We start from the raw sequence: 121896 nt of genomic DNA, 5'->3' as shown, positions 1-121896 counted from the left end.
ATGTAACGGAACATGCATTGTTGCTGTTTGTACCCATTGAGAAAGAAATCCTATGTTATGCCGGCCATATTTTATTCTGTAAGTTCCAGATGAACAAGACTTGGAGGTGGATTGGTTTAAAGTTGCCATGATAGACATTTAAAATGTTAAGTCGACTAGCGGGACATTTAGTTGTGTGCCGAGATTAAAGACAAGCCCCTTTAGCTTAAAAATCACTGGGGAGAATCAAGACAGACCTGACTGATACAAAAGAGACACAATATTAGTTAAACAAGAGACAGATATCAAGTGTTCTACACAACAACAAATGAGGAATAGGAGCAGCAGCAGACTGTCAGTTACTCAATCAGATCAATAAGACCAATAAGAGATCCGGGTGGTTCTGGTTAGAGATCAGGGCCATGTTCATTAGGAACAAAAAGGAAGAAAAAAAAAAAACGGAAAAGGGAGGGACTACCTAGATTTGTCCAATCAGAAACGATCCTTTTAGTTTTCCATTGTAAAATATATTTGTCTTTTTTTTTTTGCGCCGCATGCCCTAATGAACACGACCCATGATCGACACAGTATACAATATGTGGTCAAACTGGGATTCATGCCCATCCACCTGTTTTTTTTTAAATATTTTTTATTTAACCTTTATTTAACTAGGCAAGTCAGTTAAGAACATATTTTAATTTACAATGCCGGCCTACCCCGGCCAAGCCCTAACCCGGACGACGCTGGGCCAATTGTGCGCCGCCCTATGGGACTCCCAATCGCGGCCGGTTGTGACACAGCCTGGAATCGAACCAGGTCTGTAGTGACGCCTCTAGCACTGAGATGCAGTGCCGTAGACCGCTGCGCCACTCGGGAGCCTAAAATGGCATCGGTTAGGGAACTTGAATATCCCAACAAAGCAGAGTAGAAGGCACACTTTAATGGAAAAATAAGAACAAACCCATTAAACCTCATAGTATCTTAGCAATAATGAAGATTCATTTAACATCAAAAACTGAAAGAACAATGATGCACCATCATGAACTCACTGTGCTTTTCAGAAGAGGCAAAGAAACCGTGTCCACTACAACTCGTGGGTCAAAAATGAGCCCATGCTTACGCTCACCCAATTCACACAGCATCAGAGAATCTTCCGTCATTCACAGTGTTTTGTCAATTTGGGTTGAACCAGGTCGCTAACGGTCAGAGCATCTGCAACAAAAAAAACCCCAGTTATTCATATTTGTGTACATATTTTTTTCAATACGCCCGATTATGAATTATGATGCAAATAAAGTTACATTTTTAAAGTCAATAGCAAGCAATAGTATGCATCCTCCTTACTCTATGTAGACTACTCGCTGGCTCTCTTGCGAGACTGGTCACCTCTGCAAAACAAAAAGAAAGCTTAATCAAAAACCAGGGCTGTGTTCATTTGGGACACAACAGAAGAAAATGGTCCGAAATGGGGATGCACCATCTGAACTTGTCTAATAAGAAACGCTCATTTTTGTTTTCCGGTGCAAAACGTTTTCCTAATGAACACAACCCTGGTGGGAGGTCCTTTGTTTTTCGCTAAACTCTGACTTATAACACTCACCTGGGAAAACCATTCAGAGATAGCTCCATTTGTAGTTTCTGGTCACGAGCAGCATAGTCAGACAGCTGGGATTCCACTGTTGGCGGGTTGATTTGAGGAATGAATCCAGAGAAGAGAGCTGGGGCTAAATGTGCCCAATCTGAAACAGGTAGCCAATAGTCATTGTGGGAGACCCACAAATAATGCTCAAATGCATATTTCTACAATCGTGCTTGACAGGTACAGTAGTTAAACATCATTTTACAAGTGGATGAAACTATTTCGTTGGCAGCATGTGCTGTAGCATTTGAAAAAGACAGAAAGCGCTCACCGGGCCAAAGCGTATACAGGCCTTTGACCACACTAGCCATTGTTGAAGGTCTGACTTGAAAAGGCATGGAATGGGCTTCGAGGAGAAGAGCTAAAGGAAAAACAGAGAAAGAAAGAAAAGATCATTAACAACAACGCAATTTTAAAAAGATGAGTCGTACGCTAAATAGTTTTGGGTTTGGATTGCAAGGCGTGGTGTCAGTTCACCAGTCCACTGTACTCACGTATTAACGTGTTAACATGTTTTTCTGCAACATGATCGGTGAAAAGCTTCATGAGATCTTCTCGCAGGTCTCGGTTTAGCTTCGTTTCAATGTAGAACTTATTCTTAGAAATCAAGAAGAAAAACATGCTTGTATGAAAGGAGTATATGATTACGGTCTGTTCTGATCCTGAGTAGGATTCATCTGTATCCAGGAAACTGGCCCAAAGAGATCTAATGTAAGGCATATTCCAAAGATGAGCAGCTTATACGGATACATACCATGTAGATGAATACGGGAACAATGCATTGAAGCGCATCTGTGTACCGAGTCAGAGCAATGTTGAAATTCTCAATAAAATTCCCTGGTGGGCTAATCTGATAACAAGTGGAAAAAATATCAGTGTTAATTTACTTATCAGGTTATTACGCACTTTTATGGCGTGAAACAGGAGATACTATCTGTACAAAAAACATTTTTGTTTTGTTTTCCATCGCAAACCTTTTTGGTACAGTATGGTACATAGAACCCAGGTTCTATGTTTTCACTTACTTGAAGATCAGAAGAGACTTGTCGAAGATGGGTAGTAATCTTCAGCATCAAGTCTTTGTACAGTAGCTCAGAGTGCTGTTGACAAACACACTTGTACACACAACTGAAATAGGGAAAGAAAAATAACTATTAAAAAAAACAGACCAATTGCAACGTCTCCCCTCTAAGGTCTCAAACATGAGTACGGCAGTTCCTTGTGTTCATTTCTTTCAAAGCTACATAAGAAATCAACACAGTCACACTGTTTGAGTCTCACCTGTAGATCTGCTCGTATGAAATGGAGATGTGGTCCATGGGGTTTTGTATTAGCAGGTGGTCAATGGCTTTCTCCAGGTTCGGCCAGTATGTGGTTCTATAGTCCTCTTCGGTCATTGCATTCATTACTGAACCACACAATGATAAAGAGGAGGTTATTTTTCACAACAACTTGAGCCGTTAAAAATATATATCTTGATGATTATGGGGGTCAATTACTTTATATGTCAAGCCATGGAAATGTTAGAAGCATGAGTTTGCCGTTCGCGAAGAGAATAAATATGTTTATTCTATCAAGACACGAGAAGCGCGCATGACAAGGACAGCTAGAGCGCACCTGATTGGTAGGGCTAAGCATTAATAGTAATTGAAAATGGTGAAAACCATCACTACATTCCCATAAAAAAATGGTTAATATAGCTGTAACACTATAATGTGATCCATTTAAGTCTGATTAATATTGTAAGGCCAAATATTGTAGTTGCGCAACATTGCGATGTTGACGAATGGTTCATTTTCATATACTGTATTTTGAATCTATAGCATTGATTATTCAAATTGACACGAACATGAAATTATGGCGGATAGTACATTTGTTGAAAGTAACAAGCATTACAAACCAGAAACATGGAGATAAGACAGATATTGTGCAGTTCTTGCCAGATGTTACTTCCGTCCCAAGTCTGTTACTCCCACCGAGCAGGCAAGTACAAGAGTAACATTGCAGTAGTTCTGTTCAGTCTATTTCATTTCAACTCCTTTACCCTAGAAATGTAATTACATTTGCTAATGGTGGAGGACATACATTGCATTCGGAAAGTATTCAGACCCCTTGACTTTTTCCACAATTTGTTACGTTACAGCCCTATTTAAAACTGATTTGTTTTTTTAATTCTCTCAATCTATACCCAATACCTCACAATGACAAAGCAAAAACAGGCTTTTAGAATAGTTTGCAAATGTAAAAAAATAATAATAAAATATCACAATTACATACAGTATTAGTCAAAAGTTTGGACACACCTACTCGTTCAAGGCTTTTTCTTTATATAGACATCAAAACTATGAAATAACACATATGGAATCACATAGTAACCAAAAAGTGTTTTATATTTTATATTTGAGATTCTTCAAAGTAGCCACCCTTTGCCTTGATGTCAGCTTTGCACACTCTTGGCATTCTCTCAACCAGCTTCACCTGGAATGCTTAACCAACAGTCTTGAAGGAGTTCCCATATATGCTGAGCACTTGCTGGTTGCTTTTCCTTCACTCCGCGGTCCAACTCATGCAAAACCATCTCAATTGAGTTGAGGTCGGGTGATTGTGGAGACCAGGTCATTTGATGCAGCACTCCATCACTCTCCTTCAAGGGTCAAATAGCCCTTACACAGCCTGGTGGTGTGTTTTGGGTTATTGTCTTGTTGAAAATCAAATGACAGTCCCACTAAGCAGAAACCAGATGGGATGGCTTATCGCTGCAGAATGCTGTAATAGTCATGCTGGTTAAGTGTGCCTTGAATTCTAAATAAATCACTGACAGTGTCACCAGCAAAGCAACCCGACACAATCACACCACCTCCTCGCTTCACGGTGGGAACCACACATGCGGAGATCATCTGTTCGCCCACTGTACTCTGCGTCTAACAAAGACACGGCAGTTGGAACCAATTGACAGATTTCCACCGGTCTAAGGTCCATTGCCCGTGTTTCTTGGCCCAAGCAAGTTTCTTCTTCTTATTGGTGTCCTTCAGTAGTGGTTTCTTAACGGTAATTTGACCATGAAAGCCTGATTCACGCAGTCTCCTCTGAACAGTTGATGTTGAAATGTGTTTGAGCTGTTCTTGTCATAATATGGACTTGGTCTTTAACCAAATAGGGCTATCTTCTGTAAACCACCCCTACCTTGTCACAACACAACTGATTGGCTCAAACGCATTAAGAAGGAAAGAAATTCCACAAATTAACTTTTAAAAAGGCACAGCTGTGAATTGAAATGCATTCCAGGTGACTACCTCATGAAGCTGGTTGAGAGAATGCCAAGAGTGTGCAAAGCTGTCATTAAGGGAAAGGGTGTCTACTTTGAATAAACTATATTTTAATTTATTTAATACTTTGGTTACTACAGACATGAAGCTTGGCATTCAGGCCAAAGAGTTCAATCTTGGTTTCAACAGACCAGATAATCTTGTTTGTCATGGTCAGAGTCCTTTAGGTGGCTTTTGGCAAACTCCAATAGGCTGTCGTGTGCCTTTTCTTGAAGAGTGGCTTCTGTCTGGCCACTCTACCATAAAGGCCTGATTGGTGGAGTGCTGCAGAGATGGTTGTCCTTCTGGAAGGTTCTCCCATCTCCACAGAGGAACTCTGGAGCTCTATCAGAGTGACCATCAGGCTCTTGGTCACCTCCCTGACCAAGGCACTTCTCCCCCGATTGCTCAGTTTTGCAGGGCGGCCAGCTCTAGGAAGACTCTTCTTCCTAGTCTTCTTCCAAACTTCTTACATTTATGAATGATGGAGGCCACTGTGCTCTTGGGGACATTCAATGCTGCAGATATTTTTTTGGTACCCTTCCCCAGATCTGTGCCTCGGACACAATCCTGTCTCTACGGACAATTCCTTCAAACTCATGGCTTGGTTTTTGCTCTGACATGCACTGTCAACAGTGGGACCTTATATATAGACAGGTGTGTGCCTTTCCAAATCATGTCCAATCAATTGAATTTACCACAGGCGGACTCCAATCAAGTTGTAAAAACATCTCAAGGATGATCAATGGAAACAGGATGCACCTGAGCTCAATTTCGAGTCTCATAGCAAAGGGTCTGAATATTTATGTAAATCTGACATTTCCATTTTTAATACATTTGCAAAAAACAATTTTCGCTTTGAAAAATTAAAAGTTGTCCCGTTTCTCTCCAAAGTCATGTAATATGAAGTGAAAACTGCAGGTTTCAAACAATTAAGGAACAGGAAAAATAGTGATGCTAATTATAGGCTATAACAGTCTTCGGTCAGATGGAAAAGCTTTCTTTAAATCCTTCTCAATTTAATTTTAACTAGCTACAAATGTAGCATATGCCTACCAGAATGATATCATGATTATGTGCATCAATCCACTGGCAGTTTGTTTTGCGAACTCCATCTCGTGCGCACTGCAGAAACATGCTAACCAAACAACAGTGCTAGGTGCCTGCGCACTTGTGACAGAGTAAAAATCTTTAAAAAAAAAAAAAAAAAAAGTGAAAAACCTGTAACCTGCGTATTTCTCACTCAGTTGACATCCATTTCAATAGCAGGCCTACTATTAGCCTACTTGCACAGTACAGCTTGGTTTGGCATAGCCCAATATTGGACTAATGGAGCCTAACGTTAAGTTACTCCTTAGTCCAGGGGTGTCAAACTCATTCCACGGAGGGCCTAGTGTCTGCAGGTTTTTGGTTTTTCCTTTCAATAAAGCCCTAGACAACCAGGTGTGGGGAGTTCCTAACTAATTAGTGATGTTAATTCATCAATCAAGTACAAGGGAGGAGCGAAAACCCGCAGACACTCGGCCCCCCGTGGAATGAGTTTGACACCTGTGCCTTAGTCCAATGACCTTAAATTACCTCTTTAAAAGGGCAAATTGCCTATGGAAACCATCTAAACTTGAATCGATTCTCAATTCCTGTACAGTTCTGAAACATAAATCCCTCTACTTTCATATCACATCAAAAGAATTTCACAAAAGCCAAATACACACTTACTGTACACTGTTTTAACACAGTTGCAGCTGACAGTATTTTTCAGTGACAACACCTTTGAGGCGTCTGTCTTCCGTTTACATACGTGTTCAGAGAGGCAGATAGCTAATTAGCACAGGTAGTCCACTCTGTCTTCTGAAAACAAGTGTTGAAATATGACCATGTGGAAACCATAACCCTATAAAAAGGTACGTATGAATTTAACCTTTCGTTTTTAGAAAATTATTTATTGGGGATATTAAAGATAAGGTCTTTATGCTTCCAAAACCAAACCGAAAGCGTTGCATGTTAATATTCAGACTGAACTTTGCACTCTTAACAAAACTTCCACCTACAGAAGACGCCTTCATCCAATGACTTATGTGTAATGTAATGGAACTGAGAGTCATGATCGAGGGCTAGGGTTGGACCAAAATGTGATTCAGAGTACATGCCACCTTTGCTCATAGAACTTTTCCCACAGAGCTTTTCCTTCGACGGGTGAGCCGTTAGTGAAATTTTGTATACTCACTTCTCCAGGCACCACTACACCACTGATTCCAAACAAGGACCTTCCAACCATAGGGTGCAAAGGTCATAACAGTCATTAACGCTTGTCTGCTTCCTGGGGCAAGTAAAAAACATTGTTAGACAAGCAGATTATAGCTGTATCGCACAAGTTGACTGGTCCACGGCTACCGTTTTCCCCCAAACTTTTACAGATGCACATTTGAGAGCATCCAGTTGGGCAAAATATTTTGGGGGAGGGGGTTGCCTGTTTTGCATGTTATTTTGGCATTAATACATGTCACATATCAGTTTGCAAACAGTGTAAAACAAATTATAATAATTGAGTTAATAAAGCCGCATACAAACATGGTCTCTTTTTTGCTTTTTTGAGTAAGGTAGCTCCAAAATGAAGTTGTTTCAGCCTAGCTCAGTGCTTTCTGTTGTGGTGGGGCAGCCAGCGGAAAATACGGAGCTTAGGGGTTGGCAACGTTCTCTAGTTGCACCGTGATTGGCTCAGTGTTCTGTCACTCATGGGGACACTACGTGTGGTCACAGATAAAATTACGTCAAATCACGTTATATCTACAGTAGCTTTGATTGGACTAATCAAGTCAACGTCATACTTTCAATCTTAGCTAGCAGTCATCATCATGATTCAAGACGACAATCCACTAGCAAATCCTTTTCAATCCTTGTCATATGAAGAGAAATTATGAAGAGAAATTATAGATATAACATATTGGGGCATTGGACATAAACAAGTTGCAAATCGCAAATTCAACAATGAGTGGTTTGGAAGAAATCAGTGCCCAGAGTAAACTGCCTGCTACTCAGTCCCAGTTGCTAATATTTGCATATTATTAGTAGATTTGGATAGAAAACACTCTGAAGTTTCTGAAACGGTTTGAATTATGTCTGTGAGAATAACAGAACTCATATGGCAGGCAAAAACCTGAGAAAAGATCCAACAAGGAAGTGGGAAATCTGAGGTTGGTCATTTTTCAACTCATTCCCTATTGAAGATACAGTGGGATATGGGTCATGTTGCACTTCCTAAGGCTTCCACTAGATGTCAGTCTTTAGAACCTTGTCTGATGCTTCTACTGTGAAGTGGGGCCGAATGAGAGGGGAATGAGTCAGAGGTCTGGCAGAATGCTTTGAGCTCATGACGCTCGTTCACGTGAGAGCGAGCTCTGTTCCATAGCTTTTCTACAGACAAAGGAATTCTCCGGTTGGAACATTATTGAAGATTTATGTTAAAAACATCCTAAAGATTGATTCTATACTTCGTTTGACATGTTTCGATGGACTGTAATATGACTTTTCGTCTGAACTTTTGCCTGGACCTGCCCGCGCGTCGTGAGTTTAGACTGTGTACTGAACGCGCGAACAACAAGGAGGAATTTGGACAAATTATGGACTTTATGGAACAAATCAAACATTTATTGTGGAACTGGGATTCCTGGGAGTGCATTCTGACGAAGATCATCAAAGGTAAGTGAATATTTATAATGCTATTTCTGACTTATGTTGACTCCAACATGGCGGATATCTTCTTGGGTTGTGTTGGTCTCTGAGCGCCGTACTAAGATTATTGCATGGTTTGCTTTTTCCGTAAAGTTTTTTTGAAATCTGACACAGCGGTTGCATTAAGGAGAAGTATATCTTTAAATCTGTGAATAACACTTGCATCTTTTATTAATGTTTATTATGAGTATTTCTGTGATTTGATGTGGCTCTGTGCAAATTCACAGGATGTTTTGGAGGCAAAGCCAAATGTAAACTGAGGTTTTTGGATATAAATATGAACTTGATCGAACAAAACATACATGTATTGTGTAACATGTTGTCCCGGGAGTGTCATCTGATGAAGAATATCAAAGGTTAATGATTAATTTTAACAATTTCTGCTTTTTGTGACTCCTCTCTTTGCTTGGCAAATCGCTGTATGCTTTCTGTGACTAGTTGCTGACCTAACATAAATGACATGTTCTGCTTTTGCCGAAAAGCTTTTTGGAAATCGGACACTGTGGTTGGATTAACGAGAATTTTATCTTTAAAATGGTGTCTAATACTTGTATGTTTGAGAAAATTGAATTATGAGATTTCTGTTGATTGAATTTGGCGCCCTGCAATTTCATTGGCTGTTGGTGAGGGGTTCCACTATTCCGCTAGCGGAACCCCAGTCCTAGACAGGTTAAGGGTCTCTTTTCCAACATTCAACATTGGCCATGCTGTCAATCCAGCATGACTTCTGCCACTTTCAAAACAACTGGAAACTCGGAAATATCAGACTTCAGTGAGTTCAATACAACTGGGAACTCCGACTGCGAAAATACGTTTTGAACGGTCATCCAACTTGGAATTCCAAGTCGGGAACTATGGCCTCTTTCTAGAGCTCTGACCTGAAGATCACTACCGTCATGATTGGACTTTGTTTTTTCAGAGTTCCCAGTTGTCTTGAAAGCACCATAAATCCAGAGAATGACAGACTTTGATGACAAAGTTTGATGACACAATTTGCCCATGAAGGACTGCCGCACCACCTTCCTGTTCAAGTGAGCACAGTACAACAAGGTGAGTCCAAAAATGTCTTGTATGCTGCTGCATAAATGATGTAATATGCCAGGGAGATATGTATACTGTAGCTAAGAAAGTTATACTAAGTGTATGTTTTGTAGTAAGCTGTTAGTAGCCCATGCACCTCACCCTAATAATTTGGTTCCTTTCCCCTTCATAATTTAGCCTATTGTTTTTACTTGGTGGTGCACATGTAGCCTATAGCCTGTTTTAGAGAAATGTCATCATTGAATATTGTAAGAGCTTTCATTGTCTGCTTAGATGCCCACTTTTTGTTATTCTACGGTTCTGACTTGGTGTACAGGGAGAATACCATAAGAACGGCCCATGTTCTGAATTCTTTCGCTGTACTTTTCAAAAGTGCTGAACAAATAGTTATATTGACTACGTCCGTCCTAATAGAAATTACATATTGCCTCTCAATTGTCAGTAAAAACCACATTTGTTTAAGCAAGTCAGCCATATCAGCTGTGTTTTTTTAAAGGCACTAAATGAGGCTGAATGAACTGTTTCGCTGCCAGACAAGGCTCCGCTGATAGCCAGGTGTAACAGTGCTAAGGTGTTTGGGCAGCTGTTGGGACAGCTTTATGTAGGCCCTAACATTTTGTGGGCACCGTTTGTCACCGTTGTAGCCAACTAATGTATTGTGGCTTTGCTGGCATGCAAAGCCACCACCAAGATTTACATGCTAAAATCGCCACTGCTCCTATGTTGTCAAGATCTCCCCTGAACACTGAATATTTTAACCTTACAATTAGATAAACATCTTAGTTAGCTACTTCACCCATCTTAGCCATTTGATCTCTGGTTCACTGAATGAGGGAATTATTTTATTAAGACAAGTATTTGGTTGTAATTGTAATGTTTGCAGGGTGGTGAACCCTTCTCCTGGAGAGTCAAGGAGAGCTACTGGGTGTGCAGGCTTTTGCTCCAGACCTGCTTCGAACACACCACATTGTAAAAAAAAAGCAGCTGCTCAACAGGACCTTAATAAAACTGACTTTGGTGTGTTTGAGCAGGGGTGGATAAAAAGCCTGCACACCCAGTAGCTCTCCAGTTTGAGGGTTGACAGATCAAATGTGTTTTTATAGAGTATCCCACCAGTACAGTATTTTACGTTGTGGGGGGTTAAGTGCCTTACTCAAGACCACAATGACAGGAAATATCAACTGCCTTCCATTGTCAATACCAGAATGAAAGTTATTTAGCGCTTCCTTGCGTCATACAACACAATTTGTCACCTTTTTGGACCATGGTGTTACAGACCTTTTTTTGGTGGGGGACAAGTGACTTGAGCTTTGGACAGCTATAACAATCAGGACAAGTGGCTAAAAAAGTGAATATCAGGCCCTGACAGTAGCCAAACTACTCCACTGACGGGTAGGCCAAAGGCAATGCAATGGCAACAACTTCATTGCATGGCAAGCTACATCCCCATCCCATGCCATGCCAATCCAAAACATGATAAACAAACATTAGGCTGTCATAATTAGCGCTTTTAATGCGGATGCCTTCAACTTACGAAACTTTGAGGCTGAGTTCAGGGTCAGTTTCCCTGCGATGGAAGCCGACGATGGGCTGTCAGTCTCGCTGGTGTCACTGTTCACGCTGCTCGAGTCTGAATCCATGAACTTTAAACCGCTGCTGGAACTGGAACAAACCTTTGAGTGGTTCTCCTGCGCAGCTACATCTCGCGTGGCTAGAACCGGCGAGATAGATCGGGGTTGGGGTACATCTGACAGTTCGTTCCCGAGATAGAGGACTTGTCCACTGGCACTGTTCGCACAGTAGTTATGGTTGTAGTCGTCATTTAGAAGAAAACAGTCGTCTTCCATGTCCTCCATGCTTTAGCCTTGCAAGTTGTTTGAGGAAAATCTTCATGAATTTGAAGTTCGATTTGAAAATGAGTGTTTTTAGAGCACCATCCCTTTGCACCGTGTACGCTAGCTGCTGCATGGATAACTGTTTTACGACACTTTGCAGTATTTTCTTTTAGGCAGAGCCTGAACTGGGGCAGAAGGGCAATGTAGTTAAAATCATGCAATGACTACAAGGTGCGTTCAGTTCACTTGAACGTTAACTACACTGCGGAACGATTTGGTCGTTTCCCCAAAACGTTCTTGAACAGACTTCGCGGTACGTTTTCTGCCGTTTAGTGTATGGCGAGGTGTAGCCAGAGATATAGAAAGGAGGAGATAGCAATCCAAATTGGAATTGAATGGCGGAACGTGTAACGCCTTACCAAGCAGACTGTCGACCAATTGCGTTCACGTTGTCATGGTGCGTCACGCGGTTACTAAACGAATCGTCACACAATCTCTTCTCAAGTTCCGCGCTCAAAAGTATCTCTGGTGGTGTGGCTTGAAGCAACGACTGACGTATTTAAAGGACAGTGGTCGTGCCGACAGCGTTCCCCAAACCCTTTCCGTTGTTCAACTGGTCGTTCAGTACAGCACCGTTCCGTTCTAGTGAACGTTCCACAACGCAATGAACGCAGCCAAAGATTAGAATTACATTATTTTGACAATAATAATTTCAGACACATGCCATTTTGACCGAATTTTTATTAGTAATTTTAGACAAAAACACAACTCTTTCTGTGTGACTTTTGCAGGCATAAGAACTTTAAAAACATAGGCCTATACTGTAAATACAGTATACAATATCAATTAAATACAGGCAGTCATATTTACATAAAGGGTAACCTCAAATTAGACAAGGTGCTATATTATGGCCTATTTGTTGGTGTATGGTGTTATCAGACCAAATATAAATATAGCAGATACATTTTTAAAGAAAACATGAAAAATAGATGTTTTGATGTTGTAAAAAATAAACACTGCAGAGCATAACAAAAGCTGACTCTCACACATCAGCATACTGATTATAAGAACTCTTAAATGTAATTGTAATCATCTTAGTTCATCCATGTAAATGTTTCCCCTCCATTTGTGTAAAACCAGCTGCTGCAGTATCTGAACTGCATGCACTTACCTGTAGTGGTCTTCTCAAACTAAACTTGGCCATCAAATGTCAAATAGCATGCAACTCTCATATCTATATTCATTTTCTACACAACAGTGTGTTGTCACACTTTGTGATTCATTAGACTACTTCTGTGGTGTTCTCATGAAAATAAGGAAATGGCCTACTATGAATGAACCTTTGAGCTTTTTTTACTACCAAGATCAATCTCAAAACAAAACAAATATTTGAATTTGATCCAAATGAGGTGCATCAGACTAAATTTGGCTCATATTAAACTTATCCCAGAACACTTGTACAGCTCTGCAGGGTCTCAGTGTTAGGGCTGGACATTTCTCAGGACAGAGTGAATAGGAGCAAATCGGTCACATCGACCAAATAGCTCATAAAACCGAGGAAACATGAACAAACGCGTCAAACTGCCGAAAAGGAAGAAAAAAAAGAGTGACATTTGCTCCAGTGAAAGCTCATTGAACATGGTTAAGGCTTTATGTTTGCACAACGTATAACGTTTTCAATTTCATTTAGAAAACCATCACCCGCTCTTTGCTGAGTATGTCTCTTACATGTTACAAAGTACAAAAATAATAAAAGCGTGACTGTAAAAAGTAGCTGCCAAATATCGTAAGGATAACAATGCCACCGCTCAATATATTCTTTACACTTCAGGTGGTGGTTAAGTCAAAGACAAGGTTAAGATTTAATGGAAAAGCTGTTGGGTGTATGGGGAGGGAATTGTTCTTTGGTCTGGTTTTTGTTCTGTTCCTTTCTTCACCATTAACCTTCTGAAGTGGATTGGTTGAGCTGAGCTGCTGTTCATTTAATTGTAGTACACAAAACGTGTAAAAAAAAACAACACCTGCAGCTTGTTAATGTGGTCAGACAGAAGAGTGAGAATGAAGAATGAATTTTCAGCACATGCATGCAAAAGTGTCAACGTAGTCTAGACTTTATGAAAAATGTATAATAGAGGTGCTGTGGGTGGACAAAAATATACAAAACAAACACAAAAAAAAGACTGCAAGTGCTTTGTTTTTCTAAAGGTCTGTGGTGTTCTGGACATTTTTGTCTGTACTCTCCATCTGCTTCACACTCGAAGTGCCCTCACAGGCTTGCTTGTGTGTCACTATGTCAATGAGGCAGCCCTCGCCCTCCTCTGCTGGTGTGCTCTGGTCCTCCTCAGCGTCGCTGTCTTCTTCCTCGTCGTCGTCCTCCTCCTCCAGGCTGGAGTCCTCACTGTTGCTCCCACAGGAGCTGGATGTCTCGTCCTCCGAGTTGGAGTACACTTCTGCCCCGTGGAAGATGTAGTGATTTGGTGCTTGGAATAGGTATTGAGAAGCTGGGAGAAAAGACATTGAATTTAGGATGAATTTTACAATATGGAAACACGTTTTGTCGTCATAACATGACGTATTAATCATTAAAAGGGTGTGGAAAAATAATTTCACCACATTTTGCACAAAATCTGAGGTAAATTAACACTTCAAATTTTACTCTCAAGGCGCTTGCTGATAGGACTTCGACTGATTCGACTCATCCAACATCGTCGGCGAACTTCAAGGTTGACATGTTGGTCATTTAATCCAGAGGGTTCTTCCCTTTGCGTGTCCGCTGATGGAGAATCTGAATTCTCCATTCCCTCCTCATTGGGGGACTGAGTCTTTGAACAAGGCTCTTCTGGAGCCTCTGGGACAATCTGCACTTTTGGACTAGGCTCTAATGGCACTGCATCGAATTCAAGAGTGTCTTTCGGACAGGGCTCTGTCGCTACTCTGTTGACTTCCAGGGTGCCCGTGACATTCTGAGTCTTTGGACAGAGTTCTGTTGGTACTCCAACTTCAAGTGTGTCTGAGACAATCTTTGCCTTTGGACAGGGCACCGATGGTACTCCATCGACTTCAGATGTGTCTGTGTCATTCTGCGCCGTCGGACAAGGTTCTGTTGGTACTCTGTCGCCTTCTGGAGTGTCTGTGACCGTATGAGTGTCCATCTCCTCTGAGGCACCGACCGATGAGTCTGTGTGACGGGTCTTCTGTTCTTCTTCTGTTGGCTTACTGTGAGTGGACAAGGCCTCACAAGGTGCCTGCTCTGCAGGTGTCTGTGACCGCGGGGGTTTCTCTGTGATCTCACTGAGTCTTAAGGAGTTGTAGCACAGTTGCTCAAAGTCTCCGCCCAACCGATGGCAGAGCTCGTTAACGATGACGTCACAGTCCCCAAGTAGCTCCACGTCAAAGTTGAGGTGAGGCAGCTGCTCCCGATTAATCAGGACTTGAGGCACTTCATGAGGAATGGAGGCTGGATGGAAAGAGAGTTCACCTGTTACACATGCATGGCTCGAGATCAGGACTAATACTGGTAATAACATGATAACATTGGTAATAGCGTTGCTCATCTTGGGCATCTAAAGAAACCACATTTTATTTTCAACATACTTGGGATGAGAGCCACAGGTCGCACTTTCAGTGAGGACCCAATGACGATAAGGAGGTCCACTTCATCCTTATCCTGCTTCATTGCTCTGTGGAACAGTTCTGGAAGATTCTCTCCGAAGAAGACAATATCTGGCTTCATGATTGCCAGTGGAATATCTGGACACCGTGGACAGTGAGGGACAACCTAGAACAGATATTTGTATTCAATATGAAAACAAAAAAAAATTAATTACAATTCAGCAGACTGGATGCTACTGTACAAGCTAGGCTGATAACTTAAAAATGCCACAAGTCTGTCCAACAGTATACATAAATTCACATATTTGACACTGGTGAATATTAATAGGAACCATTCTTGCTAATACCTGATTAAAAATGTCTTCCCTTACAGCCTCACAGTCAACCTTGTGTTTACAGATGAGACAGGAAGCTGTTGCAAAAGACCCTGAAATACAGAAGTTTGTGGTTAATATTAGACCCAGAACCATAAAACACTTGGAATAGTATTATGTTTGACATAGATTGAGTATACAAAACATTAGGAACACCCTTCCATGACAGACTGACAGGTGAAAGTTATGATCCTTCATTGTAGCTGAAGGGGAGGAGACAGGTTAAAGAAGGACTTTTAAGCCTTGAGAAAATGGAAACTGATTGTGTGTGTGACACCCAAGAGGGTTAATGGGCAAGACAAAATATTTAAGTGCCTTTGAACGGGGTATGGTGGTAGGTGCCAGGCGCACCGGTTTGAGTGTGTCAAGAACTGCAACGCTGCTGGGTTTTTCACACTCAACAGTTTCCCATGTGTATCAAGAATGGTCCACGACCCAAAGAACATCAAGCCAATTTAACAACTGTTGGAAGCATTGTCATCAACCTGGGCCATCATACCATTTGGAACGCTTTCAACACCTTGTAGAGTCCATGCCCTGACAAATTGAGCCTGTTCTGATGGCAAAAAAGGGGGATGCGACTCAATATCAGGAAGGTGTTCCTAATGTTCTGATCAATGTGTATATTACAGTATGTACCATGACACTGGATGATCCTCTGAACCCCAGCCACTTGTTCAAGAGTGTCAATGTTTTGGGTGTAGTTGCGTAGTAGCTTCCCATGCCTGCCCAGCATAGATATGAATTTGTGACAGGGCGAAGGTTGGAACTGTCCAGGATAGATCTCCTACAAGAGAGCAGAGCAATCAAAACCATCTCACATATCAAAACAAGTGATACTTTATAGATAGTAATCATTTAATCAAATATACAGTACCAGTCAGAAGTTTGGACACACCTACTCATTCAAGTTTTTTTTGACTGGTACTAATACACACAAAAAAATACACACATAAAAATACACATATACACACACTCAGGGTCCAGTTTATTAGGTATATCACCCAGTGAGTTACGTGGCCATAGCCAGCTATATAAAGCAGGAAGACAGGCAACTAGGGTTTAGGGTTTACCAAGAATGGTGCGACAAACATCCAGTCAGTGGCAGTCCTGTGGGTGAAAACAACTCGATGAGTGAGGTCGAAGGAGAATGCCAAGAATCGTGGAAGCTAACAGGCGGGTTACAAGCAGGGCAATAACAGCGCAGTACAAGTGGTGTGCAGAACGGCATCTCAGAACGCACAACTCGTCGGTCCTTGTCATGGATGGGCTATTGCAGCAGACGACCACAACGGGTTCCACTCCTATCAGCTAAAAACGAGAAAAAGCGGCTCCAGTGGGCACGCGATCACCAACACTGGATAATTGAGGAGTGGAAAAACATCCCAGTTCCTGTTTTGTAATGCTGATGACAGAATCAGGATTTGGTGTAAGCAGCACGAGTCCACGGCCCCATTTGTTTGGTATACGGTACAAGCTGGTGGTGTAAAGATGTGGGGAATGTTTTCCTGGGCACACGTTAGGTCCCTTGATACCATTTGAGCAATGTTTCCATGCCCCGAAGAAATCAGGCTGTTCTGGAGGCAAAGGGGGGGGGGGGTCCGACCTAGTACTAGATGGATGTACCTAATAAATTGCCACTGTACATATGCACAGTTGAAGTCGGAACGTTACATACACCTTAGCCAAATACATTTCAACTCAGTTTTTCACAATTCCTAACATTTAATCCTAGTAAAAATTCCCTGTCTTTGGTGAGTTAGGAACACCACTTTATTTTAAGAAGGTGAAATGTCAGAATAATAGGAGAGAGAATGATTTATTTCAGCTTTTATTTATTTCATCACATTCCCAGTGGGTCAGAAATACATTAATCTCTAGGAGACAGAACGCGTCTCCTTCCTGAGCGGTATGACGGCTGCAAGGTCCCATGGTGTTTATACTTGCGTACTACTGTTTGTACAGAAGAACGAGGTACCTTCAGGCGTTTGGAAATTGCTCCCAAGGATGAACCAGACTTGTGGAGCTCTACAATTTTTTTTCTGAGGTCTTGGCTGATTTCTTTTGATTTTCCCATGATGTCAAGCAAAGAGGCAGTGAGTTTGAAGGTCGGCCTTGAAATACATTCACAGGTACACCTCCAATTTACTCAAAGGCTATTTGACATATCAGAAGTTTTTAAAGCCATGACATCATTTTCTGGAATTTTCCAAGCAGTTAAAAGGCACAGTCAACTTAGTGTATGTAAACTTCTGACACACTGGAATTGTGATAGTGACTTATAAATGAAATAATCTGTCTGTAAACAATTGTTGTAAAAATGACTTAGATGAACTAACCGACTTTCCCAAAACTATAGTTTGTAAACAAGAAATTTGTGGAGTGGTTGAAAAACGAGTTTTAATGACTCCAACCTAAGTGTATGTAAACTTCAACTGTATGAATATATATATATATATATATATAAAATAACTCAGCAAAAAAAAGAAACATCCTCTCACTGTCAACTGCGTTTACTTTCATCAAACTTAACATGTGTAAATATTTGTATGAACATAAGATTCAACAACAGACAAACTGAACAAGTTCCACAGACATGTGACTAACAGAAATTGAATAGTGTGTGTGTGTGGGGCAAAATCAAAAATAACAGTCAGTATCTGGTGCGGCCACCAGCTGCATTAAGTACTGCAGTGCATCTCCTCCTCATGGACTGCACCAGATTTGCCCGTTCTTGCTGTGAGATGTCACCCCACTCTTCCACCAAGGCACCTGCAAGTTCCCGGACATTTCTGGGGGGAGTGGCCCTAGTCCTCACCCTCCGATCCAACAGGTCCCAGATGTGCTCAATGGGCCTGAGATCTGGGCTCTTCGCTGGCCATGGCAGAACACTGACATTCCTGTCTTGCAGGAAATCACACACAGAACGAGCAGTATGGCTGGTGGCATTGTCATGCTGGAGGGTCATGTCAGGATGAGCCTGCAGGAAGGGTACCACGTGAGGGAGGAGGATGTCTTCCCTGTAACGCACAGCATTGAGATCGCCTGCAATGACAACAAGCTCAATCCGATGATGCTGTGACACACTGCCCCAGACCATGACGGGACCCTCCACCTCAAAATCGATCCCGCTCCAGAGTACAGGCCTCGGTGGAACGCTCATTCCTTTGATGATAAACGCGAATCCGACCATCACCCCTGGTGAGACAATACTGCGACTCGTCAGTGAAGATTACTTTTTACCAGTCCTGTCTGGTCCAGCGACGGTAGGTTTGTGCCCATAGGCAAAGTTGTTGCCGTTGATTTCTGGTGAGGACCTGCATTACAACAGGCCTACAAGCCCTCAGTCCAGCCTCTCTCAGCCTATTGCGGACAGTCTGAGCACTGATGGAGGGATTGTGCGATCCTGGTGTAACTCGGGCAGTTGTTGTTGCCATCCTGTACCTGTCCCGCAGGTATGATGTTCGGATGTACCGATCCTGTGCAGGTGATGTTACACGTGGTCTACCACTGCGAGGACAATCAGCTGTCCATTCTGTCTCCCTGTAGCGCTGTCTTAGTCATCTCACAGTACAGACATTGCAATTTCTTGCCCTGGCCACAGCTGCAGTCCTCATGCCTCCTTGCAGCATGCCTAAGGCACGTTCATGCAGATGAGCAGGGACCCTGGGCATCTTTCTTTTGGTGTTTTTCAGAAACAGTAGAAAGGCCTCTTTAGTGTCCTAAGTCTTCATAACTGTGACCTTAATTTCCTACCGTCTGTAAGTTGTTCGTGTCTTAACGACCCTTCCACAGGTGCATGTTCATTCATTGTTTATGGTTCACTGAACAAGCATGGGAAACAGTGTTTAAACCCTTTACAATGAAGATCTATGAAGTTATTCGGATTTTTACGAATTAAGGTCCTGAAAAAGGGACGTTTCTTTTTTTGCTGAGTTTATATACAACACTTTAAATCCACAAACCTTAGCAAACTTGAAAAAGGGTCTTGGGTCTCTTCTGAAGTACTCTATATCAAACATTGCTTGAGGGTCTGGAAGATCTGGGAAATCTATTGCAAGCCTTGCATAAATGCCATCTCTGGATCGAAAGTCTGGTATTCCACAAGAAACAGACACCTGAGGAAAAACAACAAACCATAAGTCCTAATACGGCAACTGTGAAAGCTATACAAATAGACACAGCAAAACATAATGTAGGATGTCCAATTAAAAACATATTTTTTGACAAATGGCTTAAATATGTAAATTTTTCCAAACCTCATGTCTCTATCATAATCCGTTCAAAATGAAATTTTACCCTTGTACGATGGCCAGAATTAGGGTGACTAAATCAGACCAGAAAAAAAAAATATATATATATATTCTGGAAAATGTCATTGCGCCAGCGAGCTGGATTCTGTGCAAAAATTAAGGCTACTGGCTACCTGACAGGCTCACTTTCCCCATTGAACTTGTCACCATTCTTCTCGAATCCGCAGGACATAAAACAGAGGTAAGATGGATATCGATTGAGACATGACATGTAGTATTTTCATATTTGCCTATACATTTTCCATTAATTAGACATCGGTTTTCCCAAAGATTTCTCACATGAAATGGCAACAGAGCATATAGCAAGCTTTTCACTTTCAAAGCCTTTTACATTTAATTCAGCTCGTGTCATGCAAATTTGCGACCCGCAGAAACAACTTTGAAGACGACGACCACAAAATGTAAAATCTTCAAAAAGTTGTCACGAGAAACCTGCATCACTATGTCAACAGAGCTCGGTACTTATCGGATGTATTAGGTTACGAAATCTAACTTCTGGATATAATGATATGTTTGAGAAAGACCCCACTGACGATTCAGAATATGAATAATCGTATGTCTTGGTAAAATGTATTTTATAACATAAGGAAGTGAAATGTCATCACCAAAGCCTGTTTTCACCCACTCTGGGCAGAGTGGTTGGACACCCTACTTAATGTGTTCCCTGCAATACATACTCCAGCACCAGTAAGCACAAGGATCTTTTTGCTTTCATGGAGTATCCGAACCACGTCCTCCAGGGTGTTTATGTCTTTGCGCTTCTTTCTTTTAGGAGGCTCCGAAATGTTGATGATGATCTGCCACAGCGTCATGTCATCCAAGTCTGGTGGAAGCACAGTCTCTGGAGGAAGCAAGTCTTTCAATATTGTTCTTGGATCGGTCTCTCTCATAATGTGTTGCTGGATAAAACTGTAGGAACCTAATTTTTGGAAGAAAAAAAAACCCAACATCAATACATTTAAATAGCTTAAAACATGTTATTGTATCTTGAACATTACCTGGGTTGCATGCAATTTTGTGTACTAAAACAGGTGTATTAAAAATATGATTTATTTGTCATCTTGTACCTATCTGTGGTTGAGGGGTCCAGTCACTGGAACTTGCATGTGAGGATCTGTCATCATCCTCATTGACACCGTCTGGGGAGGCAAATGCTTTTGGGTTTAAGCTCCTCATTATCAGGGTCAAGACACTCAGGAAGAGGACACGATAGTGGGCAGTGATCGTTTTGTTAATTCATTTAATGAACAGTATCTATTCCGCAAACAACTAATTATGGACTGTATTTTTGCATTCCTTAAAATTTGCAATAAAAACTAAATTGCATAAAATGACTAGCCAAATAGCCAATGTTGATAGTTAGCTAGCTCTCCCGCTAAAGGTAGATTTTTATGACCGGGTGGGTAAAAGCATTTGCTAATAAAGTCGCATATCTTGCGTAATGCACGCAAAGTTTGCTCGTTTCAAACTTCAGGCTGACGTGCTGCTGAGCTACCTAGTAGTAACTTAGTTACAAAGCTAGCCCAATTGGTATCCAACTAGGTGGAGCAATCTAACGTTAACCAGACATGCAACGGTCGAGTGCGCCAAAAAACTTGGCATACTAGCTAGCTAAATTATCCTACCTGCAGGCTCCGCCGTGGGTCCAGACGCCTTGTCTAAATTCACTACACTTTCCTGAGGCTCGAAGACCAGCAGCCCATTGTCTCCGCCTGGTGCTGCTGCTGAGGCCTGTCCTACCGACATCACCGGCTCAAACTCCTTCTCCTCTGGCTGCGCAGAAATCGCCGCCGCCAAACTCTCACCAGCCTCTGGCCCATACGTAACTTGCTTAGTCTGAACAATTTTGAGTCCACATTCTATGGCCATGCTCATTTTGGCCCTTTTTGAATCTGGTTCTTCGTTATTTGAAGTGCTGGAACTGGCTCCAACAAGGATATTCTCCCCGTCCGCCATCTTCAGCTGATAAAGCCGCTGTGTACTGTGGTAAAACATTCTTCCGCGGTCGACAGCTGGTTATTTAAATGGCGAATGTGATTCGCTCTCCACCAGTAGTTGTGGCACAGAGTTTCTAAACCCAGAGGCGCAACATTGCTAGAGTTCCGGGAACTATTGAGAAACAGAACCAACAGACCAGGCAGTGGTTTGGGTTTGGGAAGTCAATGACAGAAGTGAAAAATGTTTCCTTATTTGTTAATTTTCTCGAAATCTAAAGGCACAACCTAGAGTCAATTTTATTGGTCACATACACGTGTTTAGCAAATGCTATTGCGGGTGTAGCGAAATGCTTGTGACCAAGTAGTTGAACATGTTATTACTCCAACGTCGTGAAAGTCACAAACTGACACGTTTTCATTTTCGTTAAAAATAACTTTATATCGAAGGAGTGCGGTTTGAGTTGACGGCCTGTACATGCGCAGTTCGGCGCAAGAGACCGCATTTCGGCGCATGCGCGTAGCTACCCAACGTGGCCATGTGACACCTACAGGCACGTGTGATCGGGGAGAAGCAATTTTTGCCTATCTTTATACTGTACTTACAGTATCTTTGGTTGCGGCGGGAGCGACACTTCAGCACGTCGATGACGTCAACCACAACAAAATGTATCGTGTGCGTATTTATGTTAGCTGTGAAATTGTCATTGATTGATATTAATTGAGCAAATTGCGCATTTTAAAACAACTAAAGCTATTTGCGTTAGCTGGATAATATTGCAATATTCAGTGACATATCGTCGTTCTTCTCTGGTTCTTTAGACTTCTAGCTGTGCCGCGCCGTTAAAATAAAGTCGACCTGAAACGCGCAACACCGCAGCCTTCAGAGCAGTCAGGCTAGCTAAATCAGTTATTTTCTAAGCTTATATAGCTAATATAAATCAGAATGGATGATATTTTAAATTGCAAACCAGAGGACTTGGACGATTATTACGGGTTACTCGGGTGCGATGAGTTATCTTCGGTAAGAGTTTGTTTTCCCACTAGCAATAACGTTAGCTAGCTAGGCTAAATATATTTTACCGACTTGTTGCGATATGGATATCATACTGTGCAGTGAAAGTGGCGTAGCTTGGTATAATTTCATACACCTTTTGTCAAGTGACTGCTATAAGATTTTAATTGTCAGTTCAACCAGCTTTTAAGGCCATGGCAAATGTAACATAATGTATATGGGTGAAACTTTAATGATGTATCTTTGTTTTTAGACAGAACAGATTGCCAATGAATACAGAGTAAGGGCCTTGGCATGTCATCCAGACAAGCACCCTGATAATCCAAGAGCAGGTAATGGATGAATTCTGTGTGATTGTGTCCCTCTTGTGTACTGTGACAGGTGATGATTGTCATGTACAGTCCCTTCAGAAAGTATTCATACCCCTTGACTTATTCAAAATTTCCAAATTGATTAAATGTGTTTTTTTTTTTATCACCCATCTACACACAATACCCCATTGTGAAAACGTTTTTAGACATTTTTGCAAATTTATTGAAAATAAAATACAGAAATATCCAATTTACATAAGTATTCACAACCCCTGAGTCAGCGATTACAGCCGTGAGTCTTTCTGGGTAAGTCTCGAAGAGCTTTCCACACCTGGATTGTGCAATATTTGCCCGTTTTATTATTTTCAAAAATCTTCAAGCTCTGTCAAATTGGTTGTTGATAATTGCTAGACAAACATTTTCAGGTCTAGCCATAGATTTTCAAGTAAATTTAAGTCAAAACTAACTCGGCCTCTCGGGAACATTCACTGTCTTCTTGGTAAGCAGCTCCAGTGTAGATTTGGCCTTGTGTTTAAGGTTATGTCCTGCTGAAGGTTATGTCCTGCTGAAAGGTGAATTCATTTCCCAGTGTCTGGTGGAAACCAGACTGAACCATGTTTTCCTCTAGGATTTTGCCTGTGTTTAGCTCCATTCAGTTTCTATTTTATCCTGGAAAAACTCCCCAGTCCTTAACGATTACAAGCATACCCATAACATGATGCAGCCACCACTATGCTTCAAAATATGGAGAGTGGGGCTCGGTAATGTGTTGTATTGGATTTGCCCCCCCCCCCCCCCAAAGTTAATTGCTTTACCACATTTTTTGCAGTATTACTTTAGTGCCTTGTTGCAAACAGGATGCATGTTTTAGAATATTTTGTACAGGCTTCCTTCTTTTCACTCTGTCATTTTGGATTAACTACAATGTTGTTGATCCATCCTCAGTTTTCTCCTATCACAGCCAATAAAATGTTTTAGAGTCACCATTGGAAATCCCTGAGCGGCTTCCTTCCTCTCTGGCAACTGAGTTAGGAAGGACGCCTCTATCTTTGTAGTGACTGGGTGTATTGATACACCATCCAAGGTGTAATTAATAACTTCACCATGGTCAAAGGGATATTCAATGTATGCTTTTTATTTTTACCCATCTACCAACAGGTGCCCTTCTTAGCGAGGCATTGGAAATCTTTCATGGTCTTTGTGGTTGAATCTGTGTTTTAAATTCACTGCTCGACTGAAGGACCTTACAGATGTATATGTGTGGGGTACAGAGATTAAAAAAAAAAATATATATATTTCACCTTTATTTAACCAGGTAGGCTAGTTGAGAACAAGTTCTCATTTACAACTGTGACCTGGCCAAGATAAAGCAAAGCAGTGCGACACAAACAACAACACAGAGTTACACATGGAATAAACAAACATACAGTCAATAACACAATAGGGGGGGAAAATGAGGTAAGGTAGTTCCCAAGACAGAGACTGTACTGACCACGAGTCACCAGAGATGCCTTCACCAGATGCAGTGCCATCTTCAAGATGAGGTAGTCATTCAAAAATCATGTTAAACACAATTTTTGCACACAGAGTGAGTCCATGCAACTTATTATGTGACTTTTTAAGCACATTTTTACACCTGAACTTATTTAGGCTTGCCATAACAAAGGAGTTGAATACTTATTGACTCGAGACATTTCAGCTTTTCATTTTTGATTAATTTGTAAACATTTCGAAAAACATAATTCCACTTTCACAAAAATCTCAATTAAATCCATTTTAAATGCAAGCTGTAACACAACACAATGTGGAAAAATGTAAGGGGTGTGAATACTTTCTGAAGGCACTGTATAATAAAAATGTTGTCGCAATAATCCTATCCATGCTCATCATGAAGTCCACATTTTGTTGCAGTGGAAGAGTTTCAGAAGTTGCAGGAAGCCAAGGAGGTTTTGTGCAATGAAAAGAGCAGAAGAAACTATGATGTATGGAAAAGAAGTGGAATTACCATACCATTCCATGGCTGGCTAGCCCTTGGCGACTCTGTCAAAACTGTATGTATATTATGAGAATTATAATTATGATCAAACTGAAAACATACATTTTATACACTTTCATTGATTAAATAATGGGGAACTGGTCTGCTTGTTAATACATGTCATAATATTGAGCCAGAATCGCAGCAATACAAAGAGTTGTCAAACTATACACTGCCTAAATGTAATCATGTGACCTATTATGTAACTGAGATAAGCCCATTCAAAAAATGCATCCTGTGTTGAATGCATACATGATATAATGTTAAATGCACGTTGTTCACCTTATACTTTATCTGGTTGTGTTTTTTCATGTTTGGGTACGTTGCTCTCTGTCCTCAGTCAATGCATTGGGCTGTGAGGACCAAAAAGGAGCCCATGCTGGAGAGCTCTAAAGCAACATTCCCGAACAGTTCCCAAGACAGAGACTGTACTGACCAAGAGTCACCAGAGATGCCTTCACCAGATGCAGTGCCATCTTCAAGTGAGCACATAGCCTAGTTTCATAATTTTTCAACGATTTTCATGTTTACGGGTACTTTTGCCAACCTATAGTTAGAAAGAACTAAAATCCAACATGTAATATTGGTTCTTGTAATATACTTATGGGAATATAATGCTTCATATTGAGGCTCTTGAGGTCTAATCTTAATTGATTTAAATGTCTTATTAAATAAATGTTCCTTTTCTTTTTAATCATATTTTTGATGTCCCCATTATCCAGGTGATTACTGCCATCGCCATTTTCGCTGGGCTTCTGACTCCCCATCCAGTCTTCTGCGGAAATTCAGAAATTATGAAATCTAAATGGAAAGATAAAATGATCAGCGTTGTCAATTTCCTCGTGAATAATGTTACCTGTTGGTTCCCATATTCACAATAATTGTATGTAATTGCTAAACTAATTGGCTTTAATAATCTGTCAGGTGTAACCTATTAGACCCTCTAGAAAATGTATAATGAAAATACCCCAGTTTTGCCATGGCCAAGGCTCTAGGGTATGGGGCATATATATTATTTGTATACGGTCTATGGCATGGAGCCTGGAATGGGCCTATTTAGCGGTTTATCAAAATGACCCAATAGATGTCATTATGTGAAGTATAGTATTTTTGTAGTGTTGTATCCTTGTGCATTGTTGCCTTTTTTAATTATGTAAATGCCCTGGATGGTATTTTCACATCTAATAAATGTTATGTATTCAATATGCTGATTTTAGTTTGGCTTCATTTATTATCATATTATTACTTCACAAATATGTGGACAACAAAACGAATGATAAAGTATTGCATGGAAAATGTGAATTTCAAGCATGAACAACTTAAAGCTAAAACCATTAGCAACCAGTAATCATACAACTGTCACTGCTTTGGTGTAGACTCATTACAAGGCCATGAAACATTTGAACTACTCTTAAATATATTAGTCATTTACTAAAATGTTTTGAGCATAGGTTCAGATTAATGGTCATACGGTGACCTTGACGCGCGAAGCACGTTTTTTTGTGTGTTCATGCCAGGGCGTTATCTGTTGAACATTGTCTACTATTAAACGATATACACTGCTCAAAAAAATAAAGGGAACACTTAAACAACACAATGTAACTCCAAGTCAATCACACTTCTGTGAAATCAAACTGTCCACTTAGGAAGCAACACTGATTGACAATAAATTTCACATGCTGTTGTGCAAATGGAATAGACAAAAGGTGGAAATTATAGGCAATTAGCAAGACACCCCCAAAAAAGGAGTGATTCTGCAGGTGGTGACCACAGACCACTTCTCAGTTCCTATGCTTCCTGGCTGATGTTTTGGTCACTTTTGAATGCTGGCGGTGCTCTCACTCTAGTGGTAGCATGAGACGGAGTCTACAACCCACACAAGTGGCTCAGGTAGTGCAGTTCATCCAGGATGGCACATCAATGCGAGCTGTGGCAAAAAGGTTTGCTGTGTCTGTCAGCATAGTGTCCAGAGCATGGAGGCGCTACCAGGAGACAGGCCAGTACATCAGGAGACGTGGAGGAGGCCGTAGGAGGGCAACAACCCAGCAGCAGGACCGCTACCTCCGCCTTTGTGCAAGGAGGTGCACTGCCAGCGCCCTGCAAAATGACCTCCAGCAGGCCACAAATGTGCATGTGTCAGCATATGGTCTCACAAGGGGTCTGAGGATCTCATCTCGGTACCTAATGGCAGTCAGGCTACCTCTGGCGAGCACATGGAGGCCTGTGCGGCCCCACAAAGAAATGCCACCCCACACCATGACTGACCCATCGCCAAACCGGTCATGCTGGAGGATGTTGCAGCAGCAGAACGTTCTCCATGGCGTCTCCAGACTCTGTCACGTCTGTCACATGTGCTCATGTGCTCAGTGTGAACCTGCTTTCATCTGTGAAGAGCACAGGGCGCCAGTGGCGAATTTGCCAATCTTGGTGTTCTCTGGCAAATGCCAAACGTCCTGCACGGTGTTGGGCTGTAAGCACAACCCCCACCTGTGGACGTCGGGCCCTCATACCACCCTCATGGAGTCTGTTTCTGACCGTTTGAGCAGACACATGCACATTTGTGGCCTGCTGGAGGTCATTTTGCAGGGCGCTGGCAGTGCACCTCCTTGCACAAAGGCGGAGGTAGCGGTCCTGCTGCTGGGTTGTTGCCCTCCTACGGCCTCCTCCACGTCTCCTGATGTACTGGCCTGTCTCCTGGTAGCGCCTCCATGCTCTGGACACTATGCTGACAGACACAGCAAACCTTTTTGCCACAGCTCGCATTGATGTGCCATCCTGGATGAACTGCACTACCTGAGCCACTTGTGTGGGTTGTAGACTCCGTCTCATGCTACCACTAGAGTGAGAGCACCGCCAGCATTCAAAAGTGACCAAAACATCAGCCAGGAAGCATAGGAACTGAGAAGTGGTCTGTGGTCACCACCTGCAGAATCACTCCTTTTTTGGGGGTGTCTTGCTAATTGCCTATAATTTCCACCTTTTGTCTATTCCATTTGCACAACAGCATGTGAAATTTATTGTCAATCAGTGTTGCTTCCTAAGTGGACAGTTTGATTTCACAGAAGTGTGATTGACTTGGAGTTACATTGTGTTGTTTAAGTGTTCCCTTTATTTTTTTGAGCAGTGTATATAAAAATTAAATACACACATAAAAATCTAAAAAGTGTGCCCCTGTTCGCTTGCGTTGCTTATCCTTTTTTAATTGGCCAATTCATAAGACCGTTACTTTGTGAGTGGACCGTTGACTCCGTCAATCAAGTCAAGGTTGGAAATAAATGGGGTCATTTCAGTCCAGCAGATTGTTCAGATCACACGCGGTAGTTTAAGCGAAAGTGAGTTAGTTCATTATGGCAGGCAGGCTTTTACTCCGTACCTGTACATCCTTGCAATTGGCAAGAAACAATGTTGTGGCAAGATCACTGCCACGCGCTATGGGCACATTAAAAGGTACGTGTGTGCGTAAATTTAATTTGTGTGTGTAAAATACATTTAATCGGTTGTGGTCCGTCAGAATGTCCATCAAATCTAATAACTAATCTGTTTTGAATTATTTGACATTATAGAATAAACAATATAATGACTGTGCTCTGCAAGTATATCCTACAAGGCAACACTTCGCCTAGGCACCACATTTTTAAAAATAGAATACCAAATCACGGAATACACGTGCATGACGCATTCATAAAATAACTACCAATTTGACAGTGTTATTAATTGTAAAATGATGCTACTGTATTTAGAAACACGAAACCTACTACATTTGTTAATAACTGAAGGTCATTTGGATTTTAACCACTGGAAGGCCCCTTGATAGACCCACCTTCTTTGGCAGACATTCGTTGATTTGGTGCCAGGTATATCTTAACATGGAGGACATGAGTTGTGTGTGCTTGTGGACGTGCAGTTTGACTCATAACTATTGCGTGCACTCTGTTAAGAGGTAACATGATTTTCTTGTTCTGATAAACATTATGCCCTTAATTTGAATGTCAAGTAGCATATAAAGTCACAGGTGTCTCACAAACAGTCTCCTTCCAGGGATTCCAACTGATGAGGAACAGGCCACTGGACTCGAGCGACGTGCCTTGCAGGCACTGAAGAAAGGAAAGGTCATATCTAGATTGCATACAGTGCATTTGGAAAGGATTCAGACCGCATGACTATTTCATATTTTGTTATGTTACAGCCTTATTCTAAAGTGGATTACACCCCCCTCATCAATCTACACAAACATCCAGAGATGTTTGATCGGGTTCAAGTCCTGGCTCTCGCTTGGCCACCCAAGGACATTCATACTTGTCCCGAAGCCACTCCTGCATTGTCTTGGCTGTGTGCTTAGGGTCGTTGTCCTGTTGGAAGGTGAACCTTCGCCCCAGTCTGAGGTCATGAGCGCTCTGGAGCAGGTTTTCATCAAGGATCTCTCTGTACTTTGCTCCGTTCATCTTTGCCTCGATCCTGACTAGTCTCCCAGTCCCTGCCGCGGAAAAACATCCCTACAACATGATGCTGCCACCACCATGCTTCACCATAGGGATGGTGCCAGGTTTCCTTCAGAGGTGACGCTTGACATTCAAGCCAAAGAGTTCAATCTTGGTTTCATCAGACCAGAGAATCTGGTTTCTCATGGTCAGAGTCCTTTAGGTGCCTTTTGGCAAACTCGAAGTGGGCTGTCGTGCCTTTTACTGAGGAGTGGCTTCCGTCTGGAAACTCTACCATAAAGGCCTGATTGGTGGAGTGCTGCATCGATGGTTGTTCTTCTGGAAGGTTCTCCCATCTCCAGAGGAACTCTGGAGCTCTGTCAGAGTGACCATCGGGTTCTTGGTCACCTCCCTGACCAAGGCCCTTCTCCCCCGATTGCTCAGTTTGGCTGGGCGGCCAGCTCTAGGAAGACTCTTCATGGTTCCAAACGTCTTCCATGCTGCAGACATTTTTTGGTACCCTTCCCCAGATCTGTGCCTCAACAGAATCCTGTCTCGGAGCACTACGGACAATTCCTTTGACCTCGTGGCTTGGTTTTTGCTCTGACATGCACTGTCAACTGTGGGACCTTAAATAGACAGGTGTGTGCCTTTCCAAATCATGTCCAATCAATTGAATTTACCACAGGTGGACTCCAATCAAGTTATAGAAACAACTCAAGGATGATCAATGGAAACAGGATGCACCTGAGCTCAATCAATCATACACATATGTTTCATGTTTTTAATAAATTAGCAAAAATGTCTGAAACCTGTTTTCGCTTTGTCATTATGGGGTATTGTGTGTAGATTGAGGATTTTTTCAAAATCAATGAATTACAATTAGGCTGTAACATAAAATGTGGAAAAAGTCATGGGGTCTGAATACTTTCCGATTGCACTGTATATTTGTTTCAACCTATTGTGATGTCTGATTCAATTCAAATAAGATTGATTTGTGTTCATACAAGTACTTTTTATGGGAAAAAAATGCAGGATCCTTGGAGCATTCTGAAACCCAAGGAGTATGCTGGAACCAAAGAAGACCCTCACATTGTCCCAGGCATTAGTGACAAACGGCTGGTAGGCTGTCTGTGTAAGTACCATACTTTCATGCTTTACAATTTTCTCAGAAGAATATAAAAATGTGCCAACACTTGTGATTATGTACCATAGGTGAAGAGGACAACACTGCCATTGTGTGGTTCTGGCTCCACGAGGGGAAGCCCCAGCGCTGTCCCGAATGTGGGTCCCACTACCAGTTTGTCCATCATGAGCTGCCCCACTGAAACAGTCACCAAGCTCCTTGCTACTGGACCAGGATAACCTGCCTCATTAACTCACCCTCTACCCTGAACAATGTGTGCATTTCAGCTGATTAATATGTAGTTTAACATTAAAATACTGTCAATTTGAATTGTCTCAACAGGCAATTTTAATCTTCATATTCTTGGAACGCTTAATTTGCCTTGTTAGAAAATTATTGTTAAAACATCAGATATATGGGCACTTGGAGGTTGAAAGGGGGCAACGTTGATATGCATTCTATACTGAACAAAAATATAAAAACGCAACATGCAACAATTTCAATGATTTTACTGAGTTACAGTTCATATAAGGAAATCAGTCAATTTAAATAAATAAATCAGGTCCTAATCTATGGATTTCACAACTGGGCAGGGGTCACCCGCTTGGGAGCCAGGCCAACCCACTGGGGAACCAGGCCCAGCCAATCATAATGAGTTATTCCCACACAAAAGGGCTTTATTACAGACATACTGGTCTCAAACAATCCCGCTGGTGAAGAAGCCAGATGTGGAGGTCCTGGGCTGGTGTGGTTACATGTGGTATGCAGTTGTGAGGCCGGTTTGATGTACTGCAACATTTTCTAAAACATTGGAGGCAGCTTATGGTAGAGAAATGAACATTCAATACTCTGGCAACAGCTCTGGTGGACATTCCTGCAGTCAGCATACCAATCGCACGCGCCGTCAAAACATTTGGCATTGTGTCGGTGACAAAACAGCACATTTTAGAATGGCCTTTTATCGTCCCCAGCACAAGGTGCACCTGTGTAATGATCATGCCATTTAATCAGCTTCTTGACATGCCACATCGGCCAGGTGGTTGGATTATCTTGCGAAAGGAGAAATAAGCTTTTTGTGCGCATGGAAAATTTCTGGGATATTTTATTTCAGCTCATGAAACATGGGACCAACACTTTACATGTTGTGTTATTTTTCAGTATACATTCAATCATACTTTCCCCAATGCCACATACACATGGAATAGAAATCCATTAAGTGATGTATAACATGAGCGTTATCTACAGTTTAGTGTAATGTTAGGGAAGTAATTATAAAGCACCGAAGTGTTATCGCAATACACATTTTAGAGGAATTAAATTGATAAACAAAACTCATGTTGGTACTAGCCTATAATATCCACAAAAATGCAATGTTTTATTTAGAGCAGCATTCTAACAGTTGAAGCCAAAATTCATATACACTTGGTCATACACACAATACCAATGGCTGTAATGTTTTATTTTTTATTTGTCTAGTTAAGGCTTACAGCCAAGAACATCCACGCAACATCAAATGCTCACATTCATACCATGTTTCTACCATGGTAGATTAATTTCTATTCATGGTAGAAATTGCCAAAGTAGAAGATTCTTTTAATTCATGAACAAGTGCTATCTTGTGCCAGCTGAGCTCAAAGATTTTATACCAGAACTTTGGCCTATTTAGACAGGTTTATATCCAAACACGGGTAAAAGCTAATCTACAAGAGAAATATCAAACAATATGAATTGAATTTGAACTCAACTGGGTCTTCAATATTGTGATGTGTGAAATTGTAAATGATGCTGAAACATCAAAGCAAAGATTGGCCTTGAAATAGAAAGCCCTCAAGCCTCTTGCATAAACATTTGCCCACCTGCAAACGCTGCTTAGTCTGTTCCATTTCACGCCGGTGACAGTGCTGCAGTCTTAAAGCACGAATCGAGTCAGTTGACGGGGCAAAGACGTGTGCATGTGACAGTCTGGGTGGAGCTAGGCATTGTCTTGTGTGCCATTCGTTAGGCCAGGTTGAAACCTTGATTGTGATCTATGGCTTGGAGAAGCTTGTTTTGGAGCGTCTCCCGGCTGCTGTATTTGGGCAGGTCCAATAGGTTGAAGCAGGTGTGTGCAACGGGCAGGTAGTGTTCCCCGCCTCCCGTGGGTTGGATCACCAGCTTCAGGCTTTTCATGCCCAGGATGGGAATGCGGTCACTTCCTGTGAGAAACACTGAAAATACAATACACATTACTTCAGTGCCAAAAGCATTTAAGCAGTAAATAGCCCCTGCTAGCATGGCATTGTGACATGACAGTCTGAATGCTTTCAAATAGTGCCTTACAGAGAAAGAGCTTCTTCTTCTCCAAAGAGAGATCGTGGAACACCTCCCAGAAGAACTTGATGGTTGGATTTTCAGCCCAATACTCTCCTTTATACTCAGTGCTCTGGTGAAAGAAACAAATTCCATCACTGTACCACTCCAAGACCAATTGAGATCATTCAAGCGAATGGTGACACCTCTGTACCTTTTCAAGCTCTTTCCAATCGTAGTTGGTGTTGCCAATGACCATGGCCTGCAGTTCGTTGGGCTGGAACAGCTCCAGGACTTTGCCACCACACACTTTGTGGAAGCCTGCGAAAAAGGACTCGAAAAGCGCGGCCACTGATTTATTGAAGATGTAGTCCACGTATGCAGAGACAAACTCAGGCCTGAGGGGAACACCATGAAAAATAATACTCAGAAACGCATCAGCAGACACTCAGAGGCTCTCTACATATGTTTCGACACTCAGACAAGACATACGATTAAGCACGATTTTGTTACATAACTATACATTTGTTCAAAAACTTTTAATCAAATCAATCCACTGAACATTCAGCCCGACTGTCGCTACGTAGAGGTTCAATTAGAAGAACTTGGAATACTCTGTAAAAGTACCTGTTTGAGTTGTCAACACAGATATCCATGCCATTTGGAACCAGTTCCAAGACCTCTGTGGCGCCAAAGTTTTCCACTGTAACCTGAAACAAGTTGGACAAATAACATTGACTTCTCCTAGTAAGCCTTGCACATGTCGTCACCCCTTTGCGATCTCTAGACAAGAGATTCAGCTAGCTAAAGTACATTGATGTAAAAATGTTGAAACTTACTGTGAAGTTCAAGCAGAATGTGTCTTCAACATCATCCTCTGTGTAGTCTAGTAACTGCTGCAGACTCCTGGTTTTCAGTGAAAAAAAGGGGAAAATTGCTCATACTACAGCCCACAGTGCATTCGGAAAGTATGCAGACCCCTTGACGTTTTCCACATTTCGTTACGTTACAGCCTTATTCTAAAAGTGATTGTTTTTTCTACTGAATCAACACACAATACCCCATAATGATAAAGCAAAAACAGGTTTGTAGACATTTTTGCCAATGTATACAAAATAAAAAATGGAAATATCACAATTAAATAAGCTGTGTGCTTAGGGTTGTTGTCCTGTTGGAAGGTGAACCTTCGCCCCCAGTCTGAGCGCTCTGGAGCAGGTTTTCATTAAGGATCTTTCCTCGATCCTAACTAGTCTCCCAGTCCCTGCCGCTGAAAAACATCCCCACAGCATGATGCTGCCACCACTATACTTTGCCGTAGGTTTTTGCCGTGCCAGGTTTCCTCCAGACGTGACGCTTGGAATTCAGGCCAAAGAGTTCAATCGTAGTTTCATAAGACCAGAGAATCTTGTTTTTTATGGTCGGAGTCCCTCAGGTGCATTTTGGCAAACTCTAAGCGGGTTGTCATGTGGACTCCAATCAAGTTATAGAAACATCAAGGATGATCAATGGAAACAGGATGCACCTGAGCTCAATTTTGAGTCTCATAGCAAATGGTCTGAATACTTATGAAGAGAAAAAAAAGGTATTTAAAAGCTTGTTTTCGCTTTATGGGGTATTGTGTGAAAATTGATGAGGGGAAACATTTATTTAATACATTTTAGAATAAAGCTGTAATGTAACAAAATGTGTAAAAAGTCAAGGTCTGAATACTTTCCGAAAGCACTGTACACTAAGTATACAAAACATTAAGGACACCTGCTCTTTCCATGACATAGAATGAATGACCTGTTGATTCTAGGTGAAAGCTACGATCCCTTAGAGTCATTTGTTAAATCCACTTCAAATCAGTGTAGATGAAGGGGAGGAGACAGGGTAAAGGATTTCTAAAGCCTGAGAATCTAGACAGGGATTATCTATGTGTGCCACTCAGAGGGTGAATAGGAAAGACAAAATATTTAAAGTCCCTTTAAATAGGGTATGGAAGTAGGTACCAGGGGCACCAGTTTGTGTCAAGAACTGCAACACTGCTGGGTTTTTCCAGTTTCCCGTGTATATCAAGAATGGTCCACCACCACAAGGACATCCGGCCAACCTAACAACTGTGGGATGAAATGCTTTTGACACCTTGTATAGTCCATGCCCTGACGAATTGAGGCTATTCTGAGGGCAAAGAGGGGCGGGTCCAATTGCAATTCAATACTAATGTTGGGTATTCTCAGTGTATAATTTGTAATAAACTTTTTTGAAACGATAAAATTTGCTGCATTGGAGATGTTATGTCAACCTTCTCATATCCTCTGATGCTCAAGAATCTTCCACAACCATTTACATTTTATTGCATCATGAAAGCAATAAGCAGATCGTGCATCCACATTAGTGCTTAAGGGAAACCTGAGGTGCTTGACCCCTAAGCTGACCTCCCCACATCAGGCATCAGCTCCTTAAGATCATCCAACGTGGGGTTCCTCTTCAGCAGCTTCTTGTACAGGGCCACTGGGAAGTGGAGGTCCACGATGGTGAGGTTGTAGATGGCCAGCCCACAGATGACCCCGATGAGGTGGAACAGGTCAATGTCCTCAAACGTCTGAGAGGAACATGGTCCATAGAGTGAGGAAATGCAACCAGGATGGTGTCCAAGCATACCAGTACTTCAGATTTAACAGAATACCACAAAATAACACTACTGGGAATACCTTGACAAAGTTACAACGTAAAGCTAGAGTTTTCTGAACTGACACAACAATGCGTAGACAACAACACATTTCACTGGAATGAAACAAAAGTGAAATGTATCAATAGAACAGTGTACCTTGTTTGCAAACCAGATCAGCCTGGACTCCTCGTAGTATCGGAACATGCCGTATTTGGGGTCCAGAAGCTCTCTCATGATGAGAAGGAAGAACTCCTTCCGCACACCCCCTGCATCGACCGCCTCTTCTCCAACAAAGATCACCTGCATTGCAAGGACATAACCATCAACTCCAGCGTACATCCAGGACAGCAGTCTCAACAGTCTGATCTGACCAATTCAGGTTCAGGGTTGTGTTCGGCAACGGAAGAAAACGGAGGGGGGGACTTCAGGATAAGAGATGCTCATTGTTGTGTTGCTATAGCGTGCCCTAATGAATACAACCCAGGTGTGATGGCAGAGGGTAAACAGGTTAACCTTCAGAGGTTTCTTGTAGTCGACGTTCTTGGACTTCCTGAGGACCTCCATGGTGTCCCCGACGATGTTCTCCCTCCTCACAATGAGGATGAGGCAGGGGTTAACAGACTCCACCACGGGAAGGAACATGGAGCTGAAGTTCTGCCGCTGCGCCTGGTCCACTGCCATCTAATGACGCCAGAAATAATTCTAAATCGATTCAACCTCTATAGCGCTTTTCATTATACAGAAAAATCTCAAGGTGCTTGAAGAGCTAAACAAGCAAGCATAAGACAAATTAAAAAAAATAGAGCTCAACCGTCATGGTGCAACTACAAGATAAATCATGGAAATTGTCACACAATTAATTATTTTGTTCAATGTGTAAAAACGAATGAGTCACTCATCCTTACCTGCATTTGAATAACAGCATCAGTCTGAAGCAGGGTGGTCTTTGCCTGGGCATCAAACACGAAGGGGTACTTACAGAGGGTGACCGCACTGTCATGAGCCTAAGGGGACAGAAGCAATAGCTTAGGGTAGGATATTAATGACAGCATTTGTAAAAGACGACGAGATTCCATGGGTTCTCAATACAAATTGTGCATTCAGGGATCGTATTGAAGTTCCTTAACTCACCATAGAGTACATCTGCTGTTGAATCCATGTGATGTAGTCGTTTCGGATGTCTATCAGGTCATCCAACTCGTGAATGTAGAATTTGTCGTACTGTATAATATGTCCGGCTCGTTCGTTCACCTAGGAGATCAATAAAATTAAAAAAATGTTAGCCCTGAGGCATTTCAATGAAAAGCTTATACATTATTTTTTTTTTAAACCATAAATGTTTCCGTCTATAACTAGGAGTAATGTGAGAAAGACTGCTCTTCTACAGTACTGCTTGAATCACGCCATACAGCTCGGCCCCATAGTGTGAATCTGGCATATGTGACTTGTGTATGAACACTCACAGCGTGTAGGATCTCCAGGAGCTTGAGTGCCGTGTCCAGGAAGCAGGTGAAGACCCTCTGCTCTGAGTGGGGGACTCCCACCTTGTGCATCTTCAGCAGGTACACCACCACCACCTTATACAGCTCCACTAGCCTCTGGAAGACTGGGGCTTCGAATTGGGACCACCAGTTACCTGGATCAGTACAGAGCAAAGCAGACTTGAGACAATTTGGATGCAAAAATGGAATAAACTAAGAGGTTTACCTGACCACATAGTAGAATCTATAAAAACACTGACTGAAATCAATATGTTGAAAAATCACTCAAAATACCAAAACATGCTAATACTTCAATTAAATACCGAGACTTAATCTCTCTGAACAGTTTGCTGCTCCACTATGTTCACAGAACATACAGTTGGAAGTCGGAAGTTTACATACACTTCGGTTGGAGTCATTAAAACTCGTTTTTCAACCACTCCACAAATGTCTTGTTAACAAACTATAGTTTTGGCAAGTTGGTTAGGACATCTGTGTGCATGTTTTTCCAACAATTATTTACAGACAGATTATTTTACTTATAATTCACTGTGTCACAATTCCAGTGGGTAAGGAAGTTTACATACATAGTTGACTGTGCCTTTAAACAGCGTGGAAAATTCCAGAAAATTATGTCATGGCTTTAGAAGCTTCAGATAGGCTAATTGACATCATTTGAATCAATTGGAGGTGTACCTGTGGATGTATTTCAAGGCCTACCTTCAAACTCCGTGCCTCTGCTTGACATCATGGGAAAATCAAAAGAAATCAAGTATGGTACGTCTACAAGTATGGTTCATCCTTGGGAGCAATTTCCAAACGCCTGAAGGTACCACGTTCATCTGTACAAACAATAGTATGCAAGTATAAACACCGTGGGACCACGCAGCCATCATACCGCTCAGGAAGGAGGTGCGTTCTGTCTCCTAGAGATGAACGTACTTTGGTGCGAAAAGTGCAAATCAATCCCAGAACAGCAGCAAAGGACCTTGTGAAGATGCTGGAGGAAACAGGCACAAAAGTATCTATATCCACAGTAAAACGAGTCCTATATCGACATAACCTGAAAGGCCGCTCAGCAAGGAAGAAGCCACTGCTCCAAAACAGCCATAAAAAAGCCAGACTACGGTTGCAACTGCACATGGAGACAAAGATTGTACTTTTTGGAGAAATGTCCTCTGGTCTGATGAAACAAAAATAGAACTGTTTGGCCATAATGACCATCATTATGTTTGGAGGAAAAAGGGGGAGGCTTGCAAACCGAAGAATACCATCCCAACCGTGAAGCACTGGGGTGGCAGCATCATGTTGTGGGGGTGCTTTGCTGCAGGAGGGACTGGTGCACTTCACAAAATATATGGCATCATGAGGCAGGAAAATTATGTGGATATATTGAAGCAACATCAAGACATCAGTCAGGAAGTTAAAGCTTGGTTACAAATGGGTCTTCCAAATGGACAATGACCCCAAGCATACTTCCAAAGTTGTGGCAAAATCGCTTAAGGACAACAAAGTCAAGATATTGGAGTGGCCATCACAAAGCCCTGACCTCAATCCTATAGAACATTTGTGGGCAGAAATGAAAAGGCGTGTGCGAGCAAGGAGGCCTACAAACCTGACTCAGTTACAGCAGCTCTGTCAGGAGGAATGGGCCAAAATTCACCCAACTTATTGTGGGAAGCTTGTGGAAGGCTACCCTAAACGTTTGACCCAAGTTAAACAATTTAAAGGCAATGCTACCAAATACTAATTGAGTGTATGTAAACTTCTGACCCGCTGGGAATGTGATGAAAAAAATAAAAGCTGAAATATATAATTCTCTACTATTATTCTGACATTTCACATTCTTAAAATAAAGTGGTGATCCTAACTGACCTAAGACAGGGAATTTTTACAAGGATTAAATTATAGGAATTGTGAAAAACTGAGTTTAAATGTACAGTCGTGACCATAAGTTGAGAGAATGACACAAATATTAATTTTCACAAAGTCTGCTGCCTCAGTTTGTATGATGGCAATTTGCATATACTCCAGAATGTTATTAAGATGAATTGCAATTAATTGCAAAGTCCCTCTTTGCCATGCAAATGAACTGAATCCCCAAAAAACATTTCTACTGCATTTCAGCCGTGTCACAAAAGGACCAGCTGACATCGTGTCAGTGATTCTCTCGTTAACACAGGTGTGAGTGTTGACGAGGACAAGGTTGGAGATCACTCTGTCATGCTGATTGAGTTTGAACAACAGACTGGAAGCTTCAAAAGGAGGGTGGTGCTTGGAATCATTGTTCCTCCTCTGTCAACCAGCTGAGGACTGGGGTAAAGTCATTTTCTCTGACGAATCCCCTTTCTGATTGTTTGGGGCATCCGGAAAAAAGCTTGTCCGAAGAAGACAAGGTGAGCGCTACCATCAGTCCTGTGTCATGCCAACACTAAAGCATCCTGAGACCATTCATGTGTGGGGTTGCTTCTCAGCCAAGGGAGTGGGCTCACTCACAATTTTGCCTAAGAACACAGCCATGAATAAAGAATGGTACCAACACATCCTCCGAGAGTGACTTCTCCCAACCATCCAGGAACAGCTTGGTGACGAACAATGCCTTTTCCAGCATGATGGAGCACCTTGCCATAAGGAAAAAGTGATAACTAAGTGGCTCGGGGAACAAAACATCAATATTTTGGGTCCATGGCCAAGAAACTCCCCAGACCTTAATCCCATTGAGAACTTGTGGTCAATCCTCAAGAGGCGGGTGGACAAACAAATAAACACAAATTCGGACAAACTCCAAGCATTGATTATGCAAGAATGGGCTGCCATCAGTCAGGATGTGGCCCAGAAGTTAATTGACAGCATGCCATGGCGGATTGCAGAGGTCTTGAAAAAGGGTCAACACTGCAAATATTGACTCTCTGCATCAACTTCATGTAATTGTCAATAAAAGCCTTTGACACTTATGAAATGCTTGTAATTATACGTCAGTATTCCATAGTAACATCTGACAAAAATATCTAAAGACACTGAAGCAGCAAACTTTGTGGAAATTAATATGTGTCATTCTCAAAACTTTTGGCCACGACTGTATGTAAACTTCCGACTTCAACTGTAGCTACTTACCAAGCACCTTCAGTGGAGCCTCTTTCAGACTGATGAGTGCCTTGGCAAAAGGGATGGCCAGAGTCACGTATGTGTTTTGGTCGCTGAAGAGAGGACACTCTGGCAGGGTGAGGTAGAGTCTCAGCGCCTCGATGTCTGGAGGGGAGCTGCTTAGTCTGGGAATCAGGTTCTTTTCCAGACTGGCTGCAATCTGACAGATGAGAACACAGTGTAATGTTTAATGCTATAATAATTCATACAGACGGGTAGCAAACATACATCTATTGTAGTTAAGTGGATAACTGTCATTTTAGCCAGCCAGACTTATAATATACCGACTCCCTTTATTTGCACCACTAATTGGAATACCCTACATGCTAAAGCGTCAACAAATGTCATAACATGAGGACGAATATTTTTGGTAAACCATACATCAAAAATCAAATTACTCTCAGCCATGTACAAGTCACCTGCTGTGCAATTTCTGGATAGTCATGTTGAACGACTCTGTGAAACAAGAGGCGAGCCATGTTCACGTCCACCCCTGAGCATTTACTGCTTGTGTTGTAGTGATCTGGATGGCTACACAAAACAGAGATTCTCTTCTGTAAAACATTTATCAATGACAATAGAACATAGCAAAAGCTTTCATTCATAGAGTAAATGTTGACACTTCAGAAAACTTCAATGAACATGCATTGTCTGTTTCAGTTGAAGGCAGACAGTTGTACAATTGACTAGATATCCTCCTTTCCCACTAAGTTTGTTTCTTCTTCAATTAAAAAAAATGTATTATTTCAATACTTTCAGTAACATTTTCAAAAGAGAAGTGTAATTGATATTACCTCCCAGCCAGAAAGCTTCCATTGAGGCAACTTGCAGAGGAAAACACAAGATCAATCTCGCTACAAGAAAAGTAAAAGAAAAACAGTGTTCAACACAGGCTCATACAGATACACAATCTAGCTCTGATAAAAAAATAAATTTAAAAGCACTGTTCATCCATACTATAGCTAATTCTTTTTTATGAGCGTATTTTGAGAAGTGAGGATTTTACTTGGAAATCTCTTGTGGGAGTCTTCCGTGTGTATAATGGTTCAGCCATCTCTGAGTGAGTTCAGCAGATAAGGTGCATATGTGTCTTCTGGGATCTGGTATTCTGATGTCGTCAGGCACCAGAGGGTTCTAGCAGAATAAATTGTATTAAATGACTTAATTATAAAAAGTAAACCATTTCACTATCATGAACATGTAAACAGTAAGCATTGACATGTTTTCAGCACGTGAAGTCTGACATGTTTACAAACTGTATCACCAAAATCCCCAAATAGGATTGGCAACACTTCATGTATAAATTTCTCTCATGGAAAAAGAAATATAAATTCAACATTTGTTAGCGCAGAACCTTAGTTATGAGGACTCTGATAAATTAGAGCTGGTGGGGTATGAAAATGACCTGGGGCGTGTAATAGTGGGCAAAGCTCTGGTCCCCTCCAGCATAGATCCTCTTAACACAGCAGCCCTGCTCCATGTCTGGAATATAAAGTTATGATCAGTCTTCTGAATCAAAGATTCAAATCAGATGCAGAAACTTGAAGTGTTTACCTGTGGAACCCGTCTGAGGGCGCCTGTACTAACCTGTGTTTGTGGGCGTCGGGCCGTTGTAGGCCACCCAGGGGCCTTTGACTGGGGCAGGGCTGTTCCTGTTGGATGTGGAGCGTGTACCGAGCTGCCCGTTCCCTCCCAGCCCAAATGAATCCATCTTTCCAGAGGAGGGGATGAAGGCCAGAGTGTGCTGTCTTGAAAGGATATACCAAATATCACAAATGTTTCTCAAGTCACCATGTTTTCTATGATGTTAGTGTTTTTAGGAACTTTGAAATGTCAGCCCAAATACTTGTCTCCCCCAGATACCATAGGTTTCAGATACATGTATATCCCTCACGCTACACATGATTTTCTAAATCATTCTGGAGACTATAGACTTGGTGAATCTGCTTTGTGTATTCTAAAACAGACCAGTGCCACATTTGAAAGCAGAGATAGCGCAGCAGACAGTGTGCTGTACCTTCCACAGGATATCTGTGTGACTACATTTCCCATGAGCTCAAACACCTTCCTGGGGTTGATCTCATGGTTTGTAGTGTTATGTCCAAGCTGGCCATACCCTCCTGCTCCAAATGTAAACACACCTCCTTCCTATGAAAGAAACAAAAACACAATCTTAAGAGGTGAAAGGGGTTTCAGAATGTACACTAAACAAAAATATAAATGCAACATGTAATGTGTTGGTCCCATGTTTCATGAGCTGAAATAAAAGATACCAGAAATGTTCCATACACACAAAGCAGGTGTGGCATATCAAGAAGCTGATTAAAACAGCATGATCATTACACAGGTGCACCTTGTGCGTGGGGACAATCAAAGCCCACTGAAATGTGCAGTTGTCACAACACCACAGATGTCTCAAGTTGAAGGAGTGGGCAATTGGCATGCTAACTGCAGGAATGTCCACCAGAGCTGTTGCCAGAGAATGAAATGTTCATTTCTCTACCATAAGCCACAGTATTTGGCAGTGTGTCCAACTGGCCTCACAATAGCAGACCATGTGTATGGCGTCTTGTGGGCGAGCAGTTTGCTGATGTCAACGTTGTGAACCGAGTGTCCCGTGGTGGCGGTGGGGTTATGGTATGGGCAGGCATAACCTAAAGACAACGAACACAATTGCATTTTATTTATGGCAATTTGTATGCACAGAGATACTGTGACGAGACCCTGAGGCCCATTATCGTGCCATCCATCTGCCACCATCACCTCATGTTTCAGCATAATGATGCACGGCCCCATGTCGCAAGAATCTCTACACAATTCCTGGAAGCTGAAAATGACCCAGTTCTTCCATGGCCAGCATACTCAGATGTTATCCATTGAGCATGTTTGGGATGCTGTGGATCGACGTGTATACGACAGAGTGTTCCAGTTCCCGCCAATATCCAGCAACTTCGCACAGCCATTAAAGAGTGGGACAACATTCCACAATCAACAGCCTGATCACATCTATGCGAAGGAGATGGTCGCGCTGCATGAGGCAAATAGTGGTCACAGCAGATACTGACGGATGTTCTGATCCACGCCCCTAACTTTTCTTTAAGGTACACTACATGACCAAAAGTATGTGGACACCTGCTCGTCGAACATCTCATTCCAAAATCATGGGAATTCATATGGTGTCGTTCACCCCTTTGCTGCATAACAGCCTCCACTCTTCTGACAAGGCTTTCTACTAGATGTTGGAACATTGCTGCGGGGACTTGCTTCCATTCAGCCACTAGCATTAGTGAGGTTGGGCACTGATGTTGGGCGATTAGGCCTGGTTCGGAGTCAGCGTTCCAATTCATCCCAAAGGTGTTCGATGGGATAGAGGTCAGGGCTCTGTGCAGGCCAGTCAAGTTCTTCCACACCGATCTCAACAAACCATTACTGTATGGACCTCGCTTTGTGCACGGGGGCATTGTCATACTGAAACAGGAAAAGGGCCTTCCCCAAACTGTTGCCACAAAGTTGGAAGCACAGAATCGTCTAGAATGTCATTGTATGCTGTAGCGTTAAGATTTCCCTTCATTGGAACTAAGGGGCCTAGCCCGAACCATTATTGCTCCTTAACCAAACTTTAGTTGGCACTATGCAGTCGGGCAGGTAGCGTTCTCCTAGCATCCGCCAAAACCAGATTCGTCCGTCGGACTGCCCGATAGTGAAGCGTGATTCATCACTCCAGAGAACGCGTTTCCACTGCTCCAGAGTCCAATGGCGGCGAGCTTTACACCACTCCAGCCAATTCTTGGCATTGCGCATGGTGATCTTAGGCTTGTGTGCGGCTGCTCGGCCATGGAAACACATTTCATGATGCTCCTGATGAACAGTTCTTGTGCTGACGTTGCTTCCAGAGGCAGTTTTGAACTCTGTAGTGAGTGTTGCAACCGAGGACAGACTATAAGCGCTACGCACTTCAGCTGTCCCGTTCTGTGAGCTTATGTGGCCTACCACTTCACGGCTGAGCCGTTGTTGCTCCTAGAGGTTTCCACTTCGCAATACTGCACTTACAGTTGACCGGGGAAACTCTAGCAGGGCAGAAATTTGACAAACTGACTTGTTGGACAGGTGGCATCCTGTGATGGTGCCATGTTGAAAGTCAGAGCTCTTCAGTAAGGCCATTCTACTGCCAATGTTTGTCTATGGAAATTGCATGAATGTGTGCTCGATTTTAAACACCTGTCAGCAACGGGTATGGCTGAAATAGCTGAATTCACTCATTTGAAGGGGTATCCACATCCTTCTGTATAGATAGTGTATCTGTGACCAACAGATGCATATCTGTATTCCCAGTCATGTGAAATCCATAGATTAGGGCCTAATGAATTTATTTCAATTGACTGATCTCCTTATATGAACTCAGTAAAATCTTTGAAATTGGTGCATGTTGCATTTATATTTTTGTTCAGTATGAATGAAATAACAATGTACAGTGCCTTCAGAAAGTAGTCATACCCCTCGACTTATTCCACATTTTGTTGTGTTACAGCCTGAATTCAAAAGGGATTAAATATATTTTTTCCCCCTCACCCATTGATTGACACACAATACCCCATAATGACAAAGTGAAAATATGTTAGATATTTCTGGCAAGTTATTGAAAATTAAAGACAGAAATATCTAATTCACATAACTATTCACACTCGAGTCAACACTTTGTAAAAGCACCTTTGTCGGCGATTACAGGTTTGAGTCGTCTTGTGTATGTCTATCAGCTTTGCACATCTGGATTTGGGGATTTTCTCCCATTCTTCCTTACAGAGGTTGAGAAAATCTGCTAAGTTAGATAGGGAGCGACAGTGAACAGCCATCTTCAAGTCTTTCTACAGATTTAATGGGATTCAAGTCTGGGCTTTGGCTGGGCCACTCAGGGACATTCTTGTTCTAAAGCCATTTCAGCGTTGCTTTGGCTGTATGCTTGGGGTCATTGTCCTGTTGGAACATAATCTTGGCCCCAGTCTAAGGTCGTTTGCACTCTGAAGCAGGTTCTCATCAAGGATTTGCCTATATTTGGCTCCATTCATTGTTCCCTCTATCCTTACCAGTCTCCCAGTCCCTGCCACTGAAAAGCATCCTCATAGCATGATGCTGCCACCACCACCATGCTTCACGGTAGGGATGGTGTTAGACGGGTGATGAGCTGTGCCTGGTTTTCTCCAGACATAGTGCTTTGTATTCAGACTAAAGAGTTATATATTTGTCTAATCAGACCACAGAATATTTTGCCTTATGAGCTCAGTCTTTCACGTGCCTTTTTGCAAACTCCAGGCGTGCGGTCATGTGCCTTTTTCTAAAGGAGTGGCTTCCGTCTGGCCACCCTCCCATAAAGCCCAGATTGGTGAAGTGCTGTAAAGACTTGTCTTTCTGGCAGGTTCTCCCATCCCAGCCAAGGAACTCCATAGTTCTGTCAGAGTTGTCATTGGGTTATTGGTCACCTCCAGGGAGAGTCTGGGTATTTCCATATTTTTTCCATTTCCTAATCAACACTAGAATTTGTTTAATATCCTTCCCCAGATATACACTGTGTACAAAACATTGGGAACGCCTGCTCTTTTCATGACAGACTGACCAGGTAAATCTGGGTGAAAGCTATGATCCCTTCTCACTTGTTAAATCCACTTCAAATCAGAGATGAAGGGGAGGACACAGGGTAAAGGATTTATAGACCTTCAGACGATTGAGCATGTGTGCCTGTATGCAAGTGCATTTGAATGGGGTATAGTAGTAGGTGCCAGGCGCACTGGTTTGAGTGTGTAAAGAACTGCAAAGCTGCTGGGTGGACTCCAACCAAGTTGTCGTGACATCTCAAGGATGATCAAAGGAAATGTAATGCAAATTAGCTCAATTTGGAGTGTCATAGCAAAGGGGTGTGAAAACTTACAGTAAAAGTCCAAAGTTTGGACACACCTACTCATTCAAGGGTTTATTTTTACATTGTAGAATAATAGTGAAGACATCAAAACTTTGAAAATAACACACATGGAATCATGTAGTAACCTTTAAAAAAAAGTGTTAAACAAATCAATATATATATTTGAGATTTTACATTCTTCAAAGTAGCCACCCTTTGCCTTGACAGCTTTGCACACTCCTGGCATTCTCTCAACCAACTTCATCTGGAATGCTTCTCCAACAGTCTTGCAGGAGTTCCGACATATGCCGAGCACTTGTTGGCTGCTTTTCCTTCACTCCGCAGTCCAACTCATCCCAACCCATCTCAATTGGGTTGAGGTCAGATAATTGTGGAGGCCAGGTCATCTGATGCAGCACTCCATCACTCGCCATCTTGGTCAAATAGCCCTTACACAGCCTGGAGGTGTGTTGGGTCATTGTCCTGTTGAAAAACAAATGATAGTCCAACTAAGCACAAACCAGATGGGATGGCGTATTGCTGTGGTAGCCATGCTGGTTAAGTGTGCCTTGAATTCTAAATAAAATCACTGACAGTGTCACCAGCAAAGCACCCCCACACCATCACACCTCCTCCATACTTCACGGTGGGAACCACATGCGGAGATCACCCGTTCACCTACTCTGAGTCTCACAAAGACATGGCGGTTGGAACCAAAAATCTCTAATTTGGACTCATCATACCAAAGGACAGGTTTCCACCGGTCTAATGTCCATTGCATGTGTTTCTTGGCCCAAACAAGTCTCTTCTTATGTGTCCTTTAGTAGTGGTTTCTTTGCAGCAATTCAACCATGAAGGCCTGATTCACACAGTCTTCTCTGAACAGTTGATGTTGAGATGTGTCTGCTACTTGAACTCCGTGAAGCATTTATTTGGGCTGCAATTTCTGAGGCTGGTAACTAATGAACTTATCCTCTGCAGCAGAATTAACTCTGGGTCTTCCTTTCCTGTGGCAGCCCTCACGAGAGCCAGTTTCATCATAGCGCTTGATGATTTTTGCAACTGCACTTGAAGAAACGTTTAAAGTTATTGAAATGTTCTGGATTGACAGCCCTTCATGTCTCAAAGTAATGATGGAATGTCATTTCTCTTTGCTTATTTGAGCTGTTCTTGCCATAGTATGAACTTGGTCTTTTACCAAATAGGATTATCTTCTGTATACCAACAATACCTTGTCACAACAGAACTGATTGGCTCAAAAGCATTAAGAAGGAAAGAAATTGCACATATTAACTTTGAACAAGGCACACCTGTTCATTGAAATGCATTCCAGGTGACTACCTCATGAAGCTGGTTGAGAGAATGCCACGAGTGTGCAAAGCTGTCATCAAGGCACAGGGTGGCTACTTTGAAGAATCTCCATATGTGTTATTTCATAGTTTATGTCTTCACTATTATCCTACAATGTAGAAAATAGTACAAGTAAATAAAAACCCTGAAATGAGTAGGTGTGTCCAAACTTTTGACTGGTACTGTTTGTAAATGAGATATTTCATTTTCAATAAAATATGCAAAACTTTATAAAACATGTTTTCACTTTGTCGTTATGGGGTATTGTGTCTAGATGGGTGAGAAAACCCCCCCCAAAAAACCATCCATTTTGAATTCAGGCTGTAACAACAAAATGTGGAATAAGTCAAGGGGTATGAATACTTTCTGAAGACACTAAGTATAGTTATACTTAAGAGTATTACTACTACATACAGCTATTACCTCCCTGTGTAAGAGGAAGCTACCTTTGTAAGTGCGGCAGTGTGGTCCTCCCCACAGCAGATGTAGATAACCCTCTGTGACCTGAGGGACTTGAGCAGGGCTGGATAATACCGATCTGAAACATTATTTGGTTTAATGTTATATCTTCTGGCTTCTTTTCAAAACAGATTAACAGTGATTCACAGGAAAGTTGCTTAGTCAGTCTTACCATTGTTGTCATTGAGGCCGAGTTGCCCAAACTTGTTGCGCCCCCAGCCAAAGACGGCCCCTGAGAATGTGAGGGCAAAGCTGTGAGCACCCCCTGCTGAGATCTGGATGAAGGGAATCCCCTGTAAAGACTGGATGACTTGGGGAGTAGAGATGCCTTGTCCAGCTACTCCCAGCCCTAGTTGTCCGTATCGGTTTTGTCCCCATGAATAGACTTGGCCTCCTAAACAAGGGAACACATTTGAAGTATTTAATATAAGATGGGAAACCTAATTAAGCAAATCGTTCAGCAAATTCCCTGTTTAAGTAAAATCAAACCAGACAGAAAGTGAATGCATAATCTGGAGTAGTCTATTATCCCCGGGGGGAAATTCAAGTTAGTTGTGTTTGAAGTCCTTGGGTGTATTTGGATTGTTTCTGAGATGTATATTATTTCCCCTTTCCTAGTGACTTTACCTTGACCTTGTTTGAAAATGTCAGAGTTTAAGGTAAAGATGGGAGGGACAGTCACTAAAGCCGGGTGTACACGACTTTCAAAAATAAGTAAATAAATATATCACTGAGCCTCTCCCATTAAAAACAACAATTTTTCCTGTCGTGTCGCTCACACTAAACAATATGGCACAGACAGAGGTCACAACAGTTCAAGACTCTTGACTAGGTCGCGAGGATTCTCCGTACCACGCTGTCTCGCCAAAACAATGATGTGATAACATTTTACGTAGCTATAACCAGATGTAGCTCAAAGCAGCCTTAAGCGTGAATGTCTAACTGGAAAGAGTTTGTCATACAGCATTGAAATACTGTATCTAGCCAACAATTTGAATTGAATAACATTGCTTGTGAACGTCAGAGCTGTAACGATTTGACACTTTGGCGAGTACAAAACGCATGCTAGTAGTAAGCCTAGTCGACGCGCTCTCTCAAATCTACACATTCTGGATGATGAACTTGATCATCGCACTGGCTTCTTTTCTGGCGAGCTCCGATTGACTATTGCTGATCATCCAAACTTGTTGTTGCACATCTCACACTGCAAGAGCATTGCAGATTGTGCCGATAAAATGAAACATTTGAAAATATTGGGACGTCTGGGACTGCTCAAAGATGAGATCGGTAGCCCACAGATTACGTCTCTGAGCCGCTCACATTACATGAGCGTCGGTGACGGCCGCATGCCACGAGTAGGCAACAACATTGGGATTTTGTCTCCGATCTCAAAAACTTGTCTGGGACTGCTAAATTGGGGCCAAAATTGTATAGTAAGGAAAAGCAAGAAGAGGACAGCGTTTGATTTAATCTGTCCATCCTCATTCATGCCTTGCTCTGATCAAATGTTATTAGTCACATGCGCCGAATACAACAGGTGTAGGTAGATCTTACAGTGAAATGCTTACTTACGAGCCCCTAACCGACAGTGCGGTTTAAAAAAAATACAGATAAGCAATAAAAGTAACAAGTAATTAAAGAGAAGCAGTAAAAAAAATAGCAATATATGCAGGGGGGTGCCGGTACAGAGTCAATGTGCGGGGGCACCGGTTAGTTGAGGTAGCATGTACAGTTGAAGTCGGAAGTTTACATACACCTTACCCAAAAACATTTAAACTCAGTTTTTCACATTTCCTGACATTTAATCCTAGTAAAAATTCCCCGTTTTAGGTCAGTTAGGATCCCCACAATTTTAAGAATGTGAAATGTCAGAATAATAGTTGAGAGAATTATTTCAGCTTTTATTTCTTTTATCACATTCCCAGTGGGTCAGAAGTGTACGTACACTCAATTAGTATTTGGTAGCATTGCCTTTAAATTGTTTAACTTGGGTCAAATGTTTCAGGTAGCCTTACACAAGCTTCCCACAATAAGTTGGGTGAATTTTGGTCCATTCTTCCTGACAGAGCTGGTGTAACGGAGTCAGGTTTGTAGGCCTCCTTGCTCGCACACACTTTTTCAGTTCTGCCCAAAACAATTCTATGGGATTGAGGTCAGGGCTTTGTGATGGCCATTCCAATACCTGGACTTTGTTGTCCTTAAGCCATTTTGCAACAACTTTGGAAGTATGCTTGGGGTCATTGTCCATTTGGAAGACCCATTTGCGACCAAGCTTGAACTTCCTGACTGATGTCTTGAGATGTTGCTTCAATACATCCACATAATTTTCCTACCTCATGGTGCCATCTATTTTGTGAAGTGCACCAGTCCCTCCTGCAGCAAAGCACCCCCACAACATGATGCTGCGACCCCCATGCTTCACGGTTGGGATGGTATCCTTCAGCTTGCAAGCCTCCCCCTTTTTCCCTCCAAACATAACGATGGTCATTATGGCCAAACAGTTCTATTTTAGTTTTACCCGACCAGAGGACATTTCTCCAAAAAGTACGATCTTTGTCCCCATGTGCAGTTGCAAACCGTAGTCTGGCTTTTTTATGGTGGTTTTGGAGCAGTGGCTTCTTCCTTGCTGAGCGGCCTTTCAGGTTATGTCGATATAGGACTCATTTTACTGTGGATATAGATACTTTTGTACCTTTGCTTGCTTTTGTTCCTTTGCTGTTGTTCTGGGATTGATTTGCACTTTTCGCACCAAAGTACGTTCATCTCTAGGAGACAGAACGCGTATTTGTCCTGAGCGTTCTGACGGCTGCGTGGTCCCATGGTGTTTATACTTGCGCACTATTGTTTGTACAGATGAACAAGGTACCTTCAGGCATTTGGAAATTGCTCCCAAGGATGAACCAGACTTGGAGGTCTACAATTTTTTTTCTGAGATCTTGGCTGATTTCTTTTGATTTTCCCATGATGTCAAGCAGAGGCACGGAGTTTGAAGGTAGGCCTTGAAATACATACAGGTACACCTCCAATTGACTCAAATGATGTCAATTAGCCTATCAGAAGCTTCTAAAGCCATGACATCATTTTCTGGAATTTTCCAAGCTGTTTAAAGGCACATTCAACATAGTGCATGTAAACTTCTGACCCACTGGAATTGTGATACAGTGAATTATAAGTGAAATAATCTGTCTGTAAACAATTGTTGGAAGAATTACTTGTGTCATGCACAAAGTAGATGTCCTAACTGACTTGCCAAAACTATAGTTTGTTAACAAGAAATGTGTGGAGTGGTTGAAAAACGAGTTTTAATGACTCCAACCTAAGTGTATGTAAACTTCCGACTTCAACTGTAAGTGCTACGGGTCGGTAGTCATTTAGGCAGGTTACCTTAGTGTTCTTGGGCACAGGCACTATGGTGGTCTGCTTAAAACATGTTGGTATTACAGACTCGGACAGGGAGAGGTTGAAAGTGCCTTGAGAATGTTGACCTGTCTAAAGGTCTTACTCATATCGGCTGCGGAGAGCGTGATCACAGTCTTCCGGTACAGCTGGTGCTCTCATGCACGTTTCAGTGTTATTTGCCTCGAAGTGAGCATAGAAGTAGTTTAGCTCGTCCGGTAGGCTCGTATCACTGGGCAGCTCTCGGCCGTGCTTCTCTTCGTAGTCTAATGGTTTGCAGGCCCTGCCACATCCGACGAGCGTCAGAGCCGGTGTAGTACGACTCGATCTTAGTCCTGTATTGACGCTTTGCCTGTTTGATGGTTCGTCAGAGTGCATAGCGGGATTTCTTATAAGCTTCCAGGTTAGAGTCCCACTCCTTGAAAGCGGCAGCTTTCTGCCACTTTCTGATGTCACTAAACTGAAATATAAAGCAGGAATGAAGCAACATTTTATTTATCTATCCACATGTATTGAACAAACTCACTATAACGATGATAATTTAGATAATTTAGTGGCATTGAATCGTGTCAAGTAAACGTTTCAGAGAATTTCCCACAATTATCTTTAGGCCGAGTTTTGCTGAAAATCGTCAAAGGATAGTCCTGTGCATCCTTTGCAAAGGGAAGTAGGTAAGGACTGATCGAGCATCCTTTCATTTTTCCTTGCTACCCGTCAAACTTCCAAGTCACCAAAGGCATTAGGAACTTTCCTTTGCCTTAAAGGACTATTCGAATGACCCCCTTACCTCTAGACAGAGCATGGGAGTGCCGATATCCACAGGCTACCTGAGCAATTTCTACATCTGATAAACTCTTGATGTTTCTGAGAGGGGGGAAAAAAAGTCCATTAAAGTAAAGTAATCGTTGTGCTGTTGTAGAATATATCTCCACTACATGTCAGGCACGTCACAAATCACTTTTTTTTTTTTTTTTTTTTTTTTTTTAATAAATACCACAATGCAAAAGTATCGGTACAAATGGGGTCATGTTCATACACGTTGAGTTGTACGCATATCATTTATGAACAGGATTATGTTTTAACTTCCTGAGGACTTTAAAGTATTATTTTATTCACCTGGGCACACGTACACAATCTTCAAAGTTTATAAGGCCCAGCTGTCCATCTGTGGCCAAGCCCCATGCAAACACTTGTCCTTTGTCATTCAGTGCGAGTGTATGGGCCTCCCCACATGACACTGCCACAATGTTCTGTGCATCTAGTGCCACAACCTGCTCTATGGGGAACACAAAGCATGATATGGTTTAACACATCGATTTACCACACCACAGTTAATCTAAAGATAGTTTTCAACCAAATACGGCGTTAGACAAGGGCTGACCCATTATGGGTTAATTAGAGTAAGGGGAGCATGCAACACTTACCTGGTTTCTTTCGAGACTTCTCGTGCCCCAGCTGCCCAATGTCATTGCAGCCACAGGTGTACACAGTCCCGTCTCCCAGTAGAAATGTGGTGTGCCGTCGGCCACATCCGATATCGCACACCTGCTTCCCATGAAAGAAATCACATTTCCGGGGCTCCACCACAATCTCCTCATCAATCCCGCCCAAACCTAGCTGACCGAAGGAAGCATTTCCCCAACACAGCATTGCCAACGCTCCCCTCTAGCCCCACTCCTGGTGTGGACCAGGTCAACAGGATTACAGTCCCTGTGAAAGGATGAGAGAAATAGCTAAGAGTCAAATAAATTACATGAGGTCTGTTACTGAGCACAAAATTGTCAACATCCAAAAATACATACGTTGTGGCAAAGAAGTCCTGATATCAAGTTGTGTACACTTGGGCCATCTGTGACTGGGGAATCTGTGATGAAAGCACCAGAACAGACTGAAATAGTCTTGTAAATACTGTCACATTACACAACAGATTGAATGACCACAGAACAGCATTCCAGAGTACGATGTTTGTGTGACATCATCCTGTGCAGTGCACTAAATTAACCCTTGAATCATGACAGTGAGGATACCTCCATTATTTTTTTTTAAATCTGGGGTTGATTAATACCCTACTAATCCTATAATTCACTCACTTCTGTAACGGCCCGCATTTAGAATACTTCCCCAGAAGAATGAATGCCCCACCCTGCCCCACTATTTTATGATCTGATGAGGTATTTTTATGAGCGAAGATGTCTCATTGTTAACTTATATGAATGTGTGATGTTTATCTAGTGTTGTATGTGACTTATATGAATATAAAAGGCCTCACAATGCTGGAGGTGTGCGGTTATTCTCGAAAATGTACTTAGTATCCCCTAGAAAGGCCTGGAACATCTTTACTGCAGTGCAGTGCAGTTAGATTCTTATCTCACGTGTGATAGACACCAGTTAAAATGTCACTGAAGTGTCAGTTGTGTCTGTTGTTTTCACAAGTATAAGTCCAGGTTTATCTACTTGCTAAATTATTTCATGGCATTGCAAGTGTGATAGCCTGGAATCTTCTCTGACAGAGTAGCTAGCTAGCCACTATAATTAGAATGCCTCTGTCAGGTGTGCGTGTTGAGTATCTCATTGGTACTTAAACATAGTCCAAAAATGGGTGCGGTAAGTGGTTTTCCCCATAGAGTCACCCATTAGATCAAGGGGATGAATGAATTACATATATATATATTTTTTGCACTAACAGGGCCCTACCCCCTCACACATAACATGCACATACATTTATACAAACTACACACCCACAAGCTGCTGCTACTCTGTTTATACTATATCCTGTTGCCTAGTCACCTTACCCCTATACATATCTACCGCCATCACTCCAGTATCCCTGCACATTCTAAATATTGTATTGGAACTGACCCTGTATATAGTATGCTTACTTATTGAGTTTTTCATATTTCTCGTGTTTTTTCCCCTAGTATTACATTGTTATTGATTATTGGGTTGAGTTTGCAAGAAAAGCATTTCGCTGTAACGTTACTTGTGCATGTGACATTAAAACATCTGCTACAACATGGAATTATACAAATATTCTAGGGCAAGTGTCAGGGGAACAAAACAATTTGAAATAGTGTTATTAAACAAGCCATTCCACAAAGTACAGAGGTAACTTACCAACTAAAAGGGAACATTATGATGCCTCCAATTATACTGGTTGTACTATTATTTCACGACACAAGTCAGCTAGTTAGTTAACATTTTTAGCTAGTTAACGTCAGCTAGCCATCTAGCTACAGCTATCCATCGTTCAGTTGTCAGCATGCAGCGCCTGCATTCTAACTGGCTATTAATCAAGACAGACCTTCACAGGTAAGTTATATGGCTAACTAGCAGTTAACCCACACTAGTTGCCTAAATAGCTAAATATGGACAAACCCCGCCTATGTGCCGCAAATGGATTCTGCTTACCTGTTGCTAGCCAATGCAATGGTGGCAAACGCTGGCACGGACGAGAGGTCTGAAATGTTTTTCTTGTATTAGCTAAATTTCGATGACCAGACTTGCTCGGAAGGTGTAAATTGTAGATAGTCATTGAGATCAGGCAACTGCTGGCGCCACATACCAAAATCGTTTGCAATGCACTGTCATATTAATGACTGTAGCTTTATATGCCGTGTCATATACACAGAAGAAAAGCACTCGAACATACCGTAGTCAAAGACTGTAACGTTCTAGAGTTTTTAGAAACTGGATGTGACGACAAAGCCACCCTCTTCTTCTTCTCTGGTATAATGATGTGCGTTCCGCCACCTAATGTGCGGGTGGATGATAAAGATCCCAAAAAGAAAAAATTCATGCAGCGTAATAAATATTCATACAAACTATCAAAAATACATTTTAACTAAACAAAATCAACCTTCTTTTCTGTTAAAATACTAAATTCTAATCAGATCCCTAGACAGGCTCAGAAGGATCCTGTGAGGGTGGGACGTTTTCTGGCGACAGGAGACCTTGCAGTGAAAAAGTATTGGAGCCCCAAAAACGTATCGGCTGCAGATATAGTGATGCCCAACTTCTTGGAATTCTTGGACACTTGTGCAGTACAATTAATAACTGTGGCTATAAATGCTACAAAATCCACCTTCTTCACAATGAGTGTATCCAGATCATAGTGCATCCATCGTCATATCTTCTTCAGCACTGTGGCCTCTTGACCCTTTGACTCGCTTCACCACCTCCACATAGGGGATCTGCTGTGCATCCCTGATCTTTGACACCTCAACCTCTTTCACCCTAACAGGGCACTCAAGGAAGTCCGGAGTATGATCCCCACCACAGTTGCAACATTTTACATTCACAGTTTATTCAATAACATACTTCCTCCATCTGCAAACATTTGACACGTGGCCATATCTTTTGCAATTCCCAGACTGTAGTTGTTTGGACACAAATGCTCTCACCGCATACCTCACATATCCAAGCTTCACATGTGCAGGTTGTCTCCTCAACCAGTAATAGTATCGATAGGCTTTTCTCCTTCTTTCCATTTACCATACCGGTCACTCCTGGGATTTTCGACACTCCAGACATACTTTAACTCCTTTGGCAGCTGCCCTTCTTCGAAGATCAACACAGGTTACGTCCGATGTGGGCAATTTTGCCAGATCCATTGCACGCGTCTTCTGTTTTTCATCTACACAATTAACCAAAACAAGGCCGCTTCTAGTCACCATGATTGAATCCACCTTTCCCACTGCTCTCTTCACAGTCCTTGATAGTACAAATGGATCTCGCGAATTAACGTCCTTGTCCACCTTGACATTGATCCATTAGCTGGTCTAAGGTCAGGTTTGTTCTTCTTCTTTAGGATTATTCAGCATTTAAAAAATAATGCAACTCTGTTGCCGTATGCACAATAATAGTCAACCTGTCATTTCTGCTTTCCACAATCCGAGTCGTGTTAATAACCTTTCCAATGAAAGCTACTAAGTCCATTTTATTTACTATCAAAGCGTCCTTTGACACGGCATGATTTCTGAACAGACCTCAAAACCATGTCAGGACTAGCAGAAGCACCAGTTCTGACAGTAGGTCCTCTTACTACGGGAGCAGCCATAGTAGCTCCATCAGTCCACCTAGTAGTGACAGCAATCTGTCTTACAGCCTCTGCAAATGAGACATCATGATTGATTCTATATCTCTGGGCTTCTCTTGCCTCTCTCTGCACCTGGCATCTACCAAATGCTGCACTGTGTTCCCCCCCACAATTACAACACTTAGCCTTCACATTGTTCCCACAGTCGCTGTAATCATGTTCCCCTCCACACTTGGCACATATTTTCTTTCCTCTACACTGAGCAGCTACACTGAGTGTACAAAACATTAGGAACACATTCCTAATATTGAGTTGCACCCCCTTTTGGCCTCAGAACAGCCTGAAAATAGTTGGGCATAGACTCCACAAGGTGTCGAAAGCTTTCTCCAATGCTTCTCACAGTTGTGTCAAGTTGTCTAAATGTCCTTTGGGTGGTGGACCATTCTTGATACACATGGGAAACTGTTGAGCAGCGTTGCAATTCTTGACACACTCAAACCGGTGCGCCTGGCACCTAATACCATAACCCCATTCAAAGGCACTTAAATCATTTGTCTTGCCCATTCACCATCTGCAAACAACCTTAGACTGGGTAGAAGATTTACATTTACATTTCAGTAATTTAGCAGTCGCTCATTTTACAGTTAGTGCATTCATCTTAAGATGACAACCACATATCACAGGGATAGAAAGTACATTTTTTCATAAATAAAGTAGCTATCAGTAGAGGGGGGTCAAGTGCAAGTGCTGGTTGAGGTTTTCCTCGAGGTGAGGAGGAGGATTATATAAGATACTGTCTGAAGAGGAAGGGTTTCAGATGTTTTCAGAAGATGGGCAGGGACTTTGCTGTCATAGCTTCAAGGGGAAGCTGGTTCCACCATTGGGGTGCCAGGACAGAGAAGAGATTGGACTGGACTGAGTGGGAGCTGCCCTCCTGTAGGGGTGGGAGGGCCAAGAGACCTGAGGTGGCAGAACGGAGTGCTCGGGTTGGGGTGTAAGCATAGTGGGCTGTAGCATTCTGAATAAGTTGCATGGGTTTGATGGCACAAGCGTGGAGCCCAGCCAACAGCGAGTTGCAGTAGTCCAGATGGGAAAGGACAAGTGTCTGGAATAGGATCTGCGCTGCTTCCTGTATGAGGTAGGGTCATGCTCACGGATGTTGTAGAGCATGAACCTGCAGGAGTGAGTCACTGCTTTGATGTTTGCAGAGAACGACAAGGTCTTGTCCAGGATCACACAAAGATTCTTTGCACTCTGGGAGGGTAGCACTGTGGAGTTGTCAACCGTGATAGAGAGGTCTTTGAGCGGGTAGGCCTTCCCCCGGGAGGAAGAGCAGCTCCCTCTTGTCGAGGTTGAGCTTGAGGTGGTGGGCCAACATCCAAGTTGAGATATCCTCCAGGCATGCAGAGATGTGTGTCCCCACTTGGGTGTCAGAAGGGGGGAAGGAGAACAGTAGTTGAACTAGGAGCGGTCTGCCAGGTAGGATGAAATGTAGGATGCAATGTAAGAGTGTGCAGAGCCTAAAGCACCCAGCCGTGAGAGGGAGGAGGATCTGATGGTTCACGGTGTCGAAGGCAGCGGAGAGATCTAGGAGGGTCAGAACAGAAGAAGTCAGCTTTGGTAGTGCGGAGAGCCTCCATGACACAGAGAAGAGCAGTCTCGGATGAGTCACCCATCTTGAAGCCTGATAGTTAGGGTCAAGAAGATTGTTCTGAGAGAGATAACGAGAAAGTTGATCATAGACAGCACGCTCAAGTGTTTTGGAAAGAAAAGAAAGAAGGGATACAGGTCTATAGTTTGTGATGTCAGATGAGTCGAGTGTTGGTTTCTTGAGGAGAGGAGCGACTTGGGCCATTTTGAAGTCAGAGGGGATGAAGCCAGTGGTCAGGGATGAGTTGATGAGGGAAGTGAGGAATGGGATAAGTTCTCCAGAGATGGTCTGGAGAAGGGAGGATGTGATGGGCTTGAGCGGGCAGGTGGCCAGGCCTCACTAGTTGCAGGATTTCATCTGGAGAGAAAGGGGAGAAAGAGGTCAAGGCGTAGGGTAGTTCTGTGTGAGTTAGACCAGTGCACTCAATAGGCTGAGTGAAATTTTAAGTGGTAGAAAGCAGAGGTGTGGACTTGAGTCACATGACAAATATGATGACTTGCAACTCGACTTTGACTTTAACACCAATGACTCGTGACTTAACTTGGACTTGAGCCTTTTGACTCGAACTGACTTGATACCCTCCCCAAGCCCAAATATTAAAATTGATGCTATTAAAAAAAGTGTGCAGCGCATCAACTCATCATTTAATGGATTACAGTTTGAATCGGACAGCAGCCAATCAAATTGTGCCAGCTGAGAAAAAGTTGCGCGTGACAGTGCAGAGGAACATCGGAAGGGTGAATTCAGATGGAGCCCTTGGAAAGATGATACCCAAAATTATTATTTTCGGATATAAAGACTACGCTGTATCAACAAAAAAGCGATTGCAACTTGCAAAACATGCGGGAAGAAAATGACAGACGGAGGCGCAACAACTTCCAACTTTGTTCGACATTTTAAGCTGCACAAAGAACGGTAAGTCGTGGCTAATATAGCTGACAGCTATATCATTCATAACTTTGCTAGTGTAGCATAGCCTAAATCCTGCCTGAGGTTACTGCTGTTCCTAAAGCCATTGACATATGTTAGCCTACTGTAACCACACACGCAGTGTGTGTGTGTGTGTTAAGGTTGGGCACTTGTGTACAAGCCTACATCGCTAGATTGCGCCCCATAGCGATCCTTGATCGCTATTGGGGGGGGGGGGGGGGGTCTTATGGCTACCCATGTATTTCCATGGAACTATAAAGTTTATTTGAAAGTAATAAATATATTTTTAAAAGCATTCATGATTTGCGTAAATGTAATATACTAACTATTACTCTTGTTAAAAATATTAAATGGTATTACATTTGGGGAAGAGCACATTATGACTTGTTAGGACTCAAAACTCAAAGTTTAGGACTTGAGACTTGTTGGTCTTGACTTGACTCCAACTTGCCTGTCTTGACTTGGGACTTGAGTGCTAAGACTTGAGACTTACTTGTGACTTGTAAAACAATGACTTGGTCCCACCTCTGGTAGAAAGTGGTTATAGCAGCAGATACAGAGGAAGTGAAGGAGGGAGTGAAAGGAGGGTAGGTCTTCCAGAAGTTTAGTTTTCCTCCATTTTCGCTCAGCTGCCCGCAGCCCTGTTTTGTAAACAAGCAATGAGTGACTCAGCTACAGAGCAGGAGGGGAGGGCCGAGCCGGCCGGGAGGAAAGGGGACAGTGCGAGTCACAGGAATGCGGAAAGGGAGGAGAGTAAGGTCGAAGAGGCAGAATCAGGAGGTAGAATAATTTAGCAGAAAGGAGATGATAAGATAGAAGGAGAGAGTAGTGGGAGAGAGAGAGAAGATTGCGACGGCGCATCCATCTGGGTAGGGGCTTAGTGGTTAGGGTTGGAGGAAAGGGAGACAGAAAAGGAAACAAAGTGGTGATCAGAGACCTGGAGGGGGGGTTACAATGAGATTAGTAGGCGAGCAGCCTGTAGTAAAGATGAGCTTAAGTGTATTGCCTGCTTTGTGAGTTGGAGGGGATCGGGAAAGGGTGAGGTCAAAAGAGGCAAGGAGGGGAAAGAGAGAGTTCGAAAGAAATGAATCGAAGGCAGACATCGGGAGGTTGAAATTGCCAAGTATGAAGAGCGGTGAGCCATTGGCAGGAAATTAGCTTATCAAGGTGTCAAGAGAGGAACTTGGCGTTCTTGACCGCAGATCGGCAGTTCCAAACGCTGCCAGAGAACCGGAATGGGTTGTGCGCGAAGTGTACACTAAATTAGAAGTGTTGCAGCCAAGGGGTGGGGAGCGTTTGTAAAGCCTACAGGCAGAGGAGCGAACAGGTATAGAAAACAAACACATATTTGCCAAAGCTACAAAAAGAGAAAAAATTTGATCATCTGAAAATAACTAGGTAAGATACTTACGTGAGAGTGTTGTGGAGCCTTCCTCTCTTTCCTTCCTCAAATAACTCCACAGAACAACTCGGCAGAACTGTCTTTGTTTCCGCAACGGTCTTAGTTTTGCGACAAAACCACCACTGAGACGACCGCCACTTACAGCTACCGCTGAGAAACCATGGGAGACTGAGGTACTAACACTACATTCCAACAGAACAAATCTCAAGCATACAGCCAAAGAAATGCTGGAATGGCTTCAGAACAAGAATGTGAAAGTCCTTAGGTAGCCCAGCCAAAGTCCAAATCTGTGGAAAGACTTGAAGACGACTGCTGTTCACCGCCGATCCCCATCTAATTTAGCAGAGTTTGAGAAAATTTGCAAGGAAGAATGGGAGAAAACCCCCAAATCCAGATGTTCAAAGCTGATGCAGACGTACCCAAGACAACTCAAAGGTGTATTCTCAGCCAAAGGTGACTCTACAAAGTATTGACTCGGAGATCTAAATATGTTTGTAAATTAGATTTCTGTATATCATTTTCAATAAACGTGGACAAATAAAAAAATAAAAAAACATGTTTTCACTTTATTGTTATGGGGTATTGTTTGTAGATGAGTGAGATTTTTTTTTAATCAATTTTGAATTCAGGGTATAACATAATAAAATGTGGAATAAGTCAATCAAGGGGTATGAATACTTTCTGAAGCACTGTAGATCCAGAATATTCTCATTGCCACTCATAAATATTAGCCTACATTTAAGCTATTGTTTATATATGTATTTCACACTATGTCGGGGTAAAAAGCGGAGTAAAATGTTGGTATGGATGTCAATGTTCATGTCATCTTTACCAATCATCTGCATTACACTTTAAAAAAGACTCAAACTACCACCACCGATTTTTATATGGCTAGCTAAACCTAGGCCTTATCAATAATGAATTGAATCTTGCTTATTGACAATGTTTGCCATGTCCATGCTCAGCCATAATGCAATTTACAGTAGGCCTAGCCCCTATGTCAGTGTGAATGCTATTGAAGCCATGCAATTACTGACAACAATGTGGACTGCAAATGGGTTCAAAGTTAACATATTTAGCAAAGATAGGTATACGTTTTGTTATTTAGTTTCTGTAAGCCATTTAACAAACTATAATGGACTAACATTGGAATTGGAGTTGATTCCATTGCAATACTTAAAAGACGGTAAAAACACAACTTGAAGCAACCACATATTTCATCATGGAGCACCTTCTTATTGGGCAGTGAGGGGCCAAGCCTCGACACACCCGTTATTCATCAAAACCCAGCATTTTCGCGCCAACGCCAGCAAGTGTGCAGATCATTGTTATGGTGAAAATAACAAAATTATTTCTGACACACCCCTGAACCTATAGCGCTACCGCCTGCGCTTATATTTACCATTGCATTAGGTTTGTTAAAATAGAGCCCATAGACAGAGCTATGGACTAAGCTAAGGACTGGAAATCCACGATATCAAAGTCATAGTTTTAACAATGTTTTGAGGTTGTATAGTGTTTGTTTACTTTCATTTTCTTCACAAACATTGGAGTAAAACAAACTTATATTTTGGGTTCTGATGGGGTATGACAGTTGAACTAAGCTCATGAGGCATTTATAAATTCGATTTTTCAAGAATCATTTATATACTGAACAAAAATATAATTATTTATTTTTACTCTTTCTTCTGTGCTTGTAGTTGATCCCCCAAACCGTTTTTGGATATTTTGTTTCGTTACAGAGATAATTAGTTGTCACATTTTGCTGAGTCATCACTTGCCATTGCCTATAATAAATATGCAAATATGTCTAAAGAATATTAGAAATCACTCTTAAAAAGATCCACACCAACTCATATTCCATCAGAGTCCCATTCTGAATGATGTATCTGCACTCAATTTATTGTTTCACTGTGCCAGAAATCCTTGTTTTAATGATGCTGTTTACAACAACGAAAAGATACAAATATGGATTTATGGGACAGTGGAACATTTTGTAAAAAATGTAGTTCAGAGACATCATTCAGAATGGGATTCTGATGGAATATGAGTTAGTTTTGATTGTTTTGGAGCGTTTTTGGACATGCTTCTTAGCATTTCACTGTTACGGCTGGTTTACACTCTGTCTAACGACATGTCTGTAGACAATTGTAGACATCAAACTTGTTGTTGTCGTTATGAAAAAGTAGAAACACAAAACCACAGCCTTTGAATAATATCAGCAGCCCGGTGCTCCAAATAGCATACTTTCTCTATTTTAACACCAATAAAGCCACCCGTTTAAAAATAAATTCAGTAAATGGCAACCTAGCAAGCCAGGCAACTAAAAGCTATTTTCTAAACAATGTTTTGGTTCGTTGCTGGCTAGCCAGTTCAAATAATGACCAGAGTATAGCTGACAACGTCTTAACTTTAGCTAATTTAGCTTACAGAAAATAGTTTACTGCCACAGTGTGACAAAATAAAAGTAGGTAATTCTATCCGAGAATTTTAGAACACCTGCATCTTCTTGTCACAGGAGGATTTGGTCTGGTAGCTGGAGGCAGTAACCACGAAAACGTACCTCGCGACAGTCGCAGAAACTTTGTCGGCGTTCATAAATTCAGAGCGTTTTGCTCTCGGAGCGTTTAGAGCGCACACTGGACGCTCTGGCCGAGGAGTAGGGTTGATTCGAGCGTTCTGACCACACGATGGCAGTCAAGCACCTAAGCTAACTGGCTAACGTTGACTAGCTGGCTAGATACTTCCAGATACAAATGAGAGAACACCTCACTCTGACCATTTTACTCGCCCTAGCAGAGCTGGTTAGGCTGTTTTCATGTTATCCAGAGCGTTGGTGACTAACTGTGCTGCTGGCAACAATTTAAATGTTTTTTTGGCGCTCTGGCACACTCACACAAGAGTGCTCTGAAATCAGAGTCGATAGCCAGAGCCTTGACTTTTTCTACAGTTACAGCCTTATTCCAAAATTGATTAAGTAGTTCCCCCCCTCATCAATCTACACACAATACACCATCATGACAAAGAAATAACTGGTTGAATTTTTTGTTGTTGCAAACACCACATTTACATGGAAGGTTCTTCCATCTCCACAGAAGAACTCTGGAGGTCTGTCAGAGTGACCATCAGATTCTTGGCCACCTCCATGACCAAGTCCCCCCCCCCCCCGATTTCTTAGTTTGGCCAGACGGCCAGCTCTAGGAAGAGTCTTGGTGGTTCCAAACTTCTTCCATTTAAGAATGATGGAGGCCACTGTGTTCTTGGGGACCTTCAATGCTGCAGACATTTTTTTGTACCCTTCCCCAAATCTGTGCCTTGACACAATCCTGTCTCGGAGCTCTACGAACAATTCCTTCGACCTCATGGCTGTTTTTTTTCTCTGACATGCACTGTGAACTCTGGGACCTTATATAGACAGTTGTGTGCCTTTCCAAATCATATCCAATCAATTGAATTTACCACAGGTGGACTCCAATCGAGTTGTAGAAACATCTCAAGGAGGATCAATGGATTCTCATAGCAAAGAGTCTGAATACTTATGTAACTAAGGTATCTGTTTTTTATTTTCAATACATTCAAAAAAACAATAATTGTAATCTATTTTAGAATAAGGCTGTAACGTAACAAAATGTGGAAAAAGGGAAGGGGTCTGAATAGTTTCCGAATGTATTGTACTTCCATAAATGTTTTCGACTGGTACCGGGGGACCTTTACGAGTCTTGTGAGGCCTATGGGTGTCCTAGAGCAAAACAAGTCTCACCTTCACACAGAGGGGTCATATTAGTGTATCGCTATTCGGACACTACCGACAGAAGTTGACAGATCAGCTGTACCAACTTCAGAAGCTTGTGGGGGTTGTAGAGCAAAACAGAGAACACCATCATATTCATGAGAGTCTCAACTTTCCATAGAGGGGTCAGTTTGTAGGCCAAACCGTTCTCATGGTCTGACAAACACCGCTCCAGCTCTGTCACCTTTCACCGTAGGTGCGAATGTGTTACATATGCGGATGCGGTGGATTGAAAAAAACAGATATATCTAGCTTCAACTGACAGATTTTTATGGGGATTGTTTTATTATGCTAATTCAATTTCCGCGGGGGTGTGGACATCGACCTTAGTTTGACCAGTGACACTTGTCGCATTCTAATTGTCTACAGACATGTCGTTAGACCAAGTTTAAACTGGCCTTTAGTCTACACCTGTTGTCTACGAAGCATGTGACAAATAAAATTCTATTTGATTTGATTTAGACACATTTTCATAATGCATTGCAGTCAATGGCAAGTGATATCTCAGCAAAATGTGTAAATTTTTTCTGTAACGAAACAAAATATAAAAACCTTGTTTGGGGGATCAACTACAAGCACAGAAAGAGTGAAAATAATGCCACGGAAAAATGGATGACCTTCCCCTTTAATGCCCAGCAAGAATTATGAATCCTCTAAGTCTGATTTTCCCTACTTGTGTTTTGGAACTTTTCAAAAATAGAATGCTTCCCTCAGGGTATACACATCAAATGTTTCCTCAGAATTTCATTATCAACCTTATCTTATTCATTTTTACAGTGTCGTCCAAATGTTATGTAGGCCTTAACATTTTTATCTTTACATTTTATCCTTTAGTCATTGGGGGCTCAATTGAAACATATGTAAATCATGTATTGTGCATTGCCATTTACCTTTATACTTGGGTTAACACTGACTAAAAGAGCCCTGGTGTGCTTTTTTTAATGATCAGATTATACAACACTTGAATGTATTGTTTTAGCTTGCTCAAATGTTTGGAAATGGCTCCCACTCTTGACAACAGAGATTCGTATTTTGATAAATAACATACAGAGCCATGTATGGCCCATAGCATGAGAGCATGTTATTTAGACCTTTGTAAAAAATAATTATTGTTGTCCTAATCACAGTTCACTAGTCTTCCTTCTAAAAGACAATGTAACCTTTTTTATTTACAGAGAAATGCTTTGAAATAAAGAGAGCCATGGCAAAGATGGAAATCCTCAAAATCCTGAACACAAGGAAACAACAAGAAAGTGTGAAGAGGTGATGCAGGCTATGTGCAGTATATTCTGATAATACACTTTAGATACCAAAACTGGTTCATACTGTATTCCTTAATACTGGATCATCAATTGACTTTCATTTCTTCTGCAGTTATAAATGAGCAAGACTGTCACTTATTGGCCAAAGTCCTGTCAGTTGGATTGGTAGAGGCAGACCCAAACTATCTTCAACACCAAGGACTACAGGGACCCGCGTGGCGTCACTTCCTGAAGGATCAGCACACTTAGGGAGTACCAGGAAATGTACAAATAGGTTACAAAGTCATTTACATTTGGTACCCTGGAAAATATTGATTTCTACGCAAGATCAAGCTATCCACCAATATCAAAAAACATTAACGGACAATGTGAGAATGAAGGAGGATGCACTCATTGGCCCACATTTGTCATTGCAGTGATGTGCTGCCCTTTTATTTGATTAGTTAATTATTGAATAATGAAATTATATCTACAAAAGGAACATGACTTACATCATATTTATGTCATGCTTTTTTTGTGCCTTGTAATTACATGTTTGGTCAAAAAAGCAAACATCCAATTTCCTGTTGTGGTAAAAGTACACAACCATGGTTTTGAGACTATAATAGCTCACAAACTGTTCATGATTTCCACACGTTATGAAAACACAACGATATTCCAATCTCAAGAGAAAAAGTTAAAACAATTGGTGAGATATTTGATCACCCCTTGTTTACTCTCATATTCTCATTTGGTCAAGTTGTAGTCAGAGAATTTTGGTAAGTAGAGAACGATTGCTTTGAGAATGTTGTGATAACTTCCTGGTGGAAAAGGACTTAGCCAATCAACCTGATGTAGGCCTACCTGTGATTTCAATTTTTTTCAACTGTGAGTTATATTTTGTTATTGTGATGCTGATAACATTTATTGAATAAAGAAAAACAACAGTATGTCTGTTAGAAACTATGTTGTCAGAGGACAGCACATATGACATATGACCCTGTGTGCAATTTCTATTCATACACATACAGTATTTCTTGAGGCATGTTGGCGAAATCTGAGTGACAACAATGCATCAGGCCCCAATGGATTCAAAGAGGAAAATGGGCAGTTTCATTTATTTTTAGTCGCCGTCTTGCCTTTTCCTAAAATAATAACAAAGAGAGAGAGAAAGGGAAGAGGTTATTATAACGTTAGCATGTTATTTCTGCTTCTGACTTCATGGTTCTAGCCTGCTGAGGTCACTCACCCCAGACACAGTTGTTTAGGGTCCGTCCTAGCAGATACATCATTGTCACCACTGTCATGTTCAAGAGGAATAACCCCAACACACCAGAGGTGCTAAGGAGCCCGAGGAGAGGATACACCCAAAGACCTACCGCCAAGTAGATAAATATCACCCTACAGAACAAGACAAATGGAGAACGGAGGTGCAGTGAAACAACATACAGTAAGTACAATGTCTGACTATTGTCAATATATGTGTAGTGGGTCAGCAGCTTAAATTTTGAATCAGAATTTGAACTCCATTTTCAAATTAATATGGATTAGTGCAACAAACACATGGTCAGCAATACATACATTTCTATCTTATTAATAAACAACATTACATACCAGCCCAAGTAAGCCAAGCCCACAACTCCTAAGGCAGCTAAGCCGTTTTTAGTCTTTGGGTACACATGATGTTGAAGCAGGATCTCCCCAAGTAAGACCGGCATAACAACGGTGTGCTACAAATAATATGTTCATACATTATCATCATTAAATTTACTTTCCAGCCAACTTCTACATTCACAATCATTTGTCTGTAATTTGTATGTACTGACCATAGCATGATTCATCCAGAGAGGAAAGAAGGCATCTAAAGATTCTGGGTAGACAAGCTGCCTGTCATAGGCAAAGATCACCCAGAAAAGCAGCACCACAAACTGAGACATTTTAGAGACAAAAGGAAAGAAATAAAAATTGCAGTAAATCCATTAAGATGAGATAAAATCTCCCACATCAAAGGGAGATAGTGTATGTTGGTGCCATATCAAATCACAATATTTCAATCACTCCTTCTCACCATGCCTACAGGGAAGGCAAGGACAGAGAAGATGAGGTCTTTCCACTTGTCAAGACCCATGACTGTGTTTTTCCCAGTCTGAAGATCATTCACCACGGCCATCCCAAAGAACACCATCTGCAATAACTTGAACATTGCATACATAGCATATTATTGTTGTTCCCATTTTGTTATCATTTATCATGAATATAAACATACAATAAATCATACAACAAAAATCAGCTAGCCTCATGTGACCTTTGAGATTTTCCTGACATGGTTGACATTTACATTTTAGTCATTTAGCAGACGCTCTTATCCAGAGTGACTTACAGTAGAGTGCATACATTTTATTACATTTTACATACTGAGACAAGGATATCCCCTACCGGCCAAACCCTCCCTAACCCGGACAACGCTATGCCAATTGTGCGTCGCCCCACGGACCTCCCGGTTGCGGCCGGCTGCGACAGAGCCTGGGTGCGAACCCAGCCCAGGCGCGAACCCAGAGACTCTGGTGGCGCAGCTAGCACTGCGATGCAGTGCCCTAGACCACTGCGCCACCCGGGAGGTTGAACATGGTTGAACCTCTATACCGGATATATTCAACTCTGTGTTAAGTTTTATTGTTCAGGTCAAACCACAACCTATGCAGTATAAACCAATTTCGTCCAACTATCCCATATCAATTCAATTCACAATAACATTTAGCCATTCCTTTTGTAATTTGAGTTTGTAGTACCTTTTAATCCATTAGAATCCAACCCCCAATTGTAATTAAAATGCCAAATAATCTCACCAGGTTGAGGAAAGTAAGGTACTTCCAGGGTCCACCATACTCAAAGATCCCAGGTGGTAACTTCTCTCCATCCTTAGCAGCCATGGACTTAATGATAAAGGCATACCAGCTGAAAGCTGTGATATGGTAAACTATTCTCACTTTTGCAATCATGATAAACTAAGATAGTATCAATCTAGTATCAATCTATCTCTATAATAGAAATACTAGCAAACACTGACGGAAATAATAGCAAACACCGAGTCTGGCATTGACACAAACTGTACCACCAAACAGGCACCACTTTCCTATCTGGTGTAGTGCACAATGTTACAAGAAAGAAGGGGTTTTGGCGGAGAAAAGCTCTTTATTACACGATTAAGTTTCAGCATCGGCTTATTAATACATTTGGAAATAGAAGAGTTACAAAAGCACATTCCTAAACAAGGGGTCCACTGTTGTTGGTAATGTTTGGGGTTTTCTTATTTCATAATCAGTCCAATCTGGCACGTGATTGGTTTAGGGATGTCAAATCCGTTTTTTCAAAGGATGACTAATGACTAAGGATGACTAAAAAATATAATGAGTAATGGAAACATAATATGTTATTTTTTATTATGTCTCTGGTGTTTGCTAAGATACATAATGGGTTTAGGACACTTTATTAGTGTGTCTCATATAATAGCCTACATTACAAATACACAGCACGCCTCAAATTAGTACAGAAATAAAAGATTCTCTCAGTGCTGTAGCTAATCAATTTGTTTCACTCTAGGAGCTTTGGAAAGGACACTAATAATACGTTCACACAAAGTTATTTCTGTTGCTTAACTAAATGGTTGACCAAAAATGACTGGGTTCAAGCACTTTATTCACTCATGGACAAGCTATATCAGGACATTCTGTACATAGCAAGTCTTATGACAGGCTGATGATCAACAGTAGGCCTGTCCAAATGTTTGTAACACTTATCAACAGTAGGCCTGTTACAATTCACAGTTCGTACATCCCCAAGAAACTCCAGAGGGAAACATTTCATCCTCTCCTTGTAGATCCTGTCTAACCTTCCACTCTGGGTGACGGCAAACAGAGTTTTCCCGTCTCCAACTGTCCCTGTGAAGCCGCAAAAGGAATGAGAGTAAGCTCATTGAAATGTAAAACACTATAATCAGCTTGCAGAAACTGTTTTGAATTGGTACATTTTGAAATAGGAGAGCTCATTGTCTAATCAATAAGTGAGATAAGAAATAGCCCAAAACTTTAAACATAGTGTTACTTTTAAGCAGCGTCAATCCCTCGCTGAGGTCAAACAGGTCTGGAGCCACAGTATCCAAATTGGCATTTTGGTTTTGTCGCATGTTACTGTAAGTACTCTTTTCAACAATCCTGTTTACTGTTTTGCATCAAGACTTTTATTCAGAAAGGTTGAAATCATGACGATCATGCCTTTTCAGGTCCTGTTCCACAAGAGAGAGTACACCAAAATGTATTTTGTATCAAAATACAAACACATTTTCTCCGGTATTAAACTTTATTATAATCCTAAGAAAATCAAACGTGTTGAAAAAGTATTTAATTTATCTAGTGTCTATCATAAGTATTCACCACCTTGGATTTCTTCACATTTTATTGTGTTACAAAGTGGGATTAAAATGGAGTGAATTGTCATTTTTTTGTCAACTATCTACACAAAATACTCTGTAATGTGAAAGTGGAAGAACATTTTTAACATATTTTTTAGATTAATGAAAACTAAAACACTAATATACCTTAATTAGATAAGTATTCATCCCCCTGAGTCAATGCATGTTAGAAACACACTGTAAGCGATTACAGCTGTGAGTCTTACTGGGTAAGTCTCTAAAAGCTTTGCAAAACTTGATTGTGCAATATTTGCCCATTATTCTTTTCAAAATTCTGTAAGATCTTTCAAGGTATTGGGGATCATGGTTAGACAGCAATTTTCATGTCTTGCCATAGATTTTCCAGCAGATTTAAGTCAAAACTGTAACTCGGCCACTCAGGAACATTGATTGTCTTCTTGGTAAGCAACTCCAGTGTAGATTTGACCTTGTGTTGTAGGTTATTGTCCTGCTGAAAACTGAATTCCTCTCCCAGTGCAAAGAAGACTGAAGCTGGTTTTCCTCTAAAATTTTGCCTGTGCTTAGCTCCATCTTGTTTATTTTCATCCTGGAAAAACTCCACTGTTTTTGTATATGTCAAGCATACCCATACCATGATGCAGCCACAACCATGCTTGAAAATAAGGAACAAGTTACTCAGTGATGGATGTGTTGTGTTGGACTTGCCCCAAACATAAGGCTTTGCATTTAGGCCAAAAAGTGTATTCCTTTGTCGTGTTTTTTTTGTAGTGTTACTTTATGCATATTTTGTATATTTTTATTCTTCTTTTCACTTTGTGATTTAGGAAATTATTGTGGAGTCACTACAATGTTGTTGATCCATCCTCAGTTTTCTCCCATCACAGCCATTGAACTCTGTTTGTGTTTTAAAATCCCCAATGGCCTCATGGTGACACCCCTGAGCAGTTTCCTTCTTGTCCTGCAGCTCAGTTCAGAAGAACAACTGTGTCTTTGATGTGTCTAGGTGGTTTAATACATCATCCACAGCATAATTATTAGCTTCACCTTGCTAAAAGAGATATTCAATGTCTGATTTGTTATTGTTACCGATCTACCATCATTGGCTTTCAAAAAGCTCCCTAGACTTTGTAGTTGAATCTGTGCTTGATATTCAATACTTGACTGAGGGAAATGTTAGGAATCAAAAACCTGGTCAAGGTGTGGAGAAATGCTAGATGCAAAATATAAGGTGGACAACTTCTATATTTAAGAGATAGACAGACAGACATATGCATATGGGAAGACAGACATGTTCCTCTTAGAGGTTCACAGCATATTTCTCACCCTCCAGAGGCGGGCTGACCTACATACTCTTGCCATATCTGTTCACTGGTTCACCCTTCCATGCCATTACATCAAGGCTGAGACCTTGGGGTTGAATAGACTATACATTTGAAACATCTTAAAACCTCTTAAAAAAGGACACCCATGGACAATTTTATGGCCCAGGGGCCCAGATTCCACTAAGACCTGTTTTATGGTGACATCTGGCCTCCGAGAGGATACCTAAAGGCCCAATTCCAATAGGGAATAATCATCGTGTAAAATAATTGACAGAATACACATCTTAACACTTGTTAAAATACCCTATACAAACAATAAGAACATACAGTGCCTTTCGGAAAGTATTCAGACCCCTTGACTTTTTACACATTTTGTTATGTTACAGCCTTATTCTAAAATGGATTAAATAAAAACATTTCCCTCAGCAATCTACACACAATACACCATAATGACAAAGCGAAAAATGTTTTTTAGAAATGTTTGCAAATGTATAAAACCTTTAAAACAGAAATACATTTACATTAGTATTCAGACCCTTTGATATGAGACTCGAAATTGAGCTCAGGTGCATCCTGTTTCCATTGATCATCATTGAGATGTTTCTACAACTTGATTGGAGTCAACCTGTGGTAAATTGAATGGACATGATTTGGAAAGGCGCACACCTGTCTATACAGGGTCCCACAGTTGACAGTGCATGTTAGAGCAAAAACTCCCTAGTCCTTGCTGATGACAAGCATACCCATAACATGATGCAGCCACCACCATGCTTGAAAATATGAAGAGTGGTATTCAGTGATGTCTTATGTTGGATATTCTGGACATAAAGTTAATTTCTTTGCCACATTTTGGCAGTTTTACTTTAGTGCCTTATTGGAAACAGGATGCATGTTGTGGAATATTTTTATTCTGTATATGGTTCCTTCTTTTCACTCTGTCATTTAGGTTAGTATTGTGGAGTAACTACAATGTTTTCGATCCATCCTCAGTTTTCTCATATCACAGCTATTAAAATCTGTAACTGTTTAAAAGTCACCATTGGCCTCAGGATGAAATCCCTGATTTCATCCTGAGTCACCATCTAAAAAGTCCTAAAAGTCACCATCTGGCATTCCGACGGACAAATCTGGGTTTGGCGGATGCCAGGAGAACGCTACCTGCCCCAGTGCATAGTGCCAACTGTAAAGAGTTATTAAAGTGACTGTGCATAGATAATAAACAGAGAGTAGCAGCAGCGTAGAAGGGGTGGGGGGGGGGATGCAAATAGTCTGGGTAGCCATTTGATTAGATGTTCAGGAGTCTTATGGCTTGGGGGTAGAAGCTGTTTAGAAGCCTCTTGGACCTAGACTTGGCGCTCCGGTACCGTTTGTCGTGCGGTAGCAGAGAAAACAGTCTATGACTTGGGTGGCTGGAGTCTTTGACAATTTTCAGGGCCTTCCTCTGACACCGCCTGTTATAGAGGTCCTGGATGGCAGGGAGCTTGGCCCCAGTGATGTACAGTGCCATTCGCACTACCCTCTGTAGTGCCTTGCAGGCCGAGCAGGTGCCATACCAGGCAGTGATGCAACAGGTCAGGATGCTCTTGATGGTGCAGCTGTAGAACCTTTTGAGGATCTGAGTACCCATGCCAAATCTTTTCAGTCTCCTGAGGGGGAGTAGGTTTTGTCGTGCCCTCTTCACGACTGTCTAGGTGTACTTGGACCATGTTAGTTTGTTGGTGATGTTGACACCAAGGAACTTGATGCTCTCAACCTGCTCCACTACAGCCCCGTCGATGAGAATGGGGGCATGCTCGGTCCTCCTTTTCCTGTAGTCCACAATCATCTCCTTTGTCTTGATCACGTTGAGAGAGAGGTTGTTGTCCTTGCACCACACGGTCAGGTCTCTGACCTCCTCCCTATAGGTTGTCTCGTCGTTGTCGGTGATACACCCTCCTGTCACGGCCGTTGTAAGGAGGAGACCAAGGCGCAGCGTGGTAAGCGTACATTCTTCTTTATTAAAAGAACGAACACTGAACAAAATAACAAAACGAACCGTGAAGCTATATGGATAGTGCAGACAGGCAACTAAACATAGAACAAGAACCCACAAACACCAAAGGGAAAATGGCTACCTAAATATGACCCCCAATCAGAGACAACGATAAACAGCTGCCTCTGATTGGGAACCATATCAGGCCACCATAGACATACAAAACACCTAGACCTACAACAAACCTTGACATACAAAAACCCTAGACAATACAAAAACCAACGTACCCACCCTAGTCTCACCCTGAACTAACCAAAATATAAAGAAAACAGAGATATCTCAGGTCAGGGCGTGACACATCCAAAGTGTAATTAATAAGGGATATTCAATGTTTTTGCAAGGCATTGGAATACGTCACTGGTCTTTGTGGTTGAATCTGCATGACTGATAGATCTTACAAATAATTCTATGTGTGGGATACAGATATGAGGTAGTCAATCAAAAAACATGTTAAAGACTATTATTGCACACAGAGTGACTTGTTTAGCAAATGTTTACTCCTGAGCTTATTAGGCTTGCCATAACAAAGAGGTTTAATACTTATTGACTCAAGACATTTCAGATTTTCATTTTTAATTAAAGATGCACTATGCAGAAATCGCTCCTCCATTTCCTTGTTGCTAAAATTGGAATAGTTTGCCTATTTTCAGTTTGTGACAAAATTAGGAAGTATAGTGTACCATCTAAACCGCTGTGAAATATATTTTCCATAACCAAAAATATTGTATTTTCAGCTGTTTGAAGCTGGTGTACAAATGGAAAGTAAAACAAAAAAAGTTAAGAATGGGAAGCTTTGACATAGCACACAGAACAGAACACAAAGCTTCTTACTGGTTTTCAATGAGAACGACAGATTAATGACTCACATTTCTACGTGAATTTGTTTGTGTCGAACAAAAAATGACATATTTTAATTTGTAAAAATTCCTAAAAACATAATTCCACTTTGACATTATGGGGTTTTGTGTGTAGGCCAGTGACACAAAATCTCAATTTAATCAATTTTAAATTCAGGCTGTAACACAAGAAAATGTGGAAAAATTCAAGGGGTGTGAATACTTTGAGGTCACTGTAGATAACTTTCCTAATGCACATTCTTTATGAGCTTTGTTTGTATGAGCTTTTGTTTGTTTGTATGACACTAGTCCAGGTACAAGCTTTTGCAGCTCCTCTGCTATTTCTGATGTAAACACTTCAGTTAACACTGGTCTTCAGGAAGAGGTTTAAACAGTCCTGTGAAATGGGTTTTACATTGAAGGGTGGACACACACTAACCCATATGCAGTTGTGGAGATAGATCTGAGAGCACAGGAATAAGTAGTATTATAAACTGGGTGGTTCGAGCCCTGAATGCTGATTGGCTGACAGCCGTGGTATATCAGACCGTATACCACGGGTATGACAAAACATGTATTTTTACTGCTCTCGTTACGTTGGTAACCAGTTTATAATAGCAATAAGGCACCTCGGGGGTTTGTGGTATATGGCCAATATACCACGTCAAAGGGCTGTATCCAGGCACTCAGGGTTGCGTCGTGAGGAAGAACAGCCCTTAGCCGTGGTATATTGGCCATATACCACACCTCCTCGGGGCTTATTGCTTAAATTAGTAACACCATCTTGCCCTCTGATTGGCTAAATACATTTGTGCTCATTCCCCTACAAGTCCTGAAAAAGATTGTGCATTTTAGCCAACAACTGAACTGAAGTTTGGAGCAGAAATATAGCCAGACTGAACCATTGATCCTGTCTCCTTTATGAATGGAACATTCCTCAGTCCAAGTGAAGAGCCAAGTACTACTCCGACTTTGACCTCATGGTGGTGCAAGAGCCCAATCCTACAAGTAAACATTTTCCTCCTCTTCCTTTACATAATGTAAAAAGTACATGGTTATCCAACTGGCCATGCTTTATTACATTTGCCTTACTGTTTTAGGAAGTCATGTATATCCTATTTAGTTTATCTACGGCATTATCAGTGCTTGACTTAGGCATGAGCTCACCAGAGCTGAGTACCGGCTCCTCAAATGTAGCAGTGCTTGAGTTCCTGCACCACTTAGCTCAAAAGCCAACAAGCGCTCACAGTCTCACTGCAGAATTAGACGCTCATCCACATTCCCCAAATGTCACATTTAGAAGTGTTTATGTTGCTCCTGCTGCTCTGTATCATTCCATTTCTACACATTTCAAAGTTAAGGGGTTCAGTTTAGGCACTCATTCAGAATAGTTAAAGGGAACATCCACCCAAAACCACTCATTCCTTTAATATACAGTGTTAAAAAACACTATCTAAGAACAATATTGGTTGTGAACAAATTGTTCATTTTGACGCTATAATAAGTTTGGTAGTAACATGGAAAATCTGTTGCAGCTCAAGTTGACTACGAAATCCACAATGTAATGCTACACTATATATACAAATTTATCTGGACACCCCTTCAAATTAGTGGATTCGGCTATTTCTTCCACACCCGTTGCTGACAGGTGTATAAAATCGAGCACACCGCCATGCAATCTCCATAGACAAACACTGGCAGTAGAATGACCTTACTGAAGAGCTCAGTGACTTTCAATGTGGCACTGTCATAGGATGCCACTTTTCCAACAAGTCAGTTCATCAAATTTCCGCCCTGCTAGAGCTTCCCCGGTCAACTGTATGTGCTGTTATTGTGAAGTGGAAACATCTAGGAGCAACATTGGCTCAGACGTGAAGTGGTAGGCCACACAAGCTCACAGAACAGGACTGCCGAGTGTTGAAGCGCGTAGCGTGTAAAATATAGTCTGTCCTCGGTTGCAACACTCACTACCGAGTTCCAAACTGCCTCTGGAAGCAACGTCTGCACAAAAACTGTTAGTCGGGAGCTTATTTTTTTAAATGTAATCTTTATTTAAATAGGCAAGTCAGTTAAGAACTAATTCTTATTTACAATGACAGCCTACCCCGGCCAAACCGAACCATGCAGCCCAATTGTGCGCTGCCATATGGGACTCCAATCACAGCTGGTTGTGATACACCCTGGAATTGAACCAGGGTCTGTAGTGATGCCTCTAGCACTGAGATGCAGTGCCTTAGACCGCTGCGCCACTAGGGAGCCCCCATGTTGGATTAGAACTCACAACCATCACCATTGAACTTTTAACCAACTGTCCTAGCACACTGCACCACGAGTCAGTCATGAAATGGGTTTCCACGACCGAGCAGCCTCACACAAGCCTAAGATCACCATGTGCAATGCCAAGCATTGGCTGGGGTGGCGTAAAGCTCACCGCCATTGGACTCTGGAGCAGTGGAAACATGTTCTCTGGAGTGATGAATCACGCTTCACCATCTGGCATTCCGACGGACAAATCTGGGTTTGGCGGATGCCAGGAGAACGCTACCTGCCCCAGTGCATAGTGCCAACTGTAAAGTTTGGTGGAGGAGGAATAATGGTCTGGGGCTGTTTTTCATGGTTCGTGCTAGGCCCCTTAGTTCCACTGAAGGGTAATCTTAAAGCTATAGCATGCAGTGACATTCTAGACGATTCTGTGCTTCCAACTTTGTGGCAAAGGTTTGGGGACGGCCCTTACCTGTTTCAGCATAACAATGTCCCCGTGCACAAAGCGAGGTCCATACAGAAATGGTTTGCCGAGATTGGTCTGAAAGAACTTGACTGGCCTGCACAGAGCCCTGACCTCAAGCCCATCGAACACCTTTAGAATGAATTGGAATACCGACTGCGAGCCAGGACTAATCACCCAACATCAGTGCCAGACCTCCCTAATGCTCTTGTGGCTGAAGCAAGTCCCTGCAGCAATCTTCCAGCATCTAGTGGAAAGCATCCCTAGAAGAGTGGAGGCTGTTATAGCAGTCAGTAAAGGGGTGACCAACTCCATATTAATCCCCATGATTTTGGAATTAGATGTTCAACAAGCAAGTGTCAACATACTCATGTAGCATATCTCCATAGGCTAGCTAATGTACCTAGCAAACATAGCTACACACAATAATACCAAAGACAATACGAGCATGTAAAATAGCTGGTTTTCTGTACAATCGCCTAAACAAACTGCACTATCAATTTAGGAGTCTACAATCTCACCATGTTTAACCTGCAGATCGATATGCCTCACAGAGTCTTAAACTCAGCAAAAATAGAAACGTCCTCTCACTGTCAACTGCGTTGATTTTCAGAAAACTTAACAGGTGTAAATATTTGTATGAACATAACAAGATTCAACAACTGAGACATAAACTGAACAAGTTCCACAGACATGTGACTAACAGAAATGGAAAAATGTGTCCCTGAACAAAGGGAGGTCAAAATCAAAAGTAACAGTCAGTATCTGGTGTGGTCACCAGCTGCATGAAGTACTGCAGTGCATCTCTTCCTCATGGACTGCACCAGATTTGCCAGTTCTTGCTGTGAGATGTTACCCCACTCTTCCACCAAGGCACTTGCACGTTCCCGGACATTTCTTGGGGGAATGGCCCTAGCCCTCACCCTCCAATCCAACAGGTCCCAGACGTGCTCAATGGGATTGAGATCCAGGCTCTTCGCTGGCCATGGCAGAACACTGACATTCCTGTCTTGCAGGAAATCACACACAGAATGAGCAGTATGGCAGGTGAAATTGTCATGCTGGAGGGTCATGTCAGGATGAGCCTGCGGGAAGGGTACCACATGAGGGAGGAGGATGTCTTTCCTGTAAAACACAGCGTTGAGATTGCCTGCAATGACAACAAGCTCAGTCTGATGATGCTGTGACACACCGCCCCAGACCATGATGGACCCTCCACCTCCAAATCGATCCCGCTCCAGAGTACAGGCCTCGGGGTAACGTTCATTCCTTCGACGATAAACGCAAATCCGACCATCACCCCTGGTGAGACAAAACCACGACTCGTCAGTGAAGAGCACTTTTTGCCAGTCCTGTCTGGTCCAGCGACGGTGGGTTTGTGCCCATAGGCAACATTGTTGCCTGTGATGTCTGGTGAGGTCCTGCCTTACAACAGGCCTACAAGCCCTCAGTCCAGCCTCTCTCAGCCTCGGACAGTCTGAGCACTGATGGAGGGATTGTGCGATCCTGGTGTAACTCGGGCAGTTGTTGTTGCCATCCTGTACCTGTCCCGCAGGTATGATGTTCGGATGTACCGATCCTGTGCAGGTGATGTTACATGTGGTTTGTCACTGCGAGGACGATCAGCTGTCCATTCTGTCTCCCTGTAGCGCTGTCTTAGGCGTCTCACAGTACGGACATGGCCACATCTGCAGTCCTCATGCCTCCTTGCAGCATGCCTAAGGCACGTTCACACAGATGAGCAGTGACCCTGGGCATCTTTCCTTTGGTGACTCTTTTGGAGTCAGTAGAAAGGCCTCTTTAGTGTACTAAGTTTTCATAACTGTGACCTTAATTGCCTACTGTCTGTGAGCTGTTAGTGTCTTAACGACCGTTGTTCATTAATTGTTTATGGTTCATTGAACAAGCATGGGATACAGGATTTAAACCCTTTACAATGAAGATCTGTGAAGTTATTTGGATTTTTACGAATTATCTTTGAATTATCTTTTTTTGCTGAGTTTATATACTTTTGAGGAGATGGGAAATGTTGTCCATCCTATGTCAATGGGCCACGCGGTGCATTCTGGGACTACTTTCGAGGATTTTGGGGATGTTTCTCGACATATACGCTGAAGGAATTGCGTGACGATTGGTTTAGCAACCGCGTGACGCATCATGGCAACGTGAACGCATCATGACAACAGTCTGCTAGGTGGGGCGTTAGGAATCCAATGAATATAGGAACGTCTATCTCCTTTCTATAATACAGTATCTCTGACAACGGCACCATGCAATGCAGCCTGGACTAAAAAGGCAGACAAATAGGACAAATGTGCTCGACCCTTTGTTAAATGTCCCATTTCTCGAGGTAGGAATATCGCAAAAGTATGATAAGTCGCTCATTCGAGAGAAGACATCCTCCCGAGTTATGACATCGGCCGTTATTGAAATCTGACATGCATGATATACGTTTTCTCGATCTAAAAGTCGTATCCCTACTAACTTCCAGTGTATTGAGAGTAACTTTATCACAGTGCCACCTCATACCGGATGGACTTTTGCCTGCTTGAACCTCAACAACTCAGGTATACGTGAAAACGTGACCCATAGAATCGATGAACATCACTCAGAGATGCACAAACACAAAATAACGGGTGAACCTTTGCTTTCAGGTCAGGGTTAAGGTTTGGGATAGGGTTAAAAAATTACGTTTAGGCACTCATTCCAAGGGATTAAGGTTTGGGATAGGGTTAAAACCCCAGAGGAAAAAACTGTGTCCACAACTGAGATTGAACACACAGCCTTCTGATACAGAGTCATGGGACTATGCCTATCCACCAGCCCGATCTACAAAATGCTCTAACAAAACCTAAGTCTACTTGACGGTAATAGGGCTCACTGTTGCTCCTAGTGTCCGCTTTTAAAGGCCTTTCCTGACGTCCTCAGGACATGTATATACGTCCAATTTCGACTTCAATCTTGAACGACTTGGCTGCAAAAGCATGGTGGAGTTCCTGCACCTTAATATAAACAGTACCAACACCCAGTGTTGTAGTGCTCCCGAGACCGGTCTCAAGAGACCACATATTGAGTGTCTCGGTGTCTGATACATTTTTACTCGATCTCGGACAAAGAAGACACGTATTTCTGGCCGAGACAAGCGTATTAATAATGCTTACATACTGTATTTTAAATGATGTTTACATACTGTTTTACCCATTTCATATGTATGTACTGCATTCTAGTCGAGGCCTATCCTATTTAACTATTGCTGTACACATACTATTCTTCAGAAATACTACATATTCTATCCATATTGTCTATACATCACCACACACACACACACACACACACACACACACACACACACACACACACACACACACACACACACACACACACACACACACACACACACACACACACACACACACACACACACACACACACACACACACACACACACTGTACGAGATCTTCAGTTTCTTGGCAATTTCTCGCATGGAATAACCTTAATTTCTCAGAACAAGAATAGACTGACGAGTTTCAGAAGAAAGTTATTTGTTTCTGGCCATTTTGAGCCTGTAATCGAACCCACAAATGCCGATGCTCCAGATACTCCGCTAGTCTAAAGAAGGCCAGTTTTCTTGTTTTAATGGACAGAAATGTGCTTTTCTTTCAAAAACAAGGACATTTCTAAGTGATCCCAAACTTTTGAACGGTATAAATATGTATGGAATTACCTGGACTTCTGCATAAATTGGTCATAAAATTTGATCTGATCTTCATCTAAGTCACAACAATGGACAAACACAGTCTGCTTAAACTAATAACACACAAACAATTATACATTTTCATGTCTTTATTGAACACACCGTGTAAACATTCACAGTGCAGGGTGGGGAAAGTATGTGAACCCTTTGATTTAATAACTAGTTGACCCTCCTTTGGCAGCAATAACCTCAACCAAAAGTTTTCTGTAGTTGCGGATCAGACATGCACAACGGCCAGGAGGAATTTTGGACCATTCCTCTTTACAAAACTGTTTCAGTTTAGCAATATTATTTTGTTGTCTGGTGTGAACCGCTCTCTTGAGGTCATGGCACAGCATCTCAATCGGGTTGAGGTCAGGACTCTGACTGGGCCACTCCAGAAGGCGTATTTTCTTCTGTTGAAGCCATTCTGTTGTTGATTTACTTTTGTGTTTTGGGTCATTGTCCTGTTGCATCACCCAACTTCTGTTGAGCTTCTATTGGCGGACTGATAGCCTTACATTCTCCTGCAAAATGTCTTAATAAACTTGGGAATTCATTTTTCCGTCGATGATAGCAAGCTCTCCAGGTCCTGAGGCAGCAAAGCAGCTCCGAACTATGATGCTTCCTTCACCATACTTTACAGTTGGGAAGAGGTTTTGATGTTGGTGTGCTGTGCCTTTTTTCTCCACATATAGTGTTGTGTGTTCCTTCCAAACAACTCTACTGTAGTGTCATCTGTCCACAGAATATTTTGCCAGAAGCGCTGTGGAACATCCAGATGCTCTTTTGCGAACTTCAGAGGTGAAGCAATGTTTTTTTTGGACAGCAGTGGCTTCTTCCATGGTGTCCTCCCATGAACACCATTCTTGTTTAGTATTTCACCTATCATAGACTCATCAACAGAGATGTTAGCATGTTCCAGAGATTTCTGTAAGTCTTTGGCTGACACTCTAGGATTCTTCTTAACCTCATTGAGCATTCTGCGCTGTGCTCTTGCAGTCATCTTTAGGGAGAGTAGCAACAGTGCTGAACTTTCTCCATTTATAGTCAATTTGTCTTACCATGGACTGATGAACATCAAGGCTTTTAGAGATACTTTTGTAACCCTTTCCAGCTTTATGCAAGTCAACTATTCTTAATCTTGGGTCTTCTGAGATCCCTTTTGTTTGAGGCATGGTTCACATCAGGCAATGCTTCTTGTGAATAGCACACTAATTTTGTGAGTGTTTTTTATTGCGCAGGGCAGCTCTAACCAACATCTCCAATCTCGTCTCAATGATTGTACTCCAGGTTAGCTGACTCCTGACTCCAACTAGCTTTTGGAGAAGTCATTAGCCTAGTGATTCACATACATTTTCCAACCTACACTGTGAATGTTAAAATGTAAATAATAATTTTTGTGTTATTATTTTCAGCAGACTGTGTTTGTCTGTTGTTGTGACTTAGATGAAGATTAGATCTAATTGTATGGCCAATTTATGCAGAAATCCAGATAATTCCAAAGGGTTCACAAACTGTTTCTTGCCCATGTATATATATATATATATGTTTACATATATATATATGTATATAAATGTTGAACCGTATAGTTGTTTCTGTGAGAGAGAGACACAGCTGCATGTGAGCTCTCAATCAATCAATCACATTTATTTATGAAGCCCATTTTACATCAGCCGATGTCACAAAGTGCTATACAGAAACCCAGCCTAAAACCCCAAACAGCAAGCAATGCAGATGTAGAAGCACGGTGTCTAGGAAAAACTCCCTAGCAAGGCAGGAACAATGGAAGAAACCTAGAAAGGAACCAGGCACCTGAGGGGTGGCCAGTCCTCTTCTGGCTGTGCTGGGTGGAGATTATAACAGTACATGGCCAAGATGTTCAAACGTTCATAGATTACAAGCAGGGTCAGCAGGCTACAGGGTAGCACGTCCGGTGAACAGGTCAGGGTTCCATAGCCGCAGGCAGAACAGTTGAAACTGGAGCAGCAGCACGACTAGGTGGACTGGGGACAGCAAGGAGTCATCAAGCCAGGCATGGTCCTAGGGCTCAGGTCCAAGAGAAGAGATTGAGAGAGAGAAAGAGAGAAAGAAAGAGAGAAATAGAGGGAGCATACTTAAATTCACACAGGACACCGGATAAGACAGGAGAAATACTCCAGATATAACAGACTGACCTTAGCCCCCCAACACATAAAGTATTGCATAATTACTGGAGGCTGAGACAGGAGGGGTCGGGAGACACTGTGGCCCCATCCGACTATACCCCCGGACAGGGCCAACCAGGCAGGATATAACCCCACCCAATTTGCCAAAGCACAGCCCCCAAACCACTAGAGGGATATCTTCAACCACCAACTTACTACCCTGAGACAATGCCGAGTATAGCCCACGAATATCTCCACCACGGCACGAACCTGAGGGGGGCGCCAACTCGGACAAGAAGATCACGTCAGTGACTCAACCCATTAAGATTCTAGCAGCCGTGTTTAGCACTAACTGAAGTTTATTTAGTGCTTTATCCGGGTAGCCGGAAAGTGAGCATTGCAGTAGTCTAATCTAGAAGTGACAAAAGCATGGATACATTTATCTGCATCATTTTTGGACAGAAAGTTTCAGATTTCTGCAATGTTATGTAGATGGAAAAAAGCTGTCCTTGAAACAGTCTTGATATGTTCGTCAAAAGAGAGATCAGGGTCCAGAGTAACGCAGAGGTCCTTCACAGTTTTATTTGAGACGACTGTACAACCATCAAGATTCATTGTCAGAGCCAACAGCAGATCTCTTTGCTTCTTGGGACCGAGAACTAGCATCTCTGTTTTGTCCGAGTTTAAAAGTAAAACATTTACCGCCATCCACTTCCTTATGTCTGAAACACATGCTTCCAGGGAGGGAAATTTTGGGGCTTCACCATGTTTCATCGAAATGTACAGCTGTGTGTCGTCCGCATAGCAGTGAAAGTTAACATTATGTTTCCTGAATGACATTACCAAGAGGTAAAACATATAGTGAAAACAATAGTGGTCCTAAAACGAAACCTTGAGGAAGACTGAAATGTACAGTTGATTTGTCAGAGGACAAACTATCCACAGAGACAAACTGATATATTTCTGACAGATAAGATCTAAACTAGGCCAGAACTTGTCCGTGTAGACCAATTGGGGTTTCCAATCTCTCCAAAAGAATGTGGTGGTCGATGGTAGCTCTTTCAGTAGTTTAGTTGGACTAGGGTCCAGTATGCAGCTTGAAGGTTTAGAGGCCATGACTATTTTCATCAATGTGTCAAGAGATATAGTATAAAAAACTTGAGTTTCTCCCTTGATCCTAGGTCCTGGCAGTGTTGTGTAGACTCAGGACAACTGAGCTTTGGAGAAATACGCAGATTTAAAGAGGAGTCCGTAATTTGCTTTCTAATGATCATGATCTTTTTCTCAAGCTTGCTTCAGGGCTCAGGTATTTTCTGTATACCAGGGAGGTAGTTTCTTATGACAAATGTTTCTTGTTTTTAGGGGTGTGACTGCATCTAGGGTATTACGCAAGATTAAATTAAGTTCCTCAGTTAGGTGGTTAACCGATTGTTGGACTCTGACTTGGATTCTTGGATTCTTCGGCAGGTACATATGCAGGATGCTGTCCTCCACAGCATGGCTTTCGCTCCAGATCAAAACTTCAAACCTACAACCAAATTTTGACCAAAATTAACTGGAGAGATTACTGCTCCGAAGGTTTCCTTTTTCCAAGCTATGCGGAGGGTGTAGTGTTTGATCTGAGTAGTGTTTGATCTGATGCTATTTTGAAAGCTAAGAAGAAAAAGAAAAAAGAAAAAAAAGAAAAAAAAAGTACATTACAATTATATATTTTTATTGGGACTGAATGCTGAGTTAAGGCTCCCAGGCTTGCAAGGACAGACCAGATACCTTAGTGCTAATTGAATATGTGTGAGGTAAAAGGTGTCGAGGCCTTTGGGCCCAACAAGTGGAAGGAGTCTTTGAAGCATCCTCTGAAGCCCCCTTCTGCTGTTCAAAGACCATCCACTGGCATTTCCTACAAGAAATCTGCCTAGAGAAATAAAAGTTTCTCCCAAGTGGGTGTGACAAATACTCCCATTGCCTGCTGCTGTATTCCACCTGGCGATGTGTTCACCGTCTGCCCTGGCCTATCTCCCCCTGTCTGGTACAGGTACCTCCACCACACTCACCCCTCTCTCCCGAGCTTTTGCTCGCCTCCAGCACACACGCACTGTTGGGGCAAGTGACTCTGAACTTACAATGGCTAGCCCAAGTCGTTACATATTTAAAAAAAATATTGAGCATTTTGCTTTTTGCCTCATGACTCTTGCATACTCTCATGACTCTTGACTACAAACTTTCTTTACCTAACCGTGGGACAGACTGTTTGTTCCCACACTCGGGACTCTGACTCTCTATTGGTTACAACAGACTTCTGGCCTCCCATCCTATTCTAACCACCTCTTGCCGTCTTTGTATTCATGTTACCTGATGAAATTGCTGTACAATATGATCTTGTTGCCATCTGATGCACATTCAGATGTCATAAATCCTCACTGCGGAGCTCTTCCTGTCCTCTGCCGTGCCTTGATTGTATTACTGCTGATGATATCTGGAAATGTGCATGTACACCCTGGCCAATCTACTGTTGCTAGCCCCAATTCTGACTTGTGCTCCGATATCTGCTTCACTGATTTCTGCTCTCGTAAAATCCTGGGTTTTAGTGTACATTAACACAAGAAAGCTTATTACCTAAAATGGATCAATTGAAAGTGTGGGTTCACAGCTCCAATCCAGATGTGTTGGTCATTACTGAGACGTGGTTAAGGAAGAGTGTTTTGAATACTGATGTTAACCTTTCTGGTTATAACATTTTTCAGCAAGACAGATCTTCCAACGGTGGGGGAGAGGCAATCTTTACCAAGGATCACCTTCAGTGCTCGGTTGTCTCCACCAAGTCTGTCCCCAAACAATTTGATTTGCTGGTTTTAAGCATTAAACTTTCAAATAGCTCTTTGTTGACTGTTGCTGGGTGCTATTGTCCTCCATTAGCACCGGCCTGTACCCTACCTGCCCTAAGCTCCCTCCTGGCCCCTTACACTAAGTCTGAATTTGTCCTGCTAGGTGACCTAAACTGGGACATGCTTAAAACCACCTGACCAAGTCCTAAAGCAATGGGACTCCCTAAATCTTTCTCAGATTATTACCAGTCCCACAAGGTATGACTCCAATCACCCAGAAAAGGCTACTTCTCTCGGTGTTATCCTCACAAATAATCATGTTAGATATCAGTCTGGTGTTTTCTGTAATGACCTTTTGTAATGATCACTGTTTAACAGCCTGTGTTCGTAATGGCTGCTCAGTGAAACGACCATTCCTGATTTGTCATAGACCCTTGCTAAAAAACTTCAATGAGCAAGTCTTCCTTCATGAACTGGCCTCTATAGAATGGTATTGAATCAGCTTGATCCCCTCTGTCGAAGACGCTTGGACCTTCTGTAATATTTTAAATATTTTAATATAAAAATATTTTAATATTTTTAGTGGTATTGTTAACTAACACGCCCCCATAAAGAAAATGAGAATTAAAAACAGGTTCAGACCCTTGTTCGACTGTGATCTTGCAGAGTTACTCCACCTCAAGAATTGCATTTGGCGAAAGGCTCGGCACACGCATACTCAGGCTGACTGGCTATTGTTCAAGCAAATGAGAAATAAGTGCACTCAGGCTATCTGGAAGGCCAAAGTTAGTTACTTTAAAGAGCAGTTCTCTCTTTGTGGGTCTAACCCCAAGAAGTTCTGGAAAACGGTTAAAGACCTGGAGAATAAACCCTCCTCCTCACAGCTGCCCATGTCTCTTAATGCTGATGATGTGGTTGTTACTGACAAGAAGCACATGGTTGAGCACTTTAATCACCACTTCATTAAGTCAGGATTCCTATTTGACTCAGCTATGCCTCCTTGCCCGTCTAACATTTCCTCATCTTCCACCCATTCTAATGCGACTATCCCTGCTGCTTCTCCCTCTTTTCCCCTGCCCCGCTAAAAAGTTGCTCCCTGCAGGCAGTCACTGAGTCCGAGGTGATAAAGGAGCTCCTTAAACTTGACTCCAAAAAAACATCTGGGTCAGATGGTTTAGACCCTTTCTTCTTTAAGGTTGCTGCCCCTATCGTCGCCAAGCCTATCTCCAACCTTTTTAACCTGTCTCTCCTTTCTGGGGATGTTCCCATTGATTGGAAGGCAGCCACAATTTGTCCTTTATTTAAAGGGGGAGATCAAGCTGATCCTAACTGTTATAGGCCTATTTCTATTTTGTCCTGTTTATCAAAAGTGTTGGAAAAACTTGTCAATAATCAACTGACTGGCTTTCTTGATGTCTATAGTATTCTCTTGGATATGCAATCTGGTTTCCGCTCAGGTTATGGACGTGTCACTGCAACCTTAAAGGTCCTCAATGATGTCACCATTGCCCTTGATTCTAAGCAATATTGTGCTGCTATTTTTATTGACTTGGCCAAAGCTTTTGATACGGTAGACCATTCCATTCTTGTGGGTTGGAAGGAATATTGGTGTCTCTGAGGCGTCTTTGGCCTGGTTTGCTAACTACTTCTCTCAAAGAGTGCAGTGTATAAAGTCAGAAAATCTGCTGTCTCAGCCACTGCCTGTCACCAAGGGAGTACCCCAAGGCTCGATCCTAGGCCCCATGCTCTTCTCAATTTACATCAACAACATAGCTCAGGCAGTAGGAAGCTCTCTCATCCATTTATATGAAGATGTTACAGTCTTATACTCAGCCGGCACCTCCCTGGATTTGTGCTAAATGCTCTACAACAAAGCTTTCTTAGTGTCCAACAAGCTTTCTCTAACCTTAACCTTGTTCTGAACACCTCCAAAACAAAGGTCATGTTGTTTGGTAAGAAGAATGCCCCTCTTCCCACAAGTGTTATTGCTACCTCTGAGGGTTTAGAGCTTGAGGTAGTCACCTCATACAAGTACTTGGGAGTATGGCTAGACGGTGCACTGTCCTTCTCTCAGCACATATCAAAGCTGCAGGCTAAAGTTAAATGTAGACTTGGTTTCCTCTATCGTAATCGTTCCTCTTTCACCCCAACTGCTAAACTAACCCTGATTCAGATGACCATCCTACCCATGCTAGATTACGGAGACATCATTTATAGATCGGCAGGTAAGGGTACTCTCGAGCGGCTAGATGTGCTTTACCATTCGGCCATCAGATTTGCCACCAATGATCCTTATAGGACACATCACTGCACTATATACTCCTCTGTAAACTGGTAATCTCTCTATACCCGTCGCAAGACCCACCTCTTAGGCCTCACTCCCCCCTATCTGAGATATCTACTGCAGCCCTCATCCTCCACATACATCCTCCTCATCCTCCACGTTCTGACAGTCACATTGTGTTAACGGTCCCGAAAGTACACACATCCCTGGGTCGCTCCTCTTTTCAGTTCGCTGCAGCTAGCGACTGGAACAAGCTGCAACAAACACTCAAACTGGACAGTTTTATCTCAATCTCGTCATTCAAAGACTCAATCATGGACACTCTTACTGACAGTTGTGGCTGTTTTGCATGATATATTGTTGTCTCTACCTTCTTGCCCTTTGTGCTGTTGTCTGTGCCCAATAATGTTGTGTTGCTACCATGTTGTTCTTATGTTGTCTTGCTACCATGCTGTGTTGTCATGTGTTGCTGCCTTGCTATGTTGTTGTATTAGGTCTCTATTCATGTAGTGTTGTGTTGTCTCTCTTGTTGTGATGTGTGTTTTGTCCTATATTTATATTGTATTTATTTATTTATTTTAATCCCAGGCCTCGTCCCCGCAGGAGGCCTTTTGCCTTTTGGTAGGCCGACATTGTAAATAAGAATTTGTACTTAACTGACTTGCCTAGTTAAATAAAGGTTAAATAAAAAATAAAAAAAATTATACACACACACACACACACACACACACACACACACACACACACACACACACACACACATACATACATACATACATACATACATATATATATATATATATATACACACACACACACATTGTTAGATATTACTGCACTGTTAGAGCTAGGAACAAAAGCATTTCGCTACAACTGAAATTACATCTGCTAAATATGTGTATGTGACCAAAAACATGTGATTTGATTTAGTAAAATGTTTATATTTAGCAGCTCCCATTTAGTCAACGCATTTAACCGCTTCGCCAGTCCAAATATCCACACTCCTTTCATGTCACATGAACATATTTCCGCCTATTGAAAACTGAGCTTCCTACTTTACCCATAACATTACTGCCCTTTACATTAGCTGAAAAATATCCTCAAACTTTGTCGTGCTAGTTAGAATTTCCTTGATTCGCTGGTAGGGAAGGGTGGGGGAAATTGCATACTCACTATTGGTTAAGGTGAGACCGGGGGAAGTTGTAACATCTTTTGTTATCTATTATAGACCTGTTTAAGTTTGTGATCATTTGTAAAGTTGCTATTTCTTCACCATTCAGAATGTCTAAAGAATCCATATGTTGATCTGAAATATGAACTTAGAAATACTGGACATTTGAACTCTTATTATGGGGGGGGGGGGGGGATTTGACACAATTACAGTCCTGGTCTTGGAATTGGACATGCATTTTTCTGGTCTCGGTCTTGGTCTTGAATCAATTTTTCTTGAACACAACACTGCCGGCACCCAAAATGAGTACCGGCACCTATTTTAGTCTAAATCAAGCACTGGGTATTATTAAACCAAAATTGTTATCAAACATTGTTGCAACATTTGTGCTAACCTTTGTGATAGAAAATGTAGCCGCTGGGTGTGTTCAAATAACATTGCTGAACTTATACACACTAATACAACCTGCTTGTGATGTTCTTGGTGACAAAGCTAACAACCTTCTCGGTGACAAGGGTGTCAAACAAAGGGGCTTGCACAATATTCCCGTCTTTTTTTATGAAACATCCAAAAAAATCTAAAAGTCCGTCCCCCCCCCAAAACAATCAAACAGACCACACTATCATGCAAATGGTGTTCATGTGTATACTTTACGTAGCTTAGTACATTTCTACAGTAAACATAATAGACAGGGTAACCCAGGGACTACACAACAGCTGACTGTGTATCAGCAGATTAGTCATAAGTGACTGCTAGGTACTGCTTTCTGTGAGGGACTCTGCCTCATGAAGCCAGGCAGGTCCAACTATTTGAAAGCTATACTTGCACTATAAAAGCCATCATGGAAACTGGCTTGCAGAGCACAGAGCTTGACACCAGTGACATCCAACACAGTTGAGCAAATTAATTCAAATAATAATTCATGCAAATACTGGTAAAAACAGAGCCTTCGGAGCTTTAAAACTAGTTCAACCAGTAAGGAATCGCATATAACATTAAAGTTCAAAATACAGTTTACCTACTGTAGGCAGTGGATTGAGCAGGTTAGAAATGACATTTTCATGCCATTTTCAGACTTTGGCATTGAAAGCATTACACACCAATCCATAAATGATTAACCATATTGAATGCTTTCCCACTGAGACATAGAGGGGGTCAATGGATATGACGATAACCAAGTGATATAACTGAAAAACAGCATACCATGCTGTTGTCCAATGGTTAAACTGGCAATCTGCGGTTTTAACAACAACAAAGCCACCAACCCCTGCCACTGTTATTTGGTACACAACTGAGGGATGGGGCTTGAGAATTGTAACAGTCTCAAATTCAGAGAGCTATGGATGGAAGAACTGACCAGCCATGATATCAAAACTATAGTTATAACCATCTTTTGAGGCTATAAAGTATTTATTTAATTTTTACAATTGCATCATTTACAAACAATTGAGTAAAACAAGTTTATATTTTGAGTTCTGATGGGGTACGACAAATGAACTAAGCTGATGGGACATTTTACAAGTCATATTCTTCAAGAATCAATGGGTACTGTATTTACACTACCGGTCAAAAGTTTTAAAACATCTACTCATTCAAGGGTTTTTCTTTATTTTTACTATTTCTACATTGTAGAATAATAGTGAAGACATCAAAACTATTAAATAACACATATGGAATCATGTAGTAACCAAAAAAGTGTTAAATAGCCACCCTTTGCCTTGATGACAGCGTTGCACACTCTTGGCATTCTCTCAACCAGCTTCATGAGGTAGCCCCCCGGAATTCATTTCAATTAACAGGTGTGCCGTTTTAAAAGTTAATTTGTGGAATTTCTTTCCTTCTTAATGCATTTGAGCCAATCAGTTGTGTTGTGACAAGGTAGAGGGGTATACATAAGATAGCCCTATTTGGTAAAATACCAAGTCCATATGGCAAGAACAGCAAATAAGCAAAGAGAAACAACAGTCCATCATTACTTTATGACATGAAGGTCAGTCAATATGGGAAATTTCAAGAACTTTGTAGTCGCAAAAACCATCAAGCGCTATGATGAAACTGGCTCTTATGAGGACCGCCACAGGAATGGAAGACCCAGAGTTACCTCTGCTAGAGGATAAGTTCATTAGAGTTGCCAGCCTCCGAAATTGCATCCCAAATAAATGCTTCACAGAGTTCAAGTAACAGACACATCTCACTGTTCAGAGGAGAATGCATAAATCAGGCCTTCATGGTCGAATTGCTGCTAAGAAACCACTAGTAAAGGACACCAATAAGAAGAAGAGACTTGCTTGGGCCAAGAAACACGAGCAATGGACATTAGACCGGTGGAAATTTGTCCTTTGGTCTGGAGTCCAAATTGGAGATTTTTGGTTCCAACCGCCGTGTCTTTGTGAGACGCGGTGTGGGTGAACGGATGATCTCCGCATGTGTATTTCTCACCGTAAAGCAGGGAGGAGGAGGTGTTATGGTGTGGGGGTGCTTTCCTGGTGACACTGTCTGTGATTTATTTAGAATTCAAGGCACACTTAACCAGCATGGCTACCACAGCATTCTGCAGCGATAAGCCATCCCATCTGGTTTGGGCTTAGTGGGACTATCATTTGTTTTTCAACAGGACAATGACCCAACACACCTCCAGGCTGTGTAAGGGCTATTTGACCAAGAAGGAGAGTGATGGAGTGCTGCATCAGATGACCTGGCCTCCACAATCCCCCGACCTCAACCACATTGAGATGGTTTGTGATGAGTTGGACTGAGAGAAGGAAAAGCAGCCAACAAGTGCTCAGCATATGTGGGAACTCCTTCAAGACTGTTGTAAAAGCATTCCAGGTGAAGCTGGTTGAGAGAATGCCAAGTGTGTGCAAAGCTGTCATCAATGCAAGGGTGGCTATTTGAATAATCTCAAATCTAAAATATATTTTGAGTTGTTTAACACTTTATTTGGTTACTACATAATTCCTTATGTGTTATTTCATAGTGTTGAAGTCTTCACTATTATTCTGTAATGTAGAAAATAGTGAAAATAAAGAAAAACCCTGAGTAGGTGATTTAAAACATTTGACCGGTAGTGTATAATTAATTTAAAAGTCCAAAATGGATGTAGCAATCACAGATAGCCCCTTTAAAAAAGGGACCTAATGTCCCGTGGCATTAAAATCACAGTATTACATATATACTGTATATATACACACACATTTTTTGTGCAAATACACATGATTATTCATGCATACATTTGGTTTATCTAGCACACTGTCATTCTGATTTAATAATTCTAATAAAGCATTCCAAATGAAAAAAGTGCTCCAACTATTTGAAGGCTATTCTTGCACTGTTTATGATTAATACATTTTCTATGGTGATTCTAATTGTATTATTTGGAAATGATTGTTAGTATATAAAACAGATTCTCAAACAGATGATAATTAAACAACCCAGAGAGTGACAGATATTACATTGCAGTCAACAATACCATTGTGTCCAGTGTGTCTAGGAACACAATAATTTTCAAATATATTGCACATTTAGTTGTGCATTTCGCTGATGAGATTGGATTTTTCAGTTCCCCTTTGTAGATAGCAGTGGTCCATTGTCCACACTGTAGTCTCTGCTTATTTACACAGAAATCCATGTTGGTAAACTTGGTCAAGTTTTTGTTCCCAAAATCCTTAATGCTTTACATGCATATAGTCCATTCGGAGAAACCCTCTAATATAGAAACCTGAGAATAATATTTATGTTGGTTAGCTAGTGATCCCTCTCCGACCTGAGGTTTTAGACTTTTTGGGAATGGACATAGTTAAAGGACAAGTTCTAGAGGAAAATGTGCAATGGTCTTTCTCCGTACTCACTCATCCTTCCGATCCCTGGTTAAGGCGCCACCTAACAAAATACAGAATAACAAGCAGAAAACATGAGCTCAGATGAAGGCAAGCAGGTGAGATTGAAAACAATTAGGTACCTCGGTTACAATAGGTACCTTTCATTTCAATTTAGTTAAATTGCTACTGGCCTATTGATGCAGCAGGGTACTTTACCTCAAAGCGGCTGTAGACTTTCCTCCCCTTCCGCATGCTATCGATTCTCTGAAGAAGCTTCTCCCTCTCCTGAGAAGTTCTAACCGGGCCTCCGATCTGTCGTCGGGCTGATGCTTCCTCCCTACCGCTAACACCCCGGTCAGCCTCATCCTGTTTGGCATCATCAGTGACAGCAGATTCTTTAGTGAGTTCGGTCCTGCTCTGGCTGTTAGCAGAAATCTGCTCTAATAGAAGCTTTGTGTCATCTCTTAGGTTGCTGCTAGAGAGTACATTGGCAGTAGATGAATGGTAGTGGGACTGGCTTACTTTAGGTTGCTTCACTGGGGGTGATATGGGATTGCTTTGATCTGTTGTGCTCTCTGGTTTCATAGTGCTGTTATTCTCTTTGGTCTCATCAGGACTCTGCGGTCCATGGGAGGCAGATTCTCCAGGAGCACTTTTGCTCTTAGTTTCAGGATCACCTGCTATCTTCTCACCTTTAGAAGCTGCAGAACTTCCCGCTTTTTGCTCCTTGTTAAGTTTACTTGGTTTGCCCTCCTTACTGTTATCCACAACGACGGGTGGAGCCGGGGCAGTGTCATGACAGGCAGTGGATTCAGATGGGTTTGAGTTGCTTGATGGGACGGATTCCACAAGGACAGGGTTGAATGGTGAGGTAGGTTCAGTTAGGGTATGGTTAGGAGAGGAACAAGATTTGTTTGGAGAAGTTCTGGACTTTGTTTGGCCAGGCTTGGGACACACAACTGATCCACCTGACCCACATGTAAGGGAGGAGTGTGATTTTGTTGGGGTTGGGTTAGAAGATGCACTTGATTCTGTTAGGGTAAGGCCAGTAGATGCACTTGGTTCCGTTGGGGTGGTGCGAGGAAGAGGGTTGAGTTCTCTTGGTGTTGGATTGGTAGAAGCACTAGATTCTGTTGGGGTAGGCTCGGGAGGAGAGCTAGATTTTGTTGGTGTGAGGATGGGAGATTTGTTGGTTTCCTCCATGACATGCTTTGAAGATGGAGGTGAAGAGTTGTAAGAGCCATTGGACACCGTAGCGGGCATTGGAGAGGAGTTGCATGCTGTTTTGGAACGTTTGAGTGACAAAACTGACTCATGTTGGCCAGGACAAGGGGAGGAATAGGATTTTATTGGGTTGGCCTTAGGAGAGGATGACCTCAACTCAGTTGTGGCAATTGCAGACAATGACTCCTTTGTGGAGGGCTTGGGAGAGGTGTTAGATTCCATTGGTGTTGATGAAATGGACCCAACTAAGGTGGACTTGGGTAAGAAACTAGATTCTGTTTGGGTTGGGTTTGGCGGAGGGCTAAATTCTGTTGCAGGGATTGAGGATGAGCAAGATTGCATTGGGGTAGGGCAGAGAGATTCCTTGGAATCTGTTTTGTCCTGCTTATGAGACACACCTGGCTCAGATTGGGAGGGGCTCAGAGGTATGTTGTACTCTACTGTGATAGGTTTAGAGGATGGTAATGGCTGCTTTGACATGGGGATAGATGAACTGGGCTCCTTAAGGGTGGGTGTAAGGGCTGAGCTCAACTCCTTTGCTGCATTTTTTGATGAAGTGAGACTAGTTGAGCTTAAACCTTTTGGTGTCGGATATGAAGATGAGCTAGCTTCTGTTAGTGTGAGTGGAAGAGATGGGTTTAGCTCATTTGAAGCAGGATTGAATGACTTTGGTTTCTTTGGAGATAGTTTATATAAACTGAAATCCTTTGGGGCGATGTTAAAGGTACACTCTTTTGAGGCGCTCTTAAGAAATGTACTTGTATCTCCAGGGTTAACCTTAGACACACTTTGGTTCCGACTGTTCTTCAGCTCAATCTTCTCAGTATCAGTAGAGACTCTAAGTAGTCCATCGACACAAGATAATTTATCCCTGAGGAATGTTTTGGAGTCACTTCTGGGAAGTTGAAGGTCTTGCTGTTCTTTATTTTTAGAAGCGTGTTCTTTGACATCAAGTAATGAGCCACATTTTGCCATGGATGTTTTGTTCTCCTGTAACACTGGTGAAGTCTCCAGTGTTTCTGATGATGCTTCTGTTGATGTAGCTGTCTTTTTTATTGAAGTATCTGCTGGATAAAGTGGGGCTTCTGTCGATGTTGTTGGTTTTTTGTTGGAAGTATCTGATGGATTAGGAGGTGCCTCTGTTGATGGAGCTGGCTTACTGGTTGAAGTATCTGCTGGATTTAGTGTGGCTATTGGAAGGTTAGGTTCTATCCTTGTGACTGGTTCCTTAATTTTCAAGGCAAATGGAGTTACTGGTTTTACAGGAGCTTTTTCAGCGCTGCTCTCAGACTCTGCAGCCTTTGCAGCTTTTCGTTTGGCAGCCAACTCTTTAAAAAAAAATAACCTACTGTCTGGATCATTCATATCTATATAGGATGTATTGCTCAATGAAGATGCCTGGTGTGCTGATTGTATGGTTTTGGGTTTCTCAACTTGAGCAGGTTTGGATGGATGTGCAGATTGTACCGTTTTGGTTTGTTCTTCATGGGCAGGATTGGGTTGTTCCATTGAAGAAACCTTGTCCGTGCTCACAGGAAGATACTTTGTCAATTCCTTATCACCTGAATCAGTAGTGATGTCCTCAGATTTCAAAGACTCTATGGTTGAATTATCAACTGTCGCTGACTTAAATCTCCATTCAAAAGGTTCTCTTGTCATGGATCTTCTTTTTCCCAAAACCTGAGCGGTCAAGGATAATCTAGATTGTTCATCTTCCTCATTGGCAGTTTCCTCACAGTGTTGGCCAGAGTTAAATTTCTGTTCCTGTGAGATATGCTGTTCTAGTTGTGAGCTGAAGATTAGTGAGGATCTTAGTCTAGAGGTCCTTTGGATAGCAGGATTGAACCTCCTACGGAATGACTCTTCTCTTTTGGGCTCTTTTACATCCATCTCCTCTGATTTGTCACCTTCAGTGGTTGATGACGACTCCGAAGGTGGTGTTAGTGTTGTTCGGGCATCTGTTGCCAAGCTAACAAGCATTTCTAGTGTTCTTGAGTGTTCTGGGCAGATGGGCTTATTTAACCTGAGCCCTGGAATCTTGGGTAACTCTTTGGCACTAAACCTGGGATCTGATACCAGTGGAGCAAATAATTTGCCTTGTGATGGATTAAGGGGCTCTTGAAAGGGGTCATTTCCCATAGGCTGTGGAATGTCTTCCTCTCCTGCATCATCATATGCACTGAGGTATGAGCTGATCCTCCAATCTCGCATCCCCTGCTTTGCACTGGGATCCTGTGTTTTACAGTCCGAACCAGACCTGACAAAAAATGATTTCTGTTCAAATGGGTTTTGTTGTGTTGGGGAGGTCTGACAGGCATGAGGCTGGCCCGTGCTCAGTCTTTTGGGGTTTGACTGACTAAAGGGACCCTCTCCTGGACTTGATAATTTGTTTGAGCCATGTCCCAGCTCCACAGCAAGGTTTGATGATGACAAATAATTCAGTACAGGGTCATAGTTGTCTGGTGGCTCTATCGCTAGTCCATGTAGGTACCCAGACTCCGAATACTGATCCATCAGAGGGTACCCTTGGTCCCTGAATTGATCGTAGCCGCTATAACCTGGTTCTAGCCCTGTTCTCTGATCGTGATGCTGTTCCCTATGTATCTTCCTGTTCTGGGTTGCCATATCCCCCTCAAAGCTGTGCATGACTTGGTGCTGCATGAATGGAGAGGAGGAATGTCTGGCATAAGTGCCCTCTGCATAACTGTGCCTTTTAGAGCTAGCAAACTCCATTGCGTTCGACTGCATCATGGGCTGACCTTGTGCCATAAAAGACTGCTGCTCCATTTTAAATTGCTGGGAGGAGTACTTGTTGCTGTACATATCTAGTGGACCCTGATCTAGTGAACTGTGGATGGGCTCACACCTTCCAGGAGGCATCATTTTCTGAACCATATCCATGCGGTCATCAGAGGAATGTCTAGCCCATTCTTCAGGACGAGAGCTCTCTACGGGGAGGAACTTTCTGGGATCTCTGAACAATAGTGTCCGATCACTGCTGTATTGGCTGTCAGATAAACTGCTGTAGTGTGGCATTGGAACAAGGACATTTTCCGGTACCAAAGGTTGGGACTGTGCAAACAGGATCCGGAACTCCTCATCAAAAGTAGTCACAAGCTGTCCAAGGAAGAGGTGAGCCATGCAACGGTGAAGCTTCTCAAAAGACCACATGAAGCTGCGGGCAGAGAGATTCATTACATTTCAATACACATAATTAAGAAATATATATGTATTACAATGGAATAAGGAACTCAACTCCATTACTATGCAATTACAAAACAAATCAATTAAAGCTATCAATTCCATAAATGCTACTTTTTTCTGTAATAGGCTCAGAGAACCCATCTTCCTCATTGGCAGTTTCCAGTATTTACATAGGCACTATTTAACTCCCCACACTCTGAGCAAGTTCAGCCCACAGATCTCCCCCATTTGCTCTAAATACCTAACAGGCATTGGGTCTTATTTTCACTGTTTATGGACATGTCCGAAGATTGAGTTTTACTCAAGAATTTACAAAGATCTAGGATTATTTTTACTCAATATACAGCGTGATCCATTCGTGTTGGATAGAAATGAACAACACATTTTTGGAAAAACTGCTTTTGTGCTTAGGTGCTCAACATATGTGGGAACTCCTTCAAGACTTGTAAAAGCATTCCTCATGAAGCTGGTTGAGAGAATGCCAAGAGTGTGCAAAGCTATCATCAAGGCAAAGGGTGGCTACTTTGAAGAATTTCAAAATATAAAATATTTTTTGTTTAACAGTTTTTTGGTTACTACATGATTCCATACGTGTTATTTCATAGTTTTGATGTCTTCACTATTATTCTACAATGTAGAAAATAGTAAAAAATTAAGAAAAACCCTGGAATGAGTAGGTGTGTCCAAACTTTTGACTGGTACTGTATGTAGGAGCAGGTGAAATACTCTTTATATTAGTTTTTTTCTGGGTGCATATCCGACGGCCTGTACAGGTCGGAAGCTCATGAGCACAATCTGGTTGGTGTCGTAAAGGACCCGAACTGTATCACTATTATTGCTCTTTGTCAATTGTTTGTCAGTGTTGTTTTGTCTCCTATTGTATGAATTTGTTGTTAATGGATAATGTGTTGCTTGTCTGCCACCAGGTGGCATGTTTTGTTTTGCACGTAAAAACTCCAATAAAAATATATGAAAGAAACAAAGCAGTTGCTAAATTAAAATGCATCAATACTAATGTCATGTATTTGTTACTACACAGGTGTAAGAGCAACTTAATGTAGTAATTTTCAGATCCACATGACTAAATGTCAGGTTTGAGAAATCATGCAACATTTGTACAAATTTGAAACACTTTGTATCACATTCTTCATTATTGAACCCTCACCTATAGTTTCCACTCAGGACTGCCCTGCAGTCTGTCAGCAAGAAGCGATCCATCATCTGACCCTTGAAGGTCTTCCCAGAGCGACAGTGATAGGTGACCCCTGACACAGTTCTGACACGCATGAACTGCAAGATAAAAACATGTTGTCATTAGAAGTTCTCAAAAAAAACAATGAAATAAGTGAGAAGCTGTTCAGAAATACCTCAAAGAAGTTAAAGCTAAAGTGAGTAACTCATTTGAGATATTATTTATTTATCCTTGTAATTAGAATCAAGAACATTAACTTATTATACTGGCTACCAGTAGCCAGTAAAGCTAACTGGTAGCCTAGCTAACAAATAATGAAATTGCCTTCCCTTCATGGAAAAGCATTTTTACCCCGTATCAAGTCTCAAGTTGACAGCTAACATTTTAAAACATTTAAGGGTATTTGGTATTACTGGTTAATATACGCTAAATAGCTAGCTGTCACGCCCTGACCTTAGAGAGCTTTTTATGTCTCTATTTTGGTTTGGTCAGGGTGTGATTTGGGTGGGCATTCTATGTTCTTTTTTCTATGTTTTGTATTTCTTTGTTTTTGGGCGGGTATGGTTCTCAATCAGAGACAGCTGACTATCTTTGTCTCTGATTGGGAACCATACTTAGGTAGCATTTTCCCACCTGTGTTTTGTGGGTAGTTATTTTCTGTTTTGTGTTTCTGCACCTGACAGGACTGTTTCGGTTTCGTGTATTCGCTTTGTTATTTTTGTTTAAGTGTTCAGTTTCTATAAAAGTCATGAACACTCACCACGCTGCGCTTTGGTCCAATTCCTCCTCATCCGACGACGACACCCGTTACACTAGCTATCTAACTAACTAGCAACTTGGCTAGCTAGCTAGTTTCAGTTAGTTTTCTGATCATGAATGAAGCAGATAGAGTAGCTAATGTTAACTTGTGGTATGGTTATGTGAAATGACAATATTTTCTTGCAATATCGACACAATTTTAATTCATGATTTATGAATTGACAGTTTGGAGTGGATCACAGACAAACAGTACCACCACCTTGGGTCTGGTCTGCGAGGGACCACCGCTGTTGAACAACTCTGTACCATTGCATCATCCATAATAACAAACAGGGCAGGCAGGGGTTTTGTGGGTGTGCAACTTTGATTTTCTGTTAAATAAAATACATTTTTGCAAAGATAGACTTAAGTCTGAATCTTTCCAGAAAACACATGTTGTGATTGGAGCTCTGGATTTGCTATGCTGCATTTTTTAAACAGAAGTAGGAGAGTTGGATGTTTGGATGTTTGCCTTTCCGTGCCTTGCATAGCCTACTACTGAATGTGGTGCAAATATATGCTCAGATATGACACCATCTTGTGAAGAAGCACAATCATTTTCAGCGCCTGAAAAGGTAAAACAATTTGGGCGCAGGACATTTCATGAGTCGGATTTAGCCCATTTTCGATTAGACATAACAAGGACAAAAATGTAAATATCTATGATTCACATACTGTACATTACATGACAAAGTTTGTGGACACTTGCTCGTCAAACATCTCATACCAAAATCACGGACTATTAATATGGAGTTGTTCCCCCCTATGCTGCTACAACAGCCTCCACTCTTCTGGGAAGGCTTTGCACTAGATGTTGGAACATTGCTGTGGGGACTTGCTTCCATTAAGCCACAAGAGCATGAGTGAGGTTGGGCACTAATGTTGGGTAATTAGGCCTGGTTCGCAGTCGGCGTTCCAATTCATCCCAAAGGTGTTCGATGGGGTTGAGGTCAGGGCTCTGTGCAGGCCAGTCAAGTTCTTCCACACCAATCTTGACAAACTGTGTGGACCTTGCTATGTGCACGGGGGCATTGTCATGCTGAAACAGGAAAGGGCCGTCCCCAACCTGCTGCCACAAAGTTGGAAGCACAGAATCGTCTAGAATGTCATTGTACGCTTTAGTGTTAAGACTTCCCTTCACTGGAACTAAGGGGCCTAGCCCGAACCATGAAAAAAAGCTCCAGACCATTATTCCTCATCCACCAAACGTTACAGTTGGCACAATGCATTCAGGCAGATAGTGATCTCCTAGCATCCGCCAAACCCAGAGTCCAATGGCGGCGAGCTTTACACCACTCCAGCCAACGCTTGGCATTGCGCATGGTGATCTTAGGCTTGTGTGCGGCTGCTCGGCCATGGAAACCCATTGCATAATGCTCCCAATGAACAGTTCTTGTGATGACATTGCTTCCAGAGGCAGTTTGGACTCGAGAGTGAGTGTTGCAACCGAGGACAGACGATTTTTACGAGCTACGCGCTTCAGCACAAGGCGGTATCAGCACTCGGCGGGCCCGTTCTGAGTGGCCTACCAGCCTTTGTTGCTCCTAGACGTTTCCACTGCACAATAACAGCACTTAGAGTTGACCGGGGCTTGTTGGAAAGGTGGCATCCTATGACGGTGCCACGTTGAAAGTCATTGAGCTCTTCAGTACGAGCTATTCTACTTCCAATGTTTGTCTATGGAGATTGCATGGCTGTGCGCTCAATTTTATACACCTGTCAGCAACAGGTGTGGCTGAAATAGTCGAATCCACTAATTTCAAGGAGTGTCCACATACATGATACACTATATATACAAAGGTAAGGATTTTTATTGAAATATATATATTTTTTATACGGATAGATAAATGATAAACTAAGGACTACAGATATGATACATTTCTGAAATATGTGGATTCGTTCATTCCTGAGTATAAAGGCTTAGATATGTCAGCATGTTGGCACACCCTTTTCGGAGTGAGAATATTCTACAGGTGCGTGTTTTGAATGTATTTCACCCCAGATATATCTCTGGACTCATACGGTAGCAGGTAGATTTCGGAGGTCCAGATTGGATGCATGTAGAAACTGTCCCATAACAGAGAATATCCAAGCTCCGTATATGAAATGAAGGACATGCGTATCTGGAGCATGTCTACTCCTTATATCCAATAAAATGTCAGATATCTGGAAATATATAGATAAAGATGTCCCCTGATATTGACCGTTTTCTTTCAGTGTATTTACAGAAGTACAGCCTCATTTTGAATTGATTACTACTGCTTAACCATTGTCATAACATAATATCTTGTTCCCATTCCCTCTTATTAGTATGTGTATATATGTCCCGCGTATTATTATTTAGAGGTTTACACCTCGCTCTTTTGTTTGGGTGGAGAAAATAAAACCCCCTATTACGTTATCCTGCGCTTGTCTCTGATCATTATACAGCGTGACATAGACACACAAAAGCAAACAAACAAACAATTACACTAACAAACTACAAAAGGACATAAACAGGAATTACTATAAACTATAAATACAACAACAAACAAAAACCAACTAGCATTGTCATATGACTGGCGATCAGGAGCCCCTTCCCTTTGTATACTGAACAAAAATATAAACGCAACATGCAACAATTTCAATGATTTTACTGGAGTTACAGATCAGGGAAATCAGTCAGTTTGAAATAAATTCATTAGGCCCTAATCTATGGATTTCACTTGATTGGGAATACAGATTCCGTTGGTATGTTGGTCACAGATACACTATATACTGTATACAAAAGTATGTCATGGGTGGTCCTGGGAGCGAAAAGGGCCACCCACTTGGGAGCAAGGCCCACACACCGGTGAGCCAGGGCCAGCCAATCAGAATGAGTTTCTTCCCACAAAAGGGCTTTATCAGCTGTACGAGTGGCTAGTCCCAGAGGATGAAGATGCCAGATGTGGAGGTCCTGAGCTGGCGTGGCTACACGTGGTCTGCGGTTGTGAGGCCGGTTGGACGTACTGCCAAATTCTCTAAAACAATGTTGGAGGCGGCTTATGGTAGAGAAATTAACATTAAATTCTCTGGCAATAGCTCTGGTGGACATTCCTGCAGTCAGCATGCCAATTGCACACTTCATCAAAACTTGAGACATCTGTGGCATTGTGTTATGTGACAAAACTGCACATTTTAGAGTGGCTTTTTATTGTCCAACAGCACAAAATGCACCTGTGTAATGATCGTGTTGTTTAATCAGCTTCTTGATATGCCACACCTGTCATGTAGGTGTATTATCTTGTCAAAGGAGAAATGCTCACTAACAGGTATGTTAAAAAATGTGTGCACAACATTTGAGTGAAATAATATTTTTGTTTGTATACAACATTTCTGGGATCTTTTATTTCAGCTCATGAAACATGAGACCAACACTTTACATTTTGCATTCATATTTTTGTTCAGTATATATGAAATCAGCACCATCCCTCTTGACGTGTTATTTGGTCCCAATTATCAGTAAAATCTTGGGACCTCCCACATTCTTTTGCAATCAATCATTCTAGTGTATAATGGTGTTTGACGGTTATTTTTGAAAGAATCAAATACTAACATGTTTGTTTTCTGAGTTTTAAAAATGAAAACCTTCCCCAGCAGAATCAAGGGATCGTATATTGGGTTGCATCTGTCCCTAAAGTCACCCAATATAACTGTTTGTGGAGAGATAACAAAATTGTGTAAAACAGGGAGTAACCACTCTTGTACTTTTTCCCAAGTGTTTGCAACTATGGGGCAATACCAGAAAATATGTAACAAATCCTCTTCGATGCCCCATATTTGTAACATGTTGTTAGTAGCCAGAACATTATACAATATCTTAAACTGAAACATTCGGATTGTGGAGTCTAAGGTTGTTCTATAAATAAAACCAAAAACCTTTTTCCAGGGGATGGGAGTATCAAACTGCTCTTCTTTTGGGGCAGCAGCTGAAAGGTTGCTAGATTGAATCCCCGAGCTGACAAGGTAAAAATCTGACGTTCTGCCCCTGAACAAGGCAGTTAACCCACTGTTCCTAGGCCCTCATTGTAAATAAGACTGTGTTCTTAACTGGTTGCCATGTTAAATAAATGTTAAATAAAATAAAAAAATAAAAAATCCCAGTAAGAGTGGATTTTGAGTGGGATGGCAACCAATTTGTTGTTTTCCAAATGTAAATGGTACACGTCTTTATTAATATTATCTATAGTTAACCATCTGTGAGATTTAATTTGAGGTCTACAAACAGTTTATATTTTCTTCCCCTTCATTTTTTCTTCCATTCTGTTGGAATTGCTGCCAGTAACTGATTGTAATTATGATTTGTACATAGAGTATGTTCCCATACATCATGCACAGTGTTTCAGATCAAATATAATTCCCATTACTATCAATTATATAATTTCCAAATAAGATCCCCTTTTCCAGAAACACATTCTATGTTTAATTTGTATTTATTCATCAGTATATTTGAAATGAATCATATGATTTGGCTCTGAAAATCAGCTATTTTTTCTGGGGGATAATATTGAAAATGCAACCAAGCTTTTATTGATTATTTGAAGAATAGGGATATGTCTTATAAGATATCATGCAGGAACCAAATATCATGCAGGAACCAAAAGTTCAAAGAGTTAATTTGTATAAAATTAAATATTTTGGAATTGAAAAGTGGGTTTGTCTTTTCTAAGATTTTACTCGTATTTACATATTGTTTTTGGCTTTCAGGCTTTCAGAGATTGATTAAATATTCAATATTCCTAAAATTCAGCCTTCCATTGTCGTACGGATTAGATATATTTACGTTGGACCTTTTCTGGTTTACCATTCCCTCTAAAATGAAAGATCATGGCTTCAAATTGCTTAAAGAAAACCTTATCTGGCGATGGAGGTGACAGGAAGAGATAGCTGAACTGAGAGACAATTGAGGTGTTTATCAATGTCACTCTGCCATATAAATACAAAGCTTTACCTTTCCACAGCAATAGTATTTTGTCAATCTTGGCTAGTTTCAAATCAAAGTTCTCCTTTACAAGATCCTTCATTCTCTTTGGAATGTGGAATGTGGATGCCAAGCATGTCCACTGGGCCGTTGCTCCACATAATTGGTACACAACAGGGGAAAAGATAGTTGGACTTTCTTAAGGAACCCACTCTCAAAATGCATTTCTCATAATTTGGTTTAAAAAAGTCATTCAAATCTCCAATAAGAGCATCTATTGATGATTGTTGTATCATCTGCATATATGGACATTTCGGTTTTAAGACCATTGATACTCAGACCTACTACATTAGAATTGTTCCTGATTCTGACAGCCATCTCCTCGATAGCCAATAAGAATAAATAAGGCGGGGGCTCCCGAGTGGCGCAGCGGTCTAAGGCGTCACTGCACACCCTGGTTCGATCCCGGGCTATATCACAACCGGCTGTGATCGGGTGTCCCATAGGGCAAAATTGCTGCTGTCCGGGTTAGGGGAGGGTTTGGCCGAGGGGGCTTTACTTGGCTCAGCGCGCTCTAGCGACTCCTTGTGGTGGGCTGGGCGCCTGCAGGCTGACCTCGGTCATCAGGTGAACCGTGTTTCCTCCGACACATTGGTGCGGCTGCCTTCCGGGTTAAGCGGGCGAGTGTTAACCTCTCTTGGGCACGTGAGACGGTAGCGTCCCACCTCTTCAACAGCCAGTGAAACTGCTGGGCGCCAAATTTAAATACAGAAATACTCATTATAAAAATTCAGGAAACAAAACATATTTTACATAGGTTTAAAGATGAACTTCTTGTGAATCCAACCACGGTGTCAGGTTTTAAAATGCTTTACGGCTTTACGGCGAAAGCATACCTTACGATTATGAGAACATAGCCCACATAGCCCACTAGACAAATCATTACAAACAGTAGCCAACCAGATAGAACAGTTACACAATTTAGAAAAAGAGATAAAATTAATCCCTTACCTTTGATGATCTTCATATGGTTGCACTCAGCAGACATTCATTTACTCAATTATCTCGGTTGTGCGCATGAAAAAGCTCAGTGAAACTTTAGGGTCCAGTCATTCAGACTGCTCTTACTTCCTCATTTTTCAGAATACAAGACTGAAACACTTTCTAAAGACTGTTGACATCTAGTGGAAGGCATATAAACTGCAATTTGAGTCCTAAGTCAATGGATACTGTAATGGCATTGAATAGAAAACTACAAAACCCCCCAAAAAACAACTTCCTGAATGGATTTTTCTCAGGTTTTCGCCTGCCAAATCAGTTCTGTTATACTCACAGACACTATTTTAACAGTTTTGGAAACTTTAGAGTGTTTTCTATCCGAATCTACCAGTTATATGCATATCATATCTTTTGGGCCCGAGAAACAGGCAGTTTAATTTGGGCATGCATTTCATCCAAAATTCCGAATGCTGCCCCCTACCCTAGAGAAGTTAAAAAGTGCGGTTTGACGAGTCATGTTTCGGAGGACCCGACCCCGTTGGGGAGTTGCAGCCATGAGAAAAGATTAAAATTGGTGAGAAAAACGGGATACATTTTTTTTTATAAAGGTGAAACTGGATCCCCTTGTCGGACCCTAAACGTTTCCATAAAACAACAAATATTGTCACCAATGTAACGAACTTCAGTAAAGCCAGACTGCTCACTTTGAGTAATTTTGCTTATTACTTCTTCATTCTAAATGCTAAACATCTTGACAGAATACGGGTGTCACAGCACAAAGTAAGGCGTCTCCAGGTTTTGAGGTGTACAGGACTTTTATATTGACATTTGCTCCTGCTTCAATAGTAATGTAATCAGTCCCTCTCTTTGGGTTGTTAATAGTTCCCCCTGTTCAAATGAAAAATGTAAGTACAGTTGAAGTCAGAAGTTTACATACACCTTAGCCAAATACAATTAAACTGGTCAGTTAGGATCACCACTTTATTTTAAGAATGTGAAATGTCAGAATAATAGAAGAGAGAATGATTTCAGAATTAATTTCTTTCATCACATTCCCAGTGGGTCAGAAGTTTACATTCACTCAATTAGTATTTGGTAGCATTGCCTTTAAATTGTTTAACTTGGGTCAAACGTTTCAGGTAGCCTTACACAAGCTTCCCTCAACATTTTGGCACATTCCTCCTGACAGAGCTGGTGTAACTGAGTCAGGTTTGTAGGCCTCCTTGCTCGCACACGCTTTTTCAGTTCTGCCCACAAATTTTTTATGGGATTGAGGTCAAGGCTTTGTGATGGCCACTCCAATACCTTGACTTTGTTGTCCTTAAGACATTTTGCCACAACTTTGGAAGTATGCTTGGGGTCATTGTCCATTTGGAAAACCCATTTGCAACCAAGCTTTAACTTCCTGACTGATGTCTTGAGATGTTGCTTCAAAATATCCACATAAAGTCTCATCCCTCATGATGCCATCTATTTTGTGAAGTGCACCAGTCCCTCCTGCAGCAAAGCAGCCCCACAAAATGATGCTGCCACCCCTGTGCTTCACAGTTGGGATGGTGTTCTTCGGCTTGCAAGCCTCCCCCTTTTTCCTCCAAACATAACGATGGTAATTATGGCCAAACAGTTCTATTTTTGTTTTACCCGACCAGAGGACATTTCTCCAAAAAGTACGATCTTTGTCCCCATGTGCAGTTGCAAACCGTAGTCTGGCTTTTTTATGGCGGTTTTGGAGCAGTGGCTTCTTCCTTGCTGAGCGGCCTTTCAGATTATGTCGATATAGGACTCGTTTTACTGCGGATATAGATACTTTTGTACCTGTTTCCTCCAGCATCTTCACAAGGTCCTTTGCTGTTGTTCTGAGATGGAGTTGCACTTTTCGCAGAAAAGTACGTTCATCTCTAGGAGACAGAACTTGTCTCCTTCCTGAGCGGTATGACGGCTGCGTGGTCCCATGGTGTTTACACTTGCCTATTATTGTTTGTACAGATGAACGTGGTACCTTCAGGCATTTGGAAATTGCTCCCAAGGATGAACCAGACTTGTGGAGGTCTACAATTGTTTTTCTGAGGTCTTTTGATTTTCCCATTATGTCAAGCAAAGAGGCACTGGGTTTGAAGGTAGGCCTTGAAATACATCCACAGGTACACCTCCAATTGACTCAAATTATGTCAATTAGCCTATCAGAAGCTTCTAAAGCCATGACATCATTATCTGGAATTTTCCAATCTGTTTAATTTGCTTTTTGTATTTCTGTTAAATGGTTCTCATAGTCTTCAGGGATGCCTTTTCTATTACAGATTTCAGACAATCAAATGTAGCCCTTCTTTTCATGGTCCGATAGCAGAGATTCAGTTCATATTGGGCGTCATGACCCTTCGGCGTGCAGTCTGCACAGGAATCCATCGGTCCGCCTACTCTTCATTACGTACGGAGAAGCAACGAGCATGCATATCAAAGAGTATCCCTCTTCACTCAGTAGCTATAGTTTGAGTTCATGTTAGGTCAGCGTTGTTGGGTTTACATGACGCTTTTCCAGAGGTATGATGGCTTTAATGGGTTCTTCAGTCTGAAAGACACTAAATGTTCCTTCCCTTAATCTTGCATGATCTCTTAAATTCTGTCTGCATTATGGACACTCACATGTTAACCATACTCTCATACACCCCTAGATGAAAGAATTAGCATGGAACATTGGTCGTCTTCATCAAAACTGACACTGCTTTGTCCTCTCTTTAATGTTATGCTACTTGCATGTTGAGCAAGGGCGATACCTGGCGAACCTCTGTTCAACATTGATGTTGGCAACAAATGACAAGATACACTATATATATACAAAAGTACGTGGACATCTCTTCAAATTAGTGGATTCGGCTATTTCAGCCACACCCATTGCTGACAGGTGTATAATATCGAGCACACAGCTAGATGCTCCATAGACAAATATAAGCAGTAGAATGGCCCATACTGTGACTGAAACCTTTCCAACAAGTCAGTTTGTCAAATTTCTGCCATGCTAGAGCTGCCCCGGTCAACTGTAAGTGGTGTTATTGTGAAGTGGAAACGTCTCGGAGAAACAACAGTTCAGCACTCACTACCGAGTTCAAAACTGCCTCTGGAAGAAACATCAACACAAGTGCTGTTTGTCGGGAGCTTCATGAAATGGGTTTCCATGGCCAAAACCCATTTCATGAAGCTCACAAGCCTGAGATCACCATGTGCAATGCCAAGCGTCAGCTGGAGTGGTGTAAAGCTTGCAGCCTTGGACTCTGGAGCAGTGGAAATGTGTTCTGTGGAGTGATGAATCATTCTTCACCATGTGGCAGTCCGACGGTTGAATCTGGGTTTGGCGTATGCCAGGAGAACGCTACATGCCAGAATGCATAGTCCCAACTTTAAAGTTTGGTGGAAGCAGAAAATGGTGTAGGGCTGTTTTTCATGGTTCGGGCTACGCCACTTAGTTCCAGTGAAGGAAATCTTAACGCTACAGCATAGAATGGCATTCTAGACGATTCTGTGCTTCAAACTGTGGCAACAGTTTAAGGGAGGCCGTTTCCTGTTTCACCATCACAATGCTCCCGTGCAAAAAGTGAGGTCCATACAGAAATGATTTGCTGAGATTGGTGTGGAAGAACACAAGCGAGGGTAACCGGCCATGCGTCATATGAGAAATATAAGAGATACGTTGCACAGCTCAAGCTACACATGGTTAATATTCACAAAGAGTATACAGTCTTGTAATGGTAGGGTGACTTTGGCTGGTCTATTTGATATCTAAACGGTGCTTTCTGCCATAGCTACACATAGTCGTATGGCATATCGTTGTGCTATTTTGGGTATTGGTATCGCTTACCGCGCTCACTGCTTGTAGGTAGTTTTATTTATTGACGCTTTGCTTGGGCAGTGAGCTACCCTGAAGGAGCAGAGCCTATATCGCCTAGACTTGCATTATTCATTCTTTAATAAATGGTTAAACATATTTCTACTTGGTGTTTCCTCCTTTCTGAAATGAAGCGGAACCCAAGTGCCCGCGATTGCACCAATTAGATGCTAGCAACAATCACTCCTACCTTACTTGGCGGTCCAATTAAGCCGACTCGTTCTGCTCACACTTCCTGCTACTGCTAGTATGTTCACTTATTTTGCTCCCACTACCACACTAGCCTCCACCTATTAGGTTCTGTTTTCCTGCTGGGGGATTGGTATAGCATGCCACACTCACTGCTTGCTTATATATGGATGCTTTGCTTTGGCAAGGAGTTACCCTGAAGGAGCAGAGCCTATGTTGCCAAGATTTGCATTATTCATTCTTTAATACATGGTTAAACATATTTATATGCGGTGTTTCCTTTCTGAACTGTAAATTACGTACTGAATATGAGGAAAGCCATAGTCCTTTACTTCAGTCAATGACCAAAAGCACCCTCTTTGGCCTTATGGGTGGAATGTTATTAATCGTTTTCATCATTAATAAAGATTTTTTAAACAACGAAAATCTGGTGTTTCCATGTCAAACAGTTTTGTTGTATTTAAGTCTTCGGTGATGTATATAAAGTGTAATATTGGGATGCAAACTCAATATAGTAGATTTGTTTAATACTACCAAGAATCACTCTGTGTGACCTTGATTTAGCCCACTGCAGTAAAAGGTTATGAAGAAAAATAAAATAAAAATCAAGTAAAAAATGTTTAACAAATTTTTCTCCCCAACTACGTGATATCCAATTGGTAGTTACAGCCTTGTCCCATCGCCTCAACTCCCGTACGGACTCGGAAGAGGCGAAGGTCGAGAGCCGTGCGTCCTCCAAAACACGACCCTTTCAAGCCTCACTGCTTCTTGACACAATGCTCACTTATCCCGGAAGCCAGCCGCACCAAAGTGTTGGAGGAAACACTGTACACCTGGCGACCGTGTCAGCTTGCATGCACCCGGCCAGCCACATAAGTCTCTAGAGTGCGATGGGACAAGGACATCCCAGCCGGCCAAACCCTCCCCTAATCCAGACGACGCTGGGGCAATTGTGCTCTGCCTCATCGGTCTCCTGGTTGCGGCCGGTTGCGTCATAGCCTGGGATCGAACCAGGACCTGTAGTGATGCAGCTAGCACTGCGATGCAGTGCCTTAGATCGTTGCACTACTCGGGAGGCCAAGTTTCAAAGTTAAAGGGGAATTTCACACTGGCTCTGCCACGGCATAAAGTCATTACTATAGTAACAACATTACATTTTTATCATAAATATCACAATTATCCAAACCACAAGCTAGAACTAGCACATTTTCATTTCACTGGTAGAATTGCAAAGTTTTGACTTCCTGTGTATTCGTCTGCTCATAGTGAAGCACAAAGTCCAGCATTCATAGCGAATGCAGATACCGCCCGCTAAGGTAGATGGATGATGGCATTGTGTATGTACGCAGAACTTTTTTTGTTTACAATGTTGTTGTTTTTTTACTAACGTTTGTCATCATGCCTGTGTGGTGTTTTGTGCTAATTACAAACAAGCACGAAAATTAGTTATCTTTCACCGTTCCCCAGATGCTTTCCCCAGATGCTGCCAGTGGCTTGTGGCTATTAAGAATGATGCACCTTACGCTGAAGAAAACAATACCAGAGGGATTTTAGGCTGAACTGATGGGGAATCCATTTCAACCATTTCAACGACAGCTGAGATGCTTTCTTTCACAACAAATGGAAGATTCTCGATTAGAGGTAAACTAACGTTAACTAGCTAACGTTACAGTCCTGTATTGAACACCGAAAGCCATCAGATAAATCATATAGCTATCTTTTTTGGTATACACACACTCTCAATAAATTTCACCAATACCATGGTAGTCACTGCTAGACTGGTAGCTACCTGCAGCAGAGTAAAAATGTTTGTTTGTTCGTTCTATCTTTGACTGACGTTAGTTAACATAAGCTAGCTAATGTTAGCAAATAAGAGTAGCTCAATCTGGTAGCAATCTTTTCGATCCTTGTGTGGAAAACACTCCGTTACAAAAAATGGAATTGTCGCTTTAGCTAACTCACTCTCTGTGTGTTGGTGATGATGAATGTGGTTGGTTCTCAGCCAGTCTCAGCTGGCTAGCAATCTTGCGATGCTGGCTAGCAATCTTGCGATGCTAGATAGCAATCAGCAAGCTGACAATATTGAAATGTCGATGCTATGCTAAGCTAGCCAGTCTAATAGAGAACAATACAATGGTTTGGGTAGTTAAATTGTGTATTGTTATGTATTTTGTTGTAGGTGGTACAGAATTCACCGACATGCGCTTTCAACCCTTAGCTCTGCACAAGTTGAAGGTAAGTTAGCAAAAATATTTACAAGCTGATGGCTAAGATAGCTAAATGTACAGTAAGCGTGGTATAAACGTGAATTGGGTAGAGTTTGTATGGTTAGTGTTTGTGTTATAGGGTTACGGGTGGTTAACTTCTTATGGCTGCATCCCGCTACCGGGATCGATATGACAACAGCCAGTGAAAGTGCAGGGCGCCAAATTCAAAGAATAGAAATCTCATAAATAAATTTCCTCAAACATACATGTGTCTTATATCATTTTAAAGGTAATCTTGTTGTTAATCCCACCAAAGTGTCCGATTTCAAATATGCTTTTCAGCGAAAGCACTACAAACGATTATGTTAGGTCACCACCAAACCACAATAAGCACAGCCATTTTTCCAGCGAAAGATAGCAGTTAGAAAAAGCAGAAATAGAGATAAAATTAATCACTAACCTTTGATTATCTTCATCAGATGACACTCATAGGACTTCATGTTACACAATACATGCATGTTTTGTTTGATAAAGTTCATATTTATACCAAAAAACGGAGTTTACATTGGCGCGTTAGATTCACTAGTTCCAAAAACATCAAGTGATTTTGCATAGCCACATCATTTCAACAGAAATACTCATCATAAATGTAGATGATAATACAAGTTATACACATGGAATTGTTTCAAAAAAACTTTACGGAAAAAGCAAATCATGCAATAATCTGAGACGGAGCTCAGAACAATAGCCAAATTAGCCGCCATGTTGGGGTCAACAGAAACCAGAAAATACATGATAAATGTTTCCTTACCTTTGATGAACTTCATCAGAATGCAGTCCTAGGAATCCCAGGTCCACAATAAATGCTTGATTTGTTCGATAATGTCCGTAATTTATGTCCAATTAGCTACTTTGGAATTGTTTACCAAACGCGCTAACCAAAGTCACAAAGCGCGTCCACTATAACGTGACGAAATGTCCAAAAGTTCCGTAACAGTCAGTAGAAACATGTCAAACAATGTACTGAATCAATCTTTAGAATGTTGTTAACATACATCTTGAATAACGTTCCAACCGGAGAATTACATTGACTTCAGTTGACCGATGGAACGGAGCTCCCTCTCACGTGAACGTGCCAGTTCAATGCGTGGGCACCTCATGGCAGTGATTACTCATTCCTGTCTCCTTCGGCCCCCCTTCACAGCAGAGTCATCAGACAAAGTTCTATTGCCTGTTGACATCTAGTGGAAGCCCTAGGAAGTGAAAACCCATCCATATCTCGCTGTAATTTCAATGAGAGCTTGGTTGAAAATCTGCCACCCCCAGAAAAAATCCAAACAGAAAGTGGAACTTCTCAGGTTTTTGCCTGCCATATGAGTTCTGTTATACTCACAGACATAATTCAAACAGTTTTAGAAACTTCAGAGTGTTTTCTATCTAGGACAGGGAGTACTTCTCAAGGTTTCTCTAATCTCGGGGGAATGGAACTGTCGGCTGGGTAGTGGTGAGAACTCTGGAGAAGGATACAACTCACCTACTGTTCGTGTGTAATTATGTGCGTAGGATATCTACTGTTTGTGTGGAATAATGTGCGTAAGTAGGGAGCAAGTATAAAATTAATGTCTTTGTATAATGGACTTGGGAGCGCTCTCGTGGATAAACATTTTGACTATTGTAAACTGGGACTCTCTGTTAAATTCAACCATAGTCTTACAAACTCTGGGTTGCAGACTGAGTAGATTAATTTAAGTTTATGAACATTGATTACGAAATTCTCATAACAAGTAGACAGACGTGTGCTATATGGCAGACCAATCCATACTCATCTCTTGGCATGTCCAGCCCACTCATTATCTCAGCCAATCATGGCTAACGGGAATGTTGCTCTCTTTTTCTGTGGCTAAACCAACTAGGCTCGTAATTAAACTATTTTATTCGTATTTACAGATGGCATACACATTTGCTATTATTAAGGCACATGAAAGTTCACATGTTCGAGAAGGCATTTCAAATGGCTCTACTGTGAAGTCATGACTTGCGACATACGCCTAGTTCCCTGAATTGGGTCACAAATAGCCCTTACACAGCCTGGAGGTGTGTTGGGTCATTGTCCTGTTGAAAAACAAATGATGGTCCCACTAAGCACAAACCAGATGGGATGGTGTATCCCTGCAGAATGCTGTGGTAGCCATGCTTGTTAAGTGTGCCTTGGATTCTAAATAAATCACAGACAGTATCACCAGCAAAGCACCCCCAAACAATCACACCTCCTCCATGCATAACATTGGGAAACACACATGGGGATCTCATCCGTTCACCTACTCTGTGTCTCACAAAGACACGGCGATTGGAACCAAAAATCTCAAATTTGGACTCATCAGACCAAAGGACAGATTTCCACCAGTCTAATTTCCACTGGTTGTGTTTCTTGGCCCAAGCAAGTCTCTTCTTCTTATTGGTGTCCTTTGGTAGTGGTTTCTTTGCAGCAATTCGACCATGAAGGCCTGATTCACGCAGTCTCCTCTGAACAGTTGACGTTGAGATGTGTCTGTTACTTGAACTCTGTGAAGCATTTATTTGGGCTGCCATTTCTGAGGCTGGTAACTTATTCTCTGCAGCAGAGGTAACTCAGAGCCCTCCGCAGTGTTACAAAATTTGTGAGGCGCATGGCAATGCGATACAAGAGCTCCATTTGACCTCGGCATGCCTCTGGAGGCTCCGCAAGTGTCACCACCCTCCATATGGAGCCTTTTCGGATCAAGCATAAATAGACTTTGAGTCTAGGCCTCTGCAATGGTTTAGTTCACCGAGTGGGCACAAATATATACATTAGCTTCAAATGTTAAAGCAAATGTTTAAGCATGCAATAGTGAGGCATTATATACGCTGCTCGACAAAAAGCCAAGACCCTCTCTTCCTCCTGGGCAATTATGTGTGAAACACATCTCACTGTCCTAGAAAAACCTCGGACCTGATGAAAACAAGCCCAGGTTCCCCTCGGGTGAAATTCCCTTTTAAAATGATCAATGTGTCTTAATAGGAAAACTCCGGCACATATAGTACATTCAAGAAAGCGCATCACTTCATAGACTCACTTGAATGTTTTCCAGATTGACCCGGCAGTTGGAAGCCATGCTAGTGAAGTGGTGTGCATTCTGTTCATCCAGAATGATATACACGGCAACATTTCGCATGGCAGCATCCAGAATATCCGCAAAGATGTCCACATCTGTAAAGGTGTCCATTACCACAGCGATCACCTGGAGAGGACCACAGAGCACACTATCAGACACACTAACATTCGACCTACATTGGCTTCAAATGTTAAAGCGTGCAATAGTGAGGCATTATACACACATCACATGCTGTGCAATTGTTCTACATTTACTATTGTACTATTGCACATCCTTTCTGTTACACACCAACTGATATAGTATCGTCTGTCTCTGTGCTTGAAATTCATCAGCTTGGCGTATCAATGAAATTCAGATAATGAGTGGAACATATTGTTATATACAATCTAGAGGCCTCACCTATCGATCATGCGTAGGCACAAATCTGCACGTAAAAACCATGCACAGGGATCATGTCCACGCAAAGTGTGAGATTTAGCAATATGAATGTTTGCTTGAGAGTGTGCCTAAACTTGCGTACACACAGTGCCAAGTGGTAGAATAAGGGAACTGCTTGTCAAGTATAGAATGGGGAAAATATATGTTGAAAATGTGTGAAATTGTAAGAGTAATAATTAAATCATTTTTCGATTTCATTGCATTTCCATTGTGAATTCATGATACATATCTTGTGAATTCATGATACATATAAAGTACAGTCATTTGTTAAATTAGAGGCACGTCATTAGCAAAACGAACAGGAACATATACAATTTTCATCGCACAAAGGGTTGAAGACAAGAGGGGTTTCTTTGTCCTGATGCCATCAATGGGTTCCCAAATATGAACGGCGCAATAGACGGAACCCACGTCGCCATAAAAGCACCATCCCAAAACGAGTTAATCTACAGTGCCTTCAGAAAGTAGTCATACCCCTTGACTTATTCCACATTTTGTTGTGCTACAGCCTGAATTCAAAATGGATTCAATTGAGAAAAAGGAAATGTTTGCAAATGTTTTTAAAATGAAATACAGAAATATCTCATTTACTGTACATAAGTATTCACACCCCCGAGTCAATATTAGAATACCGTTGGCAGCGATTACAGCTGTGAGTCTTTCTGGGTAAATCTCTAAGAGCTTTGCATACGTGGATTGTACAATATTTGCACATTATTCTTTTAACAAGCTTCTTCAATGCTAGACAGCCATTTTCCAGTCTTGCCATAGATTTTCAAACCGATTTAAGTCAAAACTGTAACTAGGCCGCTCAGGAACATTCTATGTTGTCTTGGTAAGCAACTCCAGTGTATATTTGGCCTTATGTTTTAGATTATTTTCCTGCTGAAAGGTGAATTTATCTCCCAGTTTCTGTTAGAAAGCAAACTGAACCAGATTTTCCTCTAGGATTTTCGCTGTGCTTAGCTCTATTCAGTTTATTTTTATCCCCCCCAAAATCTTGATAGTCCTTGCCAATGAACAGCATACCCATAACATGATGCAGCCACCACCATGATTGAAAGAGTGGTACTCAGTGATGTGTTATGTTGGATTTCCCCAAAACATAACACTTTGTATTCAGGACATAAAGTTAATTTCTTAAAAAAAAAAAATTGTTGCAGTTTTACTTTAGTGCCTTATTGCAAACAGGCTGCATGTTTTGGAATATTTGTATTCTGTACAAGCTTCCTTCTTTTCACTCTGTCATTTAAGTTAGTATTGTGGAGTAACTAGAATGTTGTTGATCCATGCTCAGTTTTCTCGTACCACAGCCATTAAACTCTGTAACTGCCTCATGGTGAAATCCCTGAGTAGCTTCCTTCCTCTCCAGCAAGGATGAATGCCTGTATCTTTCTAGTGACTGGATGTATTTACACACCATCCAACATGTAATTAATAACTTTACCAAGCTCAAATGGATATTCAATGTCTGCTTTTTTTTACCAATTTACCAATAGATGCCCTTCTTTGCGAGACATTGGAAAACCTCCCTGGTCTTTGTGGTTGAATATGTGTTTGAAATTCACTGTGCAACATAGGGACCTCACAGATAATTGTATTTTAGGGGTACAGAGATGAGGTAGTCATTCAACAATCATATTAAACACTATTATGGCCCACCGAGTGAGTCCATGCAACTTATTATGTGACTTGTTCAGCACATTTTTACACCTGAACTTATTTAGGCTTGCCATAACAAAGGGGTTGAATACTTACTGACTCAAGACATTTCAGCTTTTCATTTTTAATTAATTTGGAAACATTGCTGAAAACATAATTTCTCTTTGGCATTATGGGGTATTGTGTGTAGGCCAGTGACACAAAATCTCAATGTAAACCTTTTTATATTCAGGCTGTAACATAATAAAAAATAAAAAAAAATCAATGGGTGTGAATACTTTCTGAAGGCACTGTATGTGAACAGAAATGGCTTCCACTCGTAATGTGCAGGTGATAGGTTGTATGATGCTGAATGTGGTGGCAAGGTGGCTAGGTGGAATGCACGATTCGTTCATTCTGCAGAACAGCAATGTTGGCCTATACGCCTACAGGCGGGAGCTGTTGAGGATGGATGGCTTATTGGTGAGGATGGATGGCTTATTGGTGAGGATGGATGGCTTATTGGTGAGTGTTGTCTACTCATTTGAATAATATTTGCCATTGCTAAAGCAACTTGAATTGTCCTAATGGTCCTCTCTTTGTAGCTATGTTTTTATTTTTACCGGTCAAGCCACAACTGAGCGAGTCAAATTGAACCTTTTGGTTGTACTCAATCTCTGAAACTAGCTCAATCTCTGAAACTAGCACCTCTATTTCAGTCTAAACAATACATTTATTTATTTTATTTTTTTGGTTGCGCAGTTGTAGGCTATTTCATGGTACAGCGTTGTATATTCCAGACTTTAAAACGGATGATTTTGACCATACCTGTATATGGTTAATTAGGGGCGCTTTGAAACGCACAAGCACTGAGGCTGAGAACAATTGGGATTTATTAACAGTCATCTCCTACCGGTGTATGTATGACGTTTGTAGGATTGTTTGATAAATCACACCTTTTCTATGCATAAGAACATTTTAAATTACGTTCGTAAGTAGTATTTTAGAATAGTTTCTACGCAATATTGATAAATGAGTCCCCAGGTATTTCAGCAGTGGATTGTACACTACACTATAATTCTAAAAGACAGCACATACAGTACAGTGACTCTTTCCACTTTGTCCTATTGAAGCACACTGGCTGATAGAGAATTGTGTAGTATTTACAGCCATATCCATACATGATTTGGTTTTACCTTCGAACATAAAATGATGTCAAATTGCTACATTTATGAGGTAAATATTTAGAAATGCACAGTTCAGCAGTTACCAAACTACAGTATATACGTTACCTACGCACTACATAATTTTGGTTCAGTAGTTATTTGTTTTGAGCAGTTTGATTAAGTGATATTTCATTGTATTGTTAACAAATGACAAGAAAATCATATCAAAGGTAAAGTGAATATTGCATTTTGAAAACTAGATACTTAGATTGAATATGGAAAATAATCTTGAAGCAACAGAAAAAGTGAATTTTGTAGATGATCATTTATGGATATTTATGTAGGGGGTAGATACAATTTTTGTTAGGACAAATCAAATCTGACATTTTAAACCAGAAATTACAAACTTCAGAAGCCTTTTAAAACTTTGAATACACTACAAGTTTGCATTTCCTGCTGCGCAGGAACATTCTCAGCAACAAAAGAGTGATCAAATTAAGACCCTACATCTGTAGTGAATGTTTTTGTTGTTCTCTGTCAATGGCAAACGTGCATAAAGATTGCAGAATTCTGCGAGATGGTCCAATGTGCCAATAAATCAGCAGAATCTAAAATTGGGATCATGTATACTCTGCTAATAACCATACAAAAAAGAAAAACGGACATACTTGTTGAGCATTCTTGATAAGTCGACGAGCCTGCACCTTGATACTTGGCATATCTGGCTCAGAGGGGTTAACCAGTGTGGTGACATCGGTGGGGCCTATGAAGCGCTGCTGTTCGGGCCAGCCAAGGTCAAGACCGGGTGCATCCAAGTCAGAGTGGACGGGCCAGTATGTGTCTGAAGAGCCGTCTCCCCCAGACTCCACATATGGGAGCTCAGGCTGAGTGCTCTGGTACGGAACTTTCACTGTGCACCTAATGTGCTCAATTTCCTGTCTGGAAAGGAAGTCCACCACATCCGCACTCTGGAGGAATTCATAATAGCCCTCCAGGTCATCCTCCACCAGTGCGTCAATGGCCAGTCGGTACTCCTCGCGGTAGTGGGGAGGCACGTAGTTGGGGTCCAGGCGGTTATCCCCGGCTGAGGAACATTGAGAGCGGTGTGCCATACTGATTCCTGAGAGAGAGCCCAAAGAGAGGGTACACACAATGTGAGAACTTGGTAGTGAGGAGAAATGGAAAGAAAGTTATAGAGTGGCAGATGTGTGGGCCATGATCAATTCTGCATATTTATACAAAATACAACGTCACAATTTACACATTAATATTTCATTATGTGTGTCCCTGTGTAACCTAACACACAAAAAAATAGTGTAGGCGTTGTAAATTACTATTGTAGCTGGAAACTGTACGCCTATGTAGATATTAATGGAATATCTACATCGGCGTACAGAGACCCATTATCAGCAACCATCACTCTTGTGTTCCAATGACATGTTGCGAATCCAAGTTTATAATTTTAAAAGACTAACTGATCATTAGAAAACCCTTTTGCAATTATGTTAGAACAGCTGAAAACTGTTGTTCTGATTAAAGAAGCAATAAAACTGTCCTTCTTTAGACTGGTTGAGTATCTGGAGCATCAGCATTTGTGGGTTCGATTACAGGCTCAAAATGGCCAGAAACAAAGACCTTTCTTCTGAAACGCGTCAGTCTACTCTTGTTCTGAGAAATGAAGGCTATTCTATATGAGAAATTGCTAAGAAACTGAAGATCTCATACAGCGCTGTGTACTACTCCTTCACAGAACAGCACAAACTGGCGCTAACCAGAATAGAAAGAGGAGTGGGAGGCCCCGGTGCACAACTTAGGAAGAGGACAAGTACATTAGAGTGTCAAGTTTGAGAAACAGACACCTCACAAGTCCTCAACTGGCAGCTTCATTAAATAGTACCCACAAAACACCAGTCTCAACGTCAACAGTGAGGAGGCGACTCCGGGATGCTGGCCTTCTAGGCAGAGTTGCAAAGAAAAAGCCATATCTCAGTCTGGCCAATAAAAAGAAAAGATTAAGATCGGCAAAACACAGACACTGGACAGAGGAAGACTGGAAAAAAGTGTTATGGACAGACAAATCTAAGTTTGAGGTGTTCGGATCACAAGAAGAACATTCGTGAGACGCAGAAAAAATGAAAAGATGCTGGAGGAGTGCTTGACGCCATCTGTCAAGCATGGTGGAGGTAATGTGATGGTCTGGGGGTGCTTTGGTGGTGGTAAAGTGGGAGATTTGTACAGGGTAAAGGGGATCTTGAAGAAGGAAGGCTATCACTCCATTTTGCAACGCCATGCAATACCCTGTGGACGGCGCTTAATTGGAGCCAATTTCCTCCTACAACAGGACAATGACCAAAGCACAGCTCCAAACTATGCAAGAACTATTTAGGGAAGAAGCAGTCAGCTGGTATTCTGCCTATAATGGAGTGGCCAGCACAGTCACCGGATCTCAACTAGAGGTCGACCGATTCTGATTTTTCAAGCCGATACCGATTATTGGAGGACCAAAAAAAGCTGATACTGATTAATCGGACGATTTTTATATATATATTTGTAATAATGACAATTACAACAATACTGAATGAACAATGAACACTTTTATTTTAACTTAATATAATACGTCAACAAAATCTATTTAGTCTCAAATAAATAATAAAACCTGTTAAATTTGGTTTAAATAATGCAAAAACAAAGTGTTGGAGAAGAAAGTAAAAGTGCAATATGTGCCATGTAAAAAAGCTAACGTTTAAGTTCCTTGCTCAGAACATGAGAACATGAAAGCTGGTGGTTCCTTTTAACATGAGTCTTCAATATTCCCAGGTAAGAAGTTTTAGGTTGTAGTTATTATAGAACTATTTATTTCTATACCATTTGTATTTCATATACCTTTGACTATTGGATGTTCTAATAGGTACTTTAGTATTTCCAGCCTAATCTCGGGAGTTGATAGGCTTGAAGTCATAAACAGCGCAACGCTTGAAGCATTGAGAGCCGCTGGCAAACGCAGGAAAGTGCTGTTTGAATGAATGCTTACGAGCCTGCTGCTGCCTACCACCGCTCAGTCAGATTGCTCTATCAAATCATAGACTTAATTATAATATAATAACACACAGAAATACGAGCCTTAGGTCATTAATATGGTCAAATCCGGAAACTATCATTTTGAAAACAAAACTTTTATTCTTTCAGTGAAATACGGAACCGTTCTGTATTTTATCTAACGGGTGGCATCCCTAAGTCTAAATATTGCTGTTACATTGCACAACCTTCAATGTTATGTCATAATTACGTAAAATTCTGGCAAATTATTTCGCAACGAGCCAGGCGGCCCAAACTGTTGCATATACCCTGACTCTGCGTTCAATGAACGCAAGAGAAGTGACACAATTTCCCTAGTTTAATATTGCCTGCTAACATGAATTTCTTTTAACTAAATATGCAGGTTTAAAAAAATATACTTCTGTGTAGTGATTTTAAGAAAGGCATTGATGTTTATGGTTAGGTACAAATTGGTGCAACGACAGTGCTTATTTCGCGAATGCGCTTGTTAAATCACCCGTTTGTCGAAGTAGGCTGTGATTCAATGATAAATTAACAGGCACCGCATCGCATCGATTATATGCAATGCAGAACAAGCTAGATAAACTAGTAATATCATCAACCATGTGAAGTTAACTAGTGATTATGTTAAGATTGATTGTTTTTTATAAGATACATTTAATGCTAGCTAGCACCTTACCTTGGCTCCTTGCTGCACTCGCAAAACAGGTAGTCAGCCTGCCGCGCAGTCTCCTCGTGGAGTGCAATGTAATCGGCCATGATCGGTGTCCAAAAATGCCGATTACCGATTGTTATGAAAACTTGAAATCGGCCCTAATTAATCGGCCATTCCGATTAAATCGATCGACCTCTAATCTCAACCCTATTGAGCTGTTGTGGGAGCAGCTTGACCGTATGGTACGTAAGAAGTGCCCATCAAGACAATCCAATTTGTGGGATGTGCTTCAGGAAGCATGGGGTGAAATCTCTTCAGATTAACTCAAGAAATTGACAACTAGAATGCCAAAGGTCTGCAAGGCTGTAATTGCTGAACATTTTGGATTCTTTGACGAAAGCAAAGTTCGAAGGACAAAATTATTTCAATTATGAAATCATTTTTTATAACCTTGTCAACGTCTTGACTATATTTCC

The 121896-nt window shown here is 41.7% G+C and overlaps 7 protein-coding genes across 15 annotated transcripts; 2 read left to right on the top strand and 5 right to left on the bottom strand.

The window, feature by feature from the left end:
• Window positions 1-761: 761 nt before the first annotated feature.
• On the bottom strand, window positions 762-11694 carry cacul1 (CDK2 associated cullin domain 1). Of its 4 annotated transcripts, XR_005472117.1 has the most exons (11): window positions 11228-11693; window positions 7148-7240; window positions 2900-3026; window positions 2644-2746; window positions 2373-2468; window positions 2113-2215; window positions 1890-1979; window positions 1580-1718; window positions 1324-1367; window positions 1029-1191; window positions 762-915 (listed from the first exon to the last, which is right to left on the bottom strand). XR_005472117.1 is itself a non-coding variant. In XM_038960316.1 (10 exons), exons 1-9 carry the CDS (start codon window positions 11547-11549, stop codon window positions 1334-1336), a joined length of 1107 nt encoding a protein of 368 aa, XP_038816244.1. In that variant the 5' UTR covers window positions 11550-11693; the 3' UTR covers window positions 905-1191; window positions 1324-1333. The 4 variants fall into 4 exon arrangements, 2 of the variants coding, with proteins under 2 accessions (XP_038816244.1, XP_038816246.1); XR_005472118.1 differs by having other exon boundaries at window positions 905-1191; window positions 1281-1367; window positions 11228-11694; XM_038960316.1 differs by having other exon boundaries at window positions 905-1191.
• A 555-nt stretch (window positions 11695-12249) lies between these two features.
• On the bottom strand, window positions 12250-21836 carry LOC120017513 (NAD-dependent protein deacetylase sirtuin-1-like). Its single transcript, XM_038960315.1, has 9 exons — window positions 21453-21836; window positions 20895-20966; window positions 20505-20746; window positions 19480-19632; window positions 16154-16301; window positions 15488-15567; window positions 15123-15306; window positions 14185-14985; window positions 12250-14029 (listed from the first exon to the last, which is right to left on the bottom strand). Exons 1-9 carry the CDS (start codon window positions 21820-21822, stop codon window positions 13728-13730), a joined length of 2352 nt encoding a protein of 783 aa, XP_038816243.1. The 5' UTR covers window positions 21823-21836; the 3' UTR covers window positions 12250-13727.
• A 541-nt stretch (window positions 21837-22377) lies between these two features.
• dnajc12 (DnaJ (Hsp40) homolog, subfamily C, member 12) lies at window positions 22378-26333 on the top strand. The gene is made up of 5 exons (XM_038960847.1): window positions 22378-22785; window positions 23030-23108; window positions 24999-25138; window positions 25463-25604; window positions 25845-26333. Exons 1-5 carry the CDS (start codon window positions 22708-22710, stop codon window positions 25925-25927), a joined length of 522 nt encoding a protein of 173 aa, XP_038816775.1. The 5' UTR covers window positions 22378-22707; the 3' UTR covers window positions 25928-26333.
• A 2056-nt stretch (window positions 26334-28389) lies between these two features.
• On the top strand, window positions 28390-31026 carry LOC120017512 (cytochrome c oxidase subunit 5B, mitochondrial). Its single transcript, XM_038960314.1, has 4 exons — window positions 28390-28569; window positions 29161-29231; window positions 30576-30675; window positions 30756-31026. Exons 1-4 carry the CDS (start codon window positions 28470-28472, stop codon window positions 30866-30868), a joined length of 384 nt encoding a protein of 127 aa, XP_038816242.1. The 5' UTR covers window positions 28390-28469; the 3' UTR covers window positions 30869-31026.
• A 724-nt stretch (window positions 31027-31750) lies between these two features.
• herc4 (HECT and RLD domain containing E3 ubiquitin protein ligase 4) lies at window positions 31751-55000 on the bottom strand. Of its 6 annotated transcripts, none has more exons than XM_038960307.1 (25): window positions 54737-55000; window positions 53131-53192; window positions 52753-53038; window positions 52445-52604; window positions 52116-52192; window positions 48105-48326; window positions 47920-48011; window positions 42251-42381; window positions 41821-41981; window positions 41639-41715; window positions 41240-41367; window positions 41028-41087; window positions 40653-40764; window positions 40204-40393; window positions 37072-37244; window positions 36740-36859; window positions 36514-36612; window positions 36122-36289; window positions 35765-35908; window positions 35373-35539; window positions 33795-33861; window positions 33583-33665; window positions 33170-33353; window positions 32986-33088; window positions 31751-32873 (listed from the first exon to the last, which is right to left on the bottom strand). In XM_038960307.1, exons 3-25 carry the CDS (start codon window positions 52976-52978, stop codon window positions 32665-32667), a joined length of 3153 nt encoding a protein of 1050 aa, XP_038816235.1. In that variant the 5' UTR covers window positions 52979-53038; window positions 53131-53192; window positions 54737-55000; the 3' UTR covers window positions 31751-32664. The 6 variants fall into 6 exon arrangements, with proteins under 6 accessions (XP_038816235.1, XP_038816239.1, XP_038816237.1 ...); XM_038960311.1 differs by lacking the exon at window positions 54737-55000 and adding an exon at window positions 54443-54714; XM_038960309.1 differs by lacking the exon at window positions 53131-53192.
• A 10807-nt stretch (window positions 55001-65807) lies between these two features.
• LOC120017890 (androgen-dependent TFPI-regulating protein) lies at window positions 65808-90485 on the bottom strand. The gene is made up of 6 exons (XM_038960846.1): window positions 89902-90485; window positions 67446-67571; window positions 67204-67305; window positions 66992-67107; window positions 66627-66778; window positions 65808-66522 (listed from the first exon to the last, which is right to left on the bottom strand). Exons 2-6 carry the CDS (start codon window positions 67560-67562, stop codon window positions 66491-66493), a joined length of 519 nt encoding a protein of 172 aa, XP_038816774.1. The 5' UTR covers window positions 67563-67571; window positions 89902-90485; the 3' UTR covers window positions 65808-66490.
• A 1434-nt stretch (window positions 90486-91919) lies between these two features.
• On the bottom strand, window positions 91920-118820 carry LOC120017510 (protein FAM83H-like). The gene is made up of 5 exons (XM_038960306.1): window positions 118377-118820; window positions 114425-114589; window positions 98291-98415; window positions 92914-97096; window positions 91920-92758 (listed from the first exon to the last, which is right to left on the bottom strand). The coding sequence occupies exons 1-5, from the start codon at window positions 118818-118820 to the stop codon at window positions 92747-92749; spliced, it is 4929 nt and encodes a 1642-aa protein (XP_038816234.1). The 3' UTR covers window positions 91920-92746.
• Between the last annotated feature and the right edge of the window lie 3076 nt (window positions 118821-121896).

This window comes from Salvelinus namaycush, chromosome 22 (assembly GCF_016432855.1).
Source record: "Salvelinus namaycush isolate Seneca chromosome 22, SaNama_1.0, whole genome shotgun sequence".
Classification (NCBI taxonomy): Eukaryota; Metazoa; Chordata; class Actinopteri; order Salmoniformes; family Salmonidae; genus Salvelinus; species Salvelinus namaycush.
This window is presented reverse-complemented; position numbering and strand designations above follow the sequence as displayed.

Coding starts and splice junctions, on each gene's coding strand:
- cacul1 (XM_038960316.1), bottom strand. CDS start 11,549: ATGGAGGACATGGAAGACGACTGTTTTCTTCTAAATGACGACTACAAC. Junction 1,980..2,112: donor ACATGTTAACACGTTAATAC/GTGAGTACAGTG, acceptor TTTTTCCTTTAG/CTCTTCTCCTCGAAGCCCAT. Junction 1,719..1,889: donor CCTGTATACGCTTTGGCCCG/GTGAGCGCTTTC, acceptor TACCTGTTTCAG/ATTGGGCACATTTAGCCCCA.
- LOC120017513 (XM_038960315.1), bottom strand. CDS start 21,822: ATGTTTTACCACAGTACACAGCGGCTTTATCAGCTGAAGATGGCGGAC. Junction 20,967..21,452: donor ACCCACGGCGGAGCCTGCAG/GTAGGATAATTT, acceptor TTGCCTCCCCAG/ACGGTGTCAATGAGGATGAT. Junction 14,030..14,184: donor TATCAGCAAGCGCCTTGAGA/GTAAAATTTGAA, acceptor CTTTTCTCCCAG/CTTCTCAATACCTATTCCAA.
- dnajc12 (XM_038960847.1), top strand. CDS start 22,708: ATGGATGATATTTTAAATTGCAAACCAGAGGACTTGGACGATTATTAC. Junction 22,786..23,029: donor GGTGCGATGAGTTATCTTCG/GTAAGAGTTTGT, acceptor CTTTGTTTTTAG/ACAGAACAGATTGCCAATGA. Junction 25,605..25,844: donor AGATGCAGTGCCATCTTCAA/GTGAGCACATAG, acceptor CCCATTATCCAG/GTGATTACTGCCATCGCCAT.
- LOC120017512 (XM_038960314.1), top strand. CDS start 28,470: ATGGCAGGCAGGCTTTTACTCCGTACCTGTACATCCTTGCAATTGGCA. Junction 28,570..29,160: donor CGCTATGGGCACATTAAAAG/GTACGTGTGTGC, acceptor GTCTCCTTCCAG/GGATTCCAACTGATGAGGAA. Junction 29,232..30,575: donor AGGCACTGAAGAAAGGAAAG/GTCATATCTAGA, acceptor AAAAAAATGCAG/GATCCTTGGAGCATTCTGAA.
- herc4 (XM_038960307.1), bottom strand. CDS start 52,978: ATGCTGTGTTGGGGAAATGCTTCCTTCGGTCAGCTAGGTTTGGGCGGG. Junction 52,605..52,752: donor GAAGTCTCGAAAGAAACCAG/GTAAGTGTTGCA, acceptor TGTTCCCCATAG/AGCAGGTTGTGGCACTAGAT. Junction 33,354..33,582: donor TGTGTTGACAACTCAAACAG/GTACTTTTACAG, acceptor TGTTCCCCTCAG/GCCTGAGTTTGTCTCTGCAT.
- LOC120017890 (XM_038960846.1), bottom strand. CDS start 67,562: ATGGTGTTCTTTGGGATGGCCGTGGTGAATGATCTTCAGACTGGGAAA. Junction 67,306..67,445: donor TTGCCTTCCCTGTAGGCATG/GTGAGAAGGAGT, acceptor AAAATGTCTCAG/TTTGTGGTGCTGCTTTTCTG. Junction 67,108..67,203: donor TCTGGATGAATCATGCTATG/GTCAGTACATAC, acceptor TATTATTTGTAG/CACACCGTTGTTATGCCGGT.
- LOC120017510 (XM_038960306.1), bottom strand. CDS start 118,820: ATGGCACACCGCTCTCAATGTTCCTCAGCCGGGGATAACCGCCTGGAC. Junction 114,590..118,376: donor TTATCAAGAATGCTCAACAA/GTATGTCCGTTT, acceptor GGTCCTCTCCAG/GTGATCGCTGTGGTAATGGA. Junction 98,416..114,424: donor TCAATCTGGAAAACATTCAA/GTGAGTCTATGA, acceptor TTTATCTTGCAG/TTCATGCGTGTCAGAACTGT.